At 48.5% G+C, this 144179-nt stretch overlaps 1 protein-coding gene across 2 annotated transcripts; it reads right to left on the reverse strand.

Moving 5' to 3' along the window:
- Nucleotides 1–482: 482 nt before the first annotated feature.
- On the reverse strand, nt 483–61795 carry LOC140424875 (patched domain-containing protein 3-like). 2 transcript variants are annotated; one of them, XM_072508414.1, is made up of 6 exons: nt 61327–61795; nt 54506–54593; nt 34866–35652; nt 21507–21628; nt 21265–21410; nt 483–4966 (listed from the first exon to the last, which is right to left on the reverse strand). In XM_072508414.1, exons 3-6 carry the CDS (start codon nt 35592–35594, stop codon nt 3300–3302), a joined length of 2664 nt encoding a protein of 887 aa, XP_072364515.1. In that variant the 5' UTR covers nt 35595–35652; nt 54506–54593; nt 61327–61795; the 3' UTR covers nt 483–3299. The 2 variants fall into 2 exon arrangements, with proteins under 2 accessions (XP_072364515.1, XP_072364514.1); XM_072508413.1 differs by lacking the exon at nt 54506–54593 and having other exon boundaries at nt 61327–61793.
- Between the last annotated feature and the right edge of the window lie 82384 nt (nt 61796–144179).

Genomic DNA, 144179 nt, shown 5'->3' on the forward strand with positions numbered 1-144179 from the left:
ACTCACTACCGGAGGAGGTAGTGGAGGCAGGGACGATAGGGACATTTAAGGGGCATCTTGACAAATATATGAATAGGATGGGAATAGAAGGATACAGACCCAGGAAGGGTAGAAGATTGTAGCTTAGTCGGGCAGTATGGTCGGCACGGGCTTGGAGGGCCGAAGGGCCTGTTCCTGTGCTGTACATTTCTTTGTTCTTTGTTTTGTTCAAATTCACAATTTCAGAGACCCTTGGATCTCAAGGTGGTACTCGAGAAGACTGGCCCCGTGTCATACAAGTTCAGGACTATGGAGTGGACCGTAAAAAAGCACCTTGGGCCATCTTTGGAGCGGGGAACCCTCGACAGCGGGAACTACTTTATTTTATGGCTTCTCGATTACTACAGTGAACAATTCTAGTCTCCATATTATAAGAAGGATATAGAGACACTTCTGGTGAGTGATAAATGGAGGGTGTACAAGTACAAATTATTTTTATATCATTATAGTGAAACCATGCACTTTAATTGAATGAAGTTTTTTCAGGCAGTATTTGGCAATTATAGCATTACTTGTTGTGACAGTTCATCTTACATAGCACGTTGATCATCTTAATATGCCCTGACATCATGGGCACAATTATATAAAAAAACAAGATCATTTTTAATGGTTACACAAGAAAATCACGTTACCATTTGTTGCAGGTCATGTCATGTGCTGTGCTGCAGATTAATGCATCATGTAGAAGCAATCTCAATAATCCATTCAATTAAAGATGTTCCAAGTGAATTCTACAATATGTACAATTAAGTAAGTTTCTATTGAATGAAGAGTAACAAAAGATGCAGCATTTAAATGATGCCTTCTCACAGCCTCAGCGTATCTAAACTTGCTTTGCAATCAATGGATTACTTTGAAATACAATTGGTATCAGATGGGAAATTACAACAACAATTTATATAGCCCCTTCAACATAAAACATTCCAAGGCACTTCGCAGAAATGTTACAAAAAAAAAAGGCACTGATCCACAAAAGGAGATAATAGGTCAGATGACCAAAGACTTGGTCAAAGGGGTAGATTTTAAGGAGTGTCTCAAAGGAGGAAAGTGAAGACAAGAGGTGGAGAAGCGCAAGGCTGAATTTCAGATCCAGGGGTACAGGCAACTGAAGGCTTCATCACCAAATGGTGGAGCAATTAAAATCAAGGACCTCAGGAGGTCACCATTAGATGAGCACAGATATCTCAGGGATTTATTATTCTGTAGAAGATTACAGAGGCAATGGGAGGGGCAAAAGGCTACGGTGGGATTTGAAAACTAGCATCAGAATTTAGAAACCCAAGACATTGTTTGACCAGGAACCAACATAGGTTTCCTGAGCACAGGGATAATAGGGGGATGAGATTTGCTGCAAGTTAAGACTCAAGCAGTAAAGCGTTAATGACCTCCAGTTTCTGGAAGGTAGAATGTGGGAGACCAGCCAGGGTTATGTTAGAATAATCAATTCTACAAGTAACAAGGTCAAGCATAAGTGTTTCAACAACAGATAAGCTGAGGTAGCTGCAAAGATGTTACGGAGGTGGAAGCGGACATCTTGGGTGATGGGGTCAATATGTGATCCACGGGGCTGAATGTGAAATTAAATGAAAATCGCTTATTGTCACAAGTAGGCTTCAAATGAAGTTACTGTGAAAAGCCCCTAGTAGCCACATTCCGGCGCCTGTTCGGGGAGGCTGGTACGGGAATTGAACCGTGCTGCTGGCTTGCCTTGGTCTGCTTTCAAAGCCAGCGATTTAGCCGTGCTAAACAGCCCAACATCGCAGACAGATTTGGTAGATAAGGAACGGAGTTTGGAGAGTGGATCGAAAACAAAGTTACACAGCCTTCCCAATATTTAACTGGAGGAAATTGTGCTGGATGCCGGATAAACAGACTGAAATCTAGCAACAGTGGTGGAATTGAAAGAGGTGATGAGGTGAAGCTGGGTTTCCAGAGCAATTTCCACACAAGATCCCACAAAAGGTAAATGAATAAATAGCCAGATAATCAGTTTTGAAGTTTGACAAAGTGTCATTAACCAAGACATACAGCTCTTTCAATGTCATTAAGCTTTCTCACACAGCTGGATGGATGTAATCTAAATATTCAACAGTGATCAATAGCTAAAGCTGTATAAATATGGGTAAGGGGAAATGCAGTCAATAGTTAGGATCTATATGACAGAAAGGCTGTCTATAGATCCATAGAATTCCTACAGTGCAGAACGAGGCCATTCGGCCCATCAAGTCTGCACGAACCCAGGGCAGCATTTTGGCGCAGTGGTTAGCACTGCAGTCTCACAGCGCCGAGGTCCCAGATTCGATCCCAGCTCAGGGTCACTGTCCGTGTGGAGTTTTCACATTCTCCCAGTGTTTGCATGGGTTTCGCCCCCACAACCCAAAAGATGTGCAGGGTAGGTGGATTGGCCATGCTAAATTGTCCCTTAATTTTAAAAAAAAAAGTCTGCACTGACACTCTGAAAAAGCACCAGACCCAGCTCTACTCCCCTAGCCCTCTTCCCGTAACATTATAACCTGCCCAAGTTGCACATCCTTGACACTAAGGGGCAATTTAGCATGGTCAATCCACCTAACCTGCAAATCTTTGGACTGTGGGAGGAAACTGGAGTACCCAGGTGGAAACCCACACAGGCACGGGGAGAAAGGGCAAACTTCACACAGCCACCCAAGGCCAGAATTGAACCTGGGTCCCTGGAGTTGTGAGGCAGTAGTGCTAACCACTGTGCCCACTTGGTAGAATAGTGGTAAGAGTTGGAGGAACAAAATCTCCCACGAGAGGGAGCTGGAATGAAATATGGTGCACTGTTTGTAGAAATTGAAAGGAAATCAAGTGTGTTGTAAGTAGGGAGGCCAATCATGGTGGTGTGAGCAGACTAAGAGTTGAACTCGGATTGTTAAGTTCAACAACATTGAACCTTTTCCTGCATTCCACCCACACAGGATCGTCAGGGAAAGCCAAGCGACGGCATCATTTTACATCACTTTTTATTCATTGGATGTGGGCCAGCATTTATTGGTCGTCCCTAATTGCCTAGAGCAAGGTCATTTCAGGGGACACGAGAGTCATTTTGATATAGAAGTGCCTATCCAGATTTTTTGGTTTAAGTGTTTATTTTTTTTCTTCAAGTTATGACAACATGATAGAACTTTGGGGAAAAGGAATAAGTCTTGTGTTCTGAATTAAGTGATTGTTTTGAGCCCTGGGGCAATATATTAATAAAGTTGCCAAAGATCTCCTTGATCTCAGATAACAAGCAACTACTACAACTTTGTTAGTTCTGTTAGTTCACAGGAATCATCTCTATTTTCTTTGCTATGATGAACCTGCAGGTAGTTGTGGGCATTTCTGTTCTGGCTATTCTCTTTACTGTCATGTGTATTTGAGGGACCACTATTCTGATTGCCACAAGCTTGATAAAATGTTAGAAACACTGGCATCAATACAAGGCCATGAACAGCACCAAAAAATATGACAAGAAACATGATCTTAAAAAAGGTTCTAAATATGTAACCTCCTGCCATGGACAACACCACAATGCCCATTATAGTTGAAAGAGCCCCTTGTAGAATGGGATAGCCAAGAGTGTACAGCGCATCAATAGCTCGTTCATTGGCATCTGTTTTATCATTTGAAACAAATGCGTATGAAATATGAGCTGTGAAGTCCACAGAAAATCCAATACAAATGACCAAATTAATCATAGATATAGAATCTAAATTGACACCCCAGAAAGCCATAAAACCAGACACACCAACTAAAACTGATGCAATAGCAAATGTTACCCATAAAGAACAAACTGGATTAGGTATTAAGAGTAAAGAAATGACCAACATGGCAGCAGCGGCCACAATTATATTCTGGACCGTAGTGGTCACTATTACAAGAAATTGATCAAAGTAGATGAATGCTGGATGATACACAAGCAAAGGGATTTTACATTCCTTCACCGAGTTTCTTAATTCAATCAACATGTTTTTTTGATTAAATGAATCACTGGCATTCACTATTTGAATGAAAAATCGTGATGCTCTAATGTCCATATCATCTTCTGACAGCTCAATATCTTGCTGAAATTCAGGGATAGATGTCAAAACTTTTGATAAATTTCCAATGAATGCATTTCTCTCCCTTATATCTATTGACTTATTTGCAGCCTGCTCAACATATATACGAAGCCAGGACGCTGATAATTCACGATCCACGTAAGAGTTGTTTTCCAATCTGCCCATGCAAATTTCAATTTCATCTTGAATGGTGGAATTCCAATATTCCACAGGTTCAGTGACAGTAACCATGACTCGTGGCCCATATTCGGAGAAAAAATCACTCTCATCATTATAAAACTTAATCACATATGAATCATCAAAGGCCAGATTTCTGAGATCGATTCCTTCTTTGATGTGTAAACAGCCATAAATGCTGCCAGCCAAATACCCAGTGTACAAGAGCACCACAATTGCCTTGGTCCATCGGTTTGTAAGGAAAGGACCATAATACTTCTTAAAGAAAAAATAAACTGGATGTTCTGATTCTGCTCCCGATTCCGGATTGTAGCTCCCACCGACACAACATAAACCATAGAGTTTAGACTTGTCTGGTTTAGGATCACGTTCAACCTTTCTCAATGTCAGCCAGTGTCTGTTACTGGCTTCTCTTCTCCCATTCAGTGCGAGAACAGCTCCAAAAAACGTAATATTGTAAACGAAGCAGAACAGAACAGTTGTACCTGTATAAACACAAAATGACTTCACAGATGGAAAAGGTGTCATGATACCAATGTAAAAGGCCAAAACATCAGTCAGCGTGGTGATTGTAATAGAAACAGCGGCTTCTGAGTAAGTCTTTGCCAGGCGATCTTCAACTTTATCATGCACTTTTGTCTTTTGCCAACTGGAGAGCATAATAAACATATCGTCTACACCAATACCTGCAGATCCAAGTATAACGTACGATAAATTAGTCATTAAGTTGTTAAGCTTTTTAATATTTTTACTATATTGTTCTGGTAAATTAATGAAAGGATTTCTTTCTTAAAAATACTACTGTGACTTTCTTTTTGCATTAATGATATTTGGCCACATAAACAATTTGTCAAACAATTATAGAGCACCAGTGGGAGTGCAAAGTTTGTAAACTACAAAAGAAAAGCAGAAGACTGAATATACTCCAACACAGTTGCAATAGATTCGGTCAGCGGGATTCTCCGACCCTCCTCCCGGTCAGACAATCCCTGGGGGGCGGCGCAAATCCCACGCCGCCAGCTGCCGTATTCTCCGGCGCTGGTTTTTGGGCAGGGGGCGGGGTTCACGCCTACGCCGGTTGGGGGCCACTGGTAGCGGCTCCCCCGGCAATTCTCCAGGCCCCGATGGGACGAGCGGCCGTCTGTTTTGGCCAGTCCCGCTGGCATGGGTTAGACATCGTCCCACACGGCGGGACCTGGTATGTAAGTCAGCGGAGGCAGTCCTCAGAGGAGGAGGGGGTGCGGGGGGATCCGACCCCGGGGGGGGCGGGGGGTCCCCACAGTGGGCTGGCCCGCAATCGGGGCCCACCGATCAGCAGGCGGGCCTGTGCCGTGGGGGCACTCCTTCCTTCCGCGCTGGCCCCTGTAGGGCCATGGCCGGTGCAGAGAAGACAACCCCCTGCACATGTGCCAGAATACGACAGCCGGTCTGCGCATGCGCGGAACCATGCCAGCGATTCCGCGCATGCGCAAACTCGCGCAGTTCCTTCGCCGTCAGTTGGAGCTGCGCAAACCCCTCCGGTGTCCACCTAGCCCCCGGAAGTGCCGAGAATTCCACACTTTTGGGGGCTGTTGACGTCTGAGTGGTTGGCACCAGTTCTCCCGCCGGCGTGGGGACTTAGTCCCCGGAAAGGAGAATCCCGCCCTGTGTGTTCATTAAAAGTGCTACATCATTCATACTTTTACCTGTTATCCATGATGTGGAGATGCCAGCGTTGGACTGGGGTGGACACAGTAAGAAGTCTTACAACACCAGGTTAAAGTCCAACAGGTTTATTTGAAATCACTAGCTTTCGGAGTGTAGCTCCTTCATCAGGTGAGGCTACGCTCCGAAAGCTAGTGATTCTAAATAGATGTGTTGGACTTTAACCTGGTGTTGTAAGACTTCTTACTGTTACCAGTTATCAACACAGGTGAATAAATAATCTAGTTATTAGTAAAGAATTTTTATTTTAGTCCTGCAGAATTCTGTTAGGAATAAAATTGTAATCTAGTGAAACAACGAATTGCCTCAATTGATGTAAAGCATGCAGAAACGGTTCTATTTTTTAGCAATATTTTAAAGGGGAATGTTTTGATCATTTTGTAGGAATGCTTCCATCTTCCTGCCTTTCATGTGGTCTGGGGGAGTAATTGGGGAGGGAGGTCTTTGTCTCTGTTCTGACTTCTTTAGTGAAATGTCTGCACCTGGAATTCCTAATAGTTTAATAAGGGAACCAAGCTCTTAAATAGCATCGGTGGAGAGAAATGGGAGCTAACGTTTCAAATCTGGATGGCTCTTTGCCAGAGAACTTGAAATGGGGTCAGATTTACACTGTAGTGGGGAGATGTTGAGCGGTGGGGCTGAATAGGAGGCCAGCGGTAGGTGGAGATTGACAAAGATGTTGAGGACAGAAATACAAAAGAAATGTAAATGGTGTGATTACAGCTAAGAAGGTTGCTGATACTGGCGCATTAAGTGATTACAATGGGAAGGTAAAAACAGATCAGTGGAAGAAATGAAAATAAATTGGTAGAAATGAAAATGAGGTGAAGGTGAGGAGAGAGTTCACAGCCTGCAGTTGTTGAACTCAATATTAAGTCCAGAAGCTGTAATGTGCTCCTGTTCCTCCAGTTTGCGCTGGGCTTCACTGGAACATTGCAGCAGGCCACAGTCGGACATGTAAACGTGAGAGCAGGACGGCGAGTTTAAATGGCAAGTGACAGGAAGGTCTGGGTCCTGCTCGCAGACGGACCGGAGGTGTTCTGCAAAGTGGTCACCCAGTCTGCATTTAGTCTCTCCAATGTAGAGTAGACCGCATTAAGAGCAGCAAATGCAATAGATCAGATTGAAGGTGGTGCACGTGAAGCACTGCCTCACTTGAAAAGAGTGTTTAGGGCCCGAGATGGTGAGCAGAGAGGAAGTAAAGGGGTAGGTGTCACACCTTCTGCGATTGCATGGGAAGGTGCCATGGGAAGAGGTTGAGGTTTTAGGGTTAATGGAGAAGTGGACCAGGGTATCCGAGAGGGAACGGTCCCTGCGAAATGCTGACAGGAGAAGGGAGGAGAAAATGTTTGGTAGTGGAACCGTGCTGGATTTGGTGGAACTGGATGAGGATGATTCTTTGAATGCAGGGACTGGTGGGATGAAATGTGAGGAAAAGAGGGACCTTTGCCTGGTTCTGGGATGAAGGAGAGGAGGTGAGGGCAGAGGTGTGGGAGATGGGTTGGACACAGTTGAGAGCCCTGTCAATCACAGTTTGTGAGAAACCATGATTAAGGAAGAATGAAAACATATCAGCACCACCGTTTTGGAAAGTGGCATCATCAAATCAAATGCGACAAGAGAGAAAGAAACTGGGAGTTTGCTGATGACATGTCCATAATGGGTGCTATCTCAAACAATGATGAATCAGAGTACAGGAGGGAAATAGAGAATCTAGTGGCGTGGTGCAACAACAACAATCTCTCCTTCAATGTCAGCGAAACTAAGGAGCTGGTCATTGACTTCAGGAAGCAAAGTGACGCACACAATCCTGTCTGCATCAATGGTACCGAGGTGGAGATGGTTGACAGTTTCAAATTCCTAGGTGCACATCACCAACAATCTGTCCTGGTTCATCCACGTCGATGCTACAACTAACAAAGCACAACAGCGCCTATACTTCCTCAGGAAACGAAGAAAATTCAGTATGTCAACATTGACTCTTATTAATTTCTATAGATCCACCATAGAAAGCATCCTATCTGACTGTATCACAGCCTTGTATAGCAGCTGCTCGGCCCAAGACCGTAAGAAACTATAGAGTTGGGAACACAGCCCAATCCATCCCACAAACCCGCCTCCCATCCATTGACTCAATCGACACCTCCCGCAGCCTTGGGAAAGTGGGCAGCATTATCAAAGGCTCCTCCCACCCAGGTAATTCTCTCTTCCAACCTCTTCCATCAGGCAGAAGATACAAAAGTCAGAGAGCACGCACTAACAGATTTAAAAAGAGCTCTTCCCCATGGTTACCAGACTCCTCAATTACCCTCTTATGGACTAAACTGATCTCTTTACGCATCTTCTCTGCTGTGTAGCACTACATTCTGTTTGCTTCACCCGATGTCTCTTTTTTAAAAAAAATACATTTAGAGTGCCCAATTCCTTTTTTTCTCCCCAATAAAGGGATAATTTAGCGTGGCCAATCCACCTAGCCTGCACATCTTTGAGTTGTGGGAGGTGAGACCCATGCAAACACGGGGCGAATGTGCAAATTCCACATGGATAATGAACCGAGGCCGGGATTAAACCCTTCACCCGATTTATTTACATTGTGTATTTATGGCATGTCCGATGTTTTTCATGTATGGAACGATCTGCCTGGACTGTACGCAGAACAAAACAAACTTTTCATTGTACCTTGGTACATGTAATAATGAATCTAAATCTAATGTAGAATGGAACGAAGTCCTTACAGTATGTGGGGTGTGAAGAGCTGTAGTCAAGGTAGCTGTGGGAGTCAATGGGTTTATAATGGATATTAGTGGACAGTCTATTCCCAGAAATTGAAATAGAAAGGTCAAGGGGAAGTGTCACAGATGGACCATGTGAAGATGATAGATGGGTGGAAATTCAAAGCAAAATTAATAAATTTTTCCAGGTCCAGACGGGAACAAGTGGCACCGAAGCTGTCATCAATGTACTGATAAAAGAGTTGTGGGAAAGGGTCAAAGTTGGATTGGATTTATTTTGTCACGTCTACCGAGGTACAGTGAAAAGTATTGTTCTGCGTACAGTCCAGACAGATCATTCCATACATGAGAAAAAAGAAACATAGGACATATGCGAGATACACAATGTAAATACATCGACACAGGCATCGGGTGAAGCATACGGAGTGCAGTACTACTCAGTAGAGAAGAAGTCTGAAGAGATCAGATCAATACATAAGAGGGTCATTCAGGAGTCTGGCAACAGCGGGGAAGAAGTTGTTTTTGAATCCGTTAGTGCGTGTTCCCAGACTTTTGTATCTCCTGCTCGATGGAAGAAGTAGGAAGAGTGAATAAGCCAGGTGGGACGGGTCTTTGATTATGCTGCCCGCTTTCCCCAGGCAGCGGGAAGTGTAGACAGAGTCAATGGATGGGAGACAGATTTGTGGGACGGACTGGGCTATGTTCACGACTCTCTGTAGTTTCTTACAGTCTTGGGCCAAGCAGTTGCCATACCAGGCTGTGATGCAGCCAGAAAGGATGCTTTCTATGGTGCATCAATAAAAATTGATGAGTCAATGCGGACATGCTGAATTTTCTTCGTTTCTGAGAAAGTTTAGGTGCTGTTGTGATTTCTTAGTCGTGGCATCGACGTGGGTGGAGCAGACAGAGTGTTGGTGATGTGAACACCTAGGAATTTGAAGCTGTCAACCATCTCCACCTTGGCATCATTGATGCAGATAGGGGTGTGTATGATACTTTGCTTCCTTAAGTCAATGACCAGCTGTTTAGTTTTGCTGACATCGAGGGAGAGATTGTTGTTGTTACATCATTCCACTAGGTTCTCTGTCTCCCTCCTGTACTCTGACTCATCGTTGTTCCAGATCCGACCAACTACGGTCATGTCATCAGCAAACGTGTAGATGGAGCCAAATTTTGCCACACAGTCGTATGTGTATAAGGAGTATAGTAGGGGGCTAAGTATGCAGCCTTGCAGAGCCCCGGTGTAGAGGAATATCGTGGAGGGGGTGTTGTTGTTTATCTTTACTGATTGTGGTCCATGGGTCAGGAAGTCGGGGATCCGAGGGAGGAGTCACGTCTTAGGTTTGAGCTTTGATAGGAGCTTGGTTGGGATCCTGGTGTTTAAGGCGGAGCTGTAGTCAATAAATAGGAGTCTGACGTAGGACTCTTTGTTGTCGAGATGCTCCAGGGATGAGTGTAGGGCTGAGGAATGGAGCAAAAGAGCAAGGTACTAGAAAGGGGATAAGTAGCTATAAGTAGTTAGGCCAAGATAGGAGTAAAATCTTACTACAGTAGAATAAGGAGTTAGGTTAGCGGACTTTTAAACATCTCTAGCTTAGGCTGGAGAAAATGGGGGGCAGTCTGTAATTGCCTGTAACTGGGATTTCGCAAAGCCTGAAGAGGGGGATGGGCAGCCATTAGGACCGGTTCTTTGTGCAGAGGATGCTGGGTAAGAGGGGCCCCAGGATCACCTTATATGACCAGGCCAAGGAATGTGTGAGAAAGACCTATGGAATCCTGTATTTGTCACCGCTACCTTATTTGGTCATGGGTATGTGAAACCCGATGCTGAATCCACGTGTGTGAGAAACCAGATGCTGCGCTTCCTTTGTCTCACTCGCTCTGGAAGTTGCAAGAGACATGTTGTCTCCTGCCTTTTATCAGGGTGAGCGGAGCTTGCAAGCTATGTGAAATAAAATAAATCAATACCTACAATCCGACTTAGCCTTTGACTGAGACCAGACTGGGGCCAGGAAGAACTCCATATCGTCATTTGGTTGCAGCAGGGGATTTCTAGGATGAATTCCCGACTATCCGCGAAATCAGAATTAAACCAGCCTTGGACGGAGAGAGGGGAAATGGGCCCACGGTATGAGTAGATTATAAAGGACCACGTCGGTTTTCCCCTGCCTCGTAATCCGAAGTGGGTTTGGTCACTCGCCTATGGTCGGGTAAGATCGTTCAACGAAATCAAAGGTCAGTCTGGCGGATTAGAAAAAAACTTAAATACAGTCGATGTAGGTATGGCTGAGGTACGTTAAACGGGAATTGAGGGAATATCGGGCGATAATTCAGTTAGCAATTGAGGCAATATCGCTGTGATAGTTCAGTTCCGTGCATGTGGGTTGAAAATGAAAATTGGTTGTATTCAATTACACTTTAATTCAGTTAAGGTCTTCAACGGGTTTAGGGAATGTCACAGAGACAATTCAGTTAAGACCGCTGATGGAATGTTCTGGAGACAATTCAATTCCGTACAATTAGAATTGAATAAAGTTGGATTATGTTTTGGGGAGATATGTCTTACGAGTGAAAAAGTTGGGAGATGAATGGCCACTAGGGGGAACCAGAGACTTGGAAAATTCAGAACCGTATCGGAACAAAAAAAAACACATTGTGTTTTGTGTAAATTTAAAGTTTTATTGTCCAGTTGGTTGAGATGAATGAAAGTATAATGCTTTGAATTCCTTTTGTTTGAGTGGAGGTCGCGGTGGATGAATGAGTGTGTGTGTTTAATAAGAATTTGTGAACTTCCTCTGGTATTCCTAATTTTTTAAAATGTTGTGTTTTGCAAAACGAAGTTGCACATCAATTAGGAGGATTACACGGCAGAAAAAGTGAGATTTAAAACGGGGTATGAAAAATGAAATGAAAATCGCTTATTGTCACAAGTAGGCTTCAAATGAAGTTACTGTGAAAAGCCCCTAGTCACCACATTCCGGCGCCTGTTCGGGAGGCTGTTACGAGAATCGAACTGTGCTGCTGGCCTGCCTTGGTCTGCTTTCAAAGCCAGCGATTTAGTCCTGTGCTAAACAGTATTTGAAAGTTCTTTAGAAAATCAGTAATAATGATACACATTGTGTTAGAACACAATTCTCGGGAAGTAAACAAAAATCAAAATGCATAAATTGGGATTTGGAAATGATTAGTTGAACTCGGCATAGTCTTGGGTGCTTAAAAAAAAAAAGAGTAGAGAACAAAGGAATCTAAAATTGAAATGCCGAGACCAGGCATTCGGTGTGGGTGGGGTCCATGGGCTCCTTTGTTAGAGGCAGCCATGATGTACCTACATTTAAAAAATGTTGTTCTGTGCTCCAAAATTTGTAGAGATTTCAGTATTTTCTCTGTAAACTCACTACACATCAAATTTAAGATTCAGGGATTTTCATATAGCAAAGACTATGGATTTTTAATTGTATTTTAAGATTACACAGGGGGAAGGAAAGATCCCAGTAGAAAGGAAGGAGGCCATTTTAGAGATGCCCAAACCGTAAGAGGGGTTAGCCAAGTACTGGGGACTATTCGACTACTATAGGGCCTTGGTGTATAAACACTCAGAACGTGAGGGGACGCTGCAAGCACTGACCCCAGGGGGGTAGGCAGTCCCAAGAGCAGGTAGAATGGGGACTGTAGCAGGATACCGCTTTCCAGGAAAAATTAATTAAAACATGCCCATGTGTTATATTGGGATAGTGGAGAGGGGCATTGTGGCAGTAAGGCGCTAGAAACACGGGGCCCAATGAGACCAGTATTAGGAGGTAGTCGGTGGAAGTGCTATGGCACAGCTCCACCGGGTCCTAGTGCCCGCTGAGTTGCAAGAAAGTCACTAGCAGAAGAAATGAAGTTTAGAATGTGAACTACATTGCAGACGGAGTTTTAGGGAATAAAGATATGGGACCGGAGCTTAGATTAGGAGTATTACTTGCAGTATCAGGAAATGAGAATCTGATGGCAGGGAAAGATTAATAAAAATAGATGCAGAAATTTTAAAAATTAAGTTATTAAAACCAATTGATAATGTAGAGGAAATAAGGAAAGCAAACCGAGCAATAGAAAGAATGACAGAGTTAATCGGCACACAATTCCAGCACACAATCCAGGGAGACTGATACAGGCCGTAAAAGCAATATCCCTTGAACCGCGGTAGGTGCCAAATGCGAGCTGGAGATAATAATCAAAGAGTTAGAACAGCAGGGAATCATTCAAGAAGTCACATATGCACCGACGAATAGCTCACTTCAGGTAGTTAGCAAGCCTGCTGGTACACTTAAAATGGTAACGAATTACAAAGCATTAAATAAGGTCACAAAAAAAAGAGAAGGATAAACGGTATTTAATAAATCCACAAACTACATTGGAGAAGGTGGCAGGCAAAACTTATTTAACTAGTATAGATTTAGCCAACGGATTCTGGAGTGTTCCGTTAGACCCAGACAGCAGGGAAAAGACAGCATTTACCTTTGGCACTAAACATTACGTATACTGTAAATTGCCGCAAGGATATGTTAATTCCCCAAACCACTTGCAGGCAATAGTAAGGGAGCTGATTCAAGATGATTTGGCTTTAGTATATATTGATGTGTTAATTGGAGATGATGATCAGGGGGACACATGTTGAAAGAGTGACCAAAATTATTAAAACACTTAATGAAGCAGGATTTAAGATAGGGTTAAAGAAATGCCAGATTGGCAGGAGCGAAGTCGACTATCTAGGGTATTCAGTGTCAAGGGCAGGTAGGGAAGCCAGTGTTGGGATGAGAGAGAAAGCTGCTAGAATCGCAGCACCCGTCTCACGAAACGGGGTTTAGCAAATCATGGGAATTTGGGGGTATTTGAGACCAGTAGTGGAAGACTTTAGTCTTTATGCTAGACCCATTTATGAAACTTTGAAAGGGGATTTTAATTGGACCAGTGAAGCACAGAGGAGTTTGAACCAGTTAAAAACAGCTGGAGCAACATCCGGGCCATTAGAGGAGAGACATGAAGAGGACGATTTGAGCATTAAATTTGATCTGTACGCAAATGGATATGGTATGGTGCTTGCTAATCATAGTACTCAGACACCTATCAAACATTGACAGGAAATTGGGCAGGGGCTGAACAAAAGTTTTCGGACATCGCAAAATGTCTGGCAGCCATAACAAAAAGGATGGCAGAGATTGAAAATTTATCAGCCAGGGAGAAAATTTATGTCACAACTGAATTTTTAGAATTGACAGAGTTGACCAAGAGACAGGGTTGCCAGCAAGGCGAGAATACAGTTCGATGGGAAAGATGGGAAATCATTCTTTTAAACCCTGCCTTAATGTCTATTCATAACATTAAAAAGGGACAGGAGCTTGATAAATCAGTTAGCAGAACAGAGTTGGGAAATGCTTGCGTGGTATATATGGATGGCAGTAAAGTTAAGGAGGACGAGGAACAAGCCAGATGGGCATCCATTGAAAAATAAATTCAGGAAAGAAAATGGTGGAGAAACAGGGAGTAGCATTAAAAAAAACTGAGACACCGATGGAAGAATGGTCATTAGAGTATGCAAGCCCTCTGTCCTAGGAGCAGCAAAAGTTATTTGTACTTTTTAATCAAAGCTGATAGCAGCACGGGGGACGTTGAATTAGAGAATCAGTGGCATCTTGAGCAAAGGAATTGTATCAGAACAAAAACATCCGATCCAAGTCAATAATAACAGAGGGATTATAATAATCCTTAAGCAACCTATCGGCAGCAAACAAAGTAACGTATTCAGTGAGGAATTGAGAATATGGGATGATAGATCACGGGCTGTTATTAATGGACCCCAGTTTAAAATGATTCATTGTCAACATAATGAAACATCATGTCAAGGATGTGGCACATTTTGTAGCCCAGTAGTTTGGACAAGGAGTAATCATATGAGACCCAGGTGAATGGCAGATATAGAGCATTCAGGTGAGTTGATATTGCATTTAGAACGACAGAAATGGGGAAATGCTTGGGCTCCCAGGGAAATTTGGGGAATTCAGTTTGTCATGATTGTTTTGTGAAACATCAGGCAACACTGATGATTGAAGTTTGTGACCACAAGATAGATTTTGACCATGGGATGGTGTGATAATGATAAATTGTAATTACTGCAGAGAAAACCAAGCTGACGACGAAGTGATTGGGAAAGGATGTGCAGGATTGTGGAGAAGTGACAAACTTGTGGTACCAATTAGTGAGGGAGTACGTAGTTTAAGAGATGTTGGGATGACCCGGGGACGTAAAATTAGCCTAACAGCGTTTAGAGACTATCACTGCAATGATGCCGTGCCACAGGATAGATCATATCCCCAAACCGCTCGGACAAGGGAAAAGGAATGTTTGGTTGTGAGTGGCAGGAGATAACTGCACTTACTAGTATTATGTAATCAGTGGAGCGGGGTGCCAGGGAATTGAAACCTGTTAGCAGCATCGATAGGACAGATGATAAAGTGGAAATGTCATGGTTGGAAATTACTTTCATAAAAATCCGGTCGTAATCAAAATTAAAGAAATTAAAGTAAATGCAGTTGCACTATCCGACATGTATCAGGGAAAGTTTCGACCCGCTTGGATCACTGAGTTAGCAAAAGAGGAGGAGTTTGAGATTCTTCGAGTCTCACTCAGGGGTGCAATGATAGGAGGAGGAGGCTTGACAGGCCTTAATCGTATGATGTACGTCAATAATGAGAAAAACAAACAAAAAAGGGAATTAAATGGAAATCCAGAAGGCCTGGAGAGGGCACTTCTGGAATATCCAAACAAGAATAGAAAGATACAAATTAAGAAATAGGGCCCTCTCCGCCTTTGACCTATTCATTTGGCTTTCAGATTAAACAAAAATAACACAGATGAAGAACGAGAACTACACTCCAGAGAAGAATGTTTTAGACAGTATGGGGGGGGGGGAACTAAAATGATACAATTGGCTACATGTTTGAGGGAATTAAATGACAGAACCCGGAAGAAAAACCTTACGGGTTAGAAACAAATCAAGATATCAAATTATTACTGAATAGTGAAACCTCCAGTCAGACGGTCTCGGCAGACAGCCGCGACTGATAAGGAACCCCCGCATTTTAAATGCCAATAGTTTAGGAATTTTGGCAGCTTGATGCCACGGTCGGAAATTTGTAACCAATGCAGCAAGCAATATGGCATTGGAGAGTGTAATAGTTATTACCGACTAAATGTCCTGTAAGTTGTTAGGGACTGTTATGTATAGATTAAATTGGGTTGTAACCCCAAAAGTTGACTGTATTAAATGTGTAAGTGGTGTTATTGCAAAGTAAAAAAACAAACAAACAAATAATGGCAAGTATACACCCCATGCTGTAAGGAAAATGGTAATGGACAAAAAGGGATTTGAAGAAAACTGAGTATTGTCTCATGTAAACCAGGGCTGGCAGACTACATGGTTCAGTACAATGTTAGACGTTAGTGTGAGAAAGTCAGGAATAGAAACAGGATCGATTGAAGCTTCTGCAATTCATAAAGCAAGATAATCAGTGGATAGTACATGATATCATAATTTACCATTCCAATGCGTAACGGAAAGCACTTCCAAAACAAAATACCAGTGAGGGATAAAAACCTTTTCGGTCGCTGATGGACGGAGTTGTGTGCTGTTTCTAAGGGACATGAGGAAGCTTCTACGGTGCTGCTACCCCAAGGTAGTCAGATGCCTTGGAGGTAGTGGAACACACTGTTATAGCAATTGTGTTACCTTCCTGAGTAGCGACAGCTATGGTTCACGGTGATTGGACTTGAGGAAAGAACAATACAAAGAGTCTATCGACATTGGTCTGTGGGATGGATGAATTTGCAATTGATTTCCATGCACAGTTTACAAATCACGACATGTACACACACATGACAAAGATCAGGGATATCTGCTAGTCAGTACAATTAGAAGGGGTATATAAATCCTAAAGCAAGATTCAGCTCAGAGTTAGCTCTCATAGCTCGGTCATGGGGTTTTACCTGATGATGGAAGGAATAACAGGAAGACAAGAGTACTGGGCGAATGGTACGATTCTTGGCAGTGTGGATGAGCAGCGAGATCTTGGTGTCAGTGTATATAGATCCCTGAAAGTTGCCACCCAGGTTGAGAGGGTTGTTAAGAAGGCATACGGTGTGTTAGCTTTTATCAGTAGAAGGATTGAGTTTCGGAGCCATGATGTCATGTTGCAGCTGTACAAAACTCGGGTGCGGCCGTATTTGGAGTATTGCGTGCAATTCTGGTCGCCACATTATAGGAAGGATGTGGAAGCATTGGAAAGGGTGCAGAGGAGATTTACCAGAATGTTGCCTGGTATGGAGGGAAGATCTTATGAGGAAAGGCTGAGGGACTTGAGGCTGTTTTCGTTAGAGAGAAGAAGGTTAAGAGGTGACTTAATTGAGGCATACAAGATGATCAGAGGATTGGATAGGGTGGACAGTGAGAGCCTTCTTCCTCGGATGGTGATGTCTAGCACGAGGGGCCATAGCTTTAAGTTGAGGGGAGATAGATATAAGACAGATGTCAGAGGTAGGTTCTTTAGAGTAGTAAGGGCGCGGAATGCCCTGCCTGCAACAATAGTGGACTCGCCAACACGAAGGGCATTCAAATGGTCATTGGATAGACATACAGACGATAAGGGAATAGTGTAGATGGGCTTTAGAGTGGTTTCACAGGTCGGCGCAACATCGAGAGCCGAAGGGCCTGTACTGCGCTGTAATGTTCTATGTTCTATGGATTGATAATACTTGTTATTATAATTGTATATTGTATAATCGTTGGATGCCTTAATAGGTGTTGTAAGATGATTGTGGCTCAAATGATGCCGATAGACTCGGCCCATCACCACTCACCAAGATGACATCCCGTTACTGGTGACCATCAAACCAGAAGGAGAGCCAGTGGCTGTAAAAATATGATGAAGTGTTTATGTACGGAATGTAATGAATTGCGGGACGGTCTTTCAGGCAGGACATTGATACAGGTTATTAACCCAGGGATGTTTATAATGGACACTGGGAGTTGTATGCCTAACCGAAATCCAAATTTGGACCGAAACAGCAACAGGACTATTGTTGGTTTGGCGAATTGTTAGCACACTTTTTGACCATTAGGGGAAATACCTACCCAAACATTTCTCTACCAATAGAGACCCTCGTGGCAGAGGTGAAAGAAAATATAACTCCACCTGCACTGAACGGAGGTGTAGCGTAACCCAGACATCAGGCCAATGCATCTGCCACAACGACAATGGTGTCCTGTTGTCGGCGGGTAGCAAAAGGGAATGTTGGTTAGGAGGCAGAATCGTAGTTATCATAGAATGATAAAAGGAGGGAATTAGGAATGGAGCAAAAGAGCAAGGTACTAGAAAGGGGATAAGTAGCTATAAGTAGTTAGACCAAGTTAGGAGTAAAATCTTACTACAGTAGAATAAGGAGTTAGGTTAGCGGACTTTTAAACATCTCTAGCTTAGGCTGGAGAAAATGGGGGGCAGTCTGTAATTGCCTGTAACTGGGATTTCGCAAAGCCTGAAGAGGGGGATGGGCAGCCATTAGGACCGGTTCTTTGTGCAGAGGATGCTGGGTAAGAGGGGCCCCAGGATCACCTTATATGACCAGGCCAAGGAATGTGTGAGAAAGACCTATGAGAATTCTGTATTTGTCACCGTTACCTTATTTGGTCGTGGGTATGTGAAACCCGATGCTGAATCCACGTGTGTGAGAAACCAGATGCTGCGCTTCCTTTGTCTCACTTGCTCTGGAAGTTGCAAGAGACATGTTGTCTCCTGCCTTTTACCAGGGTGAGTGGAGCTTGCAAGCTATGTGAAATAAAATAAATCAATACCTACAATCCGACTTAGCCTTTGACGGAGACCAGACTGGGGCAGGAAGAACTCCATATCGTCAGGGCCAGGGAGATGGCATTTGCTGTGGTCTGGTTTTGGCGGTTTGCAAATTGCAAATTGCCGTGGATCAAGGCATTCTGGGGAGTATGGAGTTGATGTGTCTCATGATCAACCTCTCAAAGCACTTCATAATGTCTGACATTGGGAGATTAGGAGGTTAGAAGCTGTGGAGGGTAGATCTCAAGAGGAAATTAGGTCATTGACAGTCCTGGAAACGATGGTTTGATGCTCAGTGGTGGAGTCATGGTCCAGGGGGAAGTAGGAGGAGGTGTCCGAGAGTTGGCGTGTTCTGAATTTCTCTGCTCCTCTCACCAACTCCAGTCTGTCACCTTCTGACCTATCTGCACTCCGCTCCCTCAGGTCCAACCCTGGCTTTGGCATCAAACCCGCCGACAATGGTGTGGCTGTCGTTGTCAGATGTACTGACCTCTACCACAGAGGCTGAACGCCTGAACAATCCCCATACACCAATACTATCCTCCATTTGGCTCCTCTCACTCAGCAATTTCTCGTTTAATACATCTCCAAACCAAAGGTGTGGTTATGGGTATGCGCATGGGTGCCAGTTTTGCCCATCTCTTTGTGGGGTCTGTGGAACATTCCTTGTTCCAGTCCTACTTCGGCCCCATCCCACAATTCTTTTATTGGGGCATCGATGACGGCTTCAGTGCCACTTCATGTTCCCGCCTGGACGTGGAAAAATCTATTAACTTTGCTTCCAATTTCCATCCTCATCAACTTCACATGGTCCATCTCTGACAATTCCCTTCTGTTCCTTGAGCTTTTTATTTCAATTTCTGGGGATAGACTGTCCACTAATATCCATTACTAACCCACCGACTCCCACAGCTACTTCAACCACAGCTAGCTCTACACACCCCACATCCCGCAAGGACCCCAACCCATTCTCCCAGTTCCTCCGCCTCCTTGGCATCAGTTGAGATGATGCCACTTTCCAAATCGGTGCTGTTCACAAGTCTCCATTTCACCCCACCAGTCTCCGCATTTAAAGAATCATCCACCGCCAGTTCTGCCAACTCCAGCATGATTCCACCACACATTACCGCCTTTCGATATTACCATTTGAGTTCAACAACGTTAGACTGTGAACTCTCTCCTCCACATTCACCCCATTTTTGTTTCTATCAATTTGTTTTCATTTCTTCCACTGATCCGTTTTTCCCCTCACCATTGTTCCCCATCCTGTACCCTGGAACTGTACCTTAGGTCTCTAAGCTGCAGGGCTATGGACCGAGTGCAGGACAGTGGGATTTGAAAGAGCACCTGGCTGTCCTTGGGCTGGAATGGGTCAAATGGCCTCCTTCTGTGCAGTAACTTTTCTATGATTCCATGAAAGACCAGTAAGCCTGATATCAGTAGTGGGGAAAATTCTAGAATCCATTATCAAAGATTTTAAACAGGCGCACTTAGAGAATAGTGGCAGGATCAGACAAAGTCAGCATGGATTTATTAAGGGGAAATTATGTTTGACAAACCTATGGGTTACGGTAAAATTATATAGTGTAGATTTATTTGTTCTTAAGGGCAGCACGGTAGCATTGTGGATAGCACAATTGCTTCACAGCTCCAGGGTCCCAGGTTCGATTCCGGCTTGGGTCACTGTCTGTGCGGAGTCTGCACGTCCTCCCCGTGTCTGCGTGGGTTTCCTCCGGGTGCTCCGGTTTCCTCCCACAGTCCAAAAATGTGCAGGTTAGGTGAATTGGCCAATGATAAATTGCCCTTAATGTCCAAAATTGCCCTTGGTGTTGGGTGGAGGTGTTGAGTTTGGGTAGGGTGCTCTTTCCAAGAGCCGGTGCAGACTCAAAGGGCCGAATGGCCTCCTTCTGCACTGTAAATTCAATGATAATCTATGATTAATCTAGGACAAAGGTTCGGCACAACATCGTGGGCCGAAGGGCCTGTTCTGTGCTGTATTTTCTATGTTCTATGTTTTATCGGAATTCTTTGAGGATGTCAATATTTTGGATGACAAAACCCTGTTTGCATTGCCTTCTCATGTCCCTAACTTCGAATTTGTGGATCCTGGGATTGGAAGCCTTCAGCACACAGTTACAAACAAGTCTGTTTAATGTTGTCAATTCTCTTCATGGCAGGCTGGATCTGTACATCAGGGTGCCATGCCATTGGGAGCCTGCCTGCTGTCTACTGCAACAAACCCCCACCCCATCAACTGCAATTTTTACAAGCTTTTATGATATATTACCCACGTGACAGAACTGTTCGTTTTGGTTCGCCATTAACAAAAGAGGAGTTTGGACTTTTGTGTAGTATATATAAAAAATCAGAAAATATGTTAGTTCACATACATACATAGACATAAATAAAGAATGGAATTGTATAATTACATATATTCAACTATATGTGAAAATCATATGGATGCCAAGTTATAGCTCAGTATTTATGCTGCTTCAGTGTATCTTGTTTAGGGTAGGTTTCAGTCACAAGCACCTGCAATGGCCAGGGTGCTGCCAGGTACTACCAATTCACTCCCACAAATATATCTACTATGTGCCAGAATAAAGTCTATACATAAGCCTGTCTGACAGACAATGATATTCCAAATATTGTTGATGAAATACTGACCCAGAATCAGAAAGGGTGCATTGGCAGTATCGATGGCAAATGACATCCCACAATACATCAGCAATCCAAACCCAGTAACCACAGCTAATCCAGCTGATATGACTCCCAGAGCAGCAACCGAGACCTTAGTTCTCACACAGTCAAACCTGAAAATAAATGGGACACCTTCTGTTAAGTAACATTTTGTGTGAAATATTTATTGTAAAAAAATATGTTGCAAGTTTCATGGAAATTAACTTTACCTCATACAAGACATGATGGAAAAGAATATTGTAAGAAAATATGTTACTGAAAAAAAAGGAATAATCCTTTTGGAATTTTTTCCAAATTCCTTTTGCCTCGAGACAGAAGTAAAATGTGAAACCTGCAATCAGTAAAAATAAATGTTATTTACGTACTATCACATAACTAAATGCTTCTGAATGTACAATAGTAAATGAGGAGACCTCCCCCTTGTCTTTCATACAATCTTACTGTACAAAAGGAGGCCATTCAGTATATTCAAGAATCAAATCCATTATGTTTGATAAAGTATTTGTATACAATATAGTACCATGCAAGATTTCCCTGCCAATTAATTATTTTTCATTAAGTCTGTATAGTTTCTTTTTACCATTCTACCTAGTCCCACTCTCCTGTCGTATCCCCACCTTGCACATTCTATCTTTTGATATAGCAATCCCTTTCGATACCTCAAAATGGTAAAAAGAAACTATGCAGAACTTGAAAAATAATTAATTGGAAGGTACATCTCACATGATACTGTATTGGAATTTTCCAGCCATTGGGATTCCCCTTTCTCGTTGGGTTTCCCGGCGGCATGGGTTGGTTTCAATGGGAAATCCCATTGCCAGGCAGCAGGAAGCTGGAATCCTGCCACCAGGGAATGGCACGAGGCCGAGAAACACGCGGCTGGGGGACTGGAGAATTCCACCCCCATTACATCCAACTCTCCCAACATAATGCCACTATTCCTTTCCCCCTTGTATACTTATCCAGCTTCCCCTTAAAGGCATCTACGCTATTTGCCTCAACTATTCTATGTGATAGCAAGTTCCCTATTAGTAGCAGCCTCCGGGAAAAGAAGTTTCTCCTGAGTTCACTATTGAATTTATTGTGGAGTGCAGTGCTCCAACTGTGAGATGTGGGAGGTCCGTGACTCTTCCAGCGTACCGGATGACTACATCTGCAGGCAGTGTACCCAATGGCAGCTCTTCACAGATCAAGTGGTTCTTTTGAAGCAGCAGTTGGATGCGCTTAAGAGCTTGCAGATGGCGGAAAGAGTCACAGCAGGAGTTATAGAAATGTGGTTACACCCAAGGTGCAGGAAGATGGATGGGAGATTAGAAAGGGCAGGCAGTCAGCACAGAAATCCCCTGTAGTTGTCACCCTCTCAAACAAGTATACCATTTGGGATACTGTGAGGAGGGAGGGAAACAGGCGGCTAAACACGCTCGCTCGGGGACTTTGTTCCTTTTTGGGAGAATCGCACTCCTCATCTTCAAATTAGGCAAGTTACATCCTTCTGGACTGAACATGGAGTTCAAGAACTTTAGACTGTGAACATTCCCTCCATTTTGAGCTTTTTTTTGGTGTCCTTGGTTCGACCCCTTGACCCCCTTTCTGTTTTTGGTTTCCTTGGTTTGTCCAATTGCAAACAACACCCTCCCCACAGATCCATCTGTTTTGATTTGCTTTCACTGAGCACAGGCCTTTATTCTCTTATTAACATTCAGCTATTTTACATTTATCCCACTATTAGCATTTCTTTAGTTCTTAACGCTGCCATCAACACCCACTTTGTCTTGTGTCCATGGCATCTTTGTCAATCTCTCCTGCAGGCGCTAGAAAGTTGTTAATACCCCTCCTGTAGGCCTTGGCTCTGCATCTCTACCAGTGATAGGATCATTCTTTCTTTTCAGAAGCGCGATACCTTTCTGGACTACAGCAAATAGGAGGCCATCCTACAAGGTGACCTCACACTTCTGGCCCCATTCCCTGCCGCCTCAGAGGGTGATCCCAGGTGGAACATCAGATTTTCCTGGGGATCTTGCCCCGCGCCATCCTCCAACACCCACACCACCAACTTCACAACATCCACCTCACCCCAATAAGAAGTCTTCCAACACCAGGTTAAAGTCCAACAGGTTTGTTTCAAATCACTAGCTTTCGGAGCACTGCTCCTTCGTCAGGTGAATGAAGAGGTAGATTCCAGAAACATATATACTATATATATATATAGACAAAGTCAAAGATACTTTGAATGCGAGCATTTCCAGTTTTGTGAGGTCCACGAAGAATCCAGCACAAGTCTTAAGGATGCAAAGTAATAACATTTATTTACAATAACATTAATATATATATATATATATATATATATATAAAAAAAACAGTAGCAGTAACTTCCCTTGCTGCATACTCCTTCCTCCTGGTTCCTGAACTGGCCAGCTTTATTTATACAAGGAGTTTACTAAGGGTTTCTCTGCCCCCCCCCCCCCTCATTGGAGAAGCTCATACTCCCACAGGATTGTGGGATTGTCATTAGTCCCCAGCCAATGGTAAGCACGCAGGTTACAACATCCCTCCCCCCCCCCCCAAAGTCCAAGGAATCCACCGAAGACCCTGGCGAAGGGGGGCGTCAGACTCGTTTGGCCGCAGGCCGGACACCATTTGCACGCGGCGCTGGATCAGGCGGCGTGTAACGAGATGGAGACTGGCGCTTCCGTGATCAACGGCGTAACGGTTGTACATCAACGGCCCATGGACCCGAGGATTCCCCCTCTGATGAGTCCTGTGTCTCCATCTCAGAGTCAGAGTCTGCTGCCTCCGTCATGTCAGCGTCTCTATCTCCATTCGGTTCCGTAACGACCTGCGCAGGCTTCGAGTGAGGCACCAGTGGAAGATTGTGAGGACTACCTTCCCTTGTCTCTGGTCTTTGCGGCTGTAGAAATGAGCTCCGGGGGCAGGGAATCTTTTGAGGGGATAGTCTTCTGGACCGAACGTGGTCTACATGTTTGCGCTGGAGACGACCCTGGGCTTGCACCTGGTAAGATATAGGGCCCGTTTGGTGAAAAATTACACCAGGAACCCATTGGGCACCACCAGCAAAATTCCGAACGAACACTGGGTCACCGGGCACAAACTGCCGAATCGGCCGATGCCGCGAAAATCCCTGTCACTGCCGTTCTTCTGTGCAGAGTACTTTTGCGCCAATGTCCGGGAAAACCATACTAAGGCGGGTGCAAAGTCTCCGGCCCATTAGGAGTTCTGCGGGAGCTACCCCAGTCACTGCATGGGGGGGTGGTCCTATACGTAAACAAAAAGCGAGCCAGTCTCGTGTCCATTGATCCGGAAGACTGCTTCTTTAGGCCTCTTTTGAATGTCTGCACTGCACGCTCCGCCAACCCATTTCAAGCCGGGTGGTATGGAGCGGTGCGGACATGGCGTATGCCGTTCATCTTCATGAACCTCACAAACTCCTCACTTGTGAACAGAGTGCCGTTGTCCGTGACCAGCACCTCGGGGAGGCCATGCATACTGAAAGACAAACGCATCTTCTCAATTGTTGCGCAGGACGTTGTGCCTGCCATCTTATGCACCTCTAATCATTTAGGCTGGGCATTGATTAATAGAAGCAACAAGGCTCCTTGAAAAGGGCTGGTGAAATCCGCATGCAAGCGCGCCCAAGGCCGCCCTGGCCATTCCCAGTGATGTAAGGGCGCGGCCAATGGAAGCTTCTGATTCTCCTGGCAAATGGAGCAGTTTTGGGCCACCTTCTCAATGTCGGTGTCGAGGCCTGGCCACCAGACATAACTCCGGGCCAACATTTTCATTTTGGTCACACCTGGATGCCCATTGTGCAAGTCTGTTAGTATCAGCTCCTGGCCTTTTTCAGGGACAATCACATGCGTCCCCCACAAGAGGATGCCGTCTTCCATGCTGAATTCTGACAGCTTGGAGGAAAATGCCCGCAACTCGCCTGGGAGCTGTCTATGCTGCCCACCATACAGCACTATGTGCCGAATCTTTGACAGGACTGGCTCCGTCTGGGTCCACTCACGGATCTGTGATGCCGTGACAGGCAAGGTGTCCATAAAATTTAGGGTTGCAACCACCTCACCGGTCGTGGGGGTCGACATGGGGCCGGTCAATAAAGGCAATCGGCTCAGTGCGTCGGCATTTGCTATCTGCGTTCCTGGTTTGTGCTCCAGAGAATACTCGTATGCAGCAAGCAACAAAGCCCAGCGCTGGATCCGTGCAGAAGCAATGGGCGGTATTGGCTTATCCTCTCTGAAAAGTCCCAGCAGAGGCTTATGATCAGTCACGATAGTCAAATGGCGGCCATACACGTACTGGTGGAAGCGTTTCACCGCCAAAACCACTGCCAGGCCCTCCTTCTCGATCTGCGCGTACTTTTTCTCCACTGCAGTCAATGTGCGGGAGGCGAAAGCTATCGGCCGCTCGGCTCCGTTCTCCATCTTGTGGGACAGGACGGCCCCAATACCATACGGGGATGCATCACATGTAACGAGCAAAGGCTTTCCAGGATCATAGTGGGTTAGTAACCCAGGCGACGACAATTGTTGCTTTACCCGCCGGAAAGCGGTTTCTTGCGGCTGACCCCAAACCCAGGTGTGATTTTCTTTAGCAGAAGGTGCAAAGGGGCCAGCGTAGTTGCCAGATTGGGGAGGAACTTCTCGTAATAGTTTACGAGACCGAGAAAAGAACGAAGATGCGAAGTGTCAGTCGGGGCGGGGACCTGTTGAATCGCACGCACCTTCTCTGCGACGGGGTGCAAACGTTCGCGGTCCACCCGATAACCTAGGTAGACGACTTCCTTTGCCTGAAATACACACTTTGTGCGATGTAAACGGACTCCAGCCTCCGAAAGGCGTCTAAGGACAGCCTCCAGATTTTCCAAATGTTCCTGCTCCGACGTCCCTGTAATCAAAACGTCATCCAAGTAGACAGCCACACATGGTAAACCTCTCAAAATGCCCTCCATAACACGTTGAAAAATTGCGCAGGCAGAGGATACCCCAAAGGGCAACCGTGTATATTCATACAGGCCCCGGTGTGTATTAATCGTTACATATGGTCGGGAGGCAGGGTCCAGCTCCAACTGCAGGTAGGCGTGACTCATATCTAATTTTGTGAACGAGAGTCCACCTGCAAGTTTCGCGTAGAGGTCCTCTATGTGAGGCATTGGATATTGGTCGAGTCGGGAAACTGTATTCACTGTAAGTTTATAGTCGCCACACAAGCGAACTGTGGCATCTGGCTTCATTACAGGCACAATTGGTGCTGCCCAGTCAGCAAAACGGACGGGCCTGATAATACCCAAACTCTCCAAACGAGTGAGCTCCCCTTCTACTTTCTCGAGCAAGGCGTAAGGCACTGGGCGCGCCCGGAAATAGCGCGGCGTGGCTCCTGGTTCGACTTGGATACGGGCTACGGCCCCTTTTATTTTCCCCAAACCAGGCTGGAATACATCTGGGTATCGTCCTAGCACCTCAGTCAACCCTTCAGAAACTGTTTGGAGGATGTGCTGCCATTGCAACCGCAAATGGCACAACCCGTCCCGACCCAACAGGCTGGGCCCATGGTCGTGCACCACGATAAGTGGGAAACGCCCCTTCTGGCGTCCATAAACAACAGGGGTCATTGTAGTTCCTGCAATGTCCAGTGGTTCCCCCGTGTAGGTGACCAACCTGGTCTGTGAGTCGGTTAATGTAAGGGTCTGTATACCCTGCTTGATGCGGTCGAATGTCCTCTGGGCGATCACGGAGACCGCTGCGCCAGTATCCAACTCCATCTCCATCTCCATCTCCAGTGGGTGGCCATTGACCCGTACTGTCACCTTAATGGGGGCCACACGGGGAGCTGCCACACAATGCAGCTGCAGGCAGTCGTCCTCCGTCTCCACGTCCTCAGGAGTAGTCGCCGCAGGATCATCCAGATGGAAGGTACGGCCCCTGGGCTGGTCCCAGTTACGGCCCCTGGGCTGGTCCCAGTTTCGGTCGGAACGACGGCGCCTCTGGCGCCCCCAGGACCGCCGTCCGTGACGGGGTCGGCGCCTACAAGTCTGACACGGACATGGCTCCTCATCCATTGGTTCTGGAGAAGGCTCCCTTCGGGGAGGAATGTCCGACGGCCACTGGCGTCGGTCCGGACGTTGCCTCGCCCAAGGTACCGCAGGAGTGCGGGGGGACGTTTTCGGACGGAAGGAGTTGCGCCCCAAGGCATGCACTTTCATTCCCTGTAGCTCCTGCACACCTCGTTCTGCGCTCTCTCGGGACAATACTATTTAAATGGCCTGTTGAAAAGTCAATGTTGGCTCAGCTAACAACTTTCTCTGGGTGGCCGCATTGTTAATACCGCAAACCAAACGGTTGCGTAACATTTCTGACAAGGTCTCACCATAGTCACAGTACTCCGCAATCCTGCGTAACCTGGATAGAAAATCGGCAAGGGATTCTCCAGGGGTCCTCTCAGCGGTATTAAACCGGTAACGCTGGACTATCGTGGACGGGGTTGGGTTAAAATGTTGCCCCACTATATTCACAAGTTCATCAAACGTTTTGGTGTCCGGCGCAGCTGGGTACGCAAGGCTCCTAATCACCCCAAACATATGCGGGCCGCAGGCGGTGAGCAATATGACCACCTGGCACTCGTTTTCGGTGATATTGTTTGCCCGGAAATAGTAACGCATCCGTTGTGTGTACTGGTTCCAGCTTTCCAGCGCAGCATCAAAAACATCCAAACGTCCGTACAGAGGCATGGTATAATAGAAAACAACTTCCAACCTGTATCCAACAAAACTCCAGGGAGGTGGCTTCAGCAGTGTAGACAGCTATTCACTTTAACCTTCGTCGCCAGTTTTGTGAGGTCCACGAAGAATCCAGCATGAGTTTTAAGGATACAAAGTAATAACGACTGGAAGGGAACATTCCTGCCTGGCAATTGTCGCACGATGTCCGTTTATCCGTGTCGCAGCGTCTGCATGGTCTCGCCAGATTTCCTTCCAGTCGGGGAACACTTCAGCAGTCAAGTGCATTCAGCCTCTGATCTTCGGGTAAGCGTTCTCCAAGGCGGCCTTCAGGACGCGCGACAATGCAGAATCGCCGAGCAAAAACTTATAGCCAAGTTCTGCACACATGAGTACGGCCTCAACTGGGATCTTGGATTCATATCGCATTACATTCACCCCGCACCATCTGGCCTGGGCTTACGAAATCCTACCAACTGTCCTGGCTTGAGACAATTCACACCTCTTTAACCTGGGATTATCCCATCTCTGGATCTGTAAAGACTTAATGACCTGCAAATGCTCACTTTTAAAATATCATCTTGCATCTTTGACTATATATATGTTTCTGGAACCTACCTCTTCATTCACCTGAGGAAGGAGCAGTGCTCCGAAAGCTAGTGATTTGAAACAAACCTGTTGGACTTTAACCTGGTGTTGTAAGACTTCTTACTGTGCTCACCCCAGTCCAACGCCGACATCTCCACATCATGGACCGCACCCCAACACAGCCCCTCACACAATTTGGACACAGGATTGAGGCAGGTTGAAATTTCAGTGTAAGTGTGTTTACTTGTAGCTATGTACAATATTGTGCCCTAATCCCTCCCTCTAACCTATGTGCTGCACCCGTGCCAACTTAACTGGTGTATACCTTCCTGATCTTGCATGGTCTACCGCTCCTTCTACATGTTTCCCCAAACAGCACACCAGACATGGAGGCGGCCTGTTACGTTTCTCATTGTGACCTCTGGAGGGCCTGAACCTAGGTGGGCCCGGTCAACTTTCAGGTGTCACAGGTGACTCGGTGCTATCCTGTTCTGCCCGCTGCCCATCAGATGAGACAATGCGAGGGGGGGGGGGGGGTACCATGCATCGTCGGCACGATCTCCTGCACCTGAAGGCGGTTGGACTCTTCCAACTGCACCTGTGATGCATGATCAATTAAACTCAAAGACGATGTTGTAACATAACTGAAGGCTTTAATCGACTAGATCTGTTCCCCAGCAGCTTCGGTACAGAAAGTGAGGGCTGCTGGGACGGCACCGGTTCTTGTACCCCGCCCATCAAGGCGGAGCTACGTACCAACAGCCAATGGTAAACGCCTAGGTTAAACCAATGGTCTTCAGCCTCTTGGGTACTGCAATACCTGATAATACCACATTCACCCCCTGTTAAAAAAAAAAAGAGTCCAGCTGGGGTGATGGCCAGTGGTTACAATTGCATCTACATGGTATGATCAGATATGGAGGTACCGTGATACCTCTTTACAGAGTTACCGAGAATATTTTACAAGCGTGGAAGATATATACATTTGGTGTTCATTTACAGTTACAGTGAAACAATCAGTCGGTTGGGTGGCCTGGTCGTCCTCCTGGATCGTCTGGGCTTCGGTGGTGATTCTGGTGGGGTTCCGGCCGCCTGAGACTCCGGGAGCGTGGCGTCGGTCTCCATGGCAGCTTAGTCACCCCTAGGCAGCGCTAGTGGGGCTGACGGTTGGGCCTGTAGGGAGCGTCGGTGGGTGGGATGGCCTAGGTAGGAGCGGCGGGAGGACCGACTCCCCAGTGAGGTGCTGTGGGGGGGTGGGGGGGGGGGGGTAATGGTTCGGGTGCGAGTGGGGTTCCGGCGGGCACCAGGTCCCGGAGGGAGACTGTATCTTGCCGGCCGTCAGGGAACGCCACGTAGGCGTACTGGGGGTTAGCGTGCAGCAGGTGGACCCTCTCGACAAACGGGTCCGACGTGTGCGCCCGCACGCGCTTCCGAAGCAGGATGGGTCCGGGTGTCGCTAGCCAGGTTGGAAGCGAGGTCCCGGAGGAGGACTTCCTGGGGAAGACAAGGAGATGTTCATGAGGTGTCTGATTGGTAGTTGTACAGAGCAGCGACCGGATGGCATGGAGGGCGTCCGGGAGGACTTCCTGCCAGCGGGAGATGGGGAGAGTCCTGGACCGTAGGGACAGTAGAATGGTCTTCCAGACAGTGCCGTTCTCCCTCTCTACCTGCCCGTTTCCCCGGGGGGGGTGGGGGGGGGTTGTGACTGGTCGTGCTGCTTGAGGCGATGCCCTTGCTGAGCAGGAATTGACGCAGTTCGTCGCTCATAAAAGGAGGCCCCCCTATCACTGTGTATGTACGCGGGGAACCCGAACAGTATAAAGATACCCTGGAGGGCCTTGATGACGTTGTTTGCGGTCATGTCGGGGCAGGGGATAGCGAATGGGAACCGGGAGTACTCGTCAATCACGTTCAGGAAATACGTGTTGCGGTCGGTGGAGGGGAGGGGGCCTTTGAAGTCCATGCTGAGGCGTTCAAAGGGAAGGGAAGCCTTTATCAGGTGCGCCCTCTCTGGCCGGTAGAAGTGCGGTTTGCACTCCGCGCAGATTTGGCAGTCCCTGGTGACTGTCCTGACCTCCTTGATGGAGTAGGGCAGGTTGCGGGTCTTAATGAAGTGGAAAAAATGAGTGACCCCCGGATGGCAGATGTCCTCGTGGAGGGCTAAGAGACGGTCCACTTGTGCGGTGGCACACGTGCCGCGGGACAGGGCATCGGAAGGCTCGTTTAGCTTCCCAGGACGGTACAAGATCTCATAGTTGTAGATGGAGGTGCGGGCCGGGCAGCGCATGCGGGGATGCTTCGCCTGCCCGCAGAAGAAACAGCGGGGCCCGACGGAGTTACCGGGCCGTCTTACAGCGCAGGCCTGCGGGGACACGGGGAAGGTCAGTGGGGCTGCCGCTGCGGTATGCCACGCAGCCCAGGGGCCGCCTCGCGGTCGGGCGCATAGGACTGCGCGTTTCTGGAGGCAACATCCATGGACCCTGCCAGGGCCCGTGCCTCTCTCAATCCCAGGGTGTCCTTTTCTAAGAGTCTTTGGCGGATCTCTGAGGAGCTCATACCTGCTACGAAGGCATCCCGGATTAGAGGTTCAGTGTGCTCACTGCCCGAAACTTGTGGGCAGCCAGTTTCTGCTCAGCACCAGTAGCGCACAGTACAAGTCCTCCAGCGATTCCCCAGGGCTTTGCCATCTAGTTGCGAGCAGGTGACGTGCGTAGATGTGGTTTGCAGGGTGGATATAATGTCCTTTTAACAGCTCGATCGCAGCATCGTAGTCCTCCGCCTCCTCGATGAGGGTGAAGATTCCAGGGCTTACTCTCAAGTGCAGGAGATGCAGTTTCTGTTCTCCTGAGGGGGTGCCTCCGGCCGTCTCGAGGTAGCCTTTAAAACACGCCAGCCAGTGCTTAATTTTCGCGGCCGAGTTCTCCGCGTGGGGGCTGAGTTGTAGACACTCCGGCTTGATTCGGAGATCCATTCTTCCAACTTAAGTCTAGTCGATTAAATTGATGCACGATCAATTAAACGCAAAGACGAGGTTGTAACATAACTGAAGGCTTTAATCGACTAGAACTGTTCCCCAGCAGCTTCGGTACAGAAAGTGTGGGCTGCTGGGACGGCAGCGGTTCTTATAGCCCGCCCGTCAAGGCGGAGCTACGTACCAACAGCCAATGGTAAATGCCTAGGTTAAACCAATGGTCTTCAGCCTCTTGGGTACTGTAATACCTGATAACACCACAACCTGCAAGCGCTAGAAAGTTGCTGATACCCCCTCCCGTAGGTGTTGGCTCTGCATCTGAATCTCTACCAGCGATAGGATCAATCTTTCCAGAAGCGCGATATCTGTCTGGACTACAGCTAGGCCTTCCAACTGCCCACTCACTCGGATGTCCCTTCCTCCACCTGATGTGCCATAGCATGTGTAACGTATGCACTAGAAAGTGCCCCAGGAGCCTGCTCAATAATAGAACTTTCCAAGGTGCTAGTCTCTGTTTTGGTAGAGGGTGCATCTGAATGCAGGGGCGAAAAGTCAGTGCTGTCCCCGGACAGGTCCTCCGGGGTTGTCCTAGGGTTGTGGCTGGGGGCAGAGTACCCCGGATGGGTGGGCTTCATTGGATGGTGATCTTGCAAGACAAAAGACAAGAAATATGTTGAGTTCCTGGGAAGAAGTGGTGTGGGGGAAGAGGGGCGACTTGCTTGCAATACGGACATCATTGTGCATTAAGGGCTCACTTGGTTGACCCATGCCGACCTCCCCATAAACTCCATCGCCCTCTGCTCAGCAGCAGTTAGAATACACAAGTCCAGGAGTCCTCCTCCGACTTTCTCACACTCCCGGCGGTTGTACGCCATCTTCTCCTGGGCGAGAGATAATGGACATTGTGAGACACAATTTAGATGAGGGTCTGTAGCTGGTGACCTGTGTGTGTAAGGCACTTGGCCAAAGTGGGCAGCACGGTAGCATTGTGGATAGCACAATTGCTTCACAGCTCCAGGGTCGCAGGTTCGATTCCGGCTTGAGTCACTGTCTGTGCGGAGTCTGCACGTCCTCCCCGTGTCTGCGTGGGTTTCCTCCGGGTGCTCCGGTTTCCTCCCACAGTCCAAAGATGTGCAGGTTAGGTGGATTGGCCATGATAAATTGCCCTTAGTGTCCAAAATTGCCCTTAGTGTTGGGTGGGGTTACTGGGTTATGGGGATAGGGTGGAGGTGTTGACCTTGGGTAGGGTGCTCTCTCCAGGAGCCGGTGTGGACTCGATGGGCCGAATGGCCTCCTTCTGCACTGTAAATTCTATGATAATCTATGATGAAAAGGAACAATGCAGGTCTTGGGGTTTGGTGCAGGGTGGGATGTAAGGGGGATACAGGCAGCTGGGCTTTGATTCCTCCGGGGGGGATAAGGGGGCAAACGAGAGTGATGCCAGGAGACAGAGGCGGTGACTCATCCAAGCTGACCGAAGGAAGTTGTTCATCTTTTTTCGACACTGCACACACATTCGCCTGGCGAGGCCCACGGCACTCACCCCCTCTGCCAGCTCGCCCAGACCCGCTTAACATCATCAGGCGGGAACCTCCTACCCACTGTAAGGAGAGGGTATCCCGCCTCTCCTCCACCACATCCATCATTCAATTGAGGTCCACATCATTGAATCACGGGGCAGCTCCCCTTGGGGTCATCTTCTTGGTTGGAATGAGAGTGTGGGGGTAGTGGCGTGCTTATAAGCAGCTCTGTCTTGTCAAGTTCTCCAGTGCCAATGCCGGCTCCAGCGAATCCGATGCCAGCGCTAATGAGAGTTGCACTAGTTTCATATAGGCGGAGTACTGGCCCATTAGGAATGTCCTGAATAGTGCTAGAACTAGCGCTCCCAATGGGAACGCAAAACTCACGCAATTCAATCTTGGTGTCAACACTTAAGTCTGTCAAAAGGAGAAGTCCGCATCTCATCTCACAATCCTGTTTCAGTAAATAATAGCCTCACTAAAAACGTATTAACAAGTTAACTTTAATCTGATTAACCTAACTCATTAACTATTAAAGATACACTTCTAGAAGTACCTTACTTAATGCAAACATTGGGCTGGATTTTCCGCCCCTCGGCGCTGGAATAGCGAGCCACAATCGGACGGAGAATTGGACATTCATCCGAAATCGAGGTTCGCTCTGAAACAACAATGTTTACATACATCAAGCACATCAAAGAGAGTTAAGTACTGTCAATGTCCGGCTCAGCACTTCAAAATCACTCATGTGTGAAGTGGTGTGATTGGAATGCACTTAACTCTTTGATGTGGTTGATGTTTGCAAAAATTGTGGTTTCAGCACCTAGACTTACTCATCCATGAAGATGATGAATGAAGCAAGGCTCACAACTGGTTTGTGAAAGCTGTCAATTACAGCTCATTAGGATAAATGAATGAATGGCTTGCAGCTAAATGATCGGAGGGATTTAAACACAGGTCACAGCTATTCCCTTTCCAGCAATGGACACGAGATGCTTCCAGGTGAGTGTTAGAACTGGGTTTTTTTTCCCCACTGCCCCAGTCTCGACTGCTCTCTAGCTTCCTGACAGGGCTCTCTATTCTGAGGGGATCGGGGGTGTTCCTCTAGTTAGGGGCACCCTGTGGTGGGTCCCTGGGAGTGGGGGGTGGGGGGAGGAGAAGAAAAAGAAGGGGGTGGCGGGTCATCCCCGTACTTGGGAGAAGGGACACACACCCAGAAATGGTGTCCCGTTAGTAGGATTCCCTTGGGAAACCCTCGCATAAATTTGCATGGCAAGATACTGAATTGCTTCCTGATCACGGAGACAAATCAGTAGCAATTCGCGTCCGGTGGGAGAATACGGACTCACAGACAGAGAATCACGCCAACTGTACACTAAAAACAATGCTTTACACACATATAAAGGCAGATCTTGTTTTCAAAAATTTTGAAAAGCTTGATAAAGTATAACAATTTCAAATTAGTGAAGCAACAGTACAAACCAGTGGACATTGTTATTTGTACACAACCTTGGATTATTTCTCAGCGAAATGTGATAAAGTTGTGATTTTTTTTGAAGTGGAATTTTTCAAAAGAATTTCTACGAGTAGGGAAGTTTTCAGATGCCTCACAGCATATATATTCCCAAATATTTCAAATTTATATTTACAAGGATGGTCAATGATATGGCAGATATCAGCAGAAGGGCAAATTCTGCTGGGGGCAAAGAGAGAGTTCTTCAAAACAGTTAATCCGCTTATTTTAAATCCTTACCTCAATATGTGTTGAACGTGCAAGGGCCGTTGGGAATTCACGTAGAAACTTCTCAATCCAAAGTAAACTGAGTCTCTTGTTTTCTTCATCATCTTCTCTTAATTGGTAGCGCAACCTAAAAGCTTTAGCCTTTTTGATAGCAGTTCCAATTTTGTTTAATTCAACTCCACCCAGTGTATTAGCAATAAAAGCACGATTAGCTAATGAGTAACTAATATTTGTTTTCTCAACCAGAGAAGCATCATAATTTAGCAAATCTAAGAGTGCATTTGAGGAGCAAGTGGCTCCAGTTTTTGCACAAAGATTAGAATAATTGTAGGCAGTGCCATGGTCATAAATTTGAAAGCCTTTGACATTTTTATCAACTATCAGAATCTCTTTGAATGCTGCTTCTGTAAGGATGTTGCCATCTTTTGAAACAGCAATGAAAGAAGCAAATGACCCTTCTGCATACAGCCTCAGCCAGGAGAAGAATTCCGAATCATTTGTTGGAAAATGTTCTTTAATGAACTTTCTCTCTAATTTTGCTGGTCCATTAATAGGTGTGAACTGATACTCTATGTCATTGCTTTCATTGTCAGCAAAGAAATGAAATCCTGTCCCTATCATTACGGAAACAACCAGAGGAACCAGCAAGAACAACCAGGGATTTTGACCAACACAAGTTCCCAGTTTCCTGAATGCTGCACAGAGAGGTTTTTCAATACAATCCGTCTGACACCAAGCCATAATAAAAATAGAACTGAAGCATTGGTTCCAAGATTTTCAATTCAGCAAACTCAATATCCTGAAAGAGAAACAGAAATAATGATTAAAAACTGATTTTCCTAACATAGAATGGGTCATGTAATGCATTGTACAGATTGACTAGTTTTCTAATTAAAATGTTTGGACTGAGAGATAATCCATCATTCTGGTTACCCATGACTGGGGTCAAATCAGTACCATGAAATGGGGAGTGATAAAATTTGGGCATTTAGGTGCATCAACAAAAACTTGCATTCATATTGTACCGTTTATGTCGGAAATACTCTTAAGGGACTTCACATGCCGATATTTAACACCGAGCTACATTTAGGCCAAAACTTGGTCAAAAAGGCAAGTTCAAAAAAATCATCTTGAGGAGGAGAGAGATAGTGAGGTAGACAGGTTCAACATAAGATCATAATAACACAAGAAATAGGTTCAGATGTAGCCAAAAGATCCCTTCAGTTTGCCCATTCAGTAAGATCATGGAAAGATGTCATCAGTTCCATGTTTCCATCTGATCCCCGATTCCCTAAGCTCCCAAGAATCTATCAATCTTAATTCTGAATATATTTTTTTAAATAAATGTTTTCATTCCGATATTTCATTTTATACAATACAAAACAAACACGTCTGTGTAGACCCAATACAATGTTTAGCTTTTGTAAATTGTAAATAACCCCCAAGACCCAACCCCCCCCCCCCCCCACCCCCACCCCCACCCCACCCCCCCCCCGACCCAGTGTCCTTTTTTAAAATTTCATATACGGAAAGGCCTATCAGGACACGCAACGTGCAGTCCTGGTACGTGAAGAAACAGAAAAGCAGGTAGAAGCATTACAGAGACAGTGCAGCGATCTAAAGGCAGCATTAAGAGCACTCCATGCTGCCACCACAGAGCAAAGACAAAGCACATTAGATCACGTAAAGTGCCGGAAGCAGATTGCAGAGCTGCAATCGCTGCTTTCAGTTCAGAAAGGTTTCCAGGAAACCTTTGGAGAAAAATTAGATCAGGAAGACAGCCCTGATTGGGAAGAATTGAACGAAACAGCGCAGAGATATGTTCAGGGAACACGTGTGCAGGGAAAGCCACGAAAAAGGAAAGCGCCCCAACGCCCCACACAGCAGATAGTTCAAACTCCAATGAACCCAGTAACCACCCACCGCACAGCCACATCGGACGATGCGGAATTTCTATACTCCACCCCCTTAACAGTGACCCAATTACGGGACGCGTGCGATAAGATCACACCGTTCCTCCCCACCTCAGACCCCCACCATTTCTTTGCCACAGTTAAGCATCAGGCGACCATGTACGGCCTGGATGAGCGAGAGCATGTAAAGCTCACCGTTTTAAGTTTAGACCCTTCAGTAGCAGCAGCCCTTCCCGATCCACAGAATGTAGGAGGAGGCACCCTTGCAGAAATGCATACCGCGGTCCTGGATGTGATCGGGTATAACCGGGGTGACCCCGTAGATGGCCTCAACAAATGTAGGCAAAAGAAATCGGCAAAAGAAATCCGAGCACCCCACAGCGTTCACTGGACGCCTGTGGGTCCACTTTGCAGCAGTCTTTGGAGACTTGGACCGTGCTCATTTGTCCCCAGACAACATGGCCAAATGGACCCGCACCCTTATCTCCCATGCCACAGAAACAGGACAGAAAGCTTCCGCGAGTTATGATCCCTCAGAGGAGGCCCATAACGAGAAGTGGGTAGTGAAAAGATTGTCCCGCGCTTGGGAGCAATCTATACAAAGCAAACCTGCAGTCAAGAATCCCGAGGAAAAGCAGGCCACCGCAGATATACAGGCAGATACAGCACACCACAATCCCGCATGGGTAAACGAAGGAAGGAATAGCCCCCCACAGAAACCACTGGAATGTTACAATTGCAGACAATTAGGACATTACGCACAAGAATGCCAAGCCCCCCGAAACAGCAACGGAATCCCACCAATGTCCCCCGAAGCAGCAAAGACACCAACAACCCCGACCCCCCACCCAGAGAACCATACCCAAGGGAACAATGCACCAGAGAGCCTGCTCCACCTTATGTGCCCCAGGGGTCATGTTACAACTGTGGGCAGTCAGGACACTTCGCCCAAGATTGCAGGAGACCCCCGCCAGCTAGACTAGTCCCCAGATATGAAGGAGACCACCACCCACAGCAGCTACAAGGTCCCAGCTGCCCCATGCAAACTGTGAGCGCTTACCCACCACTTCTCATGGCAGCATTACCTCAGCAAGGCCACTTCATTTTTGTTTCACTCCTCCTTCCTTTCTTCTTCGGACACGCTGCACTCCCTCCATATGCTAGATACACCCCAGCCCAAATGTGATTTACGATGTCCTTTCTGATGGAACCCGCAGCATGTTTTATGTTGTTTGCAAGTTTGTTAAATGTTGTTTGTCAGACCGGAAAAAATATTTTTACGGCCCCACGACTTTTCAGCAGAAACCTCTGAGGACTTGCCAACAGAGCCTCACTATTGCCAGACACTAGTTCAGCAGAACTAGCTTGTCTGCAGAGACTTGTTCAGACGCCCGTTCATAACTGCCCTTCTGGTTCGAAGGAACGAACCACTACGGCAGCCCCACCACGATGACTACATTTCTTGCCCGTTCTTGTCGGTTGCTCAGGCAGTGGAGAAACGGCTTGGGACCCGCCCTGCCTGGGAACCCCCCCTCTGGTCAGCTACGCTCAGGTAGGAGAGACACGGCATTGGTAGCCGTCCTACCCGGGGACTCCATCCAACTCTTACCCGTTCATTATTTGGAAAGTGTGTCTTGTCCTAAAATTTGGTTAAAAAAAAAAAATGAGGGAGTCACACATAGTGACCAATTATAAAGGGAATAATTGGCACTAAAGGACAGACACACTATCGTACGAGATGTTAAACCAAGATAGTTACAGACACTATGCTGGTTTCCACAGAACTCCAGAAGCTCCAGGAAAAGAAAAGAAAAGAGAAGAGCCATGAGGACTTCCTCCACATGGATCACCCTCATGATAATGGACATTTGGTCTTCCGGTTGCGGGTATGCCTAGGTAGGTCGCAGGTTCGGCAGCTCCCACCGGGAACGGACTTTTGGGCTCTCTAGAGGGGCTCCAATGGAAATTGTTCGACGGCTTCCAGTATGGGAAGGTGACAGCAAGGTCCCCCCGACATTATATTGATTGGACCAGGAGTGGAGCGGTGAAAAAAGTGATCTTGGAGCAGCGAAAAGTGAGAGGGAGAAAAAACAAGATGGCGGTGGGTGGAGACCAAGCAGCGTGGGCGCAGTGGTCGCAGGAGCAGCAGGGGTTTCTTAAACGCTGCTTTGAGAAGCTGAAAACCGAAATGCTGGCGCCAATTAAGGCGGCGATTGAGAAGCTAGTGGAGACCCAGAAGGCCCAAGGGGCGGCGATCCGGGAGGTGCGGCAAAAAGCCTCGGAGAACGAGGACAAGATCTTGGGCCTGGCGGTGAAGGTGGAGGCGCACGAGGCGCTGCACAAGAGGTGGGCGGAAAGATTTGAGGACCTGGAGAATAGGTCGAGGAAGAATCTTCAGATTCTGGGTCTCCCTGAAGGAATGGAGGGGCCCGATGCCGGGACATATGTGAGCACAATGCTCAATTCGCTGATGGGCGCGGGAGTCTTCCCGAGGCCTCTGGAGCTAGATGGGGCTCACCGAGTCCTAGCAAGGAGACCCAAGGCCAACGGGCCGCCAAGGGCTGTAGTGGTGAGGTTTCACCGCTTTATGGACAGAGTGTGTGTCCTGAGATGGGCCAAGAAAGAGCGGAGCAGCAGGTGGGAGAACACGGAGATCCGAATCTACCAGGACTGGAGTGCAGAGGTGGCTAAGAAGAGAGTTGGTTTCAATCGGGCTAAGGCGGTGCTCCATCGGAAGGGGGTGAAGTTCGGTATGCTGCAGCCAGCGCGATTGTGGATCACGTTCCAGGATCGGCACCACTATTTCGAAACGCCTGATGAGGCATGGAGCTTTATACGGACTGAAAAGTTGGACTCAAATTGAGGGTTTGTTGTGGGGGGATGTTTACTGTGTATATGGTGTTTATTACGTTTAGGGAATGTTTCTTTGGTTGGGTGCTGGATGGGGATGGGTGAAGGGATTTGATGGGGAGACGGTGGGCGAGTGTGGGCGTCGGTGTTGGAGGGGCAGACCCCCACGAAGGAAGAGGGGGAGTGGAGGCCCGGGGATGGGGAAATTGGGGTAAGGCCGCAAAAGGAGCTGCGCTATAGGGGGCGGGGCCAGCTCAGGAAAGCGCGGGCTTTTTCCCGCGCTCGGGAAGGACTGGGGTGGGGGCCGGGGGGGATGGGTGGTGCTGGAGAGGAGCGCACACTGACTGCCAGGGAGGGGGAGGGGGAATTCTCACACTGGGGGGGGGGGGGGGTCAATGCAATGGCGGGGGAGGCCGGGGTCAGCAGGAGTCAGCTGACTTACGGGAGTGTAATGGGGCGAGCAAAAGGGCTAGATGTGGATCTAGTGGGGGGGGGGGGGGAATAGGGTTGCTGCTGCATTGGCCAAAGGGGAGCTGGAAGTAGGAGAGGTGGTCGGGGCGGGGGTCCGCCGTCTGGGGGACTGGAGGGTGCAGGAGGCGCGGGCACGTGGCTGGCCTAGAAAAGGAGATGGCTAGTCGGCAGGGGGGGGGTGGGGGGGGGGGGGGTGGTGGGGGGGTGAGCAGCCCCCCAATCCGGCTGCTAACTTGGAATGTGAGGGGCCAGAACGGGTCGGTCAAGACGGCCCGGGTGATCGCGCACTTAAAGGGACTGAAGGCAGACGTGGTTATGCTCCAGGAGACACATTTGAAGGTGGCAGATCAGGTTAGGCTGAGAAAGGGATGGGTAGGACAGGTATTCCATTCAGGGCTGGATGCGAAGAACAGAGGGGTTGCAATACTGGTGGGGAAGCGGGTGTCGTTTGTGGCAATGATATTGTAGTGGATAATGGAGGTCGATATATGATGGTGAGCGGTAGGTTGCAGGGGATGGGGGTGGTACTGGTAAACGTATATGCCCCGAACTGGGATGATGCCGGATTTATGAAACGCATGCTGGTCGGATTTTGGGCCTGGAGGTAGGAAGCTTGATAATGGGGGGGGATTTCAACACGGTGCCGGACCCAGCACTGGATTGTTCTAGGTCCAAGACGGGTAAGAGGCCGGCTGCGGCCAAGGTGCTTCTGGGGTTTATGGACCAGATTGTGGGGGGAATCCATGGAGGTTTGTCAGGCCCCTGGCCAGGGAATTTTCATTCTTTTCCCACGTCCATAGAGCCTACTCCCGGATAGATTTTTTTATTTTGAGTAGGGCGCTAATCCCGAAAGTGGAGGGAACGGAGTATTCGGCCATAGCCATCTCAGACCACGCCCCGCACTGGGTGGAGCTGGAGTTAGGAGCGCCCGCTGTGGCGTCTTGATGTGGGATTATTGGCGGATGAGGTGGTGTGCGGGCAGGTGCGGGGGTGCACTGAAAGATATTTGGAGGCCAACGACAACGGGGAGGTGCAGGTGGGGGTAGTCTGGAAGGCGCTGAAGGCGGTGCTCAGGGGAGAGTTCATCTCCATCAGGGCCTACAGGGAGAAGAGAGAGGGCAGGGAGAGGGAGAGGTTCGTGGTGGAGATCTTAAGGGTGGACAGGAGGTATGCAGAGGCCCCCCCAAGGAGGGGCTACTTAGGGAGCGACGGAACCTCCAGACGGAATTCGATCTGTTGACCACAGGGAAAGCAGAGGCACGGTGGAGGAAAGCGCAGGGGGCGGTGTGTGAGTATGGGGAGAAGGCGAGTCGGATGCTGGCACACCAGCTTCGTAAGAGGGAGGCAGCGAGGGAGATAGGTGGAGTTAAGAATAGCGGGGGGAATACGGTGCAGAGTGCGGTGAGAATAAACAAGGTATTTCGGGACTTCTATGGGGATCTGTACAGATCTGAGCCCCCAGCAGGGGAAGAGGGGATGCGACGATTTTTGGATCAGCTGAGGTTCCCGAGGGTGGAGGAGCAGGAGGTGGCTGGTTTAGGGGCGCCAATTGGGATAGAGGAGCTGGTTAAAGGATTGGGGAACATGCAGGCGGGGGAAGGCCCCGGGGCCAGATGGGTTCCCGGTCGGGTTTTACAGGAAATATGTGGACTTGCTCGGCCCGTTGCTAGTGAGGACTTTCAATAAGGCAAGGGAGGGGGGGGGACCTTGCCCCCGTCAATGTCCGGGGCGCTGATCTCTCTGATCCTGAAGCGGGACAAGGACCCACTGCAATGTGGGTCGTAGAGACCGATCTCGCTCCTCAATGTGGATGCTAAGTTGCTGGCAAAAGTGCTGACTACGAGAATTGAGGACTGTGTCCCGGGGGTGATTGATGAGGACCAGACGGGATTTGTAAAGGGCAGGCAGCTAAACACCAATGTGCGGAGGCTCCTCAATGTGATTATGATGCCCTCGGTGGAGAGAGAAGCGGAGGTAGTGGCAGCTATGGACATGGAGAAGGCCTTTGACCGGTTGGAGTGGGAGTATCTTTGGGAAGTGCTGCGGAGGTTTGGGTTCGGGGAGGGGTTCATCAGCTGGGTCAGGTTGCTATATAGAGCCCCGGTGGCGAGTGTGGCTACGAATCGGCGGAGGTAGGAGTACGTTTGCCTGTACCGAGGGACGAGACAGGGGTGCCCCCTGTCCCCCTTGTTGTTTGCATTGGCAATTGAGTCTCTGGCCATGGTACTAAGGGAGTCCAGGAAATGGAGGGGACTGGTCCGAGGGGGAGAGGAACATCGGGTGTCGCTATATGCGGACGACCTGTTGCTGTATGTGGCAGATCCAGTGGAGGGGATGGCGGAGGTCATGCGGATCCTAAGGGAGTTTGGGGACTTCTCGGGCTATAAGCTCAATGTGGGAAAGAGTGAGCTCTTTGTGGTGCACCCAGGGGACCAGGGAAAGGGGATAGCCGACCTACCGTTGAAGAGGGCGGAAAGGAGCTTTCGGTACTTAGGGATCCAGGTGGCTGGGAGTTGGGGGGCCCTGCACAAGCTCAATTTGGCGCGGTTGGAGGATTTCAAAAGATGGGATGTGCTGCCACTCTCGCTAGCGGGCAGGGTGCAGTTGGTTAAAATGATGGTCCTCCCGTGGTTTCTCTTTGTGTTCCAGTGCCTTCCCATTAGGATTCCCAAGGCCTTTTTCAAACGAGTAGGTAGGAGCATCATGGGCTTCGTGTGGGCAAATAAGACCCAGAGGGTAAAGAGGGCGTTTCTGGAGCGCAGTAGGGACAGGGGAGGGCTGGTTCTGCCGAATTTGTGCGGCTATTATTGGGCTGCCAATGTGGCGATGATCCGTAAGTGGGTAATCGAGGGCGAGGGGGCGGCATGGAAGAGGTTGCAGATGGCATCCTGTGTGGGCACGGGCCTGAGGGCGCTGGCGACGGCACCGCTGCCGCTCTCACCGACAAGGTACACCACGAGTCCGGTGGTGGCGGCGACGTTGAAGATCTGGGGGCAGTGGAGACGACACAGGGGCGAGGTGGGAGCCTCGGTTTGATCCCCGATTCGGGAGAACCATCGGTTCGGCCCGGGAAGGATGGATGGGGGGTTTCGGAGCTGGCATCGGGCAGGGATTAGAAGAATGGGGGACCAGTTTATAGATGGGACGTTTGCGAGCCTAGGGGCTGGAGGAGAAGGTTGGGTTACCCCCGGGAAATGCTTTCAGGTATATGCAAGTGAGGGCGTTTGTGAGGCGGCAGGTGAGGGAATTCCCGCTGCTCCCGGCAAAGGGGACTCAGGACAGGGTGATTTTGGGTGTATGGGTCGGAGAAGGCAGGGTTTCGGCGATATACCAGGAGCTGAAAGAAGAGGAGGCGGCCTCGGTAGAGGAGTTAAAGGGCAAGTGGGAGGAGGAGCTTGGGGAGGAGATAGATGAGGGTCTGTGGGCTGATGCCCTGAGTAGGGTTAATTCTTCCTCCTCTTGCGCCAGGCTCAGCCTAATACAATTCAAGGTTACTCACAGAGTGCATATGACAGGGGCGAGGTTGAGTAAGTTCTTTGGGGTGGAGGACAGATGTGGGAGGTGCTCGGGAAGCCCGGCGAATCACGCCTATATGTTCTGGTCGTGCCCGGCACTGGATGGGTTCTGAGGGGTGTTGCGAGGACTATATCTAAGGTGGTGAAAGTCCAGGTCAAGCCGAGTTGGGGGTTGGCACTATTTGGGGTAACAGACGAGCCGGGAGTACAGGAGGCGAAAGAGGCCATTATCCTGGCCTTTGCATCCCTGGTAGCCCGGCGGAGGATCTTGATATTATGGAAGGACGTGAAGCCCCCCCAGTGTGGAAGCCTGGATAAATGACATGGCTGGGTTCACTAAGCTGGAGAGGATAAAGTTTGCCTTACGAGGGTCTGTGCAGGGGTTCTTCAGGCGGTGGCAACCGTTCCTAGACTATCTCGCGGAGCGTTAGGAGGAGGTCAGCAGCAGCAGCAACCCAAGGCTGGGAGGAGAGGGGGTCTCTTTCCGGAGGGGGGGGGGGGGGGATTCCCTATGGGTACCTTTGAATTTTATATGGGGGGGTTACTGTATATGGGGGAAACCCAATGTATAAGTTTTGTATAATTTTTGACTGTTGTGTTTGTGTTTCTTTTTTTTTGTTATGGGGGGGGCGCGGTTTGTTAAAAATTGTGTTGGAAAATTTGAATACACATTTTTTTTAAAAGATAATGGACATTTGGTTGCGAGTGAACACGAACTCCATGACTTCAAGCCCCCAGCCGTTAATGTTTCACTTCCCCGCAGTACCCAGACCCAGTCACCAGCGACACCACATCATCTTGGTGTGCCAGGTTTATAACCTGGTACTCCGTGTCCTATGTAATAGAAACCTTACTGGTATTGGCGATACTCTGCTGCATCGTGCAGACTATGCGTCTAAGGAAATGGAGAAGGAGAGCCTACCGCGCTCGAACCCCGGTATATAGGATCAGATCCCCTATTTTCGGATACGACCAGACCCCCGCGATCTATAATAAAGAGCATTCACTTGCGTTTTATTGTAAATAAAAAAATGTAAAGACCTGATCATGAGCAAATTGTACGATCCTGAGCTTGACTGCCAAGCCAGGAAAACTGTGTATAAACTGCTAGGATTTTGTTTGTATGGTTCAGGAAGGTAGAATGATGAAATGTTTAAGTGAGTGTAGTGTATTAAGAATAGTTAGAGGTTCCCAGTTTATTATTTTGTAATGCATGTCCCTTAGAATTGTCAGTTAAAAAAATGTTTGCATAGTTATGGTCAGTGCAGAGGCCATGAAGGAAGTGCCCCCCCCCCAGGTCAGGGAATGGAAAGCAACACAGTTATGTGATCCTTCACGCTTCGCATTAGGATCACAAGGAGGGTCTGTAGCCACTTAAAATGGCCAACTCCCGATTCAAAATGGCGAACGGCAAAGGCGGATGGGAAAGTCAGCCAACAAGACAAAAACCAGCAGCTGCAGGTTGGCTGCGGATTTACCTCTGGAAAGGCCAGACAATATCGATACCAGCAACCATCAGCATAACAAAACAACAGCCATCTGCATACTAATGAGCAATCCCCGGGAACATATATATGTTCATATATATATATGTTTTGGTCCTGTCCAAAGCTAGAGGATTACTGGAAGGAGGTTTTTAGGGTAATCTCTAAAGTGGTGCATGTGAAACTGGACCCGGGTCCTCGGGAGGCCATATTCGGAGTATCGGACCAGCCAAGGTTGGAAACGGGTGTGGAGGCAGATGTTGTAGCCTTCGCCTCGTTGATCGCCCGAAGGCGGATCCTAATGGGATGGAGAGCAGCCTCTCCACCCTGTGCCCTGGCGTGGCGGGGGGGACCTGTTGGAATTCTTGACTCTTGAGAAGGTTAAGTTTGAACTGAAGGGAAGGATGGAGGGGTTCTACAATTCATGGGCATTATTCATTATGCACTTTCAAGAACTGGATAACATCGAACATTAGTTGGAGGGGGTGGTTGGGAGGGTTGGGGGGAGGGGGCTGTGTGTATTAAGGGTGACTATGGGTGATTCCTGATTCCTTGTTGTCATTTGTTTATGTTAACATGCGGGCTAATGTTTGGGGTTTGGTGGGAGGATGGGATCATTGTTATTGATATGGGGATTGACATTATATTCGTTACTGATTATTGTTGGTGGGTGCAAATTTGGGAGAAAATGTGAAAAAGGAGAATAAAAATATATATATTTTTTTTAAGTTTGTACGCCACGTGGCAGCGACCCTGCACTCCTGGATTGATTGCAGCGCCACCTTGTTCCCTCAACCTTACCTGCTAAAGCCAATCAGAGACCCATCCCTCTCTTTTCCTTGTATTTCCCTAGTGTCCCCCCCCCCCCCCCTCACATTCCCATGCTCCCCCGATCCACCTCTCCCCCCACCGCCAGACATTTCCTCCCTGCCAGGTGCGTTGCGGGGCCCCTTGCTTTCATACATCCTACGCTAGCTTTCCCCACTAGTGTGGTGGCCTCCCCGCCAGGGCTGATTTTACCCCTTGATGCACCATCAATTACGACGAGTAGAGAGTATTCGAGGCTTTATTAAGCAGAGGTGTGTTGCCTCCTGCAGCTGCTACCAGAAATGGGGGCAGCTCGGTGTGCACACACATTTATACTCCGCCTACTGGACGGAGCCAGCAGGCAGGGATCTACCCCCATACCTGTACAGGGATCTACCCCCGTACCTGTACAGGGATCTACCCCCGTACCTGTACAGTACAAAGTCTTACAACACCAGGTTAAAATCCAACAGGTTTGTTTCGATGTCACTAGCTTTCGGAGTACTGCTCCTTCCTCGGGTGAATGAAGAGGTCTGTTCCAGAAACACATATATAGACAAATTCAAAGATGCCAAACAATGCTAGGAATGCGAGCATTAGCAGGTGATTAAATCTTTACAGATCCAGAGATGGGGTCACCCCAGGTTAAAGAGGTGTGAATTGTATCAAGCCAGGACAGTTGGTAGGATTTCGCAGGCCAGATGGTGGGGGGTGAATGTAATCCCAGCACCCGGTTGAGGCCGCACTCATGTGTGCGGAACTTGGCTATAAGTTTCTGCTCGGCGATTCTGCGTTGTCGCGGGTCCTGAAGGCCGCCTTGGAGAACACTTACCCGGAGATCAGAGGCTGAATGCCCTTGACTGCTGAAGTGTTCCCCGACTGGAAGGGAACATTCCTGCCTGGTGATTGTTGCGCGATGTCCGTTCATTCGTTGTCGCAGCGTCTGCATGGTCTCGCCAATGTACCACGCTTCGGGACATCCTTTCCTGCAGCGTATGAGGTAGACAACGTTGGCCGAGTCACACGAGTATGTACCGCGTACCTGGTGGGTGGTGTTCTCACGTGTAATAGTGGTACCCGTACCTGTAGTACAGGAGCCTTACCGTATTACCTCTAATACAAGTATCATACAAACAGTGGTGACTACCACATTCACCCCCTGTTAAAAGAGGTCCAGCTGGGGTGGTGGAAAAGCTATTTACAGGTATGTGAGAATTTAATGTTTACAGTCTGGTGAAAATTTACAAATTTTGACGGTCGGGTGCCTTGATCCTCCACTGTGAGCGCTGCAGTCTCGGTGGTGATGCAGGCGCTGGCTTGGTCGCCTGTGACTCCGGGAGCGTGTCGTCCTCATCTTCATCCCCCAATGGGACCAGTGGGAGGATGGATCGTCCTGGGGTGGGAGCTGTAGTGAGGTGCACTGGGGTGCGGGTGGGTGGCGCCAGGGCAATCAGAGGGGAGGTGTCGGGTGTTGTGGGGCCGTGGGTGGGGATCCAGCTGGTGCCAGGTCTCTGAGGGAGACTGTGTCCTGGCGGCCGTCGGGGTAGGCCACGTAGGGTTCGCATGCAGCAGCTGTACCCTGTCGACCAACGGGTCCACCTTGTAGAGCCACACGTGTTTGCGGAGGAGGACGGGTCCTGGATCTGCCAGCCACCTTGGGAACGAAACCCCGGAGGTGGACTTCCTAGGGAAGGAAGGAGACGTTCATTGGGGGGGGTTTCATTAGTCGCAGTGCAGAGTAGCGATCGGATGGAGTGGAGCGTGTCGGGAAGGACCTCCTGCCAGCGGGAGACCGGGAGATTTTTAGACCGCAGGGGCAGCAGGACGGCCTTCCAGACCGTCCCATTCTCCCTCGCCACCTGCCCGTTTCCCCGTGGGTTGCAGTTGGTCATCCTGTTCGAGGCAATGCCCTTGCTGAGCAGGAATTGACGCAGCTCATCACTCATGAAGGAGGATCCCCGGTCGCTGTGGACGTAAGCGGGGAAACCGAACAGGACGAAGATGCTGTTGAGTGCTTTAATGACTGTGGCAGACATCATATCAGGGCATGGGATGGTAAAGGGGAATCTGGAGTATTCATCGACCACGTTCAGGAAGTACGTATTTCGGTCAGTGGAGGGGAGGGGTCCTTTGAAATCCATGCTGAGGCGTTCAGCTCACTGGGCTAAATCGCTGGCTTTTAAAGCAGACCAAGGTAGGCCAGCAACACGGTTCAATTCCCGTACCAGCCTCCCCGAACAGGCGTCGGAATGTGGCGACTAGGGGCTTTTCACAGTAACTTCATTGAAGCCTACTCGTGACAATAAGCAATTTTCATTTTTCAAAGAGGCGGTAGGCCTTCACCAGGTGCGCTCGATCTGGCCGGTAGAAGTGTAGTTTGCAGTCCGCGCAGACCTGGCAGTCTCTGGTCATAGTCCGGACCTCTGCAATGGAGTAGGGCAGGTTGCGGGCCTTTATGAAGTGAAAGAACCGGGTGACCCCTGGGTGACAGAGACCATTGTGTAGGGCCCGGAGTTGGACAACTTGCGCTGGCACATGTACCTCGGGATAGGGCATCGGGGGCTCGTTGAGCTTACCGGGCCGATACAAAATCTTGTAATTGGAGGTGGAGAGCTCGATCCTCCACCTTAAGATGTTACCATTTTTGATCTTGCCCCGCTGTGTATTATTAAACATGAAGGCAACCGACCGTTGGTCAGTGAGGAGAGTGAATCTCCTGCCGGTCAGGTAATGCCTCCAATGCCGCACAACTTCTTTGATGGCTTGGGCCTCCTTTTTGACAGGAGTGATGAATTACGGAGGCATGGAGGGTGCGGGAAAAGAATGCCACGGGCCTGCCTGGTTGAGGGTTGTGGCCAGAGCAATGGCCGATGCATCGCTCTCGATCTGAAAGGGGAGGGTTTCGTCGACCGCGTGCATCGCGACCTTGGCGATGTCGGCCTTGATACGGTTGAAGGCCTAGCGGGCCTCAGCCGTCAGGGGGAAAACTGTGGAGTGGATGAGTGGGCGGGCCTTGTCCACATAGTCAGGGACCCACTGGGCATAATAGGAGAAGAACCCCAGGCATCGTTTGAGGGCCTTGGGGCAGTGGGGGAGGGGGGAGTTCCATGAGGGGGCACATGCGGTCGGGGTCGGGCCCTAGAATTCCATTTTCCACAACATAGCCAAGGATGGCTAAGCGGTTGGTGCGGAACACGCACTTCTCCTTATTGTACGCGAGGTTCAGGAGTTTGGCGGTGTGGAGAAATTTGAAAAGGTTAGCATCGTAGTCCTGCTGGTCGTGGCCGCAGATGGTGACGTTATCTAGGTACGGGAAGGTGGCCCGCAGTCCGTACCGGTCAACCATTCTCACATTGGAAGACAGAGATCCCGTTAGTGACGCTGAAAGGAACCCTAAGGAAATGGTAAAGGCGGCCGTCTGCTTCGAACGCAGTGTATTGTCGGTCCGCCTTGCAGATGGGGAGCTGGTGGTAGGCAGATTTCAGGTCATATCAGATATGTGTGGGAGGGGGTATGCGTCGAGCTGCGTGTACCGATTGATGGTCTGACTGTAGTCAATGTGTTTCTCCCCAGTTTTTACTACTACCACTTGGGCTCTCCAGGGGCTGTTGCTGGCCTCAATAATGCCTTCCCGCAGCAGCCGCTGGACCTCCGAACTGATGAAGGTCCTGTCCTGGGCACTGTACCGTCTTCTCCTGGTGGCATTGGGTTTGCAATCCGGGGTGAGGTTTGCAAACAGGGAAGGTGGGTCGACCTCAAGTGTCGCGAGGCCGCAAACGGTGAAGGGTGGTAGGGGTCCGCTGAATTTTAGAGTTAGGCTTTGGAGGTTGCACTGGAAGTCCAGGCCGAGTAACAGGGCAGCGCAGAGGTTGAGGACGACGTAGAGCCGGAAGTTGATGAACTCTACGCCCTGGACGGTGAGGGTGGCGATAATGTACCCCCTGATTTCAACAGAATGGGATCCGGAGGCCAGGGAGATTCTTTGGGTAACGGCATGTACCGCGAGGGAGCAGCGCCTTACCATAGAGGGGTGGATGAAGCTTTCCGTGCTCCCGGAGTCAAGAAGGCAGGATGTCTTGTGCCCATCCACTTTCACCGTCGTCATCGCGGTTGCGAGGTTGTGCGGCCGGGACTGGTCGAGCGTGATGGAGGCGAGCTGCGGCTGGTGTTGGTAGGCCCCGGGCTGGTCGGCGGCAGTGGCAGGCGATGAGCGGCCAGGTGAGGTGCCCAACGAGCAGGGGTCTGCATTGTTTCCTCCAGGTGCTCCGGTTTCCTCCCACAGTCCAAAGTTGTGCAGGTTAGGTGGTTTTGGTCATGCAAAATTGCCTCTTAGGGTGGGGTTGCAGGAATAAGATGGGGGATTGGGCAAAGGTAGAGTGGCATTTCAAAAGAGTCAGTGGGCTGAATGGCCTCCTTCTGCACTTGAGGGATTCTATGGTACCTAGTTTTTCACTATTTTCCTTCTTTTTTCCAATTAAGAGTCAGTTTTAGTGTGGCCAATCCACCACCCTGCACATCTTTGGGTTGTGGGGGTGAGACCCACGCAGACATGGGGAGAATATGCAAACTCCACATGTACAATGACTGGGGCCGGGATCGAACCTGGGTCCTCAGTGCCGTGAGGCAATTGTGCTAACCACTGCCCCATCATGCCGTCCCTCTATTTCCCTTCTTGAATAATGGTGCTACATTACCACTAATGTCCTTCACTACTGTGGCCAGAGAGGATTTGAAAATTAGCGCCAGAACCCCTTGCTTCACACTATCTAGTAAACAGCTCATCTGTGCCTGGGTATTTATCCACTTTTAAGCCGATTAAAACTGCTAGCACCTCCTTCTTCTCAATGCTAATCTGTTTAATTATATCACAGTTCCACCACCACCCCCATCTATACCTACATTGTCATTCTCCATAGCGAATGCATGCGCAAAATATTTATTCCATATCTCATCTACATCTTTCAGCTTCACACACATGGATGTCCACTTGGGTCTCCAATGGGCCCTACTCTTCCCGCTTTTGTTCTGTTTCTCTGGTTATAAATATGGCGGTCAATATAGTTGCCCTCCTTAATCCTAATTATGTTTGCTTTAGAGTCGCCAGGTATCTCTCAATACTGTCACAAGGTTCAAACCCGAATATTGATCAAAGAGCCGATACACCAGGTAGTTAGTTCAAAGTCAATACTATTTATTTACACACACAGCAAGATCTACTCATGCACAAAGTACTACAAACTAAACTATCGCTAACTCTAACGCCTATACTTAGCTTCAGGTGCCCACTCAGTCAGAGGAACAATGGCCGTTTTTCGGATCGGAGGTTGTTAGGTTCGAAGTGGTACAGGAGAGCAGCTAAGGTCGTCCGTCTGGTAGCGAGCGTTGACCTTGGGACTTACTTGCTTCTGGTGCAGCTGGCGGATGGGTCTCTCCGCTTGAGAGCCAAATCCAAGAGAGCGATTCTCTCGTGGGGGGTCCTTCTTATACCCGGAGGGTCTTCGCGCGCCTTCGGGCGGGCCTTAAACTTGGCCCCAATTAATTGGGCTGCTTCTCGATCATTGGCTATCGATCTTGCCCAATAAAGGGGTTTGTGCCCTGATGGCTGGGCAGGTCTTAGGTGGCTGTTGGCCTGGCTTTGTTTGTGCTTTCGGTTGGGGAACTGGCGCCGGGATGTCTGAAACAGTATCGGTTGCTGGAGTGTCTTTCCTTGGTTCCCGGAGGTGGGCCATCAATATGCTAATTGACCTACTAGTTTCAATTCCGTCTGGGACCTGTCTCCCCGATACACATTCAGGCTCTGTGCCTGCTTGTTTTCCTAACATTGTCCACAGTTCCCTACATTCTTTGCGAGCGTCAATTTTGTATTCTGGAAGTGGCCATCCCAGATGGCTACACTGGTTACCCTCGTGACCTTGATATATTTATAAAACACCTTGAGATTTTTCTTCATTTTGCCCGCCAATGTTTTTTCATCACCCTCTTTGCTCGCATTATTTATATTTTAAGTACCCCCTGACACTTTCTATATTCTTCCAGGACATCCACTATTTTGAACCCCTTGTAACTCAAAAGCCTCCTTTTTATCCTTCTCTAATCCTTTATATCCCTTGACAACTCGGGTTCTCTGGACTTTTTTGTCCCACCCTTTATTTTTACCGGAACACGTTAACCCTATATTCTCTCCATTTCCTTTTTGAATGACTCCCACTGCTCTGATGTAGAGTTTCCAACAAGTAGATGCTCCCAGTCCCCTTTGACCAGATCCTTTCTTATCATATTAAAAAATCACCCATCCCCCAATTCGGAACCTTTATTTACAGTCTATCTTTTGTCCTTTTCCATAACCACCTTAAATCTTACTGAGGCAGTGGCATAGTGGTATTGTCGCTCGACAGGTAATCCAGAATCCGGGTTCAAATCCCACCATGGCAGATGGAGAAATTTGAATTCAATAAAAATCTGGAATTTAAAGTCGAATGATAACCATTGTTGATTGTCATAAAAACTCCATTTAGTTCACTAATGTCCTTTAGGGAAGGAAATCTGTCGTCCTTACCTGGTGTGGTCTATATTGTGACTCCAGAACCACAGCCATGGGATTGACTCTTAAAAATGCCATTGCAGAGAACTCTCTGGCTATGACTGACTAGATAAGAAGGGCAACGACAGTCCCACCAGCTGGACATGGAGGAGAGGTGTTGGACGCAGATACTGTGACCAATCATGTCAAACGCTACCAAGGTGTCAAAAAGGTGAGGAAAAATTGTTTACCATAGTTACATAGGATGTTGGTTGGGACTTTTAAGGGCCATTTCAGTGCTATGGCATGGGTGGAGGGGTTCAGATGTAGAGTTGCAGTAAAGACAGGCTCAAGATTTGTGATGCAACAACATGTTCAAGAATTTTGAAAAGCAGAGGGAGATTGGGAATTGGAACAGCTGCTTTGAAGAGGAGGCAGACAGTACATTAGGAGAAAGAGCCATTAACCACATCAGGCAGCACAAGGTCCAGGATGGGGAGAGGGATGGTCAATAGTTTGGTGGGAATAGTGTTGAGGAAGCAGTTGAATGATGTCATGGACAAAGAATGAGAAGAGCTAGGAGATAGCTAAAAGAAAGATGCAAATTAAGAGTTAGGACAGGAGATAATTTGGAGGAAACTAGACCTAATGAACCAGAGAAAAGTGGGGAAGTGGCAGAGTTAGCTGAATGGATGGTCTCAATTTTAGTCACATTTGGAGGCTAGGCTGTAGGAGGCAAGTGAAAGATATTGTTATGGGCGAGGCGTTTTCAGAACCCCAAAATGTATCATGGAGTTCAACCAACCTCTCCCTTTAATGGATTTGTTGCTTTTCCGAACACGTGGCTTTTCCCCTAGGTGTGGGATTACAATCATGGACACGTGGGTTTTTAAACACAAAACACTGTTTATTCCATGAACTCAACTTAACATCTTAAATAAACGTTGGATCTCTTAACACCCCTTACTTCAAAGATAACTCAGAAAATATTGCAACAGTAAATAACTCCTTAAAATGTTCCATCAAACTTCCAAGAGACTTAACACCTTTAAACAGTATATCAGGTTAAAGGATATATATAGTTTCTGTAGAATGGCAGAGACATATTAACTTGGTTGACTTCAGCTCCAGCACCTTGCTTTCTTCTTGCAGCTCTCTGGAAAACACACAGCCACACACAAACTGCTTTTTCCAACTGGCTTGCTCTCTTCAAGCAACTCACAGCAAACCAGAACTTCTCAAGCTGCTGTCTCAAACTGGCTTTCTCCTTTTAATCAGCTCTCAGCAAAACCAGCCAGGTACTTTTTAAACTGCAAAACCCAACTGCAAAACCAAGCTGCAAAATGGCAGAACTGAGCTGAGCTCCACCCACTCTGACATCACTATTTTCTTAAAGGTATATTGCTTAAACATCCATGTCTTAAAGGTACCCTCACATGACAATATTTAAGACAATGCTTTGTAGTAGGGAAGAGAAGCCAAGGCTATTTTTGCATTCCAAAATTAATCCTAAAATAGTGACATTTTTTACAGTCGAGTGCAGGACCCAATGGTGCTTTTTGTGGCCAGCCAGTTTGATTAAAAGGAGAGGGGATGAGGGCCATAGGGGGAATAACAAAGGTGCAGCAAGAGACAAGAGCATCAAATGTATAGATGAAGGCGAAATTGAGCAGATTGGTTGCTGCAAAAATGTCTTTGTATCTGGAGTGCCAAATGCTCAAAATTTGAGAATTTTGAAGTATCATTGTAAGCGACTTGACAAAGAGTTGAATTTCAGAGATTATGCAAGAAAACTATTGTTGACATCAATATTCTTGAAGATATCAATGGGCCGATCAAGTGGGCTGAAAAGCCACAAATAAAATCCAACCGAGAGATGTATGAGGTGATGTATTTTCAGAGATCAAACAAGGCAAAGGATTACACAATAAGAACATAAGAACTAGAAGCAGGAGTAGGCCATCTGGCCCCTCGGGCCTGCTCCACCATTCAATGAGATCATGGCTGATCTTTTGTGGACTCAGCTCCACTTTCCGGCCCGAACACCATAACCCTTAATCCCTTTATTGTTCAAAAAACTATCTATCTTTACCTTAAAAACATTTAATGAAGGAGCCTCTACTGCTTCACTGGGCAAGGAATTCCATAGATTCACAACCCTTTGGGTGGAGAAGTTCCTCCTAAATGGGAATATTGAGAATTGTAGAGGAAGTGAGAGAGAAAATGGGATAAGGAGCGGAGGCAGACACAGAGCTAAATGTCAATGAAGTATTACGGAGTACCTGCCACTCAACGGCAGTCAATGACCCCTGACATCACTTTATTGATGATCGAAGTACTGGTGGGGTAGTAATTGGCTGGTTGGATTGTAGAATGAATTGATTTACCTGAAGACTGGCACCTGTGATCCTGGAGACCTTAGCAGGAGGTCAAGGTGGAATACCAACTTTACACGTCTGGCTCAAGGTGGTTGCAAATGCTGGAGTATTGTTTTTTTGCACTGATATCCTTAGCTTCAGTATCAATGAAGATGGGGATATTTGTGGAGCCTCCTATTTAGTTGCTTATTTGTCCACGACCATTCTTGAGCGTCAGTGAGCAGGTTATTGCTGAGTCAACGCTGCTTAGTAGAGTTTTTGTGACTGAAAGCCTGTGTAGAGAGTTATTCTGCTGGAATTTGTGCTGGGTCCCTTGCGGTTTATAGTGTACATTAATGATCTGGACGTGAATTTGGGAGATCAGTAAATTTGCAGATGACATAAAATGTAACCCTGCAAAAGTGTGAGGCAATGCATTTTGGGAGGACTAACAAGGCAAGGGAGTATACAAATAATGGTAGAACTCTAGGATGTTTATTATTATTCATTTACAGGATGTAGGCATCGCTGATTAGGCCAGCATGTATTTCCCATCCCTAGTTGCCCTTCAGAAGGTGCCGGTGAGTTGCCTTCTTGAACCTCTGCAATCCTGGAGCTGTAGGTACACCCACTCTGCTGTTGGGGAGGGATTCCAGGATGTTGCCCGAGCGACTGTGAAGGAACGGCAATATATTTCCAAGTCAGGATGGTGAGTGACTTGGTGGGGAACCTCTAGGTGGTGGGGTTCCCAGGTATCTGCTGCTCCTTGGCCTTCTAGATGGTAGTGGTCGTGGGTTTGGAAGGTGTTGTCTACAGAACCTTGGTGAGTCGCTGCAGTGCATCTTGTAGATGTACACACTGCTGCCACTGCTCGTCGGTGGTGGAGACTTTGAATGTTTGTGGAAGGGGGAGCAATTAAGCAGGCTGCTTTGTTGTGGATGATGTTGGGCATCTTGACTGTTGTTGGAGCTGCACTCATCCAGGCAAGTGGAGATATTCCATTACACTCCTGACTTGTGCCTTGTAGATGGTGTTCAGGCTTGGGGGAAGGGGGGGGCATGTCTGGAGATGAGTAACTCACCGTCGGACTCCTAGTCTTTGACCTGCCCTGGTAGCCACAGTATTGTTTTTTTAAATTTAGAGTACCCAATTAATTCTTTCCAATTAAGGGGCAATTTAGTGTGGCCAATCCACCTACCCTGCACATCTTTAGGTTGTGGGGGCGAAACCCATGCCAACACGGGGAGAATGTGCAAACTCCACACGGTCAGTGGTAGCCACAGTATTAATGTGTTGTTCGTGGGGGATTCAGCGATGGTAATGCTACCGAATGTCAAGGGGCAGTGGTTAGATTGGTAGCACGGTGGGCAGCATGGTAGCATATTGGGTAGCGCTGTTGCTTCACAGCTCCAGGGTCCCAAGTCCGATTCCCGGCTTGGGTCATTGACTGTGTGGAATCTGCACAGGTCTCCCCATGTCTGCGTGGGTTTCCTCTGGGTGCTCTGCCTTCCTCGCACAAGTCCCGAAAGACGTGCTGTTAGGTGAATTGGACATTCTGAATTCTCCCTGTGTACCCGAACAGGTGCCTGAATGTGACGACTAGGGGCTTTTCACAATAACTTAATTTCAGTGTTAATGTGTGCCTACCTGTGACAAAGATTATTAATATTAGATCCTCTCTTGTAGGAGATGGTCATTGCCTGGCACTTGCATGGGGCGAATGCAACTTAACCACTCGTCAGCCCAATGCTGGATATTGTCCCGGTCTTGCTGCATTTAGTCATGGAATGCTTAATTATCTGAAGAGTCACAAATGGTGCTGACCATTTGTGCAGTCATCCACAAACATCCCCACTTCTGACCTTTGATGGAAGGGAGGTCATTGATGAAGCAGCTGAAGATGGTTGGGCCTAGGAACTCCTGGAGTTGGGATGATTGACCTCCAACCATCACAACCATCTTCCTTTGTGCCAGGTATGACTCTAACCAGCAGAAGTTTTCTCCCCGATTCCCATTGATTCCAGTTTACCTGGGCTCCTTGATGCCATACTCAGTCAAATGCTGTCTTGATGACAAGGGCAGTCACTCTCGCCTCACCTCTTTTGTTCATGTTTGAACCAAGGCTGTAATGAGGTCATGAGTGAGTGAGTGATCCTGGCAGAATCCAAACTGAGCATAGTGAGCAGGTTATTGCTGAGTAAGTGCCACTTGATAGCACTGTTGATGACTCCTTCCACAAGTCTTCAGTACTACTGCTGGGATATTGTCAGGGCCTATAGCCTTTGCAGTATCCAGTGCCTTCAGCCGTTTCTTGAAATCACGTGGCGTGAATTGTATTAGCTGAAGACTGACATCTGTGATGCTGGGGACCTCTGGAGGAGACAGAGATGGATTATCCACTTGGCAATTCTGGCTAAAGATGTCGTGAATGCCTCATCCATGTCTTTTGCACATATGTGCTGGGCTCCTCCATCATTGAGGATGGGGATATTTGAGGAGCCTCCTCCTCCAGTGAGTTCATAGAATTTACAGTGCAGAAGGAGGCCATTCGACCCATCAGGTCTGCGCCGGCTCTTGGAAAGAGCACCCTACCCAAGGTCAACACCTCCACCCTATCCCCATAACCCAGTAACCCCACCCAACATTAAGCGCAATATTGGACACTAAGGGCAATCTATCATGGCCAGTCCACCTAGCCTGCACATCTTTGGACTGTGGGAGGAAACCGGAGCACCCGGAGGAAACCCACGCACACACGGGGAGTATGTGCAGACTCCGCACAGACAGTGACCCAAGCCGGAATCAAACCTGGGACCCTGGAGCTGTGAAGCAATTGTGCTATCCACAATGCAACCGTGCTGCCCACAAATTGTTGCTTAATTGTCCACCACCATTCATGGCTGGATGTGCAGGACTACATAGCTTAGATCTGATGCAAAAGAACAAAGAATACAGCACAGGAACAGGCCTTTCGGCCCTCCAAGCCCACGCAGACCATTGTACCTGCCTAAAAACCATATGTACTTATGGAGTCCGTATCCTTCCATTCATATTTGTTTAGAGGCCCCTTAAGTACCTACACCCACCACCTCCCCAGGCAGCACATTCCATATTTACCACCCTCTGTTTAAAACACTTGCCTCGCACATCTGTTCTAAACTTTTCCCCACACTTTAAACCTATGTCCCCTAGTACTTGACTCTCCTACCCTAGGAAAGAGCATCTGACTATCCACTCTGTCCATGCCACTCAATCTTGTAGACCTCTATCGGGTCTCCTCTCAACCTCCATCATTCCAATGAGAACAGACCAGAGTTTATCTAACCTCTCCTCATAGCTAATGCCCACCATACCAGGCAAGATCCTAGTAAACCGCTTCTGTATCCTCTCCAAAGCATCCACATCCTTATGGTAGTTTGGTGACCAGATTTGTACACAATATTCCAAACGAGGCCTAACTAAGGTCCTGTACAGCTGCAACATGACTTGCCAATTTTTATATTCAATGCCCCAACCGATAAAGGCCAGCATGCCGTATGCCTTCTTGCCTACCTTATCTACATGCGTTGCCACTTTGATCGGTGAACTCTCTGCCTGTCAGTACTCACAACAGTTCTACCATTTATTGTGCAATTCCTAAATGCGTTGGACCTTCCAAAGTGCATTACCGCACACTTGTCCGGATTAAACACCATCTGCCATTTCTCCGCCCAAGACTCCAACTAGTTTATATCCTGTTGTACCTCTGACAATCCTCTTCACTATCCGCAACTCCATCAATTTTTGTCTGCAAATTTACTAATCCGACCAGCTACATTTTCTTCCAAATCATTTATATACACCTCAAATAACAAAGGCCTCAGAACTGACCCGTGCAACGCCGCTAGTCGCAGTCTTCCATTCAGAAAATCATCCTTCTACTGCTACCCTCTGTCTTCTGTGCCCAAGCCAGTTTTTATCCAACTTGTCAGCCCTCTTCTGATCCCATGTGACTTCACCTTTTGTACCAGTCTACCATGAGGTACCTTGTCAAAGGTTTTACTGAAGTCCATGTATACAGCATCTACTGCCTTTCCCTCATCTGTCAACTTTGTCACTTCCTCGAAAAACTTGATCAAATTAGTGAGGCACGACCTCCCCTTCACAAAACCATGCTGTCCATCATTAATAGGTCCATTTGTTTCCAAATGTAAATCCTATCTCTAAGAATCTTTTCCAATAATTTCTCGACCACGGACATAAGGACCAGGGATCTGTTGATCTGCAGTCAAATGCTCTACCACTGAGCTATACCTCCAACTCTGATGCATTTGTTGGGAAATCGCTTAGCTCTGTCGCATAGCTGCTTATGCTGTTTGGGACACAAGTAGTCCTGTGTTGTAGCTTCACCAGGTCGACACCTCATTTTTCAGTATGCCTGATATTGCTCCTGGCATGCTCTCCTGCACTGTTCATTGAACCAGGATTGATCCCCTGGTTTGGTGGTAATGGGTAGAGTGGGGGATATGCCGGGCCGTGAGGTTACAGATTGTGGTTGAATACAATTCTGCTGCTGCTGATGGCCCACAGTGCCTCATGGCTGCCCCGTCCTGAGTTATTAGATCTGTTTGAAGTTTATCCCATTTAGCACAGCGGTAGTTGCCACACATGATGGAGGGTATCCTCAAATGTGAATATGGGGCTTTGTCTCCACAACGACCTGGGCGCTTCTACCGTTACTGTCATGGACAGATGCATCTGCAGCTGGCAGATTAGTGGGGATGAGGTATGTTTTTCCCTCTTGTTGGTTCCCTCACCACCTGCTGGAGCCCCAGTCTAGCAGCTATGTGCTTTAGGACCCGGCCAGTTTGGTCTGCGGTGGTACTAATAAGCCACTCTTGGGTGATGGACACTGAAGACCCCACCCAGAGCATATTCTCAGAGCTTCCTCCAAGTGGTGTTCAACATGGAAGAGTACAGATTCATCAGCTGACGGTGGCCAGTACTTGGTAATCAGCAGGAGGTTACCTTGCCCATGTTTAACAGTACAGAGACCACTAAGATGTCATGATCTGCTTAGTTAGGACCAGATACAACCCCTCATAAAATTATCTAATCACCAGGGAGCAATCATAACAATATCCCATTCTCCCTTTATCTGGCTCGAAGTGGTTGGAACAAATCATGAACTCACCTCTTACGACTTAATTACAACTTTAACAGAAACACAATCTGGATACCTTAACCGTTCTACTGCTACAAATAAATACCTTAACCCAGGCTTTTAATAACATTAATGCCACAAATATAAAATACAACATGACAATTCCTACAATCATTTACACTTGGAGCATAGAAGGCTGAGGGGGGACCTGATTGGGGTGTATAAGATTATGAGGGGTATAGATTCCTATTCATCCTGGCAGATGAGTCGATCACCAGAGGGGCTAGATTTAAGGTAATGGGCAGGAGGTTTACTCAGAGCTGCGAGGAAAAACATTTTTCACCCAGAGGGTGGTAGGAATGTGGAATTCACTGCCTGAAAGCACGGGACAGGGGGATCCTCACACATTTAAGTATTTAGATGAGCACTTGATAGCCATAACATACAAGACACGGGCCAAGTGTTGGAAAATAGGATGAGGTGTTTGTTGGTTGGCACGGACATGGCCTCTTTCCGTGCTGTAAAGACTCTATGGACAAAAGAGCCGAATGTCAGAGGCGAGTGATTGCCCTTGACGTCAAAGACACATTCGACCGAGTGTGGCATCAAAACCCCCAGCAAAATTGGAGTCAATGGGTGGAATTTTTCCAAAATTGCAGAGAGCTGGAACAGGTGTGAAAACAGCCGCCTTTTCTCGCCTGATTAACTGGCAGAGTGCGGTGAAGATTAGTGTCAGCTGCAGGGGTGGGGCCTAAACAGGCTGGCAAAGGGGAGATACTGAGTCACATCCCAATCTCAAAGTCACATTTAAACACCCCCCCCCCCCAAAAAAAAACACAATATTGCCAGGAATTTAATTCAAGTATAACAAACACCCAACCATGTTAAAAAATCTGCGCTCGTTTTTATACTCACTCATAAAAGTATTAAAAGTGTCTAAGGTGGGGCGGAGGGGAAGAAGCACTGAAAAAACTATAGAATGTATTATCTTATATTGTATGCACAAGTAGAATGGTTAGGATAATTATACTATAGAATGGTTAGGATAATTATACTATAGCTTGAATGTCTTTTTTGGAATTCTCTTCATTTGAATTTTGTACTCGTGATGTCTGAGTGAGCTACTGGTTTCCGCTTTGGTAATCGAGCGCTTTGTCAATTTAAAAATACGCCACAGTAGCAGAGACAGAAACACGGAACAGTTCAAAATGACTTACATTATTATTATCGCTATTTAATGACGGGAATACTTTTTTTTTTACAGGCAAAACAAAACCTCAACAAATTGAAGAAACATGGTCTAACTGTCCTGGTTTCAGTTTTGCAACACGTTCTACCATTTTATCAGGGGAAGTGGACAGATGAATATGATGTCGGCATTACATGTTGGTAAGGCATTTTATAAAAACTTACCCGATGATGCTGACATTTCCAACCATGGAAATATGCGGCTAAAATCAATTCCTGCTCCGTCCTTTTCTTGCTGTAAGTGAGAAAGTCTTTCATGAAGAGGCACAAACTGTTTCTGGTTTCACTTCGGTCAAATGCAGCATCAGTGACGTTCCAGCCCTCGGGGGGGAAGCAAACTCCGGGAAAGGGCGGTACTTGTGAGCTCTGGTACGATGAAGCTGCTTTATTTCTGTAATATTTACACAGAATTAAATCCATATGTTGAAAATCGGATCGTCCTTAAATAGGGCCCAATTTTATAAAGTTTTGATTTAGCGTGGAATAATTCAGAAGTAGATGGAACATTGCTGACAGGGTCATTTTCCCTCCAGCAATTTTTTTATTCATGGGATATGAACCTGGCTGGAGAGGTCAGCCCATTCCTAATTTCTGTTCCAGTCTTTGAGGAGTTGGTACACCGGCAGAGCTCTTGGGAAGGATTTTCAGGATTTTGACTGCAACAGTTAAAGAGCACCAATATAATTCCAAAGCATGATGGGGTGAAACTTGACGGGTTACTTGAAGATAGTCTTACCAAGGCTCCTCCTCCTCTCTCTCACCACCACCCCGCCCAAAATTTTGTTACTTTTCGTGTCAATATAGAAGGCGCGATTCTCCAGAAAAATTTCTAACTCTGGTAGCGAGCAGGGATTGCCGCAAGTTTCCCAGCACGCGGCCGGCAACTCAATTCAACGTTAATTGGTCCACTTGACGAGGCCTCACAGGCTTCTCGCTGCAAATGAAGGGTCGCCAGCTGATTCACCGGGACCGTGCTCGCCAGCCCCCCTAACAAGATCGAGCAGCACTTAAACTGCACTTGCTCAGCCAACCCCAGCCAGCTCGCAACAATGGCACCAAGGAGACCAGCCCCAAGATTCAAGGACGGAGATCTGGGGAGGCTGCGAGATGCCATGGAGGCCAGGAGGGTCAGCCGGAAGGCAGACATTGCAGCCTGGGATGACGTGGTGGCAGCTGTGAGCTCCCAACAACTCTCACCCCCTCCCAAGGGCCACTCCCCATGCAACCCCAAACTCTCCCTCCACCCCCTTCCCCATCAAACCTCACTCCACACCCCCTTCCCACCATTGTGAACCACACATGTGGCTAACGATGCCCCCTTTGTGTCTCCTCAGGAAAACCTCTCCCATAATTGTCGGGAGGGCCCAGACTGGCGGAGGGGTGCCGGACTTAAAGAATTCTCACCTCCTTCGAGGAGCATGCCCTTGAGGTGACTGGGGTGGCCAAGGATGCAGAGGCTGGCGGATGCAGCAGAGGGAGGAACCACTGGGCTCCATCCGGCGGACCTGACAAACGTGAGTTGTTATTTCCTTACTGACTGACCCATCCCACTGACCACATGTCCATTCTCCCGCAGGTCCTCCAGCCGACGGCACCGGCCCATCCCGGAGAGACCACCTTGGAGGTGAGCTCCGAGAATGCACCCATTATAGTCGTGGCACAGCTGTCATCCCCACCCTCCACCAGCGCAGATACACGCACCTCGGTGGGAAATGATAGTGGACAGGCTTCTGGGGCACAATCTGGTAAGATCACACTGCTGACGATGCACATCAGGTGAAGGTAGGAATCCCCAGGCGAGGCAGCAGTTAGTGGGCTGCTGGATCCCAGGATCCAGCTGGGTCCCCTAGCCTGATGCTGAGCCTGTGGTACAAAGGTACTCGGAGCTGATTGGGACGATAGGGTGCAGCCAAAACATTCAGGGGAGACGTCTACATCATTCCAGCAGATCCATAGACGCTTGGAGGAGTCCCAGAAGCTACAGGTGCAAGAGATGGCGCCGGCATGGTGCAGACATTGAGGAGCCACTAGGGTTGGCAGAGCCAGATGTTGCAGCGGCAGCCGGAGCTTGAACTAGCTGCCCCTCTGTTCCAAGGTGAACACCAGGGCTCTATGGGCACCGACCGGGAGGGGGTGCTGGGTGGCAAGCTGGAACCGTCCCACTGAGTGGCAATGGTGGGCAACAGTTCCCCCCTGTGCTCCACCCCTCTGATGAGGCCGCGTCTCAAAGTCAACACATGCGACAGAGCTGCACGGCTGTGCATGTGCCACCAACAAAGTGGTCCTCTGGCCTCAGAGCCCCCAGTGGACACCCGCCAGGGGCATCGAAGGCCACGGGACGTGCTAAGCAGCTGGCTGCCTCCACCTCAGATGTGCATCCTGGGGAGACACCTAGGTGTAGTGGTAGAGCTAGGAGTGCCAAGCACATTCAGGATCACTGAGGGCACCAGGGGAGAGGGGATGGTGGCAACATCGGGAGAGTGGGCGATTGTAACACACATTAAACAATAAACACCTTTGTGCACAACCATTATGATACCTCTGTCACTTTCTTCCACAATGCAGGCTGACTTCTGAACCCTTGGCCAGTCTCTCCGGGCGTCTCCCCCTCCCCGTGGCATTCACACACCCTCCGGCCGGGAAAATGTCCCTGGAGCTGTGTCCCATCCCCCGGGTGTTCGGATATTGGCTACCGCGTGTGTAGTGTTGCCTCCCGCAGTGTTCAGGTATGGTGTCCATGCATTAAGGTGTGATTGGGATTCTAGACAATGACTCCCACATGCTACAAGGCCCGCCCACCCACGGGAATCCACTTGGAATGTGTGAAGTACTCACTTAACCATGATTGCCAATTCCCTATCAACAATAGCCTTCAGCCGCACGGCCAGAGGCCTCGGCAATCCTTGGGGGTAATGGGTGGTCGGTGGGGAAGACAGGCAGGGATAAGGATTGCCCCCGGAATGGGTAAACAATCCAGGAATTGGCATGGTGGTGTCGTGAGCGGTTGCCCCCTGGTTCCCAGCAAGCGACCCACCCCCCTCCATTGACGGTCCAGTCCTGTGGAGGGTGCCCCACCCCCAGCTGAGGGACCTTCAGCCCACCAAGCACTGGGATGGCAAGCCAAGCACCCCCAGTGAGAAAAGATGACTACTTTCCTCCTCGGCTCCCCACAGAAGCCCTTCCGCCAGGTTCACATTTTTAAAAAGGAGTACTAATCGGCACCAGCGTGGGCATTTGCTGGCGATGCTGAATAACAGGAGGCCATTGGATATGGGGGGGCTCTCGTTAATTGTATGGAAATTGGGCTTAAGTGGTGATAATTGGTTTCTCGCCACGCTACAGCGAGATCCTGATTTCGCCAACAGGAGCAGGCCGGTTGCATCTCATTTTTGGTGTCTCCTGCTAATTACCGGCCTCGTTTTGCTTGAGCGCTGGCGTAACGAGGTCGGAAGATTGCGCCCAGAATCTCATGACATGCGACACAATGTCGGAGTGAGAGCGACCCACATCCTACAACTTCACCACAGATTGAATTGCTTAAAGAAGACCTGTTTTTAAAAAATCATGAAAAGACGCTGTTCAAAAGATGGTTGAAAAATTCCTATGTGGACTATATACCATCAGCCTTGTCCCAAGAGGACACGGGATTTAGCACCTGGGAAGGTGTGAAGGCTCAATTCAAATAGAGACGTTTGAAACTGGGGCATAAAAATGCAAAAGCTGAACTTTTAAATCACTGTGTTTCTGTGAAGATGATAGAAACTGCCCTCCTGCCAGCTATAACTGATCAGATATCCTAAAACCAGCTTCTGTTGATTTATATCTCAGAATGTGTAAAAAGGTTTCTCAGATCAAAATCAAATGGACTTTGAATGCAAGACATGCCTATTAGATTCCCTCCTTGGAATACACTGAGAAATGAGTAGAAAACTGGCCCTGAACACTAAAGAAGCGAGGACACCACTTTTTGTGAAGGGGCTGGTTAGCACAACAGGGGCTGTTTAACACAGGGCTAAATCACTGGCTTTGAAGGCAGGCCAGCAGCACGGTTCAATTCCCGTAACAGCCTCCCCGAACAGGCGCCGGAATGTGGCGACTAGGGGCTTTTCACAGCAACTTCATTTGAAGCCTACTTGTGACAATAAGCAATTTTCATTTCATTTCATTTTTTCATCTACCTAATTAGCCTAGATCTGGAGAAGGCCTTTGGCAGAGTATCGCATACCTGCATGGTAGATGTGCTCTCCAAGCTGGAGTTTGGGGAGGGAATCCATAATTGGATTGGATCAGTGGTGCAGTTTCAATCAACGGGTTGGAATCTGAAAGCTGTCCAATTAAATCTGGAGTCAGGCAAACCTGCCTTCTCTCCAGGGTCCTATTAGTGTATTAGAGCTGTTTGTTGAGTCCATCAGGAAGGATTCAGGCATAAGAGGGATAATCCAGGCAGTGGAGGTACTCCGATCAAAGCTTCCTTGAACATGAACAATGTCACCATCTTCTGCTCAAACCTGCTGTCAGTGCACAGACGATCAACATTGGTGACCAGTTAAAGGAGAGGCAGTAGAGCAGTGGCATTGTCCCTGGACTATTAATTCTGAGACACAGGGCAAGATCTGGGGATCCCGGTTCAAATCCCACCATGACAGATGGTGAAATTTGAATTCCACAAAAAGTCTGGAATTATAGTTGAACTATTGTCAATTGTTGTAAAAACGCTTCTGGTTCACTAATGTCCTTTAGGGAAGGAAATCTGCCATCATTATCTGGTCTGGCCTAAATGTGACTCCTGATCCACAACAATGTGGTTGACTGTCAAATGCCTTCTGAAATGGAGGACAGTGGGCAGTAAATGCTGGCCCAGTCAGCGATACCCACATCCTGTGAATGAAGTTGGAAATGGCCTCGCGAGTCAAGGTAAATTCACCAATACTTTGTCCCCTTCATTGTCGGATCAAACGGCCTGAAGGTGCCAGTATGGTTTGGAAGGACCAGGGCATGCATTAGAAACTGGAAGGAATGGGTTGCTATAGTCAAACTAAAAATGTGAGTGACGCTCCCTCTCCATTGCGGGTACGAACCTGGTCATTAAGTGTGAGGATCTCTCAGTATACCCTTGACGATCACCCAAGCCACCTTCTAGTTTAACTTGAGGTCAAAAATGAACTGTTCGCGGGACATGATGTACAAACCTCTAAAGAGAGATGGAACGCACCCAATATTGCCCACCTCCTGATGACCACTTTTGTGTGCAGCTACATCAATTTGTGCGTAGACCCTCAATACGCAAACACCAAGTGTCATACATGCTGAGGGTTTACCTACCCGAGGTGTGGGCAAGAATGGGTCTGGCCATGATGCGGCGGAATACTCCAAGCAATTGGACAGTACTGTACCTACATCCCTCGAGGAAAAATTTATGCAGAGAAATACCTTTAACCACAAGTCCACTAGACAACGTAAGAGAGGTCCTGCAGGAAAAGGAGATGTGGATACTGTTGGATGGTTCCCTAAGCAGACAGTCAAAGTCATTTGACAAAATCCCTCATTGCCAGAAATTTCAAACAAGCACCAAGATGTAGCTTTTCTGGTGATAAGCAAGACCCTCCCTATCAGATACGTCCTTCATGCTCTGAGTCTTTCTGACTCAATACGACGCCATCGAGATGGCTATGGTGGGAAAGGGACCGTTGTCCACCTCCTTGAAGAATGTGCCTTTGCAAAGAAGGTTTGGAGAGAGATGTAGTGGTTCTTGTCAAGGTTCATCCCAAGCAGTTCTATGACGAAGGACTCTGTGCTCTACAGGCTATTCCCAGAAACTCAGAGTGAGACAAACATCAACTGCAGCTGGTGGATCATCAGTTCAGTAAAAGATGCACTTTGATCTGCCTGAAAAATGTTGATCTTCCAGTGCAGCAAAGTGTTCCTGACTGGCACATTCCAATGTCCAGGACTATGTGCTGAGAGATGCACTAAAGCTGGGCAGCTGCTGCAGAGGTGCAATGGGAAAATGTCACTGTCTAAAACCTCCAGCCATTGTGCACCGAGGGACTGGAAATTGTGTGGAATCCCTCACATAGAATGTGTACAGCAAATATTGAAAATATCACAATTCCGTTGAAGCACTATGATTTGTAATGCAGCTGGGCCATATGGTCAAAGCAACTTCGTGGGGTGAGGGGGAGGGGTGTGAGTTGTTCCACTTGAGGATTAACAATCAAGTAGGTCAAGTGTGGAGGGATGACATCCATGAACTCTCTGAATTCTCCAGCCTGATGAAGCAGGGTGCCTATTGGCAATGCTTCTCCCTGAAGGAGAAACAAATTGTGCCTAGTTAGAATCCTGAGCTTCATCCAGGTGAGACAAATTGGCCCTCAGGAGTTAACCCTCAGCATTATCAGCTCCCCAACAGTTTCAGAGACGAGGCTGGGATTCAGATTGGTGGCTCGGGAATGAATGGCAGGGGGGTGGCATCTCTCCCGGCTCCCCAACGGCTGCAAGTCTGGCTCCTTTAGGTTCCAACCAACCCCCGCCCCCCCCATTTCCAGATGTCCATGGCCAGTCACGAAGTCCAAACACACCTCCCTCATGAGACAGACCTCCCAGTGGTCTCAAGTCTGAGGGAGAGATACCCAGACTGAAGGCCAGATGCGAGTCCGAGTGGCGAGGACAAATGCAGGGGGGAAGCCCTGTTCTGGAGATGGGACTGAGCTATGACTGTGCGATAGCTATCAGCGATGCTCTTGGACTGGCTCCTCCCAGATCAGGATGGCCAACGAGTCAGTGGATGTTAATGGTCTGTAGCTGCAACACCAACCTGTCTCTCTCTCTCTCTCTCTTATTCTTCGCAGGATACCAAACAAATTAGGAATGGAGCCAGTGGAGCTGGCAAGCATATTAATTGCAGCTCTTGATGAGGACAGATTCCTGCAGAAACGTGCAGCGGCACTCGAGAGAGAGCCTCCACATGAAGACCAGGGTGAAGCTGGCCAGGATCGGGCTGGAGGTCGCACCAGCCGTGGAGACTCAAGCTCATGAAGGAGACAGCGCGGCACCTCTGCTATGTCCTGGTGAATTTGGTGCCACATGATGTCAGAGGACACCCACTCCCTCTGGCTGTCAAGGTCATGGGAGCCCTGAACATCTTTGCCTCAGGGTCCTTCCAGGGCTCCAGCAGGGACCTCTGTGGAATCTTTCAGGCAGCCGCTCATAAGTGCATCTGAGAGGTCACGGATGCACTATATACAAGGGCGGGTGATACATTAACTTCGAACATGACCAAGCCACACAGGAAGAGAGTCAATAGGGATCGACAGATAGTGGGTGTGCCACAAGTGCAGGGAGAAATAGACTGCATCCACGTTGCTCTCCACACTCGGGAAGTTTCTTTCATAAACAGGAAGGGGTTCCAATCCTTAAATATCCAGCTGGTGTGCGACCACCAGATGTGTTCCACATATAAGTGTGTCAGTTTTCCAGGAAGCGGGCAGACAGCTTCCTATCTGGCCAGTCCCAGATCCCTGGACTCTGAGGGACATCCCAGGCTACAGGGATGGCTCCTTGGGTACAAGGGTTATTGCCTCAGGCAGTGGCTCATGACACCAGTGCAGAGGCTGGTGCAGACTGCAGCGGAGACCAGATATAATGAGGCACGCAGTGCGACTCACTCGGTCATCTAGCAGTGCATTGGACTCTTGAAGATGCAATTCCATTTCCTTGACAGACCTGGTGAAGCACTGCAGTAAAGCCTCCACAGGGTCTCCCGCATTGTTGTAATTTGCTGCATCCTCCACAACATTGCTCTGCAACGGGGTGAAGAGCTTTCAGATGATGGCGTGCAGGAGCGGCCCGTGTCCTCAGACGAGAAGGACATGCAGGAGGGCGCAGATTAAGAGACTGCTGAGGAGGCCGAAGGCCAGGCAGGAGTGAGAGTACACATGGACAGGAGGGCCAGAGACGCCCTTATCGCATACCGGTTAATGGAGGATGACGAGTTCAGTAGACATCCGGATGCCCCCAAGGACATTGTCTCCCCTCTGAGATCAGTATATGAAGGTGGCCGATCACTCATTAATCAGGGAGCTGGGGATGGGGAGTCCCAGACTGCCTGCTGCCCGGTCAATGCAAAAGGGTGACGATGGCTTGCAGTGAGGGACAGTCTGTGAAGCTCCTCAGCTGCTGCACATTGACTCCCTGACTCATATCTGAGTGAGGTTGAGCGTCCTTCTGTCCCTGTATCCTAAAGGGGGATTAGGGGCGAGGGTTTAGAGTTTCCTGCATTATGATAGAGCCATCTAACTGTGAATGAAACAGTCGCACTGAGAAGACCTAATCGTTTGGAGGGCAAAGAGACTCTGTGAGAATAACTGTGTCTCGATGCTGACATGTGCCACACCATTGGGAGGAAACATAAGATTCTGAGGTGTTGAAGTGATGAGCAACAATAGTATTTAATACAGTGAGATCTGAAATTTCACAAGTGACAGCGTTCCTGAGATGCTAGTGCCTAACTTCAGCTGTGCCCACACTGAGCACCTACACTTCCTTAACCATTTGTACTCTCCCACTATGTGTAAGTGTGTCCCCTGGATGCATATCTGAGATGCAGGTGGTCTCCTGACTTCCACATCCTGAAGCCTGAGAGGCCTTTGGTGGGAGTCAAGTGGAGGGCCGAGATCTAGAGGGCCGCAGCCTACTTTTGGGTGGTGCTGCTGTTTTAGTGACACCCTGCTCCGGCTGCTGTGCTTAAGGGTGTGCCAGTCTCTGGAAAGGGGGGGTGCATTATAGTGGCAGAGCATGCCCAGGATCTCCTAGGTGGAAGGCCCAGGGCTGTACACCAGCAGACCCTCCTGCTTCCAGGTGCTCGTGGGCCCTTGGGTCCCTCCATGGGCTAGAGGGGCACCTGGAGTGAGATCCAGAAGACCCACCATTCTCTGGTGCTGGCACTCATGGATGTCCACCAGTGTCTGAATCATGCAATTGAAGCCTTCAGCAATGGTTCTCAGCAACTGAGCCATGCTTCGGACATTTCCCATCATGGATCTGACTTGAAGCCCCAGGCTTTCTATTGCAGCCACCACCCTTTCAGTGTTCGTTTGGATGCCTGTCATTGGGGGCAGAATCTCCTGCGAGAGAAGCCCTTGCGATGCCTCCACCTGGCCTTTCAGTCACATGAGTGGCACAGATAACATTTTCTGGTATTTCTGGACATGACTTTGCATCTCAAGCAGCATGCGCAGAACGGTATTTTGCCGGTTTGCGTCTTTTCTGGATGTGCGCATGTGTGTACTGGCTTGAATGCGCTCATGTAAGATGGCTGCTGTCTGAAACGGCATCTTTTTAATTTCGACACTGCCTCTATCTCGTGGTGGATTTTTGCGCCTTTTTCACGGATATTATATTCCAGGTACTGATTCTTTGATTGTAGCTGAGCAAGGCATTTTTTTTACAGTGATTTCTAATGTTAAGTTCTGTTCTCTGAGTAATTTTTTTCTGAGGTGCTCATCATTTATTCCAAAAACAATTTGGTCACAAATCTTAAAATCATGCAGCGTTAGAAAATTGCAGGCTTGAGCTAGAAGTTTTAAGTCTGTCTCAAAGCTAGTAAACGATTCCCCTGTTTTCTGCAATCTCTTGTTGAAAATAACATGTTCAAATTTTTCATTTGTTTGTATCTTGCAGTGGTCATCAAATTTACTTAATATTACAACAAATTTAGCTTTGTCCTGACCAGCAGGATATTGAAAGGAATTATATATTTTGATTGCATGCTGTCCTGATGTTGATAAAAGCAATACAATTTTTCTAGCGTCAGTTGCAGTAGTTAAGCCTGTAGCTTCTAAATATATTTGAAATTGTTGTTTAAACAGTTTCCAATTAGAGTTCAAATTACTAGGGCAGCACGGTGGTGCACTGGTTAGTACTGGGGCTATGGCGCTGAGGACCTGGTTTCGAATCCTGGCCCTGGGTCACTGTCTGTGTGGAGTTTGCACATTCTCCCCGTGTCTGTGTGGGTTTCACCCCCACTACCCAAAGATGTGCTGGTTAGGTGGATTGGCCACACTAAATTGCCCCTTAATTGGAAAAAAAATAATTGGGTACTTTAAATTTACAACAAATAAGAGTTCAAATTACCAGTAATCTTGAGGTGACATGGATCTTGTGCGTGGTCCATTGAGACAGTTATCTTCGAAGGATTAGTTTGCTCGACACTTCCCCAGTTAAATAGCTGCTACGGATTTCTTCTGCAATGAAATGAAAATGAATGAAATGAAAATCGCTTATTGTCACAAGTAGGCTTCAAATGAAGTTACTGTGAAAAGCCCCTAGTTGCCACATTCCGGCGCCTGTTCGGGGAGGCTGATACGGGAATTGAACCCGTGCTGCTGATCTGCCTTGGTCTGCTTTCAAAGCCAGCTATTTAGCCCAGTGTGCTCAACCAGCCCCTTCTGATCAGTCTGTTTCTGATCTTTCTAAATCAACCTAGCTAGTTTTTCCAAAGCCACATCCTTGTACCATGTTATATTACGTGATTGAAATACATCGTTATTCTTTTGCTTACTTCCAGAATGGTCTGATAGTTTAGTTCAATTAAACTATCAGTTTTCAATTTAAGCAAATAACATTTCTGAAAAACTAATATAAATATTAATGAGTTTGTTCACTCTTCTACAGCTATAACTGATGATAAACTAGGTCAGAAGTATAAATAATGTTTAACTACAAGTGCCAACTAAGCTATATCTCTCTAACACTCTGCTATCTAGTCACTCCTGATACGAAGTGCTGCCATCTAGTGGTTAACTAATAGTATGGTACAGTTATTAACCCTTTACATACCAGCAGATATACAGATCACTACAGGGCCCCCTGGCCCGGGTGCCCATCCCTGCTGCCAGATGTACCATTGGCTGTTGCTACCCATGCCAGTGGTATGCTCCGTGGCCCCCATCCGGCGCCCTCCTGTAGGGACTACTGTGGCCACTACCCTTGGTGGACCACATGCTGCCCTCCGTCGGGTGGCAGCTGGTCGGGGGGTTGTGGAGGGGGGAGTTGTTGGGGTGGGGGCTGGGGTGCAGGGGTGGTGGGTTGGGGGCACAACCAGGGACTATACTGTCTCTTTCTTCATATTGATTTCTCAGGACTGACAAATGGTATTGCGTGGGCGAGGATGTGGTCACCTTTCCAGATGTAGAGGGACCTGCTTCTTCATTTCTTGGTAAGATGTTTTACCAAGATGGCGCCAGAGCGAGGCGACTCTCTGCGAGCTCTCCCAAACAGATCCACTTTTTACTTAACTTATACTCGGTCTAATCTTTTAAAAATTAATTCTAAAACTAACATTATTACTAACCTCTCTCTTTTATCCTCTCTACATTGTATATGTTGTGTTGCCCTATTATGTATTTTCTTTTATTCCCTTTTCTTCTCATGTACTTAATGATCTGTTGAGCTGCTCGCAGAAAAATACTTTTCACTGTACCTCGGTACACGTGACGATAAACAAATCCAATCTTCACCCTTCTATTTCCTGTTTTCCAGTTTTAGGATACAGAGAAACAGAAATTAGAAAAGGTGTTGGATACAGTAGAATTCCATTAAAGCACTTTTGTGAGGGCCACGAAGAATCCAGCACGTGTTTTAAGGATACAAAGTAATAACATTTATTTACAATAACATATATATATATATATATATATAACAGCAGCAGCAACTTCCCTTGCTGCACACTCCTTCCTGCTGGTTCCAAACTGGCCAGCTTTATTTATACATGGAGTTTACTAATGGTTTCTCTGCCCCCCTCATTGGGGAAGCTCATACTCCCACAGGATTGTGGGATTGTCATTAGTCCCTAGCCAATGGTAAGCACGCAGGTTACAACATCCCTCCCCCCCCCCCCAAAGTCCAAGGAATCCACCGAAGACCCTGGCGAAGGAGGGCGTCGGACTTGTTTTGCCGCAGGCCGGACACCATTCGCACGTGGCGCTGGATCAGGCGGCGTGTAACGAGACGGAGACCGGCGCTTCCGTGATGAACGGCGTAACGGTTGTACATCCACGGCCCGTGGGCCCGAGGATTCCCCCTCTGATGCGTCCTGTGTCTCCATCTCGGAGTCATAGTCTGCTGCCTCTGTCATCTCGGCGTCTCTATCTCCACGCGGTTCCGTAACGACCTGCGCAGGCTTTGAGTGAGGCACCAGAGGAAGATTGTGAGGACTACCTTCCATTGTCTCTGGTCTCTGTGACTGTAGCAATGAGCTCCGGGGGCGGGGAATCTTTGGAAGGGATAGTCTTCTGGACCGAACGTGGTCTACATGTTTGCGCTGGAGACGACCCTGGGCTTGCACCTGGTAAGATATAGGGCCCGTTTGGCGAAAGATTACGCCAGGAACCCACTGGGCACCACCAGCAAAATTCCGAACGAACACTGGGTCACCGGGCGCAAACTGCTGAATCGGCCGATGCCGAGAAAATCCCTGTCCCTGCCGCTCTTGTGTGCGGCGTACTTTTGCGCCAATGTCCGGGAAAACCATACTAAGGCTGGTGCGAAGTCTCCGGCCCATTAAGAATTCTGCGGGTGCTACCCCAGTCACCGCAATGGGGGTGGTCCTATACGAAAACAAAAAGCGAGCCAGTCTCGTGTCCATTCATCCGGAAGACTGCTTCTTTAGGCCTCGTTTGAATGTCTGCACTGCGCGTTCTGCCAACCCATTTGAAACCGGGTGGTAAGGGCCAGTGCGGATATAGCGTATGCCGTTCATCTTCATGAACCTCGCAAACTCCTCACTCGTGAATGGAGTGCCGTTATCCGTGACCAGCACCTCGGGGAGGCCATGCGTACTAAAAGACAAACGCATCTTCTCAATTGTTGCGCAGGACGTTGTGCCCAGCATCTTATGCACCTCTAGCCATTTAGACTGGGCGTCGATTAATAGAAGGAACATGGAACCTTGAAAAGGGCCTGCGAAATCCGCATGCATGCGCGCCCAAGGCCGCCCTGGCCATTCCCAGTGATGTAGGGGCACGGCCGGCGGAAGCTTCTGATGTTCCTGGCAAATGGAGCTGTTTTGGGCCACCTTCTCAATGTCGGTGTCGAGGCCTGGCCACCAGACTTAACTCTGGGCCAACATTTTCATTTTGGTCACACCTGGATGCCCATTGTGCAAGTCTCTTAGTGTCAGCTCCTGTCCTTTTTCCCGGGACAATCACACGCTTCCCCCACAAGAGGATGCCGTCTTCCATGCTGAATTCTGAAAGCTTGGAGGAAAATGCCCGCAACTCGCCTGGGAGCTGTCTATGCTGCCCACCATACAGAACTATGTGCCAAACCTTTGACAGGACTGGCTCCATCTGGGTCCACTCACGGATCTGTGATGCCGTGACAGGCAAGGTGTCCATACAATTTAGGGTTGCAACCACCTCACCGGTCGTGGGGGTCGACATGGGGCCGGTCGATAAAGGCAATCGGCTCAGTGCGTCGGCATTCGCTATCTGCATTCCTGGTTTGTGCTCCAGAGAATACTCGTATGCAGCAAGCAACAAAGCCCAACGCTGGATCTATGCGGAAGCAATGGGCGGTATTGGCTTATCCTCTCTGAAAAGTCCCAGCAGAGGCTTATGATCAGTCACGATAGTGAAATGGCGGCCATACACGTACTGGTGGAAGCGTTTCACCGCAAAAACCACTGTCCAGCCCTCCTTCTCGATCTGCGCATAATTTTCCTCCGCTGCAGTCAATGTGCGGGAGATGAAAGCTATCGGCCGCTCGGCCCCCTTCTCCATCTTGTGGGACAGGACGGCCCCAATACCATACGGGGATGCATCACATGTGACGAGCAAAGGCTTTCCAGGATCATAGTGGGTTAGTAACCCAGACGACGACAATTGTTGCTTTACCTGCCGGAAAGCGGTTTCTTGCAGCTGACCCCAAACCCAGGTGTGATTTTTCTTTCGCAGAAGGTGCAACAAGGCCGGTGTAGTTGCTAGATTGGGGAGGAATTTCCCGTAATAGTTCACGAGACCGAAAAAAGAACGAAGATGCGAAGTGTCAGTCGGGGCGGGGGCCTGTTGAATCGCACGCACCCTCTCTGCGACGGGGTGCAAACCTTCACGGTCCACCCGATAACCTAGGTAGACTACTTCCTTTGCCTGAAATACGCACTTTGTGCGACGTAAACGGACTCCAGCCTCCGAAAAGCGTCTAAGGACAGCCTCCAGATTTTCCAAATGTTCCTGCTCCGACGTCCCTGTAATCAAAATGTTATCTAAGTAGACAGCGACACGCGGTAAACCTCTCAAAATGCCCTCCATAACATGTTGAAAAATAGCGCAGGCAGAGGATACTCCAAAGGGCAACCGTGTATATTCATACAGGCCCCGGTGTGTATTAATCATTACATATGGTTGGGAGGCAGGGTCCAGCTCCAACTGTAGGTAGGCGTGACTCATACCTAATTTTGTGAACAAGAATCCGCCTGCAAGCTTCGCGTTGAGATCCTCTATGCAAGGCATTGGATATCGGTCGAGTCGGGAAGCCGTATTCACTAAGTTTATAGTCGCCACACAAGTGATCTGTGGCATCTGGCTTCATTACAGGTACAATTGGTGCTGCCCAGTCAGCGAAACGGACGGGCCTGATAATACCCAAACTCTCCAAACGAGTGAGCTCCCCTTCTACCTTCTTGAGCAAGGCGTACGGCACCGGGCGCGCCCAGAAACAGAGCGGCGTGGCTCCTGGTTCGGCTTGGATATGGGCTACGTGCCCTTTTATTTTCCCCAAACCGGCTGGAATACATCTGGGTATCGTCCTAGCACCTCAGTCAACCCTCCAGAAACTGTTTGGAGGATGTGCTGTCATTGCAACCGCAAATGGCACAACCAGTCCCAACCCAACAGGCTGGGCCCATGGTCGCGCACCACGATAAGTGGGAAATGCCCCTCCTGGCGTCCATAAACAACAGGTGTCATTGTAGTTCCTGCAATGTCCAGTGGTTCCCCCATGCAGGTGGTCAATCTGACCTGTGAGTCGGTTAATGTAAGGGTCTGTATACCCTGCTTGATGCGGTCGAATGTCCTCTGGGCGATCACTGAGACTGCTGCGCCAGTGTCCAACTCCATCTCAAGCGGGTGACCATTGATCCGTACTGTCACCTTAATGTGGGCCACACGGGGAGCTGCCACACAATGCAGCTGCAGGCAGTCGTCCTCCATCTCCATGTCCTCAGAGTAGTTGCCGAAGGTATGGCCCCTGGGCTGGTCCCAGTTTCGGTCGGAACAACAGCGCCTCTGGCACCCCCAGGACCGGCGTCCACGACGGGGCCGGCGCCTACAAGTCTGACACGGACATGGCTCCTCATCCATTGGTTCTGGAAAAGGCTCCCTTCGGGGAGGAATGTCCGACGGCCACTGGCGTCGATCCGGATGTCGCTTCGCTCAAGGTACCGCAGGAGTGCGGGGACACATTTTCGGACGGAAGGGGTTGCGCCCCAAGGCATGCACCTCCATTCCCTGTAGCTCCTGCACTCCTCATTCTGCGCTCTCTCGGGACAATACTATTTGAATGGCCTGTTGAAAAGTCAATGTTGGCTCAGCTAACAACTTTCTCTGGGTGGCCGCATTGTTAATACCGCAAACCAAACGGTCGCGTAACATTTCTGACAAGGTCTCACCATAGTCACAGTACTCCGCAATCCTGCGTAGCCTGGATAGAAAGTCGGCAAGGGATTGTCCTGGGGTCCTCTCAGCAGTATTAAACCGGTAACGCTGGACTATCGTGGACGGGGTTGGGTTAACATGTTGCCCCACTAAATTCACAAGTTCATCAAACGTTTTGGTGTCCGGCGCAGCTGGGTACGTAAGGCTCCTAATCACCCCAAACGTATGCGGGCCGCAGGCGGTGAGCAATATGACCGCCTGGCGCTCGTTTTCGGTGATATTATTTGCCCAGAAATAGTAATGCATCCGTTGTGTGTACTGGTTCCAGCTTTCCAGTGCAGCATCAAAAACATCCAAACGTCCGTACAGAGGCATGGTATAATAGAAAATAACTTCCAACCTGTATCCAACAAAAATCCAGGGAGATGGCTTCAGCAGTGTAGACAGCTATTCACTTTAACCCTCGTCGCCAGTTTTGTGAGGGCCACGAAGAATCCAGCACGAGTTCTAAGGATACAAAGTAATAACATTTATTTACAATAACACATATATATATATATATATTAGCAGCAGCAACTTCCCTTGCTGCACACTGCTTCCTGCTGGTTCCAAACTGGCCAGCTTTATTTATACATTGAGTTTACTAATGGTTTCTCCGCCCCCCTCTCATTGGGGAAGCTCATACACAGGATTGTGGGATTGTCATTAGTCCCCAGCCAATGGTAAGCAGGCAGGTTATAACAAGCACATTTAGGAATGATAAAAGAATCCATGCCACTTCCTGTTTAAAAACTTTGCTCCATGCAAGCTTCCCCAAATGTTGTATCTCATTTGCCATATCTGTCTTTATCGCATACCACGGTGGCACCACTGCCTAACAGCGCCAAGGACCCGGGTTTGATTCCAGCCTTGGGTGACTGTGTGGAGTTTGCAAGGAGTTTGCAACTTTTCCCTGTGTCTGCATGGGTTTCCGCCGGATACTCCGGATTCCTCCCACAGTCCAAACAGTATTTAACCTGGCATTCGTCCTGCCTGACAAAAATCTGCCAATTTCAGTTCGAAAAATTTCAATTCACCCAACCTTCTGAAACAAGAAACTTGCAGATTTCCACCACTGTCCATGTGAAAAAAAATACTTTCTAATTTCACTCCTACATGGCTTAGCTCTAATTTTAAGATTTGGCCACCAGAGGAAATTGTTTCTCAGTAATCTACCCCCATCAAATAATTTTACCATTCTAAACACCTCAAACAAAACTGTGCCCAGATACCAGAGGTTCAGTATTATGAAGAATCCATCCCCTTTAAGTTAATTCATACCTCGTACACTATGAATTATTTTGCCTTTCATGAGTTTTCTGGATACCATCTGATACAAATACACAATTACTAACAGGATCCACACCCTTATCCCACCCTACAAATTCCGATTCGAGAACCTCAGATTTCCTAACAGCGTCAATACCAGTTGTCTGAAACTGTAAGTCTTGTACTGTTACAGTCCTAATAATGAAGCAACACCCAACTTCTTCTTTCACTCACTGAGTTCTCATGCGTGAGCACACATGTCAGCCACCTGCACAAACTGATTCTTGAAAAATTCAGCCAGCATTTCAGAACTTCACAAAACACCATAGAAACAAGAATAATACAAGCGTAGAACATAGTTTCCATGGAATATATGCAGCAAAGCCATTTTGGCCTTGGCTCAACAGTACTATTCTGACTTCTGGTTTTGACAAAATGAGTTAAAGTCCAAGTTCTACACATAACCTAGATTGAAAGATCAGCATTGTAATAAGGGAAGGACACATTAGCAGGGGTGTTTCAATCAGACGGTGTATTAAATTTAGACTCTAATTTCTAGTTTACGTAGAAGCAAAAAGATGCTACAGCACACTCCTCTTGGTGGCTTGGCCAACGGTTCGACTCCAGCAATAGCTGCAAAGTAGGTTAACTGTCATTGCTTTAATTTCCTGTTTGTGGAACCTTTTACCCCATTTGCCCAAAGACTTTGTGAAAGTAATTCATCAGCTGCGAAATGCTTTACGAATTTGAGCACATTATGTGAAATGTGCTGAATACAAACATGAGAATTTGGAGAAGTAGGCTATTCGGCCCCTCACGCCTGCTCCACATTTCAATAAGATCATAGCTGATTGGATTGTGGCCTCAAACCCACTTTCCACCTACCACCGCTTTGACTCTGTTCTGTTATTGCGCATTTATCTCTGAATTTGTTAATGCAAGAATAAATGTTGCTGGAGACAGTGGTCTTTTGTTGAAGAAGTATTTATTTACAAAGGTTAAGCAAGAGCAAAATATAGCTGCAGCAACTCTCTAAGATGCCTCTCGCACATCTCAGGAAGCGATTGTTCCCTCCCCCTGTCAGTGACAGGCCGCATTTCCCAAATTTAAATGTCAGGAACCTCGTTATAATAAATTTGCATATAATTATCAGGCCCGTACTCCGGAATCATTCCCAACATCAAAAAATGCATCCATGGTGGCGTGATTTCAGAATAGAATGAAGCACAACTTGGCTCAGTAGACGTGCATCTGGCGAGCAGCACTAGCAGGTGATCTTGGAGGTGAGCGCACCGCTCGTGCGGGGGGAAAGAGGGTCATACCAGGGGTTGTCTGGGTAGTGCCAGGTTAATGCTAGGGTAATGCCAAGAGATGCCAGCTTCATTCCAGGGTAGTGCCGGTGTAGTGCCACGGTAATGCCTGTTAAGCTCTGATGGTAACTCTAGAATAAGAACAAGGAAGCAAGTCTTGACTCCTTCGATTCCAAATTTTATTGTGTTCAGTAATCACTTCTCCAACAAAACCCAGTGCCACCTATTTATCCCCTTTATATATTGGCGTAGCCGATTAAACAATAAGTACAATTTAGTAAACAATTAAAAGACCACTTTCAACTGAAGCACTAGACAATATTAACTCTTTCCTAACAACCTCTTAAAAAGGGAAAATAATCTTTAATTTTGACGTAAGTTACAATATACCATAATGTCAATGTACGCATATGATTTTTTTCTACATTTTTTTCACTCACATATCCCTTATGGGAAAAATGCCCCTCTTTAATAATTTCTAATAACTTCTTTGAACTAGTGTCTCTTTTCTTCAGTCAGATAATTGGAAACTGCTATGAACCTACTTGATCTTCTGAATCTCCCTGTTCTCTAGCATTTGTTTTAGATTTGGTATGTCAATCCGTAGTCTTTTTTCATTGATACATTTTGTGGGGTGGACATTCTCCCAAAGGTACTCCGTATTGTTTCTCAATACCCTGTTCCATTTAAAATTTCAGTCAGGATATAAAAAATGCCATATCTACCGCCTCCATGAGGGCAAATGTCTCTATGCCAATGTACTTTTTATCACTCTTCTTATCTTCTTAGTTTCCCATGCCAAAGGGCACCATTTATCTTTCTCCCCCAGTAGAAAATGTATAAATCATCCCACATTGGAAAAGCCATCACCGAGGTTGGAAGAAGGTGCATCACTATAAATATCAGTTTCAGTTGTTTAATATCACCTAAAGATGGGAATTTCAAAACCCAATTCTCCAATTTTAATTTCCCTAATGTTTTGTCTGCTCTAACAATTCCAGCAACCTGAGGATCATTCATTTTAGTGTTTAGTTCTAAAACATCAAAACTGGCATTCGGTCTTGTTTGTCTAGCTAACCAATTCAGCTGCCGAGATAAACTTCAGAATTCCTGTTTTTCCATTTTAGAAGCCGCCATATCCTTTTATGGGGTCCTACCACAAATAATTGCTATGGTGTTAATATTCCCAAAGTAAGGCTGATGACATAGAATGACATGTGAACCACTCTGCCTGATTTATAACCCAATGTGTTTGAATGCTCCAGAGTCCTGACTTCCAATCTTGAACTCGGTTCTAAGCCCATTAATAACAGTATTTTCAAATTCGCTACTACCACCTCACATCTACATGCATCATGAAGATGCCCGAGAGTTTCCCTCCATGGTGCCAATAAATAATTGTAGGATCTGCCGTCAACTGAAGACAGCCCAACTTTAACAAAACCGACCTCACTGAGAAATACCAAACTCTGGAGATAGAACCTGATAGAATATCTGAGATAGAACCTGCTGTACTCTATCTGTGACCTTCTTGAACATCCCAAATTGTTTCCAACTTTACAGTTCTTGCTGTTTTGCATCTTTTATTATTTTATCATCTAATTTGCTGGAAGCCACTCAGACCTCGATCATACGGGCGTCTGCTTCTTGTAGCAATCGTAGTCTGTACCATATCTCTTGACCTTGTTAAGCTGTGTCCTCTATCCTGCTTTATATCTTGTTATTATGAGATGTTATTTGAACAGTTCTTGATCTCTTCCGATGGACATGTTCACTGCCAAGTCTACGGCTGAATTGACACTTTGTTTCTGTGCTCTCCACTTTTGTACTTGATGCTCCCAATGCATGGGTCTATACCTCCTTCCCTTTATCTGTTTTTATATTTTCCAGTGGCATTACCTGCTCTACCAATGGTAGTTGCATCCTTCCACTGACTGTCCTCTTCTGGCAAGTATGTAATTTTAGTGCCAACATCTGGTAGTTGTCCTTTGGGACAAATGGCCTCATCCAATTCATCAGAATTACTATGTCCTTCTTAAGATAGTCTGATCTTATCCTCATAATTCTGTAACATGTGTATGAAAAGTACCTGGTTCCCCAATAACCCCTTTTGAATGTCCAAACTTATATACTGTGCCCACTAATCTTGACAAGTCTGGCTTCCTTTAGCAACTGTATACGGGGCAGAGGTGTCCACCATTAAGATGCTTGATTTGGACAGCATGCTCAAGAGTTTTCACCCAATAAGTTAAACAAACCTTGGACAGCTTAAATGAGAACACACGGCAGGTGAGGGGGATTTGTTTGGAAACAACCCTTATGGCTGCTGTGCTAGAAGGGCAGTACCAAACTGTCAATCAGATTGTGGTGAACCACTGTACACCTGTATTAGGGGATGTAAGGTAGGACCTGTACTACAGGTTCGTCGGTAGCCCCTGCCGGCTGTCTCCGCCCAGGAGGAGGAGTATAAATATGCGTGTCCTCCATTCAGCTGCCATTTCGCCAGCTGCTGTAGGAGGCCATGCATCTTACTGCAAAAAGGCCACAGTTGTACCCAATCTGAGTCTTTGTACAGTTGATCGTGCATCAATTTATTGCAGTAACATTTTCTACAAGATGGACATCTGAATCAAACCAGATTGCCTGCAGCTGGATCCGCAGTCAACCGACACCAGAAAAGACTTTAATCACTGGCTAGCTTGCTTCGAGGCTTACATAAACTCAGTGATGAGCAATCAATTACACTCAAGACAAAGTGATTTCATAACTGAAGGCTTTAATCTACTAGAACTTGTTCCTCAGCAGCTTCGATACAGAAAGTGAAGGCTGCTGGGACGGCACCGTTTCTTATACTCCGCCTGTCAGGGCAGAGCTACGTACAACAGCCAATGGTAGACTCCTGGGTCTAACCAATGGTCATCAGCCTCTTAGGTACCGCAATACATGGTACTACCACATTCACCCCCTGTTAAAAAAGAGTCCGGCGGGGGTGGTGGCCAGTGTAAAAAGTCGCCTTTAGCATGGTATGACCATGTATGGAGGTACCATGGTGTTGAGGATATTTACAAGGTGTTCACAGTGAAGCAATCAGTCAATCGAGTGCCCTGGTCGTCCTTCTGGAGCGTCTGGGCTTCGGTGGTGGTTCTGATGGGGGTCCCGGTGGTTGCGACTCCGGGAGCATGGTTTCGTCCTCCCTGGCGGCTTTGTCACCCCTAGGCGGCGCTGTTGGGGCAAAAGGTTGACGGGGGGGGGGGGGGGGGGGGGGGCGGTGGTCTGGCCTAGGCAGGAGCGGCGGGAGGACTGACCCTCCAGTGAGGTGAGGTGGGGGATGGGGGCAATGGTTCGGGTGCGCGTGGGGTTCCGGCGGGCGCCAGGTCCCGAAGGGAGACTGTGTCTTGCCGGCTGTCAGGGAACACCACGTAGGCATACTGGGGGTTAGCGTGCAGCAGGTGGACCCTCTCGACCAACGGGTCTGACTTGTGCGCCCGCACGTGCTCCCGAAGGATGATGGGTCCGGGTGTCGCTAGCCAGGTTGGGAGCGAGGTCCCGGAGGAGGACGTCCTGGGGAAACAAGGAGACTTTCATGAGGTGTCTGATTGGTCGTTGTACAGAGCAGAGACCGGATGGTGTGGAGGGCCATCGGGAGGACTTCTTGCCAGTGGGCGACTGGGAGATCCCTGGACTGTAGGGCCAGTAGAACAGTCTTCCAGACCGTTCCGTTCTCCCTCTCTACCTGCCCATTTCCCCGGGGGTTGTAACTGGTCGTCCTGCTCGAGGCGATGCCCTTGCTGAGCAGGAATTGACGCAGTTCGTCGCTCATAAAGGAGGACCCCCTATCACTGTGTATGTTCGCGGGGAAACCGAACAGTGTAAAGATACCCTGGAGGGCCTTGATGACGGTGGTTGTGGTCATTTCTGGGCAGGGGATGGCGAAAGGGAACCAGGAGTACTCGTCAATCACGTTCAGGAAATACGTGGAAGGGAGGGGGCCTTTGAAATCCATGCTGAGGCGTTCAAAGGGACGGGAAGCCTTTATCAGGTGCACCCTCTCTGGCCGGTAGAAGTGCGGTTTGCACTCTGCGCAGATTTGGCAGTCCCTGGTGACTGACATGACCTCCTCGATGGAGTAGGGCAGGTTGCGTGTGTTGACAAAATGGAAAAAGCGAGTGACCCCCGGGTGGCAGAGGTCCTCTTATGCAGTGGCACATGTTTTGTTATGTTTCCTTTGTAACATAAGCAGCTTCCTTGTGTTGCATTTGTCAAGGAAGGTCGAGATGTGTAAAGAACTTCAACTCATTTATTTACACTATGTACACTTTTATAACTTATGTTTGACACTACTGCTAATCCTATTGTAGCTACCTAAACTGACTAACCAGCTGCTGTCTTCCACGTGGTGGGTGTGATAATGAATTAACCCTGTGCCTCTCCTCACTGACTGTCTCCACGGGCCAAAGGGGCTGATCATGTGTGTGGTGTCCTTTATGTATGGGTTGGTGTAATGCCCCCCTGTGGTCGTGTCACCTCCTTGTGTATCGTGAATGTCCATTGGTCGCCTCCCATCTAACTTATCTATTGGTTGAGTGTGTGTGTGTGTGATGTTTCTGGGTCTCCCTCTAGTGTCTGTCTAGCTTACATGTATTTACAGTGATGCACATCACCACATCCTCCCCTTTTTATATGTTCATATTTTCTGTACACTTTAAGAAAAACTGAACAAAGAACAGGTAGAGAAGGTAAGGTATATACAAGTCATGGGAACGGTGATTAAACAATAAGTCCAAATCATTCATGTGAGTCCATAAACCATCAATCATCATGGTCAAATGTCTCTCTTGGTTATGAACGCCATCAAGCCTTGTGGATAGCACAATTGCTTCACAGCTCCAGGGTCCCAGGTTCGACTCTGGCTTGGGGCACTGTCTGTGCGGAGTCTGCACATCCTCCCCGTGTGTGCGTGAGTTTCCTCCGGGTGCTCCGGTTTCCTCCCACAGTCCAAAGATGTGCGGGTTAGGTGGATTGGCCATGATAAATTGCCCTTAGTGTCCAAAATCGCCCTTAGTGTTGGGTGGGGTTACTGGGTTATGGGGATAGGGTGGCGGTGTTGACCTTGGGTAGGGTGCTCTTTCCAAGAGCCGGTGCAGACTCGATGGGCTGAATGGCCTCCTTCTGCTCTGTAAATTCTATGAAGAACCAAGAAGTGGTCGAATCACTGCGCTGTCCGCTGTTTGTGGTGGTGCTGTCGGATGGCATCTTGTAGTTGATAGGTCGTTGACATTGAAGAGGTACCATCAACAGTATCATTCGAGGTCATGGATGTGGCAGATGTTGAAGTCGGATGAGGCTGTGCATACTGGTTCTGGCCACATGCTGTGCTGGAAGGGTGATTCTGCTGAGAAGCCTTGAAGCATGTCGATATGGAGACAGAATTGCTGCTCGCATCAATGTCTGGTGATGGTGTGAAACTAGAACCTTGCATCTGATAGGAATATGCTGTCTGGCCAGGCTGTGGTGCAGCAAATCCTGGGCAGTAACTAAGGCATCCAGTCTGTGGTGCAGATTGCGCTGGCAGTAGTCCTCCTTTGGTCTTGATTCCATTAGTGGGCAATCCGTAGTGCTGGCCTGTTTGAGAATATGCTGCATAGACTGCTGGCTGCTGCAGGCTTGAATACTGGGTTTGTCCAGCATGACCTGTCATTGGCCACACTGTCGGTGTGGAACAAATGTGTGGACATAGCTGTGGTGAAAATTGGTGTATTCCTCTTGGACTGTAGCTGCTGCTTGTTATTGCTGACCCAGTGTGATTGTCACGTGATCCATCTCCTGTCGTTGTGGCATCTGCTGTCACCCTGAGCGTGCCATCACTGAGGTTGCGACACTGCCTGTCTGGTGTAAAGTCTGGCTTACGTGAATCAGAGTCGGCGTTTGGTTGCTCCCCATCTGGAGTCTGGTCTGTTTTTTGTTGATGCTCCCCGTCCGGAGTCTTAGCAGGTTCACTGGAGTCAGCTGAGATTTCTTGAAGCTGCATGTCTGGAGTCGGAACATGCAGGAATGCATTGACTAGTGGAGAGGTTCGGGCAATTGAGGGTGGAAGTAGTGTGGTGTCACCGGAGTCACCAGTGGTCTCACAGTGATCATCGAGTGCCTCTGTACGCACTAGCTAATGTCTGTCACTTTGCACCTTTTGCATGGCAATTGGGATGCTGTTGCCACTCGTTTCACATACCGTGGGTAGATCCTCAGTAGCTGCTTGCTGTTCACTAGGGTTGGGTAAATTGTCAGAGTTTTCATCTGGTGGTGCAAACAATGTGGGTGGACTGTCATTGTCTTGCCGTTGTCCTTCATTTGGGCTTTTCTTCTTTGGAATTTTAAATCTTCCCCCAGACATTACAGAACCTTGTTCATTTCCCTCAATTTCTCCCATATGTAGGGCATCAAATGTTAGATCCAATGTTTCTTTCGTCATTGTACTAGTTTCCAAAGAACAGTCCATTTCAATTTCCTTCTCAGTTACTTCATATGCATCCTTTTCTAATGTACATGCCTTCATAGTCTCTGGCTCTGATTTTGCTGGGACTGGCACAGTCACAGTCTCTCTTTTACTGTTCTCAATTGCCCACATTCTACTCCCCAGACATAAATGCTTAATCTCTGGAGTTAATGTGGTATAATGGATAATCGGGTCGACCTTACTGGAAAGCACAATTGGTTCACTTGAAACTGCTGCGGGTTTTAAGTGCTTTATCTGGCTACTCGATGTCGGTGTCCTCAGGATTCTTGATCCAATGTTCTGCTCATTTATCAGTGGAGTGTGCAGAGGTTCAATGCGATTAATATTCCCATCAGGGGTTGAAGAGTCATTACTGACTAACTGCTGGTCTCTGTAGTTGGGACTTTGCGGTTTTGTGTTGAAGGGAAACAGTTGTCCCTGCTGTAGATATGATTCAGGTTGTGTTATTTCCATTAAATGAGGATCAATGTCTTGTCCATTTTTTCGATCCGTACTAAAGCAATGGCAATTTTCAGTCTGCTCCTTGCAAGTTAGACATACAAGCAATTTCTTTAGCAAGTCCTCCGCATCCTTCTGTGACTGTGCAGCATTATTAATATCTCTTCGGCTAGAATGATCCTGAAGGTCAGCGCATAATCCTTTTTTCTTCGGGCTTGGAAGAGGCGATTCCTTTGGCTTGTCTTCATTTGGGCTTGAACAGTCATCAGCACTGTGCCCTTCATTGTAGCATGATAGACCGTCATGGTCGTCCTGCTGTGCAGTGGAGCGTGGTAGACTGTTATAGCCTTCTTGCTGTTTACGTGAGCATGGCAGACTTGCATCGTCTGCCGCTAGTTGGTCAGAGGAGGTTGCTCGACCCTCATGGTCTTGTTCCTGCAAGGACTGCGCATCGGAGTCATGCGTTTCTGCAATTGTGGAGTCTGTCCACGAGCTTGCTGTGGAGTCTTGTGACACTGGAGTCACGTCTTGTTCCTGCAAGGACTGCGGTGTGGAACATAGAACATAGAAAATACAGCACAGAACAGGCCCTTCGGCCCACGATGTTGTGCCGAACCTTTGTCCTAGATTAATCATAGATTATCATCGAATTTTCAGTGCAGAAGGAGGCCACTCGGCCCCCCGAGCCTGCACCGGCCCCTGGAAAGAGCACCCTACCCAAACTCAACACCTCCACCCATCCCAAGGGCAATTTTGGACATTAAGGGCAATTTATCATTGGCCAATTCATCTAACCTGCACATCTTTGGACTGTGGGAGGAAACCGGAGCACCCGGAGGAAACCCACGCAGACACGGTGAGGACGTGCAGACTCCGCACAGACAGTGACCCAAGCCGGATCGAACCTGGGACCCTGGAGCTGTGAAGCAATTGTGCTATCCACAATGAATTACCGTGCTGCCCTTAAGAACAAATAAATCTACACTATATCATTTTACCGTAATCCATGTACCTATCCAATAACTGCTTGAAGGTTCCTAATGTTTCCGACTCAACTACTTCCACAGGCAGTGCATTCCATGCCCCCACTACTCTCTGGGTAAAGAACCAACCTCTGATATCCCTCCTATATCTTCCACCTTTCACCTTAAATTTATGTCCCCTTGTAATGGTTTGTTCCACCTGGGGTAAAAGTCTCTGACTGTCTACTCTATCTATTTCCCTGATCATCTTATAAACCTCTATCAAGTCGCCCCTCATCCTTCTCCGTTCTAATGAGAAAAGGCCTAGCACCCTCAACCTTTCCTCGTAAGACCTACTCTCCATTCCAGGCAACATCCTGGTAAATCTTCTTTGCACCTTTTCCAAAGCTTCCACATCCTTCCTAAAATGAGGCGACCAGAACTGTACACAGTACTCCAAATGTGGCCTTACCAAAGTTTTGTACAGCTGCATCATCACCTCACAGCTCTTAAATTCAATCCCTCTGTTAATGAACGCGAGCACACCATAGGCCTTCTTCACAGCTCTATCCACTTGAGTGGCAACTTTCAAAGATGTATGAACATAGACCCCAAGATCTCTCTGCTCCTCCACATTGCCAAGAACTCTACCGTTAACCCTGTATTCCGCATTCATATTTGTCCTTCCGAGGAGTCTTGCATGTCTTCTTTCGTAGAGTCGGGAACCCTGAGCGGGGCGTGGACCACACTCTGTGTGGCAGCAGGCCGCTCTCTGTGGGCTTGTACCGCTTTCTGTCTCTTAATTTCAGGCTGCAGCATCATCCTGCACTGATGAGTTGGGACGTCATATCTGCTGGGTTGAAGATCCTCAAAACCGAAAAATGAATCCGCATCTGCGTTGGATTCAATGCGGGGGTCGCCAATGTGCAACACGAAAGGTTCGTCCGAGTCGTAGTCGTATAGGACCACGGAGCTGTCATTGGGCTCGCGAGGTCCCGAAACACTGTAAAGATCGGTATCGAAGTATTCGAGGTCGGAATCATCGGCTTGTGCGTAGGTAACTTCTTGTTGCAGGGTTCTTCGGAGGTTAAATTCATTTCCTGGTTCAATTTGAGGCATTGTGCTGTCATTCCAGGTTAAGGAAGGTTGTTTTACAGATTTAAAAGATTTTTTCTTTGATTTGGGACGTTTCCCCTTTAAATTGGATTTGGGACGTTTCCCCTTTAAATTGGTGCGGTCTGGGGCCTCTGACGTCATGACGCGCGTGACGTGCGCGCATGCGCAGATCGCTGTTCCTTTACCGATGGCCGTTTTCTTGATTGCGTATGCACGGCGTCTCGCGCATGCGCAAACGAACCTTCCAGTTCTGCGCACTTCTCGCGCAACTGCACTAGTGCAGTCCCTTTAGCAAGATGGCCGCCGACCTCGACTCAAATCGCTCTCTGGTCCGGGATTTCGGACTCGAGGTGAGTACTGGCGCTTCTCTTACCTTTCCTCGCCGATTTGAGTGTGTTTTCCTCACAGTATTTGGCGAATTTGTCCAGGACTGCCTGGAAGTCGTACCTGTTTTGCCCCTTGGAGAACTTGAATTTTTAAAGACTTCTTCTGCTCTTGCACCGGCGATGGTGAGGAGAAGCTCTGTTTTTTCATCATCGGCCAGGTCTTTAAGTTCGGCTGCCACCAGGAAGAGTTCAAACGTTTGCCGGAATCGCTGCCAGTTTTCGCGGAGATCGCCGTGGCACTGGAGCGGCTGCGGAATCTGGAGCTCATACATCTTGCCTGGGTATTGCTGGTTGTCACTGTACGCTGAGGTATGGCTATCTGGATTTAAGCAGTTCACTACTGGTACCATTTTTTGTTATGTTTCCTTTGTAACATAAGCGGCTTCCTTGTGTTGCATTTGTCAAGGAAGATCGAGACGTGTAAATAACTTCAACTCATTTATTTACACTATGTACACTTTTATAAATTGAGTTCGACACTACTGCTGATCCTATTGTAGCTACCTAAACTGGCTAACCAGCTGCTGTCTTCCACGTGGTGGGTGTGATAATGAATCAACCCTGTGCCTCTCCTCACTGACTATCTCCACTGGCCAAAGGGGCTGATCATGTGTGTGGTGTCCTTTATGTATGGGTTGGTGTAATGCCCCCCTGTGGTCGTGTCACCTCCTTGTGTATCGTGAATGTCCATTGGTCGCCTCCCATCTAACTTATCTATTGGTTGAGTGTGTGTGTGTGATGTTTCTGGTGCTCCCTCTAGTGTCTGTCTAGCTTACATGTATTTACAGTGATGCACATCACCACAGCACAAGTACCGCGGGACAGGGCATCAGGAGGCTTGTGTAACTTCCCCGGACGGTACAAGATCTCGTAGTTGAAGGTGGAGGGTTCTATCCTCCACCGCAAGATCTTGTCGTTTTTAATCTTGCCCCGCTGTGCATTATCGAACATGAAGACAACCGACCGTTGGTCCGTGAGGAGAGTGAATCTCCTGCCGGCCAGGTAATGCCTCCAATGTCTCACAGCTTCTACTATGGCTTGTGCCTCTTTTTCGACCGAGGAATGGTGAATTTCGGAAGCATGGAGGGTACGGGAGAAGAAAGCCACGGGCCTGCCCGCTTGGTTGAGGATGGCCGCCAGAGCTACGTCGGACGCATCGCTCTCGACCTGGAAGGTGAGGGACTCGACGATGGCATGCATTGTGGCCTTTGCAATAGAACATAGAACATAGAACATAGAAAATACAGCACAGAACAGGCCCTTCGGCCCACTATGTTGTGCCGAACCTTTGTCCTAGATTAATCATAGATTATCATTGAATTTACAGTGCAGAAGGAGGCCATTCGGCCCTTTGAGTCTGCACCAGCTCTTGGAAAGAGCACCCTACCCAAACTCAACACCTCCACCCAACACCAAGGGCAATTTGGACATTAAGGGCAATTTATCATTGGCCAATTCACCTAACCCGCACATCTTTGGACTGTGGGAGGAAACCGGAGCACCCGGAGGAAACCCACGCAGACACGGGGAGGACGTGCAGACTCCGCACAGACAATGACCCAAGCCGGAATCGAACCTGGGACCATGGATCTGTGACGCAATTGTGCTATCCACAATGCTACCGTGCTGCCCTTAAGAACAAATAAATCTACACTATATCATTTTCCCGTAATCCATGTACCTATCCAACAGCTGCTTGAAGGTCCCTAATGTTTCCGACTCAACTACTTCCACAGGCAGTGCATTCCATGCCCCCACTACTCTCTGGGTAAAGAACCTACCTCTGATATCCCTCCTATATCTTCCACCTTTCACCTTAAATTTATGTCCCCTTGTAATGGTGTGTTCCACCTGGGGAAAAAGTCTCTGACTGTCTACTCTATCTATTCCCCTGATCATCTTATAAACCTCTATCAAGTCGCCCCTCATCCTTCTCCGCTCTAATGAGAAAAGGCCTAGCACCCTCAACCTTTCCTCGTAAGACCTACTCTCCATTCCAGGCAACATCCTGGTAAATCTTCTTTGCACCTTTTCCAGAGCTTCCACATCCTTCCTAAAATGAGGCGACCAGAACTGTACACAGTACTCCAAATGTGGCCTTACCAAAGTTTTGTACAGCTGCATCATCACCTCACAGCTCTTAAATTCAATCCCTCTGTTAATGAACGCGAGCACACCATAGGCCTTCTTCACAGCTCTATCCACTTGAGTGGCAACTTTCAAAGATGTATGAACATAGACCCCAAGATCTCTCTGCTCCTCCACATTGCCAAGAACTCTACCGTTAACCCTGTATTCCGCATTCATATTTGTCCTTCCAAAATGGACAACCTCACACTTTTCAGGGTTAAACTCCATCTGCCACTTCTCAGCCCAGCTCTGCATCCTATCTATGTCTCTTTGCAGCCGACAACAGCCCTCCTTACTTTCCACAACTCCACCAATCTTCGTATTGTCTGCAAATTTACTGACCCACCCTTCAACTCCCTCATCCAAGTCATTAATGAAAATCACAAACTGCAGAGGACCCAGAACTGATCCCTGCGGTACACCACTGGTAACTGGGATCCAGGCTGAATATTTGCCATCCACCACCACTCTCTGACTTCTATCGGTTAGCCAGTTCGTTATCCAACTGGCCAAATTTCCCACTATCCCATGCCTCCTTACTTTGTGCAGAAGCCTACCATGGGGAACTTTATCAAATGCCTTACTAAAATCCATGTACACTAAATCCACTGCTTTACCTTCATCCACATGCTTGGTCACCTCCTCAAAGAATTCAATAAGATTTGTAAGGCAAGACCTACCCCTCACAAATCCGTGCTGACTATCCCTAATCAAGCAGTGTCTTTCCAGATGCTCAGAAATCCTATCCTTCAGTACCCTTTCCATTACTTTGCCTACCACCGAAGTAAGACTAACTGGCCTTTAATTCCCAGGGTTATCCCTAGTTCCTTTTTTGAACAGGGGCACGACATTCGCCACTCTCCAATCCCCTGGTACCACCCCTGTTGACAGTGAGGACGAAAAGATAATTGCCAACGGCTCTGCAATTTCATCTCTTGCTTCCCATAGAATCCTTGGATATATCCCGTCAGGCCCGGGGGACTTGTCTATCCTCAAGTTTTTCAAAATGCCCAACACATCTTCCTTCCTAACAAGTATTTCCTCGAGCTTACCAATCTGTTTCACACTGTCCTCTCCAACAATATCGCCCCTCTCATCTGTAAATACAGAAGAAAAGTACTCATTCAAGACCTCTCCTATCTCTTCAGACTCAATACACAATCTCCCGCTACTGTCCTTGATCGGACCTACCCTCGCTCTGGTCATTCTCATATTTCTCACATATGTGTAAAAGGCCTTGGGGTTTTCCTTGATCCTACCCGCCAAAGATTGTTCATGCCCTCTCTTAGCTCTCCTAATCCCTTTCTTCAGTTCCCTCCTGGCTATCTTGTATCCCTCCAATGCCCTGTCTGAACCTTGTTTCCTCAGCCTTACATAAGTCACCTTTTTCCTCTTAACAAGACGTTCAACCTCTCTTGTCAACCATGGTTCCCTCACTCGACCATCTCTTCCCTGCCTGACAGGGACATACATAACAAGGACACGTAGCACCTGTTCCTTGAACAAGTTCCACATTTCACTTGTGTCCTTCCCTGCCAGCCTATGTTCCCAACTTATGCACTTCAATTCTTGTCTGACAACATCGTATTTACCCTTCCCCCAATTATAAACCTTGCCCTGTTGCACGTACCTATCCCTCTCCATTACTAAAGTGAAAGTCACAGAATTGTGGTCACTATATCTCCAAAATGCTCCCCCACTAACAAATCTATCACTTGCCCTGGTTCATTACCCAGTACTAAATCCAATATTGCCCCTCCTCTGGTTGGACAATCTACATACTGTGTTAGAAAAGCTTCCTGGACACACTGCACAAACACCACCCCATCCAAACTATTTGATCTAAAGAGTTTCCACTCAATATTTGGGAAGTTAAAGTCGCCCATGACTACTACCCTATGACTTCTGCACCTTTCCAAAATCTGTTTCCCAATCTGTTCCTCCACATCTCTGCTACTATTGGGGGGCCTATAGAAAACTCCTAACAAGGTGACTGCTCCTTTCCTATTTCTGACTTCAACCCATACTACCTCAATAGGGTGATACTCCTCGAACTGCCTTTCTGCAGCTGTTATACCATCTCTAATTAATAATGCCACCCCCCACCTCTTTTACCACCCTCCCTAATCTTATTGAAACATCTATAACCAGGGACCTCCAACAACCATTTCTGCCCCTCTTCTATCCAAGTTTCCGTGATGGCCACCACATCGTAGTCCCAAGTACCGATCCATGCCTTAAGTTCACCCAACTTGTTCCTGATGCTCCTTGCGTTGAAGTATACACACTTCAACCCATCTCCGTGCCTGCAAATACTCTCCTTTGTCAGTGTTCCCTTCCCCACTGCCTCATTACATGCTTTGGCGTCCTGAATATCTACCTTAGTTGCTGGACTACAAATCCGGTTCCCATTCCCCTGCCAAATTAGTTTAAACCCTCCCGAAGAGTACAGAAAACCTCCCTCCCAGGATATTGGTGCCCCTCTGGTTCAGATGCAACCCGTCCTGCTTGTACAGGTCCCACCTTCCCCAGAATGCGCTCCAATTATCCAAATACCTGAAGCCCTCCCTCCTACACCATTCCTGCAGCCACGTGTTCAACTGCACTCTCTCCCTATTCCTAGCCTCGCTATCACGTGGCACCGGCAACAAACCAGAGATGACAACTCTGTCTGTCCTGGCTTTCAACTTCCAGCCTAACTCCCTAAACTTGTTTATTGCCTCCACACCCCTTTTCCTACCTATGTCGTTGGTACCAATGTGCACCACGACTTCTGGCTGCTCCCCCTCCCCTTAAGGATCCTGAAGACACGATCCGAGACATCCCTGGCCCTGGCACCCGGGAAGCAACATACCTTCCGGGAGTCTCGCTCGCGACCACAGAATCTCCTATCTATTCCCCGAACCATTGAATCTCCTACAACTATTGCTTTTCTATTCTCCCCCCTTCCCTTCTGAGCCCCAGAGCCAGACTCAGTGCCAGAGACCTGGCCGCTAGGGCATTCCCCCGGTAGGTCATCCCCCCCAACAGCATCCAAAACGGTATACTTGTTTTGAAGGGGAACGGCCACGAGGGATCCCTGCACTGTCTGCCTGTTTGTTTTTTTCCCCCTGACTGTAACCCAGCTATTCTTGTCCTGTACCTTGGGTGTGGTTACCTCCCTGTAACTCTTCTCAATCACCCCCTCTGCCTCCCGGGTGATCCGAAGTTCATCCAGCTTCAGCTCCAGTTCCCTAACACGGTCTTTGAGGAGCTGAAGTTGGGTGCACTTCCCGCAGGTATAGTCAGTGGGGACACCGGTGGTATCCCTCACCACCCACATCCTACAGGAGGAGCATGTAACTGGCCTAGCCTCCATCCCCTCTTACCTTACAGAAGGTCTGCTTTGATGCGGCTGAAGGCCTGGCGGGCCTCCGTCGACAGGGGGAAGGTTGTGGACTGGATTAGGGGTCGGGCTTTGTCTGCGTAGTTGGGGACCCACTGCATAATAGCTGAAGAACCTGAGGCAGGGCTTAAGGGCCTTGGGGCAGTGAGGGAGGGGAACTCCATAAGGGGGCGCATGCGCTCAGGGTCGAGGCCTATAACTCCACTTCGCACTACGTAGCCTAGAATGGCTAGACGGTTGGTGCTAAACATGCATTTATCTTTATTGTATGTCAGATTAAGGGTTTTCGCGGTCTGGAGAAATTTGTGGAGGTTGATGTCGTGGTCCTGCTGGTCTTGGCCGCAGATGGTGATGTTATCCCGATACGGGAACGTTGCGCGTAAGCCATACCGGTCAACCATTCGGTCCATCTCTCGCTGGAAGACCGAGACCCCATTAGTGACACCAAAGGGAACTCTTAAAAATTGATAGAGACGCCCATCTGCTTCGAAGGCAGTGTACTTGCGGTCACTATTACGGAGGGGTAGCTGGTGTAGGCGGACTTAAGATCCACCGTGGGGAAGACCTTGTATTATGCGATCCTGTTCACCAGGTCAGCTATACGGGGGAGAGGGTACGCGTCCAGCTACGTAAACCTGTTGATGGTCTGGCTGCAGTCAATGACCATCCTATGCTTCTCCCCGGTCTTCACCACCGCTACTTGAGCTCTCCAGGGACTGTTGCTCGCTTCGATGACCCCTCCCCCCAGCAGCCTTTGGACCTCTGACCTGATGAAGGTCCGGTCCTGGGCACTGTACCGCCTGCTCCTGGTGGCGACGGGTTTGCAATCTGGGGTGAGCTTCGCAAACAGGGAAGGCGGGTCGACCTTAAAGGTCGCAAGGCCGCAGACAGTAAGGGGAGGTATAGGGCCGCCGAATTTAAAGTTCAGGCTTTGCAAATGGCATTGGAAGTCCAGCCCCAGGAGGGTAGCCGCGCAGAGGTGCGGCAGGACATACAGGCGGAAATTGTCGAATTTTCTGCCTTGGACAGTGAGGTCTCGCTAGGCAGAACCCCTTTATCTCCACCGAGTGTGACCCGGAGGACAGTGAGATCCTTTGATTTACAGGGTGGGTTACAAGTGAACAGCACCTTACCGTGTCGGGGTGAACAAAGCTTTCCGTGCTGCCAGAGTCAATCAGGCAAGACATCTCGTGGCCGTTGATGAAGACCGTTGTTGTAGCGGTTGCGAGTGTCCGGGGTCAACTTTGGTTCAGTGTCACCGAGGCCAGATGAAGCAATTGCAAGTTCTGATCGGGCAGCGTGTAGTCGGCTGTGCTGGGGGCCTGGGGCCCCATCCAAGATGGCGTCACCCATTGGTCGCACATGGTGTCCGGGGATGAACAAGATGGCGGCGCCTTCCCGTCCAGCGTGGTGTCCGGGGGGCAAGATGGCCGCTCCCGTGGGTAGCACGTGGCCCTAGGAAAGGGGGGGGCCGGTGAGCGCTGGCCGGTCGGGGCATAGTCGCTGGAGACCGCGGCCACGGCGCGAGCCTGGCAGACCCCCACAAAGTGGCCCTTCTTGCCGCACCCTTTGCAGGTGGCGGTGTGGGCCAAGCAACACGGGCGGGGATGATTCGCCTGCCCACAGAAGAAACAGCGGGGCCCAGCGGCGTTAGCGGGCCGTCTCGTAGTGCGGGCCAGGGGGAAGGTCTGTGGGGCTGCCGCTGCGGGGTGCCACGCAGCCCAGGGGGCTGCCGCGCGGTCGGGCGCATAGGACTGCGTGTTTTTGTAGGCAACGTCCATGGACCCTGCCAGGGGCCGTGCCTCTCTTAAGTCCCAGAGTGTCCCTTTCTAGCAGACTTCGGCGGATATCTGGGGAGCTCATACCTGTTTCGAAAGCTTCCCTGGTTAAAAGTTCCGTGTGCTCGCTCCCCGAAACTTGCGGGCAGCCACAGTTTCAGCCCAGCACCAGTAGCGCCCGGTAGAAATCTTCCAACGATTCCCCGGGGCTTTGCCGTCTAGCCGCAAGCAGGTGACGAGCGTAGACCTGATTTATAGGGCGGATATAATGTCCTTTTAGCAGTTCGATCGCGGCATCATAGTTCTCCGCCTCCTCGATAAAGGGGTAGATCGCAGGGCTGACCCTTGAGCGCAGGAGATGCATTTTCTGTCCTCTGTGGGGGTGCCTCCGGCCGTCTCGAGGTAGCCTTTAATGCACATCAGCCAGTGTTTAAAAATTGCAGCTGAGTTCTCCACATGGGGGCTGAGTTGAAGGCACTCCGGTTTGATTCGGAGATCCATCCTTCCAGCTTAAGTCTAGTAGATTAAATTGATGCGCAATCAATTACACTCAAGACAAAGTGATTTCATATCTGAAGGCTTTAACCTACTAGAACTCTTTCCCCAGCAGCTTCGATACAGAAAGTGAAGGCTGCTGGGACGGCACCGTTTCTTATACCCCGCCTGTCAGGGCGGAGCTATGTACAACAGCCAATGGTAGACTCCTGGGTCTAACCAATGGTCATCAGCCTCTTAGGTACCGCAATACCTGGTACTACCACACTCAGCGAACACCCCACCGATGGAGGCTCAGAAGATGCAGGTCCTGTACTCAAGGTTGAGCTCAAGCATGTTTCTGCTGATCCAGGACACCCCGACCTATGCGGAAGCCATGGCGCTCCTCAAAGAGAACTACTCACAGAAAGCGAACACACTCTTCGCCAGGCACGTACTCGCCACTCGCTCTCAACTCCCTGGTGAATCCATTGAAGACTTCTGGCGGGCCCTAATCCCACTCTTCCGGGACTGTGACTGTCAGGCCGTTACGGCCACCGAACTTTCTAATTTCCTCATGCGCAATGCTTTTGTAATGGGAATTGGGTCGGACCTCATCCGCCAAAGACTGCTTGAAGGGGCCACGCTCGACCTAGCGGAGACAAAAGAACTAGCGCTCTCCATGACGGTCGCCTCACGTAATGTTCAGGTCTACCCCTCCAGCTGCGCGGCCCACCCCTCCTATCCCTCCTGGACCCCGCAAACAGCCGCCCCAGCTGGGGCTTTACCCAGCCATTATGCCTGCGCCACACACCAATCCGTGCACCCCGGGGGTCCCACTTCTGCGGCCAGCAGAAGCACCCTCGCCAACGCTGCCCGGCCCGCGCTGCCATTTGCAAGGCTTGCAGCAAAAATGGCCACTTCGCCGCAGTGTGCCAAGCACGCGTAGTCGCCGCTATCACCCCCTCCCCCTGACACACACATAATGGGCGCTGTCATCTTTACCCCCCGGACCGCGCGCAGCCAATGGGCGCCGCCATCTTCACCTCCCAGGGCCACGCGCAGCCAGTGGGCACCTCCATCTTCACCCCCTCCCTCAGTCCACGTGCAGCCCAGGGCGCTGCCATCTTGTTCAACTCCAGCAACGTGCGGCCCATGGGCGCCGCCATTTTGGCCCCCACAGGATCTTTAGTCGCCGCCATCTTGTCTTCCCCACGGGGCATGGACGCCGACGACATTCCACAACCTGGGCTCCCCACACTCTCCATCTTCTGACGCCAGTGACGATCAACCGCAGCTCGCCTCGATGACGCTAGACCAGTCTCGTCCACACAACCTGGCCACCGCTTCGACTACGGTGAAAATCAACGGCCACATGACCTCTTGCCTGCTGGGAGCACCGAAAGCTTCATCCACCTGGATAGGGTAAGGCGCTGCTCCCTCGCGGTCCACCCCGCCAATCAAAGGATCTCCCTGGCCTCCGGATCCCATTCCCTCCTGATCCAAGGGTTCTGCACGGTCACTCTCACTGTCCAGGGCATAGAATTCAGCGGCTTCCGCCTCTACGTCCTCCCTAATCTCTGCGCTGCACTATTACTCGGCCTGGATTTCCAGTGCAATCTCCAAAGCCTCACTCTCAAATTCGGCGGGCCCCTACCACCCCTTATTGTGTGCGGCTTTGCAGCCCTAAAGGGCGACACCCCCTCCCTCTTTGCCAACCTAACTTCCGATTGCAAACCCGTTGCCACCAGGAGCAGATGGTACAGCACCCAGGACAAGGCCTTCATCGGGTCTGAAGTCCAGCGGCTGCTTCGGGAGGGTATCATCGAGGCCAGCAATAGCCCCTGGAGAGCTCAAGTGGTAGTCGTTAAAACTGGGGAGAAGCATAGAATGGTCGTGGACTATAGCCAGACCATCAATCGTTACATGCAGCTCGACGCGTACCCACTCCCACGCTTATCTTATATGGTCAATCAGATTGCGCAGTACTGGGTCTTCTCAATGATTGACCTCAAATCCGCCTACCACCAGCTCCCCATCCGTAAACCGGGCCGTCCATATACTGCCTTCGAGGCGGACGGTCGTCTCTATCACTTTCTTAGGGCTCCCTTTGGCGTCACTAACGGGGTCTCGGTCTTCCAAAGGGAGATGGATCGAATGGTCGACCGGTACGGTTTGCGGGCCACGTTTCCGTACCTAGACAATGTTACCATCTGCGGCCATCATCAGCAGGACCACGATGCCAACCTTGCTAAATTCCTCCGCACCGCCACTCTCCTCAACCTTACTTATAATAAGGAGAAGTGTGTGTTCAGCACAACCCGCTTAACCATCCTCGGCTATGTGGTCCAGAACGGAGTTCTGGGGCCCGATCCCGACCGCATGCGCCCCCTCATGGAGCTTCCCCTCCCCCACTTCCCCAAGGCCCTCAAACGCTGCCTGGGATTCTTTTCGTACTATGCTCAGTGGGTCCCAAACTACGCAAACAAGGCCCGCCCACTCATTCAGTCCACCCAGTTTCACCTTACGGCCGAGGCACAATAGGCCTTCGCCCATATCAGAGCAGACATAGCCAAGGCCGGGATGCACGCAGTAGACGAGACACTGCCCTTGCAAGTAGAAAGCGACGCATCAGACATCGCCCTTGCCGCCACCCTCAATCAGGCAGGCAGACCCGTGGCATTCTTTTCCTGCACCCTTCATGCCTCAGAAATTCGGCACTCGTCCGTCAAAAAAGAGGCCCAAGCTACCGTTGAAGCTGTGCGGCTTTGGAGGCAATTAACTGGCCGGCAAGAGATTCACTCTCCTCACTGACCAATGGTCGGTAGCCTTCATGTTCAACAACATGCAGCGGGAAGAAGAGCTAGGGGAGGAGATTGAGGAGGGGATGTGGGCAGATGCCCTAAACAGGGTAAACTCGTCGTCCTCGTGCGCCAGGCTAAGCCTGATTCAGTTTAAGGTATTACACAGGGCACATATGACTGGAACACGGCTCAGTAAATTTTTTGGGGTGGAGGATAGGTGTGCGAGGTGCTCGAGAAGCCCAGCGAATCATACCCATATGTTTTGGTCATGCCCGGCACTACAGGGGTTTTGGATGGGGGTGACAAAGGTGCTTTCGAAAGTAGTAGGAGTCCGGGTCGAACCAAGCTGGGGGTTGGCTATATTTGGGGTTGCACAAGAGCCGGGAGTGCAGGAGGCGAAAGAGGCCGATGTTTTGGCCTTTGCGTCCCTAGTAGCCCGGCGCAGAATATTGCTAATGTGGAAAGAAGCCAAGCCCCCGGGGGTGGAGACCTGGATAAATGATATGGCGGGGTTCATAAAGTTAGAGCGGATTAAGTTCGTCCTAAGGGGGTCGGCTCAAGGGTTTACAAGGCGGTGGCAACCGTTCGTCGAATATCTTGCGGAAAGATAGATAGGGGAGAACAAAGAAGGCAGCAGCAGCAGCCCAGAACTTGGGGGGTGGGGGGGGGGGGGTGTGTGGCCTGAGACAAGGCAGTTGCCAATTAGGGCTAGTTTTTATTTTTGTTATTTAATATTTATTTATTTGTTGTTGTTTTCTTTTGTTCTTGTTTAAATAAAAAAGGTCATTATTATCTGTATTGTTATAATGTTGTGTAAAGGATGCACAATGTACTGTGTTGGTTGACCAAAAATTTTCAATAAAATATTATTTTAAAAAAAAAAAAACAACATGCAGGGGGGCAAGATCAAAAATGATAAAATCTTGCAGTGGAGAATCGAGCTCTCCACCTATAATTATGAGATCTTGTATCGCCCCGGCAAACTCAACGAGCCCCCAGACACCCCATCCCGAGGTACATGTGCCAGCGCACAAGTGGACCAACTCCGGGCTCTACACGACAGCCTTTGTCACCCGGGGATCACACGATTGTACCATCTTGTCAAGGCTTGCAATCTGCCCGACTCCGTCGAGGAAGTAAGGACAATCACCAAGCACTGCCAGGTCTGTGTGGAGTGCAAGCCGCACTTCTACCGGCCAGACCGTGTGCACCTGGTGAAGGCCTCCCACCCCTTTGAACGCCTCAGCGTGGATTTCAAAGGGACCCACCCCTCCACTGACCGAAACACGTATATCCTCAGTGTGGTCGATGAGTACTCCAGGTTCCCCTTCGCCATCCCATGCCCCGATATGACGTCTGCCACCGTCATCAAGGCCCTCAACACAATCTTCGCTCTGTTTGGTTTCCCCGCCTACATCCACAGTGACAGGGAATCCTCATTCATGAGTGATGAGCTGCGTCAGTTCCTGCTTAGCAGGGGTATCGCCTCCAGCAGAACGACCAGCTACAACCCCCGGGGAAACGGGCAGGTAGAGAGTGATGTGTTGGGTAAGCTGGGTCTATGTGGACTGCGTTTGATGCAGTGTAAAGAGAGACTGGCTTCCAACACTTGAAAAGATGCAACACGATTTTATTGAACAACTAACTATAATACATGCTTAACTGTGGGTTGACACTATGCTGACTTGACTGGAGACCTGAGGCTAACCTGACCAGACTAACTGACTACCACGTGGTGCTTGTTCTAGCAGCTGCTCACGAGCTCTGACTGTCTCAGAGGCTGGATCCCGAGAGAGCGGGAAAACTGGTGCCCTCTGGCTTTATAGTGGCTCTGTCCTGTCTGGTGATTGGCTGCTGTGTTCTGTGTGCTCACTGGTCATCCTGTGTGTCAATCACTGCCTGTCTGCACTCCATCATACACCTGGATGTATATTATGACAGAGAGGGAGAACGGGACGGTTTGGAGGGCCGTCCAGCTGGCCCTACGGTCCAGGAACCTCCCAGCCTCGCGCTGGCACGAGGTCGTCCCTGATGCACTAGACTCCATCCGGTCCCTACTGTGCACCACTACAATTAACACACCCCATGAATGTCTCTTTACATTCTCCAGGAAGTCCACATCCAGGGTGTCGCTCCCGACTTGGCTCGCAGCTCCAGGACCGGTCCTGCTCCGTAGACACGTCTGACTCCACAAGGCGGACCCGTTGGGGATAGAGTACACTTGCTCCATGCCAACCCCCAGTATGCCTATGTGGCATACATCGACGGCCACCAAGATACTGTCTCCCTCAGGGACCTAGCACCAGCAGGTTCCACCCATACACACTTCCCCATCCAGGTGCCATCCTCCCCTTCCCCGGCGCTTCCAACATTAACCCCACCAGGTCCATCCCTCCTTCCCCTGCCCACGCAAGAGGATGAAGAAGATTTTGGCACGCTCCCGGAGTCATCCAACATCAGGCCGGCACTGACGTCGCCAGCATCGACATCGCCGCCGCCGTTACGTCTCTTCTACGTCTCTCCCAGCGGAACGTCAAGGCACCAGACCGGTTGCACCTCTAAATGGCACCGGACTTTCAAAAGGACATTTAGGGGATGTAAGGTAGGACCTGTACTACAGGTTTGCCGGTAGCCCCTGCCTGCTGGCTCCGCCCAGGAGGAGGAGTATAAATATGCGTGTCCTCCATTCAGCTGCCATTTCGTCAGCTGCTGTAGGAGGCCACGCATCTTACTGCAATAAAGCCACAGTTGTACCCAATCTGAGTCTTTGTACAATTGATCGTGCATCACAGATCATGACGGGGTGGGTGGAGGATGATGCCAGGCAACAGAATCAAATTCTGTGCAGTATCTATGGGCAATGAATGGTCGAGCAATTAAGAGAAAACCCTCAACCAGGTCAGCAGGGGGAAGATTCCATCCTGGATCAGGGATGAACAGGTCAAACACCTGTCCCAGGGAAAAAGGCACCCCAATGTCACTAACTGTCAATTACGACAACTGACCAGCGTCTGGTCTAACGATAGTTGTAGAGGAAATCCGGGGACAACACTAATGATAATGTTAAGGATCCCCGTAATCTTAAATGACAAAGCCGGGATTTGAGGCAGAAAATATAAGAGTCACGCAAGAGGAAATGTGAATGGGATACAATGGGACCTGACAGAATGTGGTTGAGAAAGAAGGGAGTTTGATAGGCATCAGTCTGGACAAATGCGAGCACACAGACGGAACAGTTGTGTGATGGGTTTGCACATTCTCCCCGTGTCTGCGTGGGTTTCACCCCCACTATCAAAAAAATGTGCAGGTTAGGCACATTGGTGACACTAAATTGCTCCTTAAATGGAAAAAAATAATTGGGTACTCTAAAAAAAATTTTTTTTTTTAAACAGTTGTGTGACTGAAGCTGGTATATTTAACTGAACATATCCTGTCTGGAGTCAGGACAAGTACTGATCTAAATTGTACCCTGGAAATTCGGAACCTGGAATGTGATGTCACCCGGGTAGCCTTTAAAGGGGAGGGAGAATACTGTATCACAACCTCGCGAGGGCAATACCAGTATAGGGCATCAACTTGCAACTTCACCAACATCACTTTCTGCATCAGGCCCCACATCCCCGCTAGGATAGGTTTAATTGAAATGTTAGATATGCACAGGAGAGAGAAAGTGGTGATGAACGCCAGAGAGGAACTCAGGCAGATTCTGGGAGAGTATTTTGAAAGATTTGCTACCGGAATAACACTTCTTCCTGAAAACTACACTATATTTGAACACAATTGGCCACAGCACACAAGACCTCCTTCAAAGTGGTGCCACAAATGGGGGAATCAAAAGAAATATCAGTGAGATTAGAGTCACTACATGGTGGGAGGATTTCTGGGATTGAGGATCCAACATTCAAATACGCCCATGGGTCCACCTCCTGTCACACCTAACCATTATAGACATCCTGCTTATGGCTGTCTACCTAACAACCCTCACACTAAAACTTGCCCTATTTTTCAAACTATCCCGAAATGTCTCTACTGTCAAGCATAATGTCAAGCAGTGTAATATCAACTCAATTTTTGCTAGACATGGAATTCTGCAATTTCTCGCCTGGGCACAGAAACCGCAATCCGACGCCATCTACAAGATGCACTGCAGCAACTCATCAAGGTTTCTTCGACAGCATCTTCCAAACCCATGACCAGAGGATTGGAAAATCGCTGTTGTAACCCCCCCCTGTTCAAGAAGGGAACAAGGAAAAAGATGGAAAATTATAGGCCAATTAGCCTAACCTCGGTTGTTGGCAAGATTCTACAATCCATTGTTAAAGATGAGATTTCTAAATTATTGGAAGTGCAGGGTGGGATTAGGACAAGTCAGCATGGATTTAGTAAGGGGAGGTCGTGCCTGACAAATCTGTTAGAGTTCTTTGAAGTGATAACAAATAGGTTAACCAAGGAGAGCCAATGGATGTTATCTATCTTGACTTCCAAAAGGCCTTTGATAAGGTGCCTCACGGGAGACTGCTGAGTAAAATAAGGGCCCATGGTATTCGAGGCAAGGTACTAACATGGATTGACAATTGGCTGCCAGGCAGAAGGCAGAGAGTTGGGATAAAAGGTTCTTTATCGGAATGGCAACCGGTGACGAGTGGTGTCCCGCAGGGTTCAGTGTTGGGGCCACAGTTGTTCTCTTTATATATTAACGATCTAGATGACGGGACTGGGGGCATTCTGGCTAAGTTTGCAGATGATACAAAGAAAGGTGGAGGGGCAGGTAGTATGGAGGAGGTGGGGAGGCTGCAGAAAGATTTAGACAGTTTAGGAGAGTGGTCCAAGAAATGGCTGATGAAATTCAACGTGGGCAAGTGCGAGGTCTTGCACTTTGGAAAAAAGAATAGAGGCATGGACTATTTTCTAAACGGTGACAAAATTCATAATGCTGAAGTGCAAAGGGACTTGGGAGTCCTTTTATAGATTCTCTAAAGGTAAACTTGCAGGTTGAGTCCGTAATTAAGAAAACAAATGCAATGTTGTCATTTATCTCAAGAGGCTTGGAATATAAAAGCAGGGATGTACTTCTGAAGCTTTATAAAGCATTAGTTAGGCCCCATTTAGAATACTGTGAGTAATTTTGGGCCCCACACCTCAGGAAGGACATACTGGCACTGGAACGGGTCCAGCAGAGATTCACACGGATGATCCCAGGAATGCTAGGCCTAACATACGATGAACTCCTGAGGATCCTGGGATTATATTCATTGGAGTTTAGGAGGTTGAGGGGAGATCTAATAGAAACTTACAAGATAATGAATGGCTTAGATAGGGTGGACGTAGGGAAGTTGTTTCCATTAGCAGGGGAGACTAGGACCCGGGGGCACAGCCTTAGAATAAAAGGGAGTCACTTTAGAACAGAGATGAGGAGAAATTTCTTCAGCCAGAGAGTGGTGGGTCTGTGGAATTCATTGCCACAGAGGGCGGTGGAGGCCGGGACATTGAGTGTCTTTAAGACAGAAGTTGATAAATTCTTGATTTCTCGAGGAATTAAGGGCTATGGAGAGAGAGTGGGTAAATGGAGTTGAAATCAGCCATGAGTGAATGGTGGAGTGGACTCGATGGGCCGAATGGCCTTACTTCCGCTCCTATGTCTTATGGTCTTATGGACCATTACCATCTAGAAGGACAGGAGCAGCAGATACCTGTGAACTCCACCACCCCTCCAAGTCACTCACCACTCTGACTTGGAAATATATCACCGTTCCTTCGCTGTACTGGGACAAAATCCTGAAACTCCCTCACTAACAGCACAGTGGGTGTACCTACACTAAAAGGACTGCAGCAGTTCAAGAAGGCAACTCACCAACACCGTCTTATGGGCAACTAGGGATGAGTAATAAATGCCTCACCAGCGAAGCCCACATCCCGTAAATTAAGTTTAAAAAAGGAACAGATGGAAAAATGGCTATGAACTGGGCTGGGGTCACCGGCAAAGTTCCTCATTGATAATGGAGTGGAGGGGGGATAGAGTGGGGTGATGTGAGGGAGTAGTTTGTTCACAATGAATTTCAGGATATGAGTCTATTGTCTGTATAACGTCAGACACGTCAATCGGTTTAGTAATCGAATGTTTTACCAGATGTCTTTATTGACGAGGTGAACAAAATATAACATAAGTATAAATTTCAATCAAATTTATTTAACAAACAGTAAAACCAGTTACCTTTAAATTGTCCCCAATCCTCCCGATCATTTCCACGCCGGGTCTTCGCTAGGGTGTGTCCAGGGAGTGCACCTATTTAGGAACATAGGAAAAGGAGTAGCCTATTCAGCCCCTTGAGCCTGTCCCGCCATTCAATGAGATTCAGTGGCTGATCTGTGACCTAACTCCATATTCCTGCCTTTGGCCTATGTCCCTTAATATCTTTGTTTAATAAAAATCTACCTATCTCGGATTTAAAATTAACAACTGATCTAGTTCCAAACTTCTCCCACCCTTTGAGTGAAGAAGGTCTTCCTAACATCTCTCCTGAACGGTTCAACCCTAAGTTTTAGACTATGCCCCCTAGTTTTAGAATCTCCAACCAATGGAAATAGTTTATCTTTATTGTCGTGGAAATTATAATAAAGACAAATTCTTTGAGGTTCGTTAAAAGATATTTATTTGACACAAATATATTTGCGGAGAGAGAGTGTTCTGGCTGTATAGCCAATCCACAGCACTCTGAGATTTGACCGAAGAAGGCATCTCTTTATAGTCTGAAATAACAGCTTGAAGTAAACATGATTATATTAAATAGACCTTGGAAAGTACGTAAGATGAAATACGTATTATGTATGTTCTTGCCCTTGGCTAAAAACAACTCGAGTACACATTTTGTTATCTTTTGGAGAACAATGTGTTCTCACAATAAGGCCGAGACCAAAATATTAAGCAGTATTTTGTTTACGTTACCTGACCTGTTTACGTTACCTGACCTACTTATTTTCGTTCAAAAGCAGTGTTAAACTATATAGTCAAACATTTCCCAGCATGCTTCTAAGTTGGCAACTCATTAATTTCCCTTCCACATTAATCTACCCTGTTAATATCTTGAATACTTCGTCAGATCATCCCTTAACCTTCTAAACTCATACTACAATCTCTTCTCAAGGATGTATTAAAGAGGATACATGAATGACATCTCGAGATTGAGAAGGGTAAACGGAGAGCTCGTGACTCTGTTTACTGGCCAGGTATAAACCAGAATATTGACAGGAAGGCCAGTTGTTATGACACACGCGAAACACATCGTTGCAAGCAAATAAGAGAACCTATGCAAATATCTGATTTACCTATGGCACCATGGCAGAAAGTAGCTAATGATCTCATTCAACTATGAGGGAAAGATTATGTAATGATCATTGACTACTTTTCAAACTATCCCAAAATGTCTCTACTGTCAAGAATAACGCCAAGCAGTGTAATATCACCTCAATTTTTGATAGACATGGAATTCTGCAAGTCGTCAAGAGTGACAACGGTCCTTGTTTTAGCTGTAAAAAGTGGCAACACTTTGCAGTCACGTATGATTTCAATCACGTCATGTTGAGTCCATTGTATCTTCAAACCAATGGAAAAGCCGAAAAAGGTATACATATTGTTCAGCAATTGTTGAAGAGCGCAATGGACAGACAATTTGATCCATATCTCGCACTATTGAGTTACAAGTGTCACCATTGTCACATGCTATATCGCCAGCAGAGTTACTCATAAATAGAAGGTTGCGTGTCACACTTCCATACTTGGCAAAGAAGGAGGAGAATGCAGTGGTACTGCAGGAAATGCAAAACATCATAGCAAAACAAAAGCAGTTCTATGATACAGCGTCCAGAACTTTATCATCTCTGAGTAGTAATGACATTGTGAGAGGAGAAGATTCAGGCAATTGGTTGAGAAAAGCCATTAGAGTCATAGAGGTTTCCAGCACGAAAACAGACCCTTCGGCCCAACTTGTCCATGCCGCGCAGTTTTTACCACTAAGCTAGACCCAATTGCCCGCATTTGGCCCATATCCCTCGATACCCAGCTTTCCCATATAATTGTCTAAATGCTTTTTCAAAGACAAAACTGTACTCATCTCTACCACTGCCTCTGGCAGCTCGTTCCAGACACTCACCACTCTCCCCCCCCCCCCCCCACCCTCAAACAAAAAAAACAAAAACATCCACCCCCCACCACACCTGCTTCCTGGCAACCCCCACTTCATTCCCGTTAACTAGCCTGTCCAATGAGCATGGTGGCATCCAGGACGTTCATCAATGGACTGAAACTTCTCATTACTAAGACAATGCCTTTTCTTCAGTGAATATCTTCCTCTTCTTCTTCCGAGTCTTCTGTCTGTTTCAAACACCCTGGGCGAAATTCTCCTACCCGCCCCGCCACATTTCTGCGCCGACCGGCCGGCGGGAGTCTCCGTAACACCGGCCGGTCAATGGGGTTTCCCATTGTGGGGCAGCCCCACGCCGTCGGGAAACCCCCGGGCGCCGGCAGAACGGAGACTCCCGCCGGCGGAGAATGGCGCCCCCTATTTTATTGCTTAGGACAGTTTATTATACAATGGGACTTTGAATCACATCTAAAACGCCAATTGACCACTCCCTGGGCATTTCTAGGGTTAATATTTCTGTTGCAATTTCCCAATTCATTCCTCCTGCCATAATTATTAAAGGTGTTTCTGTCCTCGTTATTTTATAATTGTAAATCTTCTTTTGTATTGACGCTTGCGGCCTATTTCTAGATCACCTCACCATCCTGTTATCATTTGGCTGGATTCTCCGCTGTCATAGAATTACAGAATTTACAGTGCAGAACAAGACCATTCAGCCTATTGAGTCTGCACCGACCCTTGGAAAGAGCACCCTACTCAAGCCCACATCTCCACCCTTTCCCTGTAACCCAGTAACCCCACCTAACCTTTTGGCCACAAAGGGGCAATTTAAAATGGCCAATCTACCTAACCTGCATATCTTTAGATTGTGAGAGGAAACCGGAGCATCCGGAGGAAACCCGCGCAGACACGGGAGAACGTGCAGATGCCGCACAGACAGTGACCCAAGCCGGGAATCAAACCTGGGAGCCTGGAGCTGTGAAGCAACATGCTAACCACTGTGCTGCTGTGCCGTCTACTTTTTTTTAAATCCCCGATCTCCCCGCAGCTCGAACATAATATGGGAGAGTCCCCAGCCCCGCCCGCACCCCCTCAACACTCATGCTGAGCAACCCTGGCCCGGTCGCGCTCATGCATAAAATGCCAGCCTGGCACCTTGGCAGTGCCAACCTGGCACCCTGGCAGTGCCCATGCCAGCTTCCAGTGCCACTTGAACATGCAGTTGGGGGCCTCCAATCCCCTGGGAGACACCCATGAATGCCATTCCGTCTGGTCCCCGTTTGTGGGGACCAGTGCTGAACGGTGCTTGCCCAAGGTCTCTGAGATTTCGGGATTCTCCGCTGCGCCGGGAGCCCAGGGATTTCCCGACGGCGTGGGACTCCCCACAATGGAAAACCCCATTGGCTGCTGGCAAGACGGAGAATCCCTTGGCCACCGGAACGGAGAACCCAACCCATTGTGTCATCCATAATCTATCTTATTGCCAATCGGCTTTTTTGTGTCATGAATGGTGCCGGAAAGGAAGATTTGCCCAGGAAACAGTTTAGAGTCATATGTTCTAGCAAGTTGTGCCTTTCTATAAATTTAGCTCCTGTCAAAACCAGAAGCCTATTCATATTTGTAACTTTGGCACCGTCCTTTGGATTGAGGAATGTCTAGACTTGATTTTTGCAGTCATCCTCTGACTTTCTAAATTTATGAAAATCTGGCCAAGCCTCATAAGCACTTAATAAATCATCCTTTTTGTAAATCTTATCCATGAAAGTTAATAATGTATCCAAACCTTCATCTGAGTTTAAATACTCTGGCTCCAATTCTGAAAACATCTTGCATCTTATTTTGCTTTCGTATGATAGCGAAAGTGCCAAGGCACTTGTTTTTTCTTGCACAAGTACTTAACTCATATCCACATGGTAACTTCATTCTTCCATTGGTCATTGGTCAAAGGATTGTTGCTCAGAAAACAATGGTGGATAGTCCATCCCAACACTCCACCCTTAGATTGAGCCATTTATTTTCCAAGTTACTTGAACTGAATGGCATTTCAGAGGGCATTTAAGAGTTAACCACATTGCCTTGGATCTGGAGTCACATGTAGGCCAAATCAGTTAAAGTGGCAGATATCCTTCCTTTAAGGTCACTAGAGAACCAGATGAGATTTTACAATAATCAACAATGGTTTATTATTGGACTTCGATTTCCAGATTTTGTTTTTAAGTTGAATTCAAATTCCACCAGGTCTCCAGAACACTACCCTGAGTCTCCGGATTACTGAGCCAGTAACAATACCACTGTGCCATTGTTATTAATTAGTACTGTTATTAATGCATAGCAGTACATCATTACGTATTAACGCTTACGACATTGAACAGATTAAACATTCATTCACTAGTCTGAGAAAGTCTTGAGGCATGCTATTGTATCAAACTCGATTGATATCTATTTACTACATTCAAAAATAGAAATTAAAACAAGATGAGAAATACATACAAAATATATTGGCATATTCAAAGTAAGCAATATAAACAATAGTCATTATTTTGCACTTACTCCTTTCCAGAAACCTGACTGGGTCCCTGAACAAGAACCCCAATGCCAAACATAAAATCACAATGTCCACAAAACAGAAGGCGGTCATTTGGCTCGTCAAGCCAGGGACAAACTCTGCAAAAGCAAGTTAGCTAGTTCAACTTCTCCCACTCTTTCCTGTGACCCTGCAATTTTTCTCTCTTCATGTGCTTCGCAAATTCCCTTTCGAAAGTCACAATTGTATCTGCCTTTACCACCCTGTCAGGCAGTGCAGACCATATTCACTGCATAAGATGGTTTTCCCACATGTCACCATTAGTTCTTTTATCAACACATCAAAATCTGTATACTTTGGTTCTTGACCCTTCTGCCAATAGGAACAGTTCCTCCCTATCTACTGCGTTCAGGTCCCTTGTGATTTTGAACAATTCTGGCAAATTATCTTTTCTTCTCGCAGGAGAACAACCTCAACTTTATCAATCTAGCTATACAGCTAATGCCCTTCATTCCTCAAACTATACTTGTAAACCTTTTGTGCACTCCTTATCATAGATTATCATAGAATTTACAGTGCAGAAGGAGGCCATTCGGCCCATCGAGTCTGCACCGGCTCTTGGAAAGAGCACCCTACCCAAGTTCAGCACCTCCACCCTATCCCCATAACCCAGTAACCCCACCCAACACTAAGGGCAATTTTGGACACTAAGGGCAATTTATCATGACCAATCCACCTAACCCGCACATCTTTTGGACTGTGGGAGGAAACCGGAGCACCCGGAGGAAACCCACGCACACACGGGGAGGATGTGCAGACTCCGCACAGACAGTGACCCAAGCTGGAATCGAACCTGGGACCCTGGAGCTGTGAAGCAATTGTGCTATCCACAATGCTACCGTGCTGCCCGTTATTCTGGCAAATTATCTTTTCTTCTCGAAGGAGAACAACCTCAACTTTATCAATCTAGCTATACAGGTATACTGGTAAAGGCAGATACAATTGTGACTTTCGAAAGGGAATTTGCGAAGCACATGAAGAGAGAAAAATCCTTCTAAAACATCTCCACATCCTTCCTAAAGCATGTGGATCAGAAACCAGAATTGTACACGGTACTACAGTTGAGGTCAAACTTGTGTTATATAAAGGTTCATCATAATTAAGTGATCCTGATGAAAAATAATCAACCTGAATTCTTAAGTCTGTTTATTTATCGAGAGAGGGGGCAGCATGGTGGCGCAGTGGTTAGCACTGCTGTCTCACGACGCCGCGGGCTCAGGTTCGGTCCCGGCCCCGGGTCACTGTCCATGTGGAGTTTGCACATTCTTCCCGTGTCTGCATGGGTCTCATCCCCACAACCCAAAGGTGTGCAGGGTAGGTGGACTGGCCTTGCGAAATTGCCCCTTAATTGAAAAAAAAAATGAATTGGGTACTCTAAATGTTTTTAATCTATCTAGAGATGTTTAGGGTTGGTTTAGCTCAGTGGGCTAGATAGCTGGCTTGTGATGCAGAACAAGGCCAGCAGCGCGGGTTCAATTCCCACACCAGCTTATCCGAACAGGGGCTTTTCACAGTAACTTCATACTTGTGACAATAAAAGATTATTATTATTAGAGACGTTGCATGGTCTGCTGGGTGCTTCCAGGATGTCCTGTTTTTGTTTCATTCTAACTTTCTTGATGTTGTTGCTGGAATTTCGCCTTCAGGTTGAGAAGTTTGAGTTAGAAAATTTATCGGCCAGGAGGACCCATCTCAATATAGATGCATCCCTCACCACGTCAGAGAGATGGGGATAGTTTTCAGTAAGGCCTATTCACCCCAAAAGTAGTTCAACATGGTCACAAATGTAGGCGAGTGCTGAGACAGGCTGGTTAGAAGGCTCGACTAGTTTCTCTGTCACATCAGCCCAATTATATTAAAGGCCGTAAGGCCCTTTAGCCCTCCCTCTTAACTCACACTTGTTCTTCATGGCACCTCCATTCCCCCTCCATGCTCACTCACCCCATATTGACTCTAAAACCAATGAACCATTTCACAATGGCAAGTCTCGAAGTGCATTGATTAAAAAATACCCACGCAAAATATCATTTGAGAAAAAACGCTGCTTTCACACCCGAAAGAAGTGTCAATCAGACACATCCAGTATAGTATCAACAACAGAAGCTTTCCCTCACTTAACACCTCTAAATATTGTCCAAATAAACTTTCAGATATTGAAAGAAACAGTTTAAAGAAAAAATAATTTCATATGACTTCATAAAGATGTCAATCAATCAAAGTAAACACTTCACTGCGACCAGTGTATGAAGACTCCTTGCTGAGCTAATTCATCAGTCATCTTGGAGCTCAGCCAAGCATTCATAATATGGTGATCTGGGTGAACATATATCTGGTCATCTGTTTCTGTTGATATAGTTCACAGATGGCTTCATTATAAATGCTTTTCTCATTAGTTTTATAGTGCACACTGAGTGAGTGGGCATGGAGTATGCTGGAGAGTCATAGAAGGAGCATAGAAGGTGACATGGATACGATTTTATAAATGCACCTTCAAAAGATTCCCAAATACAGAGTATGGTTGATGACTCCTAAGAGTCATCAAGACTCCTAAGACTCCTAAGGGCAGCACGGTAGCATGGTGGTTAGCACAATTGCTTCACAGCTCCAGGGCCCCAGATTCGATTCCCAGCTGGGTCACTGTCTTTGCGGAGTCTGTACGTTCTCCCCGTGTGTGCGTGGGTTTCCTCCGGGTGCTCCGGTTTCCTCCCACAGTCCAAAGACATGCAGGTTAGGTGGATTGGCCAAGCTAAATTGCCCTTAGTGTCCAAAATTGCCTTAGTGCTGGGTGAGGTTACTGGGTTATGGGGATAGGGTGGAGGTGTGGACTTGGGTAGGGTGCTCTTTCCAAGAGCCGGTGCAGACTCGATGGGCTGAATGGCCTCCTTCTGCACTGTAAATTCTGTGAAGAGGTCCAGCACAACAACATTACAGGGGATGCTTGAGATGCCTAACCTTGCAATGGCGAACGTCAGTAGTGCTTGATACCCAAACCCTTGTCTGACATTGATGAAATTTCACAGCACTGGGAATAGGAGTGAGAAGCCCACCTGCAATTTCTAAAGGCTCCAAATCAGTCCAATGCCTCAAGGATCTGGTCTTATGTCTCTATTTTTTATGAAGAGAAAAAGATTGGTGTAGACAAATGGAGATCCCTTACAGTCAGAAACAAGGGAATTTATAGTGTCGAGCAAAGAAATGGGTGACCAACTAAATATATACTTTAGTTCTGACTTCACAAAGGAGGATATAATTAACATACCAGAAGTGTTGGGGACCGTAGGGTTTAGTGAGAGGGAGGAACTGAATGAAATCAGTAGTAATAGAGAAATGGAAATTGATGGGGTTGAAGGCCAATAATTCCCCAGAGCCTGATAACCTAAATCCTAGATTACTTAAGGAACTGGTCCTAGAAATAATGAATGCATTGATGGTCACCTTCCAAGATTCTATAGACTCTGGAACAGTTCTGTCATAACCTGTATTTATATTATACTTACGGCATTAGGGACCTCGTATTCCCAGAATCCTTGGGGGAATACCCACTTCCCTGCTAAGGGGGTGGGGCAATGTGATCACTTCCGGTATAAAACTGACCGGACTCAATCATTTGGTTAACGCCGAGTGCCATGTATCCAGGACTTTTCGAACGAATCGTTATTGCTTCACTCAATCCAGTATGGACTCCCCCTTCTTGCATATACAAAATGTTCCTACAGATTGAAGGGTAGCTAATGTAACATCACTATTTAAAATAGTAGGTTGAAAGTAAACAAGGAAAGATAGACTAGTCAGCCTGAAGTCGGTAGTGGAGAAATGCTAAGGTTTCATAGCAGAGCACTTGGAAAGTCTTCTGAAAGTCCAAATAAACCACATCCATTGGCTCCCCCGAATCAACTCTGCTGGTTGCATCCATGAAAAATGCCAGTAGATTTGTCAAGCTTGATTTTCCTATCTTAAATCCATGCTGATCTGGCAGATCTGGCAGTATCAGACAGATCAGCATGGATTTAAGAAAGGAAAATCATGCTTGACAAATCTACTAGCATTTTTTGTGGATGCAACTAGCAGAGTTGCTTAGGGGGAGCCAATAGATGTGGTTTATTTGGACTTTCAGAAGGCTTTCAACAAGTTCCCGCACAAGAGATTAGCATGTAAAATTAAAGTGCATGGGATTGAGGGTAGTGAATTGAGATGGATGGAAAACTGGTTGGCAGCCAGGAAACAAAGAGTAGAATAAACGGTCTTTTTCCCAGAGGCAGGCAATGACTAATGGCATACTGCAGTGTTGAGCCCCTTGGTCTCTATACTCGAACAAGAGGTCAAACAGTTACATATCAACAAACACTACACTAAACGTATGATTTAACATGATTTATTCACTAAACCTGCATCAAATACACTATGTATTCAAATCTTATGCTATACAGACGATCACAATTTGCCTCAAAACTCAGCTTCAGACATGAGTAGCTATTACCCCTTTGAACTGAATTGGCCAAATTCTTCTCGGAGGTCTGTTCTGTTCACTGAGCCTTCACCCAGGACGTGGGGGTGGTTTAGCACACTGGGCTAAATAGCTGGCTTGTAATACAGAACAAGGCAGCAGCGCGGGTTCAATTCCCGTACCGGCCGCCCCAAACAGGAGCCGGAATGTGGTGACTAGGGGTTTTTCACAGTAACTTCATTGAAGCCTACTTGTGACAATAAGTGATTATTATTAATTATTATTATTATTCCTGGGCATAGTCAATCCTATAGCTCACTGTTTTTCAAACATTTTTGCCAAGGACCCATTTTTGCCAACTGGCCATCGTTCAGGACCCATGCTGACCGACCTTCACGGCCCACGCCAACCGACCGACCTTCGCAACCCACCATTTTCATTTACCTGTTGAACTTGCTTGGTCCTCATAATCTCACTTGCGTTGCTATTCAATGTTACATTTCTGCGAAGGACTTCAGCTGATGATTTAAGATCTGACTGCATCCGTTGAAAAAAATCAAGAGGTTTGTCCTTGAACTTGCCATGCTTCGTCTTCAAATGCCTTTGAAGTTTTGAGGGTTTTAATCTTTCATTTGCCAGTACTTCCCTGCATATAACATACATGGACTTGGCATCCTGATTTGCAGTGACACAATTAATAAACCCATTCGTCAAGAAATCATCCTTATCCTGTTTTGTTTCTGTTTTCAGCTTCTTTCTCATAGGTTGTTCACCAGAGGCCCTGGAGCTCAAAGTGGAGGAATCTCTCTCACGTCTTGAGCACATGGCATCAGTGAATGGGGAGCGTGACCTGCTCTCTGCTGACACTTCTAGAGAGAAGACTCCATTGATTTTTCAAAAGAACCTGCTCCTGGGTCAGCACACTGGCGTCAGGAGGAGGTGACCTGCCTTGCTGGGCTCCTAGCCTGTACACCGCTAAGGGGGCATGCACGCACGGGACAGCTAGCATTCTGAAAGCTAGTGGCGGCTGGCATTTTTAAAAGCCGGTCGCGGCCGTTGGGCACTGCTTCCCATGATCAGGAATGTGTGACTGATGGCCCCGCAACCTTCCCGACACCTGCCTGTGACCCACCTGTGGGTTGCAACCCTGACTTTGAAAATGACTGCTATAGGTCATCGTTGAAACAAAAGGTGTTTGTTGCCTGATTCCTGTACTCTTCTGACCTGTGTCGTAGTCAGGTCAAACTCGTGTTCAATCCAAACTGCCAAATGACGTCTTTCTTCTAACCACAGGTTCATATTCTAGACATAGTTCTTCAATATTCAGACATTGTGATCAGAGGTGCCAGGAGTTCCTGTTTCTGCATTTTGCAAACTTTCGATCTGTGTATTGCAAACTTTCAACAAATAGGCCAGGTTAAATAAAGGGCTGGCTTCTCCGATTTTGAGCCTATGTCCGGAGCATGTGTCTAGTCTTACGACTAAAAAGACGGCGCTGCCCTCACACCGATGCTCCGCCTGGTGGGGGGGGGGGGCTAGCAGCCAGGACACGTTACCTGCGGATACGGACGGTCCATGGCCATGCACATCGGCGCACATCGACGACTTGCGGCAGTCGTGCCGTACAACATTGCGCGGGCCACGCGCAGACCTGACCTGCCAAATAGTGCCCCCTGTAACCCCTCCTCACTACCCTACACCAGTCCCCCCAGCCCCTGCTGAAGCTCCCCCGGCCAGCGGAATGGCTCCCCCCCCTCCCACGCGGGGTTAACGAAACCTCAGACCGCAAGTGATCCACGCTGTGGGAAGTCGGCCCATCGGGGGCAGATCATCAGGGGACGGCCTTCAGGTGACATCCTGAGGCCGTCTCAACGGCGTGCGGCATATGTAGCGATGTCGCCGTTTTGGAGGGAGTGGAGCATCTGAAGAAAAGTGCACCCCTGATGTTGGTATCAAAACGGATTCTCCGGCCAATCGCCGAATGCAATTTTGGTGTCGACAATCAGAAAATCCAGTCCAGGGTCTTTGAATATGTCTTATTTCAAGTTGACCAGAAACTTCCAAACATGCCTGTAATCAGTCATTTTAGCTCAAACAGGGCCTTATTGCGACATTTCCCCACTTTGATCCATTAGTATTTTGGAACACAATTAAATGTCCAGATGTTCTTCAGCCAAGTTCATGTTTGAAAATGGGTATGTATCATACTTTTGTCCAAGCTATGTTAGACAGTTTAGTATTTTTAACGATTGATTGTTCATAAGCTTGGCAATTCTCACACAGATATATGGATAGCATTGATTATGCAACTTTTAGGATAAGTCCTTAAGCGATTATCTCTGAACTGATATTATTCACAGCATACATTACATTTATTCCCATAGCGAGCTTATACATCAAAATCTGAAATGGCGGACTTCCGGGTGCGGCGATGACCAGCTGAGTCGCACGTTTCGGCAGCTCCCTGTGAAACGGACTTTTGGGCTCTTGATAGGAGCCCCAACGGCAATTTTGACGGCTAAAAACACTGTGCGGTAAACCAGAAGGGAATCCCCCCTGGATACGGATGGAAAAAGGAGGAAAGAGTGGCCAGATTGCAGTGGATCCTTTAGAACAGCGGCAAGGAAGGCAAGCAAAAACCAAGATGGCGTCGGAAGGTGGCAGTTTAACATGGGGCCCTGAACAACAAGAGTTCTTGAAATGCTGTGTGGAAGAGATCAAAAAGGAAATGAAGAAAGAGCTGTTGGCCCCGATACTACAGGCGATCGAAGGGCTAAAGGAGGAACAAAAGACCCAGGAGCGGGAGTTTGGGTCGTGAAGGCAAAGGCAGCCGAGAATGAGGACGATATACAGCGCCTGGTGGTGAAGACGGAGACGCAGGAGGCACATCAGAAACGATGTGTGGAAAGGTTGGAGGCACTGGAAAACAACGCAAGGAGGAACAACCTGAGGATTCTTGGTCTTCCTGAAGGTGTGGAGGGAGCGGACGTCGGGGCATATGTGAGCACGATGCTGCACTCGTTAATGGGAGCGGAGGCCCCGGCGGGTCTGTTGGAGGTGGAGGGAGCATACCGAGTGATAGCGCAAGGACCGAGAGCAGGAGAAATTCCCAGAGCCATAGTGGTGAGATTCCTCCGTTTTAAGGATAGAGAAATGGTCCTTAGATGGGCGAAGAAAACTCGGAGCAGTAAATGGGAGAACGCGGTGATCCGCGTTTATCAAGACTGGAGTGCGGAGGTGGCGAGAAGGAGGGCGAGCTTTAATCGGGCCAAGGCGGTGCTTCATAAAAAGAAGATAAAATTTGGAATGCTGCAACCGGCAAGACTGTGGGTCACATATCGAGGGAGGCACCACTACTTTGAGACGGCGGATGAAGCGTGGACTTTTATTGTGGAAGAAAAACTGGAATGAGCGGGTTATTAAAAAGAACGTTCGAACAAAGTGGTGGGGCGAATGTGGGGGGCAAAGAGGGGTTTTATGTACTAATCCTGCGATGTGGTAACTTTTCTCTCTCCCACAGGTGGTGATGGGGGAAGGAGGGGAGGTGGAGGAGATGGGGCGTTGGCCATTGGGGGCGGGGCCAAGGGAGAAGCGCGGGCTTGGTTCCCGCGCTATGATAATCATGGCGGGAATAGAGAAGCAGGAAGGAGGGGGCGTCGCACGGTGCGAGCCGAGGTCACGGGGGGAAGCCGAGGTCAGCCAGAGTTTGCTGACTTCTGGGAGCAACATGGGGGGAGTAATTACGCTAGCGGGGGATCTAGCGGGGGGGGGTGGGGGGTGGGAGGGGGGAATTACTGGGTTGCTGCTGCTGGGGAGAGGGGGGAGCTGGTATGGGAGAGGATGGGCGGGGGGGCACCACCTGGGGGAGATACAGCTGCGTGGGAACCGGGTGAGGAGCTGGAAAAAGGTGATGGCTAATCGACAAGGGGGGGGGGGGGGGGGGGGGGGTAGGAAGCCCCCCAACTCGGCTGATCACGTGGAACGTGAGAGGGCTGAACGGGCCGATAAAGAGGGCACGGGTACTCGCACACCTTAAGAAACTTAAGGCAGATGTGGTTATGTTACAGGAAACGCACCTGAAACTGATAGACCAGGTTAGGGTACGCAAAGGATGGGTGGGGCAGGTGTTCCATTCGGGGCTAGATGCGAAAAACAGGGGGGTGGCTATATTAGTGGGGAAGCGGGTAATGTTCGAGGCAAATACCATAGTGGCGGATAACGGGGGCAGATACGTGATGGTGAGTGGCAAACTACAGGGGGAGACGGTGGTTTTGGTAAACGTATATGCCCCGAACTGGGATGATGCCAATTTTATGAGGCGGATGCTAGGACGCATTCCGGACCTAGAGATGGGAAAGCTGATAATGGGGGGAGATTTTAATACGGTGTTGGAACCAGGGCTGGATAGGTCGAAGTCCAGGACTGGAAGGAGGCCGGCAGCAGCCAAGGTACTTAAAGATTTTATGGAGCAGATGGGAGGTGTAGACCCGTGGAGATTTAGCAGACCTAGGAGTAAGGAGTTCTCGTTTTTCTCCTATGTCCATAAAGTCTACTCGCGAATAGACTTTTTTGTGCTGGGTAGGGCATTGATCCCGAAGGTGAGGGGAACGGAGTATACGGCTATAGCCATTTCGGATCACGCTCCACACTGGGTGGACTTGGAGATAGGGGAGGAAACAGGAGGGCGCCCACCCTGGAGAATGGACATGGGACTAATGGCAGATGAGGGGGTGTGTCTAAGGGTGAGGGGGTGCATTGAAAAGTACTTGGAACTCAATGATAATGGGGAGGTCCAGGTGGGAGTGGTCTGGGAGGCGTTGAAGGCGGTGGTTAGAGGGGAGCTGATATCAATAAGGGCACATAAAGGGAAGCAGGAGAGTAAGGAACGGGAGCGGTTGCTGCAAGAACTTTTGAGGGTGGACAGACAATATGCGGAAGCACCGGAGGAGGGACTGTACAGGGAAAGGCAAAGGCTACATGTAGAATTTGACTTGCTGACTACAGGCACTGCAGAGGCACAATGGAGGAAGGCACAGGGTGTACAGTACGAATATGGGGAGAAGGCGAGCAGGTTGCTGGCACACCAATTGAGGAAAAGGGGAGCAGCGAGGGAAATAGGGGGAGTGAGGGATGAGGAAGGAGAGATGGAGCGGGGAGCGGAGAGAGTGAATGGAGTGTTCAAGACATTTTATTAAAAATTATATGAAGCTCAACCCCCGGATGGGAGGGAAAGAATGATGGGCTTCTTGGATCGGCTGGAATTTCCCAAGGTGGAAGAGCAGGAAAGGGTGGGACTGGGAGCACAGATCGAGGTAGAAGAAGTGGTGAAAGGAATTAGCAGCATGCAGGCGGGAAAGGCCCCGGGACCGGATGGATTCCCAGTCGAATTCTATAGAAAATATGTGGACTTGCTCGCCCCGGTACTGACGAGGACCTTTAATGAGGCAAAGGAAAGGGGACAACTGCCCCCGACTATGTCTGAAGCAACGATATCGCTTCTCTTAAAGAAGGAAAAGGACCCGCTACAATGCGGGTCCTATAGACCTATTTCCCTCCTAAATGTAGATGCCAAGGTCCTGGCCAAGGTAATGGCAATGAGAATAGAGGAATGTGTCCCGGGGGTGGTCCATGAGGACCAAACTGGGTTTGTGAAGGGGAGACAGCTGAACACGAATATACGGAGGTTGTTAGGGGTAATGATGATAGCCCCACCAGAGGGAGAAACGGAGATAGTAGTGGCGATGGATGCCGAGAAAGCATTTCATAGAGTGGAGTGGGATTATTTGTGGGAGGTGTTGAGGAGATTTGGTTTTGGAGAGGGGTATGTTAGATGGGTGCAGCTGTTGTATAGGGCCCCAGTGGCGAGCGTGGTCACGAATGGACGGGGATCTGCATATTTTCGGCTCCATAGAGGGACAAGGCAGGGATGCCCTCTGTCCCCATTATTGTTTGCACTGGCGATTGAGCCCCTGGCGATAGCGTTGAGGGGTTCCAAGAAGTGGAGGGGAGTACTTAGGGGAGGAGAAGAGCACCGGGTATCTTTGTATGCGGACGATTTGCTACTATACGTGGCGGACCCGGCGGAGGGGATGCCAGAAATAATGCGGATACTTGGGGAGTTTGGGGATTTTTCAGGGTATAAATTGAACATGGGGAAAAGTGAGTTGTTTGTGGTGCATCCAGGGGAGCAGAGTAGAGAAATAGAGGACCTACCGTTGAGGAAGGTAACAAGAGACTTTCGTTACCTGGGGATCCAGATAGCTAAGAATTGGGGCACATTGCGTAGGTTAAATTTAATGCCGTTGGTGGAACAGATGGAGGAGGATTTCAAGAGATGGGATATGGTATCCCTGTCAATGGCAGGGAGGGTGCAGGCGGTTAAGATGGTGGTCCTCCCGAGATTCCTCTTTGTGTTTCAGTGCCTCCCGGTGGTGATCACGAAGGCTTTTTTTAAAAGGATTGAAAAGAGCATCATGGGTTTTGTGTGGGCTGGGAAGACCCCGAGAGTGAGGAAGGGATTCTTACAGCGTAGCAGGGATAGGGGGGGGCTGGCACTACCGAGCCTAAGTGAGTATTATTGGGCCGCTAATATTTCAATGGTGAGTAAGTGGATGGGAGAGGAGGAGGGAGCGGCGTGGAAGAGATTAGAGAGGGCGTCCTGTAGGGGGACTAGCCTACAGGCTATGGTGACAGCCCCATTGCCGTTCTCACCGAGGAACTACACCACAAGCCCGGTGGTGGTGGCTACACTGAAGATTTGGGGACAGTGGAGACGGCATAGGGGAAAGACTGGAGCCTTGGGGGGGTCCCCGATAAGAAACAACCATAGGTTTGCCCCGGGGGGAATGGATGGGGGATATGGAATGTGGCAAAGAGCAGGAATATCGCAACTGAAAGATCTGTTTGTGGATGGGAAGTTCGCGAGTCTGGGAGCGCTGACCGAGAAATATGGGTTGCCCCAAGGGAATGCATTCAGGTATATGCAACTGAGGGCTTTTGCGAGGCAACAGGTGAGGGAATTCCCGCAGCTCCCGACACAAGAGGTGCAGGACAGAGTGATCTCAAAGACATGGGTGGGGGATGGTAAGGTGTCAGATATATATAGGGAAATGAGGGACGAAGGGGAGACTATGGTAGATGAACTAAAAGGGAAATGGGAAGAAGAGCTGGGGGAGGAGATCGAGGAGGGGCTGTGGGCAGATGCCCTAAGCAGGGTAAACTCGTCGTCCTCGTGTGCCAGGCTAAGCCTGATTCAGTTTAAGGTATTACACAGGGCACATATGACTGGAGCACGGCTCAGTAAATTTTTTGGGGTGGAGGATAGGTGTGCGAGGTGCTCGAGAAGCCCAGCGAATCATACCCATATGTTTTGGTCATGCCCGGCACTACAGGGGTTTTTGGATGGGGGTGACAAAGGTGCTTTCAAAGTGGTAGGAGTCCGGGTCGAACCAAGCTGGGGGTTGGCTATATTTGGGGTTGCACAAGAGCCGGGAGTGCAGGAGGCGAGAGAGGCCGATGTTTTGGCCTTTGCGTCCCTAGTAGCCCGGCGCAGGATATTGCTAATGTGGAAAGAAGCCAAGCCCCCGGGGGTGGAGACCTGGATAAATGACATGGCGGGGTTTATAAAGCTAGAGCGGATTAAGTTCGTCCTAAGGGGGTCGGCTCAAGGGTTCACCAGGCGGGTGGCAACCGTTCGTCGAATACCTTGCAGAAAGATAGACGGAATGGGAAAAGAAGGCAGCAGCAGCAGCCCAGGATCGGGGGGGGGGGGGGGGGGGGGGGGGGTGGTGGAGGAGGAACCAGAAGGACTCTCAGGTTGTTAATATATACTGTATAGTATGTATAGGTCGTTGCTACAGATAATTATATATTGGACTGTTAAATTATATTTTTGGAGAGTGTTACTTGTGACAAAGCAGTTGCCAATTAGGGCTAGTTTTCATTTTTGTTATTTATTATTTATTCATTTTTTGTTTATAAAATAGGTCATTGTTATTTGTGTTGTTATAATATTGTGTAAAGGATGCACAATGTACTGTGTTGGTTGACCAAAAATTTTCAATAAAATATTTAATTAAAAAAAAAAATCTGAAATGGCAGGCCCTTCTAATTATCATCTGTGCCTAACATTCTCTCTCGTTTCTGCACAAACAATTCCATTTCCAATTTCTTTTCCTTCTTAATTCTCCAATGATTAAACATCATCAAAGGATATAGTTGCTGTACTAATATGAAAATCATTACAATGATAGTAACATGAGAAATAATCTTTAACAAGGGTGAATCTGCTTTTATACTCCAGTTCCAAATATCATCCCATCAACTCGTTTCTTTAATCGTCTTTATCTTTCGCTCGGTTTCTTTGGCGTGTTGGACAACTCTAATGAATGTTTGGTGGGTTCTCTGGTGGGTTCTCTCCAACTGTTCTTTAATCCAATGTAGCTCCTCAGGTAATAATTAGATATTGGTTTTGTATTTCTCAAAATACTATCCCAAATTCTCCTTAATTGGCGTTAATAGTAACTTTCAAATTGGATCAGAGGCGGAGACCAGCCACCCTATATACCAGCCTGAGGGGAGGCGGAGTCATCGGCAGTGGTTTACCACATTACACATAATACAGTGGCCATTTACCACATTACATGTATTATACATTACAGTGGTTTACCACATTCACACCCCTGTTAAAAAAAAAGAGTCCAGCGGGGGTGAAGTGGACTTAAAGATCAAATCTGTCGGGGGCCTTGACCTTCCGCCATGATCGCCTCAGTCCCGGCTGTGGTGTGGGCACCGGTGTTGAGACCTGCGCGTCCGGGAGCGTGTTGTCCTCTTCTTCAACCAGTTGTTGAGTCGGTGGAGGGGGGGGGGGGGGGGCTGGTGGGGGGGTGGGTGTATGGGCGGGGGTGGTGGTGATGGTCGCCAGTGGCCCTGCAGGTGCAAGTTCTTGAGGTAGGTGGGTAGAGGTGGGGGAAGACGGTGTAGGGTCGGGGGTGGTGGTGATGGTCGCTGGGGAACCTGCAGGTGCCAAATCCGGCAGGGAGACTGTGTCCTGCCACCCGTCCTGATGTGCCACGCAGGCATATTGTGGATTGGCATGGAGGAGCAGGACCTTCTCGATGAGGGGATCTGAATCATGGCTCCTCGCATGCTTCCGGAGGAGGACGGGCCCTGGGACTGTCAGCCAGGACGAGAGCGCGACCCCGGAGGTAGACTTCCTGGGGAAGGCAAAACATACACTTGTGAGGAGTCTCGTTGGTGGCTGTACACAGGAGCGACCTGATGGAGTGGAGCGCATGGCAGAGGTCATGTCAGGGCATGGGATGGCAAAGGGGAATCTTGAGTATTCGTCAACAATGTGAGGAAGTGCACGTTACGATCACTGGAGGGGAGGGGCCCCTTGAAATCGAAGGCACTCAAAGGGGCGAGATGCCTTTACCAGGTGCGCTCTGTCTGACCGATAGAAGTGCAGTTTGCACTCCGCGCAGACCTGGCAGTCCCTGGTCACGGTCCTGATCTCCTCGATGGAGTAAGGCAGGTTGCAGGCCTTGATAAAGTGAAAAAAATGGGTGACCCCCGGGTGACAGAGGTCATTGTGGGGGCCCGGAGTCGGTCTACTTGTGCGTTGGCACATGTACCGTGGGATAGGGCATCTGGGGGCTCATTGAGCTTCCCAGGTCGCTACAAAGATATTGTAGTTGTAGGTGAAGAGCTCGATCCTCCACCTCAGAATCGTGTCATTCTTGATCTTGCCCCGCTGTGTGTTATTGAACATGAAGGCAATCGACCGTTGGTCAGTGAGGAGAGTGAATCGCCTGCCGGCCAGGTAATGCCACCAATGTCGCACAGCTTCCACAATGCCTTGGGCTTCCTTTTTGACAGAGGAGTATTGAATTTCGGAGGGAGGGTACGGGAGAAGAAAGGCCAATGGCATGCCCGTCTGGTTGAGGGTCGCGGCCAGAGCAAAGTCCGACGCATCGCTCTCCACTTGGAACGGAATGGACTCGTCCACAGCGTGCATCGCGGCTTTGGCAATATCTGCCTTGATGCGGTTGAAGGCCAGGCGGGCCTCAGCCGTCAGGGGAAAAACGGTGGATGTAATAAGTGGACGGACCATGTCCGCATAATTGGGGACACACTGGGCATAGTAAGAGAAGAAACCCCAGGCATCTCTTCAGGGCCTTGGGGCAGTGGGGGAGGGGGGAGTTCCAGGAGGGGGCGCATGTGGTCGGGGTCGGGCCCTGGACTCTGTTTTCCACAACGTAGCCAAGGATGGCTAGACGGGTTGTGCGGAAAACGCATTTTTCCTTATTATAGGTGAGGTTCAGGAGTTTAGCGGTGTGGAGGAAGTGCCAGAGGTTTTCGTCATGGTCCTGCTGGTCATGACCGCAGATGGTGACAGTATCTAAGTACGGGAACATGGCCCGCAGCCCGTACTGCTCATCCATTCAGTCCATTTCATGCTGGAAGACCAAAACCCCATTGGTGACGCCGAAGGGAACCCTGAGGGAGTGGTAGAGGCGACCATCTGCCTCGAAGGCAGTGTATTGGCGGTCATCCGGGCGGATAGGGAGCTGGTGGTACGCGGGACTTCAAGTCAACTGTGGAGAAGACTCGATTCTGCGCAATCTGATTGACCATGTCAGATATGCGGGGGGAGGGGTACGCATCGAGCTGCGCGTACCGGTTGATGGTCTGACTGTAGTCGATGACCATCCGGAGCTTCTCCCCAGTCTTCATGACCACCACTTAGGCTCTCCAGGGGCTGTTACTAGCCTCAAGGCTCTCCAGGGGCTGTTACTAGCCTCAAGGCTCTCCAGGGGCTGTTACTAGCCTCAAGGCTCTCCAGGGGCTGTTACTAGCCTCAATGATTCCCTCTCATAGGAGTCGCTGGATCTCCGACCTGATAAAGGTCCTATCCCGGGCACTGTATCGTCTGCTCCTAGTAGCGACGGGCTTACAGTCCGGGGTGAGGTTAGCGAAGAGCGAGGGTGGGGCGACCTTAAGACTCGCAAGGCTACAGACGGTAAGGGGGGGGCAGGGGTCCGCCGAACTTTAAAGTAAGACTTTGGAGGTGGCACTGGAAGTCGAGCCCCAGTAATAGTGCAGAGCAGAGATGGGGAAGGACGTAGAGTTTGAAGTTAGTGTACTCTATGCCTTGTACAGTAAGGGTCGCAACACAGTACCCCCGGATTTCTACTGCATGTGATCCGGAAGCCAGGGAGATTTTCTGGGTCGCGGGTAAGATTGCGAGGGAGCAGTGCCTTACCGTATCTGGGTGGATGAAGCTGTCTGTGCTCCCGGATTCGAAAAGGCAGGCCGTCTCGTGGCCGTTGATCCAGACAGTCATCGTAGATTTTGTGAGGTGATGAGGCCGGGACTGGTCGAGCGTGATGGAGGCGTGTCTCGGAAGGTGATGGGTAGGCCGGTCGGAGGTAGCGGCAGCCGGCGTACGACTGGGTGAGCAGGGCTCCCGGGAAGCTGCAGAGTGGTCCCAAGATGGAGGCCCCCGTGGGTCGCGCGTGGCGAGTGGCATCAGGGATGGCGTCAAAGATGGCGGCCACCATGGGTCGCACGTGGCGGGTAGAGTACAAGATGGCGTCAAAGGTGGCGGCCCCCATGGGTCGCACATGGTGGGTAGAGTACGAGATAGCGTTAAAGATGGAGGCCCCCATTGGTCGCACGTGGCGGCCAAAATCGAAGATGGCGGCGAAGATAGCGGCGCCCGCGGGTCGCACATGGCGGGTGGCACGGCAGCTGGGGGCGGCCCTGACAGGCAGCAGGCAGCGCTGCTGGGCCTAGAAGCTTTAGGGAGAGATCGGGCCTATCAGGCTTTCGCAAAGTGGCCCTTCCTCCCACACCCGTTGCAAGTCGCGTTCCGTGCAAGGCAGCATTGTCTGGGATGATTACTCTGGCCGCAAAAGTAGCACTTTGGGCTACCGGCGTTGGTGGGCTGCTGCACGGCACAGGCTTTCACCGCAGCCGGGTCAGATGATGGCGGCGCCCACGAGGTCCACCAGAGTGCCGCGCGGTCGGAGGTGTAGGCCTCCATGTTCTGGATGGCCACCTCCAGCGAGTTTGAGAGCTGCACTGTCTCTGGGAGGCTGAGTGTACCCCCTTCTAGCAATCGCTGGCGTATGTAGTTTGATTTCATGCCTGCGACATAAACGTCCCTGATCAACAGCTCCGTGTGTTGGGTAGCCGATACCGCCTGGCAGTCATAGTTTATGCAGAGTACCCGCAAGGCACGCAGGAATTCTGCTAGTGATTCCCCAGGGCGTTGTCGTCTCGTGGCAAGAAGGTGCCTAGCATACACCTCATTCACAGACTTAACATAGTGTCCCTTCAGCAGCATTATCGCCTCCGTATACGAGGGGGCATCCCTGATGAGAAGAAAGACTTGCGGGCTCACCCGTGCGTGGAGGATCTGCTTCTTTTGGAGGTCGGTGAAGTGTTCGGTGAAGGATCCGAGGTACACTTCGAAGCAGCTTAGCCAGTGCTCGAAAGTTGCAGTGACGTTGGCTGCCTGTGGGTCCAGCTCCAGGCGATGAGGCTTGAGTAATGAGTTCATATTAGTTGTTTAGTGTATTAAATTGATATGCCATCAAAGAACACACGACGAGTGGTGGAGGTAACTGAGGCTTTAATAACTAAACAGAAAGCCTCCTGGCCTCTGATTCCGAACTGGATCAGAGGCGGAGATCAGCCACCTTTACACCAGCCCGAGGGGAGGCGGAGCCATCGGCAGTGGTTTACCGCATTACACATAATACAGTGGCCATTTACCACATTACGCCAAGGGCAGCACCGTAGCCTTGTGGATAGCACAATTGCTTCACAGCTCCAGGGTCCCAGGTTCGATTCCGGCTTGGGTCACTGTCTGTGCGGAGTCTGCACATCCTTCCCGTGTGTGCGTGGGTTTCCTCCGGGTGCTCCGGTTTCCTCCCACAGTCCAGAGATGTGCGGGTTAGGTGGATTGGCCATGATAAATTGCCCTTAGTGTCCAAAATTGCCCTTAGTGTTGGGTGGGGTTACTGGGTTATGGGGATAGGGTGGCGGTGTTGACCTTGGTTCGGGTGCTCTTTCCAAGAGCCGGTGCAGACTGGATGGGCTGAATGGCCTCCTTCTGCTCTGTAAATTCTATGATAATTACACATATTATACATTACAGTGGTTTACCACTTTGGGAAGGGCCAAAATCAAAGCATAAATCAACACAATGAGGGGCGTGGTGCAAGATGATAATCGCCCAATATTCGACTGCCACCACTGAAGGGAGAAGGGCCTTATCAACAATTTATAAAGCGATTCAGAAATTTTCGGAAATGGGAGGAGAAGGGGATTAAGACACTAAAAGATTTGTTTCTTAAGGGTCGGTTTGCCGGTCTGAAGGAGCTGGAAGCAAAGAATGGGCTGGAGCAGGGGGAAATGTTTAGATACATACAGGTTCGAGATTTTGCCAGAAAGGACATACAGAGCTTCCCGGTGGAGCCGGCATCCACATTGCTGGAGGAGGTGCTGACGACAGGGGGACTGGAGAAGGGGGTAGAGTCAGCGGTTTACAGAGCTATTTTGGAAGAGGATAAGGCACCACTGGAAGGGATCAAAGCAAAATGGGAGGAAGAATTGGGAGAGGGTATGGGGGAGGGGTTCTGGTGTGAGGTGCTCCGGAGAGTGAATGCCTCCACCTCGTGTGCGTGGTTGGGGCTGATACAGCTGAAGGTGGTATACAGAGCACATCTCGCGAGGATGAGCCGATTCTTTGAAGGAGTAGAAGATGTGTGTGAACATTGCGGGTGGGGGGGTGGGCTCATCACATTCATATGTTTTGGTCCTGTCCAAAGCTAGAGGATTACTGGAAGGAGGTTTTTAGGGTAATTTCTAAAGTGGTGCACGTGAAACTGGACCCAGGCCCCCGGGAGGCCATATTCGGGGTATCGGACCAGCCAGGGTTGGAAACGGGTGCGGAGGCAGATGTTGTAGCCTTCGCCTCGTTGATCGCTCGAAGGTGGATCCTGATGTGATGGAGAGCAATCTCTCCACCCTGTGCCTGGCGTGGCGGGGGGATCTGTTGGAATTCTTGACTCTTGAGAAGATTAAGTTTGAACTGAGGGGAAGGATGGAGGGGTTCTACAATTCATGGGCATTATTCATTATGCACTTTCAAGAATTGGATAACATCGAACATTAGTTGAGGGGGGTGGATGGGAGGGTTGGGGGAGGGGGGGCGGTGTGTGTTAATGGTGACTATGGGTGATTCCTGATTCCTTGTTGTCATTTGTTTATGTGAACATGCGGGCTAATTTTTTTTTTTAAGCGATTCAGGAATGAGCACGGTGAAGACTTGTAAAAAAAGAAAATTCTTTATCATTTGGATGCAGAAAATTACATGAATCCACCCCACCCAGCTGCTCAGCAATTGAGGACCATAGGGTCCAAGACACAGTTCACATCACATCCCAGTATCATCCTGAGTGAATCCAGGTCAGGGGGGGAATTCAGCAGTGAATTTATAAAATTTGGGTCATCCCAGTTGGGAGCATAGATGTTTACTAGGTTTACCAATGAACCACAGACAGTAATATAGTGACCATTTGGGTCATCTATAACCCAAGAGGAGGAAATTGTATTATTTTATGTATTCAAATTATCATGCCTCGAGCCTTACTGTTAAAACATTCAGGAGAATAAAAGAAACAATCCTTCTCCCCAATGGTAGATCATACCAAACCTACTTCCTTATTGATATAGGATGGAGTTGATGCCGTTAAAGGCTGCACTTCTCTTCACCAGGTCCGCACACAGATCATCATGGAATCGAATGGAATGGCCCTCCCACTTTATCTCCCGGTGCTCCCTGGCCCAGCGAAGGACATGCATTTTCTTTATGGAACCGGATGATGACCGCACATGGTGGTTTTCCCAGCTTGAGGCCTGTTGTTGAAAACTCACCACTATTCTTAGAAGTCCCCCTATACCAAAAAGGGCCGACATTCTAAATGGTGAACAGGGATTCTCACTCCCTGACTCCGATGCAGGCTTCAGTGGGTGCTATTCAGGTCAAACTATGTTTTCAAGTTATCCCCCAGTATAACCCATACCTTCACCGAAGATTTCATCTACTTATCACTTAGTAGCATCAATCCTGGGTCCCGCATTGCTAAGTAAGTAAAGTAGACTTTGGAATAACCACTGTTTCAGGTTAAATTAAGTTATTTTATTATTATATTTTTTCTTTTGAAAGCTGCAATTACTTTCTTTACAGAAAGGAAAAAGATCTTGCTTCTGGATCCTTCTGGTTGGTTGAAGGGATCTTCAGGCCCAACTTGACAATCAATCTTCTTTTTAAAATCTGGTCTTCTTTAGATGTATTCGCTGATGAGCTCGGTTGCTGTGTCCTATCTTTCCCATGTGCCGAGCTGAGGAGAGCTGGCTCTGCTGGCTATCTCTGAGCTGACTCTCACTCCTCTTTAAATTCTAGTCTTCCTTAGATGTATTAGCTATTTTAGCTCGGCTGCTCTGCCCTGTCCCTTTCCCATGGCCGAGCTGACTGTAATCTGACTCTGAGCTGCTTGTTCCTTCTCTGCTTCTCTCCCTCTCCCTCTGAGTTCTGGTTCTGGTAGCTGTCCTCTTTCTTCGGGTTTATATATTTTTCTAACAGTTATCTAGTTTTTATGACTTTATTGTAAAGTAACTCTTATTTTCTTTGATTGTAAAAAGTATCTTTGATCTAAACATTCTAATACAACATAGATCTGATTACATTGTGTCCTTTGTGATGTTCAAAATGCTTTGACTTCAAGAGGTGTTACTTTTAATTCCTGTCATTTCTATAGTTTTATTTTCCAATTGTGTCCTCAGCTCATAATTTTCACTTTGATTTTGGCTTTGAATTATGTTTCTCGTAGACTGATAGTCTCCAGTTTTCTTTAATTTACCTGGTATTCGCAAAAGTTCATACCTAGAATTCTCACCAAATTCAACTGAACCTCATCCTTTCCTTTCCAGATCCTTACTAAGATAGTTACTTTCAATGAAGGTGTGAGCCATTGTTTTTGGCTTCAAACAAAAATCCTGTTTGTCTTGTTTGCTAAGCCTGCTTGACCAAGGATATCTGCATTTTACAATCCTGCTCTTTGCAGCTGCTGTTAACCCTTTGTGGGATCTTTCCCTGTATTCTCTCATGTTTCTCTCAGACCAGATATTGCCAGACCTCCGTGTTTCAAATGACACATCTTTCCATATTTTCAATAACAGGCCTCAGTTGTAGACAGCGATGAGCCCGGTCTAGCTCCAGGGGGACGACGCAAACACCCCCTCACCCACCATTTAATGTAACATACCTGATGCGACCATCAATTCACTTGAGACAAGAGTAGAAATAAACTGTGGCTTTAATCAACTAGAACAGTGCCTGCCTGCAACTGATCTAACACTGAGAGCCTCCTACAGGTCGACTGCTCTTTATACCTCCCTTCAAGGGGAGGAGCCATGGGCGGAGCCCATACAGGCCCCAACATGTTACCTTATGGATAATGCCATACAATGGCCCATAGGTGGAGCCTCAAGGGCAACACCATAGCACAGATACAAATACAAGGGCAACAGCACAGATACAAATACAAGGGCAACAGCATAGCACAGATACAATGGTGGATTATTAATATAATACATTCGCCACAATACCCGTAAAGTATTTAATAGGGGTGTTGCCATAAATCCCCTCCAGTAAACCCACAACACCGGAGAATAGCCAATGTTGTTGGGCTTTGACAAAGGGCCATCTGGACTCGAAACGTTAGCTCTTTCCTCTCCCGACAGATGCTGCCAGACCTGCTGAGATTTTCCAGCATTTTCTCTTTGGAGCCATTGTTGTTCCCTTATTTAAAAAAGGGATAATTCAGCAAATTATAAACTGGTGAGCCAGACGTCAGTGGTGGGGAAGATATTGGAAAAGATACTGAGGGACAGGATATATACATGTTTGGAGGAAAATGGACTAATTAGTGACAGGCAGCATGGTTTTGTACGGGGAAGGTCATGTCTCACCAACTTGATTGAGTTTTTTGAAGAGGTGACAAAGAAAATTGATGAGGGAATGGTTGTGAATGTAGTTTATATGGACTTTAGTAAGGCCTTTGACAAGGTCCCACGTGGCAGACTAGTACAAAAACTAAAATCTCATGGGATTTGGGATGGGCTGGCTAGATGGATACAGAACTGACTTGGTTATAGAAGACAGAGAGTAGAGGTGGAAGGGTGTTTTTCAGAATGGAGATCTGTAGCTAGTGGTGTTCCGCAGGGATCAGTGCTGGGACCTCTGTTGTTTGTAGTATATATAAATGATCTGGAGGACTGTGGGCGGTCTGATTGGTAAGTTTGCAGATGCCATGAAGATTGGTGGAATTGCTGATAGTGCCAAGGATTGTTAGAGGATACAACAGAGTGTAGATAGATTGGAGACTTGGGCACAGAAATGGCTGATGGAGTTTAATCCGGACAAATCGAGGTGATGCATTTTGGAGGATTAAATCTAGGTATGAATTATACTGCAGAACCCTAAGGAACAGGGCTAGACAGCTGGTTTGTGATGCAGAACAAGGCCAGCAGTGCGGGTTCAATTCCTGTACCGGCTGAGAATTCTGAATTCTCCCTCTGTCTCCCTGAACAGGCGTCGGAATGTGGCAACTAGGGGCTTTTCAAAGTATCTTTTTTAAAATATTTTATTGAAAATTTTTGGTCAACCATCACAGTGCATTGTGTATCCTTTACACAATAATATAACAGTATAAATAACAATGACCTGTTTTATAAACAAAGAATAAATAATATATAACAAAAACGAAAACGAAAACTAAATGGCAACTGCCTTGTCTCAGATAAACACTCTCCAAAAATATGATTTAACAGTCCAATATACAATTATTTATAGCAACGACCTATACATATTATACATATATATTAACAACCCTGAGAGTCCTTCTGGTTCCCCCCCCCCCCACTCTTCCCCCCCCCCCCCCCCCCCCCCTCCCCCCCCCCCGGGCTGCTGCTGCTACCTTCTTCTTTTCCATTCCCTCTATCTTTCTGTAAGGTATTCGACGAACGGTTGCCACCGTCTGGTGAACCCTTCAGCCGATCCCCTTAGGACGAACTTAATCCGTTCCAGCTTTATAAGCCCTGCCATGTCATTTATCCAGGTCTCCACCCCCGGGGGCTTGGCTTCCTTCCACATCAACAGTATCCTGCGCCGGGCTACTAGGGACGCAAAGGCCAAAACATCGGCCTCTCTCGCCTCCTGTACTCCCGGCTCTTGTGCAACCCCAAATATAGCCAACCCCCAGCTTGGTTCGACCTGGACCCCCACTACTTTCGAAAGCACCTTTGTCACCCCCATCCAGAACCCCTGTAGTGCCGGACATGACCAGAACATGTGGGAGTGATTCGCTGGGCTTCTCGAGCATCTCGCACACCTATCCTCTACCCCAAAAAATTTACTGAGCCGTGCTCCAGTCATATGCGCCCTGTGTAACACCTTAAATTGAATCAGGCTTAGCCTGGCACACGAGGACAATGAGTTTACCCTACTTAGGGCATCCGCCCACAGCCCCTCCTCAATCTCCTCCCCCAGCTCTTCTTCCCATTTCCCTTTCAGCTCATCTACCATAATCTCCCCCTCGTCCCTCATTTCCCTATATATATCTGACACCTTACCGTCCCCCACCCATGTCTTTGAGATCACTCTGTCCTGCACCTCATGCGTCGGGAGCTGCGGGAATTTCCTCACCTGTTGCCTCGCAAAAGCCTTCAGTTGCATATACCGGAATGCATTCCCTTGGGGCAACCCATATTTCTCGGTCAGCGCTCCCAGACTTGCGAACTTCCCATCCACAAACAGATCTTTCAGTTGCGTTACTCCTGCTCTTTGCCATATTCGAAATCCTCCATCCATTCTCCCCGGGGCAAACCTATGGTTATTTCCTATCGGGGACCCCACCAAGGCTCCCGTCTTTCCCCTATGCCGTCTCCACTGTCCCCAAATTTTCAAAGTCGCCACCACCACCGGGCTTGTGATGTATTTCTTCGGTGAGAACGGCAATGGGGCCGTCACCATAGCTTGTAGGCTAGTCCCCCTACAGGACGCCCTCTCCAATCTCTTCCACGCCGCTCCCCTCCTCTTCTCCCATCCACTTACTCACCATTGAGATATTGGCGGCCCAGTTGTACTCACTTAGGCCCGGTAATGCCAGCACCCCCCCCTATCCCTACTACGCTGTAAGAATCCCTTCCTCACTCTCGGGGTCTTCCCGGCCCACACAAAACTCATGATACTCTTTTCGATCCTTTTGAAGAAAGCCTTCGTGATCACCACCGGGAGGCACTGAAACACAAAGAGGAATCTCGGGAGGACTACCATTTTAACCGCCTGCACCCTCCCTGCCAGTGACAGGGATACCATGTCCCATCTCTTGAAGTCCTCCTCCATTTGTTCCACCAATCGCGTTAAATTTAACCTATGCAATGTACCCCAATTCTTGGCTATCTGGATCCCCAAGTAACGAAAGTCCCTTGTTACCTTCCTCAGCGGAAAGTCCTCTATTTCTCTGCTCTGCTCCCCTGGATGCACCACAAACAACTCACTTTTCCCCATGTTCAGTTTATATCCTGAGAATTCTCCAAACTCCCGAAGTGTCCGCATTATCTCTGGCATCCCCTCCGCCGGGTCCGCTACATATAACAACAAATCATCCGCATATAGAGATACCCGGTGTTATTCTCCTCCTCTAAGTACTCCCCTCCACTTCTTGGAACCCCTCAATGCTATTGCCAGGGGCTCAATCGCCAGTGCAAACAATAATGGGGGACAGAGGGCATCCCTGCCTTGTCCCTCTATGGAGCCGAAAGTATGCAGATCCCCGTCCATTCGTGACCACACTCGCCACTGGGGCCCTATACAACAGCTGCACCCATCCAACATACTCATCTCCAAAACCAAATCTCCTCAGCACCTCCCACAGATAATCCCACTCCACTCTAAATAATGCTTTCTCGGCATCCATCGCCACCACTATCTCCGCTTCCCCCTCTGGTGGGGGCATCATCATTACCCCTAGCAGCCTCCATATATTCGTATTCAGCTGTCTCCCCTTCACAAACCCAGTTTGGTCCTCATGGACCACCCTCGGGACACAATCCTCTATCCTCATTGCCATTACCTTGGCCAGAATCTTAGCGTCTACATTTAGGAGGGAAATAGGTCTATAGGACCCGCATTGCAGCGGGTCCTTTTCCTTCTTTAGGAGAAGCGATATCGTTGCCTCTGACATAGTCGGGGGCAGCTGTCCCCTTTCCTTTGCCTCATTAAAGGTCCTCATCAATAGCGCGGCGAGCAAGTCCACATATTTCCTGTAAAATTCAACTGGGAATCCATCCGGTCCCGGAGCCTTCCCCGCCTGCATGCTCCTAATTCCTTTCACTACTTCCTCTATTTCAATCTGTGCTCCCAGTCCCACCCTTTCCTGCTCCTCCACCTTGGGAAATTCCAGCCGGTCCAGAAAGTCCATCATTCTCTCCCTCCCATCCGGGGGTTGAGCTTCGTATAATTTTTTATAAAATGCCTTGAACACTCCATTCACTCTCTCCGCTCCCCGCTCCATCTCTCCTTCATCAACCCCCACTCCCCCTATTTCCCTCGCTGCTCCCCTTTTCCTCAATTGGTGGGCCAGCAACCTGCTCGCCTTCTCCCCATATTCGTACTGTACACCCTGTGCCTTCCTCCACTGTGCCTCTGCAGTACCCGTTGTCAGCAAGTCAAATTCTACGTGTAGCCTTTGCCTTTCCCTGTACAGTCCCTCCTCCGGTGCTTCCGCATATTGCCTGTCCACCCTCAGAAGTTCTTGCAGCAACCGCTCCCGTTCCCTACTCTCCTGCTTTCCTTTATGTGCCCTTATTGATATCAGCTCCCCTCTAACCACTGCCTTCAGCGCCTCCCAGACCACTCCCACCTGGACCTCCCCATTATCATTGAGTTCCAAGTACTTTTCAATGCACCCCCTCACCCTTAGACACACCCCCTCATCTGCCATTAGTCCCATGTCCATTCTCCAGGGTGGGCGCCCTTCTGTTTCCTCCCCTATCTCCAAGTCCACCCAATGTGGAGCGTGATCCGAAATGGCTATAGCCGTATACTCCGTTCCCCTCACCTTCGGGATCAACGCCCTTCCCAAAACAAAAAAGTCTATTCGCGAATAGACTTTGTGGACATAGGAGAAAAACGAAAACTCCTTACTCCTGAAAACTCCTTACTCCTAGGTATGCTAAATCTCCACGGCTCCATAAAATCTTTAAGCACCTTGGCTGCTGCCGGCCTCCTTCCAGTCCTGGACCTCGACCTGTCCAGCCCTGGATCCAACACCGTATTGAAATCTCCCCCCATTACCAACTTTCCCACCTCTAGGTCCGGGATGCGTCCTAGCATACGCCTCATAAAATTGGCATCATCCCAGTTCGGGGCATATGCGTTTACCAAAACCACCGTCTCCCCCTGTAGTTTGCCACTCACCATCACGTATCTGCCCCCGCTATCCGCCACTATAGTCTTTGCCTCAAACATTACCCGCTTCCCCACTAATATAGCCACCCCCCTGTTTTTCGCATCTAGCCCCGAATGGAACACCTGCCCCACCCAACCTTTGCGTAGTCTCACCTGGTCTATCAGTTTCAAGTGCGTTTCCTGTAACATAACCATGTCTGCCTTAAATTTCTTAAGGTGTGCGAGTACCCGTGCCCTCTTTATCGGCCCGTTCAGCCCTCTCACGTTCCACGTGATCAGCCGGGTTGGGGGGCTTTTTACCCCCCCCTTGTCGATTAGCCATCCCCTTTTTCCAGCTCCTCACCCGGTTCCCACGCAGCTGTGTCCCCCCCCAGGCGGTGCCCCCCCGCCCACCCCACCCCATGCCAGCTCCCCCCTCTCCCCAGCAGCAGCAGCCCAATAATTCCCCCCTCCCACCCCCCCCCCGCTAGATCCCCCACTAGCGTAGTTACACCCCCCATGTTGCTCCCAGAAGTCAGCAAACTCTGGCCGACCTCGGCTTCCCCCCGTGACCTCGGCTCGCACCGTGCGACGCCCCCTCCTTCCTGCTTCCCTATTCCCGCCATGATTATCATAGCGCGGGAACCAAGCCCGCGCTTCTCCCTTGGCCCCGCCCCCAATGGCCAACGCCCCATCTCCTCCACCTCTTTTCCTCCCCCCACCACCTCCTGTGGAAGAAAGAAAAGTTACCACATCGCAGGATTAGTACATAAAACTCCTCTTTCCCCCGTTTTTACCCCCCTCTTCGCCCCCCATACTCGCCCCACCACTTTGTTTCAAACGTTCTTTTTTTAATAACCCGCTCATTCCAATTTTTCTTCCACGATAAAAGTCCACGCCTCATCCGCCGTCTCAAAGTAGTGGTGCCTCCCTTGATATGTGAACCACAGTCTTGCCGGTTGCAGCATTCCGAATTTTATCTTCTTTTTGTGAAGCACCGCCTTGGCCCAATTAAAGCTCGCCCTCCTTCTCGCCACCTCCGCACTCCAGTCTTGGTATACGCGGATCACCGCGTTCTCCCACTTACTGCTCCGGGTTTTCTTTGCCCATCTAAGGACCATCTCTCTATCCTTAAAACGGAGGAATCTCACCACTATGGCTCTAGGAATTTCTCCTGCTCTCGGTCCTCGCGCCATCACTCGGAATGCTCCCTCCACCTCCAGCGGACCCGCCGGGGCCTCCGCTCCCATTAACGAGTGCAGCATCGTGCTCACATATGCCCCGACGTCCGCTCCTCCGCACCTTCAGGAAGACCAAGAATCCTTAGGTTGTTCCTCCTCGCGTTGTTCTCCAGCGCCTCCAGCCTTTCCACACATCGTTTATGGTGTGCCTCGTGCATCTCCGTCTTCACCACCAGGCCCTGTATGTCGTCCTCATTCTCAGCAGCCTTTGCCTTCACGACCCGAAGCTCCCGCTCCTGGGTCTTTTGCTCCTCCTTTAGCCCTTCGATCGCCTGTAATATCGGGGCCAACAGCTCCTTCTTCATTTCCTTTTTGAGTTCTTCCACGCAGCGTTTCAAAAACTCGTGTTGTTCAGGGCCCCATATTAAACAGCCACCTTCCGACGCCATCTTGGTTTTTGCTTGCCTTCCTTGCCGCTGCTCTAAAGGATCCACCGCAATCCGGCCACCTTCCTCTCCTTTTTCCATCCGTATCCAGGGGGGATTCCCTTCTGGTTCACCGCACAGTACTTTTAGCCGTTAGAATTGCCGTTGGGGCTCTTATTAAGAGCCCAAAAGTCCGTTCCACCGGGAGCTGCCGAAACGTGTGACTCAGCTGGTCATCGCCGCACCCGGAAGTCCTTTTCAAAGTATCTTAATTGCACTACTAATGTAAGCCTACTTGTGACGATAAAAAAATTATTGTTAAAGAGGGGTCTGGGCATTAGATCTCGTGAGGCGTTGCAAGCCATGTCGATCCCAAGAGCAGGGTCTCCTGGCTTTTATCGGCCACGCTGAGCCATGCTAACTGCTTTTTCTGGCATAGTGTGGTCATTGGATCGTGCCCCGAGTGTCATTTGATAGCGGTGGGGAATTCACTGGCAGAGTCGGCGGGAAACTCCCTGAAAAACCCGCCACAAATGAACTGAGGAATTTTTCCAGTAAATTCCACCCCAAGTCTCTGAATATCAACACTGCGCCACCATCATCTTTAAACAAATTCGGCATTGCCTTCTGTGCTTTGTGATTGTCCTCCTGTTCTAGAAGATAAGTATTGGAACAGAACTAGAAGAAGAGGTCCTCATAATAATGATGTTTTGACGTCTTCAGAATATACTACTAAGAGGGGCACAGAAGACCAGTTTCATCTGAAGCTTAGCCAATATTCTCTTTAAATTAAAGGAGCTGAAATGTGCAAGATCAGAAAAGGCAACTGCAAGTCAATTTGACATTGGTTTCTTCTATGTTTGTCTCTGTTGTGATAAAAACAATATACCATATATAAGGGTTGGAGGAATGCCAGAAAACCTCAATGTATTTCATGCTCCCTACATGTTTGAATGCAAGATACATACTGATTAAGACTTACAGGGTGTTTTCCAAATTCTAAATAAAAATTACAGTCAATATGTACAACCAAAATTTCCAAACAAATTAAATGAAAAATCTTTATATTCTGTACAAAGCATCGCTCCTCTAACAATTTCTTTGTACAAGCATATATTTTCATTGGAACAATCAAGTCAGTTGATGACTTGCATTCACCTATTTAATTTTAGAGAGATTTCCTTTTTCTCTCGCATTTGTTTCAAGCCAACAAGGTCAATTCGTAATCTTTTCTTACACTTTCTGTAGACTATACATTATCCCTCTAATGAAACAAAACAAGGAAAAGAAGAGAAACAAAATGGAACACAGATTATGGTCTGAATTTGTTGAACGCAGTGTTGAGTCTGAGAGGCTGTTAAGTGCCTAAAGGAAAGATGGGGTGCTGCTCCTCAAACTTATCTTGAGCCTCAGTGGAACAGTGCAGTTGGGACAATTATTTACTTAACATTTAACAGATATATTATTTTCAATACCACCCTTAACACCCTTAACAATTCTTTTCTATTTTCTTAGCTGGCAAAGATAAAAGCATTTCCTATTTACATCCATAAGGAATAGTATGAAACCAGATGTACGAGAATACCAATCAGGAAGGTTAAGCATATGGAGAATTACAAGGTTCATGGATCACCTAAGGATGGGAATTTAAGTGTACATTTCTCCAGGTCATATTGAGGTTGGTATGGTAGCACAGTGGTTAGCACCGTCGCTTCACAGTGCCAGGGACCCGGTTCAATTCCCGGCTTGGGTCACTGTCTGTGCAGAGTCTGCACATTCTCACTGTCTCCATGGGTTTCCTCCTGGTGCTCCGGTTTCCTCCCACAAGTCCCGAAAGACATGCTTGTTAGGTGAATTGGACATTCTGAATTCTCCCTCAGTATGTTCGAATAAGCACCAGAGTGTGGCAACTAGGGATTTTCACAGTGACTTCATTGCAGTGTTAATGTAAGCCTTCTTGTGACATTAATAAAGATTATATTATACTTATTAATGTTTTATTTTCCTTCAAAATACTGGGCAAAATTCTCCGTTTGGTAGACTAAGGGGGCTGATATAATGGGAGAAGCACTAAGTACAGTAGCGAGCGGGAATTGCCGGGTGCTTCCCGATGGCCGACCCAGTGAGACCGCGATTGGTATCTAATGTCAATTAGGGATGGGTAATGATGCTCCATGGGCTTCACGGCAGAAATGGCTGCCCCGCCATTTGCCCGGACCGCGCCCAAAGTGCTCCACACTAAAAAGGAGAGGAGCTCTTAAACCGCTCCCTCTGAGCAAACCACAGACAACACATAGCCATGCCACCAAGGAGACCTGCACCATGATTCGGAGATAATAATAATAATCTTTATTAGTGTCACAAATAGACTTACGTTAACGCTGCAATGAAGTTACTGTGAAAAGCCCCTCGTCCCAATATTCTGGCGCCTGTTCGGGTACACAGAGGGAGAATTCAGAATGTTCAATTTACCTAACAAGCACGTCTTTTGGGACTTGTGGGAGGAAACCGGAGCACCCAGAGGAAAACCACACAGACACAGATGCCAACATGGCCAGGTTCCAGCAAGCAGTGGGGGCACGACAGGACACCCTGTTGCCCCTGAGCCCGGTGTTCCAGGACCCAAGCATCCTCGAAACAATTGTCCTTCTTTTCGGCTACAGAAAAGGAAGAAAACAGCAACAGCAGCCTCCAGGCATCTGCAGCCACCAGCAGCAGCAAGCAACAAACACAACCTGCAGCTGTGAAGTGTTCATGGAACTAACAATGCCAATCCCTTAGTTGCAGTAGTCTTTAGCTGTGCAGCCAGAGGCCGCCATGGTGGGTGGGGTTAAAGTGACCGTCACCATATTACCACGGACAGGACTCTGTCCTGGGGGTATTCGGTGGGATCGACGGGCAGAAGCTGGAGTTGGGCCCTGATATGGGTATACACAATCCAGGGGGGTGGCCTGTTGGACCCATAGGCACCAAAGCCCTCACCGCCCAGCCCCAGGGACAACTCCCCGACCGATGGCGCCCGGTCCCCCCAGCCAGGCCTATTCCCCACCAACCCCTCCCCGCCCCCCCCCCCCCCCACCCCCAGCACTGGGGCAGCAGCTCCAGACCTCCGGGCTGATTGCCCGATTTCAAGTTGGCTACTCACCTTCTCCGCTCCCCACAGTAGCCATTTTGCGCGACCATTCGCTGGGATCCGGTGAGATCACAGGAGGCTATTCAATAGGGGGTCCGCCCCATTAGTGATATGGGGATTGGCTTTATTTGGTGATTATTGGTTTCTTGCCACTCCTAGGCAGGATCCGGAACCCATGAACAGCATTGGGCTGGTTAGATCGGAAACCAATCGCCGCCCAACGCGGATCCCGATTTCAGTCTCTCCCGCGATCTAACCGGCTCGCAAGGACCCACGCCTAATGTAACACGACTGTTAGATCACGTCCTAAGTGTTGATTCCAGACCAAATTGCGTCCGGTTTGTGTTCCCAGTGGCGGCGCTCGAGCAACTCAGGACATGTTAATGGGCCAGCACTCTGCTGGCGCGAATCCCGTGCAATTCCCGGCACAGCGGGCATTCTAAGAGCGCCCTGGCAGCTGGAACTGGTATTCAGCACTCCACTTACCACACCACACTGCAGCCACCAAGATGGCTCACAGAAGTCCTGCTTCCCAAAGTCTGGAGTGCGAGGTGGATACACAGCTCCATACCAGTGAGGAGCAGAGGAACACCCCTCTTCCCCAGTGTGGGCCTCAGACTCAAGCCTGCCCTCCTGAACAATGCCTGGGAGATGTGGGCCAAGACGGTCGGCGCTGCCAGTCTCACCAGGAGGAGACAGCTGGTGATCCGAGCGTGTGGGGGTCACTGGTGAGTCCTCTGCCCTGTGAGAGGCAGAGAACTAGGGAGGGTTCTAAAGGCTGCGGTGGAGGTGTCTTCTTGTTGGGGTGAGCTCTGCCAATCCCCTGCTTCCTCTGCAAAGGGGCAGTGCTGCTGAGGAGTGCCAACACTGGTGGACCCCTGATTGAGCTTGGCCCTTAATAATACTGCTGAGGAGAGGAGGGGGGGGGGAGGGAAGCAAAGAGAGGAGGGGGGGGGAGGGAAGCAAAGAGAGGAGGGGGGAGGGAAGCAAAGAGGGGGGGAGGGAAGCAAAGAGGGGAGGGAAGCAAAGGGAGGAGGGGGGAGAGAAGCAAAGAGAGGAGGGGGGAGAGAAGCAAAGAGAGGAGGGGGAGGGAAGCAAAGGGAGGAGGGGGAGGGAAGCAAAGGGGGGGAGGGAAGCAAAGGGGGGAGGAAGCAAAGAGAGGGGGGGGAGAGAAGCAAAGAGAGGGGGAGGGAAGCAAAGAGGAGGGGGGAAAAAAAAAAAGAAAAAAAAAGATAATACTGCTGAAGTATGAGGATGTCCAGAGGGACGGCCTGGGTGGGCTCTCACATGATCAGAGGCCTTCTGAGCATTCAAAGGACACAGGCAGCACTCAGCAGCAGGGGCGGATCTACTGTGAAACTAATGAAGCTTAAGCTTCAGGGCCCCTACTCCCGGAGGGGCCCCAGAAGCGACTTTACAAGGCAGTCATAAATTAATTGGCAGGACTTCACTGACAGCAGCTAAGTCAGTGCAGGGTCCCAGGTGAAAAGGAAAGTGATTAGTCTGCTGCAAAAATGCGATCAGGAAATGCTTAGAATCAAAATTTGCCTCCTCTTCCTAATGTAGATATGTCTCGATGAAGAGTGTCACCGCCCGTAAGTGTTTGTGTTAATGCCAGCGTGTGTGTGATTGGGTATTCAAAGAATGCTGATGTGGCCTGGCTCACGGGACTGCTCTCCTCTCACGCACTGTTCCTTGGTCAGTTTCACTAGGGTCACATATTTTGCAGTTGTGTATCGGAGGAATGAGAAAGAGCTGGCTCCAAACCTCAGCACAAACACTAGCGCCCTGCTTTGCTAGTTTTGTCTTTAGCCATAGTGTTGATACATTCTGTCCCAAGGCCCTTTCTCTGCCTTCTTGAAACGCAAAGCTCACTCAGCCTGGGAACTTGCGGTGTGAATTCAGTGAACCCCCTTTGCCGGTTTGCTATTTCACTATCCCAGCCTTCATCTCAGTTTTTACAAGTAGAATTCTATCTGTTGCTGTGTAATTCGTACACAAGTGTACGTGTCCTGTGCTGTCAGCTCCAATATGCCTAGATATGTTTTCCAATGCACATATTTCATTTTCTTCTCCGACACTTGGGATGTTGTGTGTGTGTACGGTGGCCCATGCAACCTCTGCTTTTGTTTCATGAGTTCTCAGGTTTGCCGTAATATGTTGTGATTGCTGCACTTGACAATCAATGATAAACAGACAAAAGAAAAAAACCCTTTGCAGTCCTGTGCGTCAGACCAAACCACAATGTATCCAGTGAAACATTACACAGACAGGTCATTATAGAGTCAGAGATACAGGTCTCACTGTGCCAGAGTTCATTATAGAGTCAGAGATTCAGGTCTCACTGTATCAGTGTTTATAATATAGTCAAACATACAGGTCTCACTGTGCCAGTGCTCATTATAGAGTCAAACATACAGGTCTCACTGTGCCAGTGCTCATTATCGAGTCAGAGATACAGGTCTCAGTGTACCAGTGCTCATTATAGAGTCAAAGATACAGTTCTCACAGCACCAATGTTCATTATAGAGTCAAAGATACAGGTCTCACTGTACCAGTGCTCATTATGCAGAGAGAGATACAGGTGTTACTGTATCAGTGTTTATAATACAGTCAGACATATAGGTCTCACTGTACCAATGTTCATTATAGAGTCAGAGATACAGGTCTCATTGTACCAATGTTCATTATAGAGACAGTGATACAGGTCTCATTGTACCAATGTTCATTATAGACATGTATTTGAAGGTTATCTTCTGCTATCATCTTTACTTTCGTTTGTTAAAGAACTCAGAGAAAATTCAGGATTGCACACTATGAATCAGAAGCAAAAGGTTTGTGTGAAGATATCACCTCAGGTTATTCTGATGCTTCCAAACGCATTGTTACAAGGAAATTTTCAGATGGAACAAGCGGTATTGCTTCTTTGAGAGGAGCTGACAAATTTAGGATAGAAGTTCTATATCAACTCTATGACTGCTTGATAATCCAGTTACGCAAGAGGATTGACCCATATGAGCAGATTGCGAAAAGGTTCAAGTTCCTCTCAGAATTGGTGAACAATTCTGAAATTGATGAGGACAGTATTAAACTTATAATAGTGTATTACAAAGATGATATTGACCACAAATTAGTAAAAGAGTGTTATCAGTTCAAAGAATATTTGCACCTTAGGAAATCCCAGGACACAGAAGAAAACGCACCATCTAAAATGCAATGCGCAGAAGTTCTTCAGCTTATTTGTGAGCAACATCTAATTGAAGTGTTCCCCGATATTACTACTGCGTTTAAGCTGTACTTGACAATGCCTATCACGAGCTGTGAAGCAGAAAGGA

The sequence above is a fragment of the Scyliorhinus torazame genome, chromosome 6 (assembly GCF_047496885.1).
Source record: "Scyliorhinus torazame isolate Kashiwa2021f chromosome 6, sScyTor2.1, whole genome shotgun sequence".
In the NCBI taxonomy this organism is placed as follows: Eukaryota; Metazoa; Chordata; class Chondrichthyes; order Carcharhiniformes; family Scyliorhinidae; genus Scyliorhinus; species Scyliorhinus torazame.

Excerpts from the sequence above, each read along its gene's own strand:
- LOC140424875 (XM_072508414.1), bottom strand. The coding sequence starts at position 35,594 with ATGGCTTGGTGTCAGACGGATTGTATTGAAAAACCTCTCTGTGCAGCA. Across the intron at positions 21,629-34,865 it reads CACGTTCAACACATATTGAG|GTTTCACATTTTACTTCTGT; the intron begins GTAAGGATTTAA and ends TACTGATTGCAG. Across the intron at positions 21,411-21,506 it reads TCCATCATGTCTTGTATGAG|GTTTGACTGTGTGAGAACTA; the intron begins GTAAAGTTAATT and ends ATTTATTTTCAG.